The following is a 128,599-nucleotide window of genomic DNA, read 5'->3' as shown; positions in this document are numbered from 1 at the left end:
ATTGGCGGGAACATTTAAACTGATTGGTTTGGGCCCTGAATGCCTACGTGCCAAGCTGCACAGGGTCCTAGGTTATTAAACAACTAAATGGTCAGGGGGAATATCTACTGGGCAGTCCCAGGAATTGTCCTAACAGCTACAGGAATTTCAGGTTTGGGGTGTAGCATAGGAACTTAACAATACCTGGTCCTTTACATTTTAACTCAGGCTTTGCAGCTTAGAAGCAGCTTTACAATGCCTGGTCCTTTACATTTTAACTCAGGTTTTGCAGCTTAGAAACTTTACCTTTTCAGTTACAATTTATACATACACACAATATAACAATATAATTGGGCCAATATCACTCTCTAACATTTTTGCCCTCCCTCTGTTCCTCTCATCCCCTGGTCCTTTTCCTCTACTGATCTCCCTTTGAGTCATTAGATCCCTGCCCCACCTCCAACTTTCTTTTCCTTTTTCCTCTCTAGCTTCCACATATGAGAGAAAACATACCACTCTCAACCTTCTGAGTTTGGTTTATTTCACTTAACATAATAGTCTCAAGTTCAGGATGTTCCCTTTTAGTATGTTCCTTGAAGGTCACTTGCTGAGAGCCATTAGCCAAGTAGGTATGACAATTTCCTTGCCAGTGTACCCCATGTTGCTTAGAGGAAGGACTCGTGGAAATGGACTTGCCTTGGACATTTGCAGTGACATTGCATGTATGTTTGAGAAAGGTGACCCTGCTCAAGGACCAGGGTGGATCCGGGTTTAGGGAGGATCCTACTGGATTAGGGCGGATCCAGGTTTAGGGTGTATCCTGCTGGGAATAGGGAGTATTCTGCTGCCTCAGGCATGCCTGCTCCTTGAGTTCTCGTGGGATTAAAAAAGAGTTTGGGGATGCAGAGTGGAAGCGTGGATTTTGCCCAGAATGTGAATTTCCCCAGAACGTGTGTAGAGTGTTGGTGTGAGTTCGGGAATAAAGAATTGCTGTTTGAATCTACAAGGCTGTGAGTGGCTCGTGATTTTGTGCCCAGCCAGACTGCGGCAGTCACTGAACACATTCCCACCCCAGGGCTTTTTCACTCCATTTCCTTTGCATGGCATGACCAGCTAATTTGTGGTTTTTCTCAACGGCCTGTAATTTGAGGTTTTTTAAGGAGATTTTTGGTGAATATTATGGTTTAGATATGAGAAGTCCCCCCCAAAAGATCATGTGTGAAACAATGCAAGAAGGTTCAGTGGTGAAATTATCATTTCATGAGAGCCTTACCTACTCAGTGCATCAAGTCCCTGATCGGGATTACTGTAGGCCGGCAGGGTGTGGCTGGAGGAGGTAGATTGCTGGGGGAGAGCCCTGGGGTTTATATTCTGTCTGTGTTGAGGGGAATTGTCTGTGTCTCTACTTTCTGGTGCTATGTTCTGAGCTGCTTTTCTCCACCACACCCACCATGATGTTTGCCTCACCTTATACCCAGAGCAGTGGAGCCAGCTAACTATGGATCGATTTAGATCTTTGAAACCATGAGTGCCAAATAAACTTTGCCTCCTCTAAATTTGTTCTTGTCAGGTCTTTTGGTCATGGCAGGATTAAACCCAGTACCTAACATGTGCCACCATGACCCCAGCCCCAGACATTGAAATCTTTAAGTGAATGCCATACATAATTGAGGAAAGCCTGTGCCTAGCAAGGCAACTGTCTAAGGTCAGCATCTAGAACTGTGTGGCAATGTTTAAACCAGCTCAAAGTTTACCATACAATACGCTCAGTTACTATCTTTATCTAATCTGAAAGAGTGAACATTTGTAAACTCTGAACTAACAAACATTGTGTAAGCATAAATTTTGTAAAGTAAATTGAAATAGGAACCATGCTATAAATCTTTTTAAATATAAATGAGAATTCCAGTGTGAAATTGAAGAGCAATCAATATCCTCTATGGTGAGTTAATCTCTGAGAAGAGCTGCTTCTATTGAGGATAAGATGTGAAGGTTACAAAACTAATGTATTGTGATTCTAATGGCATAATTACAGAGTTGACTCTTACTTGCTCTTGCACATTTTATTAGAGAAATCAATTGATGGCATTTTGATGGGCATATTTAAAACCCATATTCAGACACTTTAAGAGAACAAGGCAATTTATGTATGGAATCAAGGAGAGGACTGAGAATTCTTTTAATGTGCTCCCAAATTGAAAAATTCTCTTTTCTGGTTCAAATATGATCCATTCATTTAAGTAGCTAAGGGCCAATGAAATTGCAACTGCAGGATACAAAAACATGGGATGAGTCCTCCCAAGCTACTTTCAGGAAAGGTATTAGATTGTAGTAATATTAGAAGGCCTGTCCATGGTACTTTTCCAACCCCATTTCCAGTTTTTTTAAAAAAGGAGGCATCTTTTTATGGGAAATTCGCTATCACCACTCCCCATCATAACCTCAGGGGTTTAAATGATCCATGCATATCTAGACAGAGAATCAAATCCTCCTCAGCACAGTGATTCATTCAGGAATGTGCGATGCCCCAAGCTCAGTCCTCCCTGGAACTTTTGTTAACACTATCATGCAAAAGAAATGCTTTTCCCTGTAGGATTACTATATATGTATTTGGTATGATCATAGAGCTCTGTGTAACTAGTTTTTTTAGCACCCAGAGGGAAATGAATCCTTAAAAATAAAGTCAATACAAAAGAAAGAAGAGTTTACAGACAGTGTCCTGATAAGATTTATTGTACTTAGTAAAAACTTGTAGGTTAAAAGTACATCTGCATTTTGTAGTTTCATGAGTCAGTAAATTTTCAGATGTTAAAGACAGACATTCAAATCAACTATTTGCCACTTCCCATCAAAAGAGACTTTATTATAGAAAAACTTGCTAAATTTCACTCAATTCTATTGTTTAGGTCCTCAGATTACACTGTGGAGTAGGAGGAAATAAAATATCTTAAATCTGTGATAATAATCCTAAGCAATAAATATACTCCTTGTAGGGGGAAATAACTAAAAAGTAAATCATATCCAGCTATCTAAGAAATGAAATTAACCAGAAGAAAGAAGTAAGTCCTGGGTACACACCGTTTTCCACCCTCAGATGTTGAGATAATTGTTTATTTCACCTTTGCCTTAAAAACAAGCTCTGTGCTGCTGCTTCCTTTTTTTTTTTTTTTTCTTTTTTTTGTGAGGAGATCAAAGATCTAAACCTTGCATATAGGCCATCAGTTTGGGGGTGGAGAGTTTGGTAATAAATAATACACTTTATTAGATAGTACTTAAATAAATAGTACATTTTATTAGATAGTACTTAAATACAAAATAGTGTACATAAAAAGTATATTTTATTAGATAGTACTTAAGTACAAAATAGTGTACATAATTAACCTACCTGTATATCTACTACCCAGATCATTTCTCAGTTGGGTAGGGCCTACCCAATTGCTAATATAGAGTTTCTGGGCAGAAGCAATACATGTTTAACTTTAGTAGCCCAATAAGTTTTCAACATGTTTATACCAATTTAACTGCAATACCAATATACAGAACAGTAATGTATGGCACAGTCTAGGTATTCCATAGCCTCTCTAACACTTGCTAATGTCAGTTTCTTAAAAATTATCCATTCTGAAAGATGTATAGTGATACCTCATTGTGAATTTAACTTGCATTTCCCTATTGATTAATGATTATGGATGTTAGGTGCAGGACAGGCTGAATAAGTTGTCTGCAGGGCATGCCAAACAAAGTTAGTTGCAGGATGACCTGGCCACTCAAACCCTCTGTCTGGTTCTTTATCACCTGTTTGCTTCAAGCCTAAATGCCCAAGCCCCCACTCAAGGCTGAACACTCAACCTGCCGCTCAAGGCCGAACACTTAACCCCCCTTGTGCCAACAAGGCAGCTTGCAAACCCAGAGACCTGTTAGATTTAGGCAGCATAGCAGAAGGGCTATAAAAGTCTTCCCCAGCTGCCCCCCCCCCCCCCCGCTTCTCTCTCTTTTCTCCTCTGATGCACTGCTGCAATAAAGATCTCTTGGTCGCTATGAGTGTTGTGGTCACTTTCCTTTCAATGACACCTTTTCATGTGTTTTTTGACTCTCTTCATAATTTACATGATTAGAAATAACAAATTTTATGAAAGGTTAAGCAAATCTGAATTGGAGCCTCAGACTGCCTTAGATACCTTTCCTAACTCTTACCTCACTCCTTTTCAGCAAATGCTAGCCTTGGTATAGTAGTTTATGGTCACAGATCAGTAATAGCCAAAAAAGAATAATCACAGGACCATAGACGTTACACACATGCACATGTATATATAACTAAGGAAAAAGGAAATACAAACCTTGTACAAAAGAAATATCCAGGTGTATGATACAGACTCTTGACAGATTTAAACATGATCTTTGAAAAGAAAAAAGTCCAAGCCAGGCATGGTGGTCCACGCCCGTTATCCCAGTGGCTCAGGAGGCTGAGGCAGGAGGACCTCCATTTCAAAGCCAGCCTCAGCAACAGTGAGGCGCTAAGCAACTCAGAGAAACCCTGTCTCTAAATAAAATACAAAATAGGCCTGGATATGTGGCTCAGTGGTTGAGGACCCTGAGTTCAATCCCTGGTACCAAAAAAAAAGAGTTCAAAGGAAGGTTAAAGAATAGATAGAACAGATATGAGGAATAAAATATTTGATGGTCTATTTTCAAAGCAAAGTATTTAGTTTAAAGAATGCAAATGGCTCAGCTTTGAATGAAGGATTACTGGTAGCCAGTTTGCACAACAGCTTGTTTTGATGACTATAAAGCACAAAACCACCAGCAACCTGTTAGCATATCCTTATCTTGCACTGGCAGACATCAGGAATAAACTCCCCCACTCCCACCCAACACTCCCCAGCTTAGTGCATCCTTGAACATCCTTGAACATAACTCCAAAGTTAGGCCCCACAGGATGCACTCCTTTTTAAAGACATACACCTAGATTTGATTGGTTCAGGAGTCATTTCCAAAAAGGGAATGACCTTATAAGGAAACTTAGGTGATACCTGGGATGATTATAACCCCCATAGTACCCAGCGTATGAAAAACAGGGTTGGGGCAGAAGGATTTGTATGCAAGGAATAAATAAATTGCTTGCTATAACTGTTCCTGGTGTGCCTCCTATCCTTTCAAGACTGTCACTAAAGTCTTGATTTTCACCACACCTCGGATGTCTGAGTCCATTCTTTGGGTTTGGACAGGTGAGCATTGTTTCTCACACAAGATAGGACAAACAAGTAATTAAAACTCAAGAAAGAAATGGAAGAATAAAGAATCCTTTAACAGAAAATGAGAACAAAAGGTAAAGAGATGAAAAATAGAAGTTTAAATAAAATTACCTAAGATAAAAAGGAGACAAATACTATGTAATTCCATTTGTATGATTTACGTCAAATAGCCAAATTCATAGAGACAGAAAGTAGTGGTTACCAGGGAATGGTGGTAGGATTCGGGAAGGAGTGGGGGTAACAGGAGTTACCATTTAATGGGTGTAGAATTGTTACCCGCTTTTTACTGGTGAGAGTTCTTGCTTCCCCAGTGTTGAAGTATAACACCAGAGAAGCACGCCGAAGCAAGGTCAGAGTGGAAAGTAGAGGCTTCATTAAAGGACAGCAGAAAAGACTTCTCCCGGAGGAAGAAGGGGACCCAAGAGGTGGAATCTGTGGAAGTGGGGGAGGTCTCCCTCTTTTATAGCTAAGGTCTTCTTTTAGCTTTCCCGCATTCCTGTCCTCTGTTCTGTTATCTTTCAGTGATGGAATGTAGGTGGGAAGGCCCGAAGGATGGGGCACAGGTGGGCCAAAGGAGTAATCTGGGCAGGAAGAACTTTTGGGTCAGCATCTTCAAGTTTGCTGGGAGCTGTTTCATTAACATTTCTTTGGGATGGGCCCTGGGCCTTGGGGATATTAACATTCCAAGAGTGGTTCTGCTTTTCCTGGACTTCATTCTCAACATGGCCCTCATTTTGGATTTTACTCCGTATTAGACCCAATTTACCTAACTACACTGACTTACCTAACTACACTGACTATCTTTAAATCTGGCTTCAGAATTACCAGTTGGAATAATGAAAAAGTCCTGGGGGTAGGTAGTAATGATGGTTGTAGTGTGAATATACTAAACACCATTGAGTTGTATAGGTAAATGTTGTTATGTGTGTTTTATCACAATAAAAAATGCAGGATAGAAAAACAAAAATGATTCAAAGATTGGAAAATTCTTCCATGTGATAAAGGCCATTTATAAACAAAGTGGTGAAAGGGTAAGTTTTTCCCTCAGCTCAAAATAAGGATGCCTGGTTCTGCTACCTGTACTCAACATAGTATTGGAAGTTTGACACAGAACAATTAGAAAAAGAAAACGTGTCTAAATTAGAAAGGAACAAGTAAAGTTATTTGTTAATATCATGACCAATACCTGGAAGCCAGCTGTTTTTATGAAACGGGTGCTTCTCTAACACAGCTTTTATGTTCACATAGCTGATGAAATGCCAGTTTCCCTCAGGCATATTTTTATCACTGTCCTCATAGAACTTTTGTACATTTCTTAAGTTTATCCCTACACAACTATCCTTCTGTGTAGATAAGGCCTTTCCTTCCATTAAATGATCTAGGTGGTTATATAGTTAAATAAACAGTAGGCCCTTGCCCTGAAGCTGTCTCTGTACTGAAGAGTTCTTCCATAACAAAGGGCAATGTTAACTTAGTAAATAAGGAACCAAAATTTGCAATTGACTGAACCAAAATTCAGTGATTCAATGAGCTTCAGCTAATCACAGGTATCCAATTTTTCAGACCATGCCCAAATAAGTAAAATACCTGATCACAGCAAGCTAAATAAGGCAAACCTAAGGTGATTTATCTACTTTGCTTCTGCCTATAAAAGCTCACTGCTCATGCTTATTGGGTGGAGCTCTCTGAGCCTTTTCTATTTCTGAATACTGTCTAATTCATAAATCATTCTTTGCCCACATAGGCTCTGTTAAATTTAATCTGTCTAAAGTTTTGTTCCACCCCCACCCCCCAATACTGGTGATAGAACATAGATAGGGATTTGCACATACTAGGCAAGTGCTCTACCACTGAGCTATACCCCATCCCCCACAGTTTTTCTTTTAACATCACAGATGAAGGCCATTAATGAGTGTGTGAATTTGCATCTTGTTACAATTCTGAATTCTTTTTTTTATTAGTTGCACATGACAATACAATGATCTTGACATATCATACATTTGAATCAGATGGGTATAATTTCTCATTTTTCTGAGTGTACAGGTTGCAGAATCACATTGGTTATACACACATGTATATACATACAGCAATACTAGTGTCTATTTTATTCTGCAGCAGAATAAAATTCTGAATTCTTATTATTTACAGTGACTTATAGTTGCTTCTCAGTCTTCCAGATATATAGTCATATAATCTGTGAATAATCTTAATTTGATATACTTTACAGATTTTTTTTACCACAGATTTGTAGTTCTCTTTCTTTTTCCTAATGCCTGTAGTAGTATAATAAATTGTGGTATTAGTGGAAATTCTTATGACTTCAGTGATAATGTTCAATGTTTCTCAATTAAATAGCATGCTAGATTTGGAGCTGAATTACATGCATATATACACACAGAGCTTTGTAAGTGTGTGCATGTTTTTTTTAAATTATGTTTATGAAGTGTCTGTGGAGTCTATTTTATTGAATATTGCCAATAAGAAGTGTTGAGTATTCTGTCACATGCCATTTTAGTGCCTATAAAATTGAGCCTATCGTTTCTTTCCTTAGAACTATTGTGATGATAAGTTATAATGAAAGGGTAAAGTTTCTAAGCTGGAAACCTTGAATTGAAATGTAAAAGATTAGGTACTATTAAGTTCCTCTGTTACACCCAGATTCCTGAGACAGTTAAGACAACGCCCTCCTGGCCATTCAGCCTAGGGCCCTGTGCAGTTCGTCACAGGGCCCGAACCAATCAGTTTGAATGTGTACCCAGTTTAGAAGTGACCAATCACCCCTGCCCAGCCTGTTCCCGCCAATGAATGGACTAATCATGTATCAGAGTTGTTGTTCAATTTTCCCGTGCCTCATGATGATTTGTTCTGATGTATGCAAAGCCCCCCACCCTCTCCAAAAAGTGTACTTAAGCTCTGCTTGACCTCTGCTCTGGGCTCTGGGCTGCTCTCCCTTCTTGAGTGAGCACGGAGTCCCAGCGCGCTGGAATGGATCCAATAAATCCCCCTTGCCATTGCATGAAGCTAGTCTCGTGGTCTCTTTCTCCGACGTTTCGCCGGACCCTTACATTTGGTGCGTTGGCCGGGAACTGCGCATCGCCGGACAGGGAGACCTACGAACTGCTTCGGGGGTAAGTAAGGCGCCTTTCTCTCTCTTTCTCTCTCTCTCCCCTCTCCTTCTTCTCCTTCTCTCCCCCTTGTTCTTCTTTCGCAATTGCTCAGGTGCGTTCGCTCAGGTTTGGTCTCTGGCGGCTCAATGGTGGGCGTAAGTCCCCAAAGAGCATAATTGCTCAGGTGCGATCGCTCAGGTTTGGTCTCTGGCGGCTCAATGGTGGGCGTAAGTCCCCAGAGGGCATAAGCTCTCAGAGCCTCGGGTGGGGTTGGCAGTGTGTGTGTGTGGCTGTCAGTGGAGAGCGTAAGCTCCCCCTGGCGGTGGCGGCAGACGTGCTAGGGAGTCACAGGCCACCCCCCAAGGGACACCTTGGGGGACTCGGGGGGACGGAGGTGCCCCCCATCAGGTAGAGGGGCGGATGAACCCTCGTCGGTGTAGAGGGGCGGATGAACCCTCTTTGCTGCCAACCCGTCTAGTTTTGCCGGCAACTCTTTCTGTTGAATTCACTGTCTGTCTTTAATTTTTGCTTCTGAATTTGTGTTAAACTTTACTGTGTGTCTGCGTTTGCGTCACGTTTGTGTTTTCTCCCTGCGCTTCAGAGTGGCCCACCCTAAGAGTTGGATGGCCCCCAGGAGAGTCCCTCCCGTTTCAGCCGGGGCCGCATGGCCATCCAGATCATGGTGATCTAACCTTTCAGGACCTCTGCGAATCTCCTCCTGTATGGGTGGGGTCTGCGCAGTCTGCCGGGAGGATTCCGCGGTATGGCGGATCCGTCCTGTCCCTGTTCCTCCTGGCCCTTCCACCCATCTGTCCTCTCCGCCCGTGGCCGTCTCCCCTGGGGGGGGAGGGGGAATGCTCCCGCAGGTTTGGGGGACGGGCGGACGGAATCGGGGGTGAGGTCCGCGGGGGACCGCCCCTCCTCCCCCTCCTCTGCCGGCAACCAGTTGCCACTGGGCCCATTCGCACCACAGCAGAGCGGGCGGAGTTGGCGGGGGATTGCCCCCCCTTCCGTCCTCCCGGCGAGCAGAAAAAGCGGCTCTGGAGTACCTGGTCCTCTCCCTCCTTCGTGAGGGTAGAAGGGACCGGGTCCCCAAACCCCCCCCCCCCGAATGTTACAGCCCTCCCAGGCTGCAATCACCAAATCCCGGGGCAAAAGAATCGAATGGGTCTTCCTCGAGTCGGGCTGCTTAAAAATGAAGCCCAAAGCAGATGATAGATTCCAACTAAGGTTAATACTGAGACTAGGAAAGCGATGTTTTCTCTCCCTCCCGTAATCAGCTTGAGTGCAAATAGAGATGCTTGCTGGAGATTTAACAACTTTGACATCTCGCTTTGACTTTTCTCAAAGCCCTGTCCTCATTATTAAATTGGTGTTAATTGGCTTTAGAGATGTTTTATTGGGGAAGCCTAGCACTCGAAATAACTGTAAGTAGAGGATGGGCTTTTTGGGAGCTGGCTACTAAAAAGTTAGGAAAAAAAAAAGCCTAGTGCCTGAGGTCAAACCAAACTGGAGGAGCTGATCCTGTGGGTGAAAGATAAGATTAAGGGACTCCCAGCAGCTGCCAGAGCTATTTAGCTCTGGGGAGTTCCCTGGGTCCTTATCTGCATCTTAAGGATTACGCCACCTTTGTTTACTTAAAAAGAAGGGACACTGAATGCAGTAAAGCCAGTCACACTGAGACCCTTGATTTTATACTTATAGTTGCCCCTACGTGAAAATATCTGGTCCACTCGTGGGAAAGTCTATGGTGCCACTGATGGGAGTCATAATTAAATGAAAGTTCAAAACTTGGAGGGATATATTCTTATCTGGTTGTCTGATTGTTTCTTAAAGATAAACTAGGTTAAATGTGTGTCTAAAAAAATAATTTCTTTATTGTAACAATCTGGTATCTGAATGGGTTTCTAAAGCATTGCACTATCTTGCAGTTAAAAGTTGGGTTTAAGCAATTTTTTAGTTTGATTTCAGATACTTCTAAAGAGTTTCAATTTTGAACTGGGTAGCCTAAGGAGATTTCACTAGGTATACAGTGCATTGATTTGGGCAAGGATAGTAAATTATGATTTGGTATCTGTTTCTCTGTGTGTAAGATTTAGGAAAAAAGTGTTGAATTAAAACGTTGGTCTAGCTTATTTAAATGACATTAATTAGTAACAGTCTTGGGAACTTTCAAAGCCTAATTTCAGATATGCATGGTAGTGTGTGGTTCTTTCTAAAATTTTTTAGGCAAATTTAATGTAACTTAATGCTACTTTAGGAACTTCAGAACAAGGAAAGTGGTTTAGAGGTCCTAAAGAAATTTCTTCTGATGGTAGAGATCCTATTTCCAGTTTTATGTGAGCAAGTTTTTCTAGTGTAAAAAGATATAAAATTTTGGGAATTGCTTCTTAAATTTGTATCATAATTTTCAACATCCAAACCTGGAAATATGACTTATGGCTAAAATGCCTTAGGCCTAAAGTATCTGTTCAAAATAGCAGTTTTTCCCTGCTCCTTCCAGACCTTAGCCAGGGCTTAAGCTGATATGCAAACAGAAGCAGCTTGGAACTCAGGCCCAAGGAAAAAAAAAAGGTAAAGGTATCTTTTTATGGGAACTCAAACTAGATTAAAGGACTTTTGCCTTTTCTTAGATTCTATGTTTTTTTGAGCTCATGATTTTTATCCTACAGACAAGTTAATGTTTTTCTGATAAGTTCTATTTTTTGATCAACTGGAGTTTTTTTTAAAACATTGCAATGGAGATTTCATCTGCGAAAAACTACGAGGCCTTTATTATTGTTATGTGTGCACACTCTTGTTATGTGTTGTATGTCGGTATGTCTGTATGTGTGTATGTCCATATATCCTGCAGTGATATGACAATTAACAGATGAGGAGCGCTCATAAAAAAATTAAAAATGGATCCAAATATCTTTGATTCACGTGACTCAAATGGTTCAATTTAAATTTGGTAAACAGATAAAAAAGGAGGTCTTAAATTAAGCTTATAAGTTTTTCTAGGTGTTCAAAAAGGCCCTAATAAAATGTTAACTCTGCTTAAATTAAAAAGTTTACAAGTATTGTTTCAAGATGTGAACAGAAGGAGGTTAACAGATAGAAAAGAGAAACTAGAAGGTTCTAGGTATGGATTTAATAGAGGGAAAATGTGTTTCTGGATAAGAGAGTCTATGTGATTAAGTAATTAAGAGGGTTTAAGTAAGTGATAAAAAAAAGGTCTGTGCAAGTTGGTTATAAGTAAGTTTTTGAGCAAGTAATCTTAAAGAAATTAAGCAGCTGGTTAAACAAGTGCTGTTGTTTTAGAGAATTGTGCTATGTTATTTCCTTAAAAGCCAAACTTGGTTAACATAAAATCATCAGTGTAATTGTGATGTTACTAATGTGTTCATATCTTCCAGGTATACAAGTCTGTAAGGTAGAAGCTTTACAAGCTGGTGTTCTAAAGTTGTATGGTAATTTTAGGTTCAAAGAAAAAAAAAACATGTTGGAAATTTATTTATATCACTTGTGTTCTATGACTGTACTTATTATCAATAAGTTATGTAAAGTTCCATGTTACTTTTTACACTGAGATACAATTTAAATGTATTTTTAAGTTAATGAGAGCCTAATCTATGTAAAGGTTTTATTGCAAAACACAAAAGTACTTTGCTACTTTCCTACAAGAGGTTAAAAGCTTTCAGCCTTTCTTTAATTCATGTTTTAGATATGATATTATGTTGTGTTAGCTAATATTCATGTGAACTTGAGCAACAATTTATGTAGGCTTTGTAAGATGATGTCTAAAAAGCAAAGATCAGCTTCAGAACTATAGTATTTAAGATTTATGAAGAGCCCCACCTTACTTGAGATAAGGCTCTATGTCCCATCTCACTGCATGTGAAAGTGACTATGAAAGAGGTAGGCCAGATTTCAGTGTATTTAAAGTTGTGCCCAAAAGTTGGTTTTTGTCACGATTGCCAGGATACCAAACAGGGGATGTACTCTGCCAAAAATTCTAGATAGCTATTACATAGACTAAATATGTTTTTACCCTAGTTAGTTTTGTTTTGTAGTTTGCCTATAGATGGTTTAAGAATTGCCTGTTAATGTTTTGAAGAAGTACTCCTTTAAGAACTCACAACCTGGGTTAATTTAAGATAATGAGTTATAGGGAGTTGCCACCTTCAGGATAGATAGACATTAAAGTTCAGTATCCTTAATATAAGGCTGTTGACTTATTTGCTAGATGTTTAAGATTAAGTTTTAAAATTAAAAATTTGGCTCTTGCCCTCTGAGTCAGTCTGAATCAGGGAATAGGGAACTGAGCAAAGGGCTCTGCAACTCTAGGCCACATAACTTCCCGAGCAGGGAGATTAATGAGACCAGTGGAGGGCAGAAGGCCAATCAGTGCATTTGCTGTAAAGAGGAGGGTCATCAGAGAAGGGAGACATCCCTGATGCTTCTGAGGGAAGCTGTATGGTCAAGCAAGGCCTGGACCCATCCCAGTGCAAATCGCACTAGCAGAACTGAGAAGCTGTTGTGAAGTTCCCGAGGACTCCCAGGGGACTCAGCTGACTGTTAACAATAGGTAGAAACATAAGTCAGTTTGACTTGCTTCATCTTAAACACTTAGCAAAGACAGTCAAAGCCAAAGCACAGCTGTTCCTGGACATCTTAAATGATAATAATAGTTAAATGTAACTTCCATAAATAAGTAGACTGGAGGCTACAAAAGAGAATCTTAGACAGAAATGCATGATAACTGTCAAAGGGACTGCTAGAGTAGTTTTAGTCTAAGGCCTTTATTTCTAACCAATGCAGGTAGGCTTGATGTTTGCTAGTATGGTTATCCAGCCCTGAGTAGCAGAATTAAAGATTTCTCTATTAGACACAGAGGTCATACTAGCAAAGGATTTTGCAGGATCAGATGGCATTAGATTATTAGACTATATCTTAATAAAAAGGACATCTGTAACCCTAAATGTTAGTTGTTGTGTTTACATCCCTGGCATTTCTGACAATGTGACAAAATATCCTTAAAGATTTACATGCTCAGATGGAAGCCATGTCCTCAGCAACTTTGTTGTGAAAACAATATCTTAGCTCCTAGTTCCTGGTACTGCCTTATTGGAAAATATTGTTAATCTTTGTCTTGGCCATTATACTCATTGGCATATTTCTGTGCTGTGGCATTTCTTGCTGCATCAATCTGGTTCCAGTACTAATGAATTCTTGTTTCTCTTATAGACCACCTACCACTCGAATGGCCCTCCAGCCTATTACTTCTCAATTGGACTTTTAGCATGGACCACTCAATAGACCCGATATTTTTAAGGGGGACTCCAAACTGCTTGCCCCACACCGTCCCTTTTCAGCCTGAAGAAGCCAGAGAGATCCTCTTCGTCCCCCTTCCTCACAGCAGTAAGGAGTTCCCAAATTAGAGGGGGGAATGAAGCCAGATTTAAAGTTAGGTAGTCAGTGTAGTTAGATAAATCGGGGTCTAATACTGAGTGAAATCTAAAATGGAGGCCATGCTAAAAATGATTCCAGGAAACACAGGACAACCCATGGTAATTAGAAGGCAATATGCTCCACCGACAGAGATGAAAAATGAGACTCCCCAATAATTATGATTCATTACTTTTAAGATTAAAAGTAGTCAGAAAAAGGAGTGGGGAATGAAAGGGTAAAGTTTCTAAGCTGGAAACCTTGAATTGAAATGTAAAAGATTAGGTACTATTAAGTTCCTCTGTTACACCCAGATTCCTGAGATAGTTAAGACAATGCCCTACTGGCCATTCAGCCTAGGGCCCTGTGCAGTTCGTCACAGGGCCCGAACCAATCAGTTTGAATGTGTACCCAGTTTAGAAGTGACCAATCACCCCTGCCCAGCCTGTTCCCGCCAATGAATGGACTAATCATGTATCAGAGTTGTTGTTCAATTTTCCCGTGCCTCATGATGATTTGTTCTGATGTATGCAAAGCCCCCCACCCTCTCCAAAAAGTGTACTTAAGCTCTGCTTGACCTCTGCTCTGGGCTCTGGGCTGCTCTCCCTTCTTGAGTGAGCACGGAGTCCCAGCGCGCTGGAATGGATCCAATAAATCCCCCTTGCCATTGCATGAAGCTAGTCTCGTGGTCTCTTTCTCCGACGTTTCGCCGGACCCTTACAATAATTATTGATCTCCTCATATTGAACTACTCTGATTATGAAATTCTTTTATTTGAGGTGCTGAATTCATATTGTTAAATATTTAAGAGATTTGCAATGGTATTTATAAGCAAGACCAGTCTAACTTTATTTTTTGTTTCTTTGTTAGATTTTGGTATTAACATTATTCTTACTTCATACAGCTAATTAAAATTTTGTTCTTTTTTATACTCTGGGAAAACTTATATAGTATAGAAATAATCTATTTCATAAATTATTGGTGGGATTCTATAGAACTGTCAAGGGCTCATATTTTAGATGAGTTTAATCCTACTTACAACTTTCTCAATTTCTTTTATGAAAATCATTCTGAAAATTTCTTTCATTGGATCAATGTTATTCATTTATATTTTTAAGAAATTTGGGCTGGGGATGTAGCTCAGTGATTAAAGCACCTGCATAGCATGCATGAGGAATTGGGCTCAATCCTTCATATCAAAGAGAGACAGAGAGAGAGAGAGAGAGAGAGAGAGAGAGAGAGAGAGAGAGAGAGAAGAAAATTACCCATTTTATTGAGGTTCTAAAATATATAGAATCATTACATAATTCATGTGCTTTTGTTATAGATTTGTTTTCCATGATTATATCACATCTGCATTTTATATTGATTTCAGTAATAATGAAGTTTATTTTCTTTAGGAAAAAAATAGTCTAATGAGACAATGGAATGAATGCTGCAGTATGTATTTAAACAACTCCTTTTGCTCTGTATCCAACCACAGTAAAAATTTTACATGATAAAACAATTTTACCCTGTCCCTGTTTCTAGGTGAAATTTTGATCTTGCGCTATCACAAGTACTTTCTTGTATCTTATAAACACAGGGACTTCATTTCTTATCCTGTCGTCTCGGAAATATCTCTTGGTGACTTAAGAAGTAACTGTCTTCAATGTTATTTCCCCCACCCCTCCCTCCCTCCCTCCCTGTTTTTAAAGCTGTATCACTCAGGCTCCCCCAAGCTCATGGCCTCAGTGGTCTTGTACTCTCAGACTTCTAAGCAGCTGGGGCTCCAGGCAAGCACCATCGTGCCTGGCTTTGTGTCTCTTTTTAGTAACAGGTAAAGACTGGGACCCCCTACTATATTTGACTCATCTCAAGTCAGAATTCATCATTCTTTATTTGGTAACAGAACCACCAAATATATGCTATTGTCTCTTCTCTACCAAAGCACCGTGATAGACACTGGGGAAATACTATTCAATCCCTACTTTTAATGAGCTGAGGTTTCACATTTATTTTGTCTTTCCTTAAAAAAAAAAAAACCAATAAATAAAAAAATCCCTTATCAAACTCTAAGCTCCCTTAGAATAAGTGAGATGTCAGATTTTTCTCTTTGCCTACTAAAGAACTGCTTGCTATTGTACAAAACAAATGCTCATATTTATTAAATAACATTTTATTACTTAAGTTATACATTTGAAAGGGTAAAGTTTCTAAGCTAGAAAGCTTGAATTAAAATATAAAAGATTAGGTATTATTAAGTTCCTCTGTTACACCCAGATTCCTGAGATAGTTAAGACAAACGCCCTACTGGCCATTCAGCCTAGGGCCCTGTGCAGTTTGTCACAGGGCCCGAACCAATCAGTTTGAATGTGTACCCAGTTTAGAAGTGACCAATCACCCCTGCCCAGCCTGTTCCCGCCAATGAATAGACTAATCATATATCAGAGTTGTTGTTCAATTTTCCCGCGCCTCATGATGATTTGTTCTGATGTATGCAAAGCCCCCTGCCCTCTCCAAAAAGTGTACTTAAGCTCTGCTTGACCTCTGCTCTGGGCTCTGGGCTGCTCTCCCTTCTTGAGTGAGCACGGAGCCCCAGCCGCTGGAATGGATCCCTAATAAATCCCCCTTGCCATTGCATGAAGCTAGTCTCATGTGGTCTCTTTCTCCGACGCTTCACCGGACCCTTACAAGGGCTGGGGTTGTGGCTCAGAGCACTCACCTAGCACATGTGAGGCACTGTGTTCAATCCTCCACACCATATAAAAATAAATAAAGGTACTGTGTCCATCTACAGCTAAAAAAAATTTTTTTTAAAATGAAAGAAATAACAATGTCCTTGGTTTTGCTTAGAGAAAAACTGAAAAGCTACAGAAAAGACTGAGTTTCCTATGGATAATTGGGTTGGTGGTGAAGGGTGGAGTGCTATTTGGTGACAGGAGTGTTTAACTTTTCATATTGAATTGAATTTTTAAATTATAATAGAAAACATTATTTCTGTGATCATTGTTCCTAGGAATCAGTTTGTACCCAGAAGAAAACACCTAACTCTGCTGATTGTATTCACTTTAAAGTCAGGACTTGACACCCCAAGTGGGCCCTTGGAATCACAATCTATTTCCCTGACAATCACACTCCCTCTCCTCTCTCCTCAAACCTCCTTCAAACCTCAGGGTCCTTCAACTGACAGCCTTGTTTCCTCCTTCCTTGAGAAAAATGGTAACTCCCACAGATCTCCAATCACTCATTACCACTCTCCTTGTCTCCAGAGATAGCAAGTGTGACTGGATCAACCCACCTCATTCTTTCTAGCCTCTTTTTTTTTTTTTTTTTTTTTTTTTTTTACCTGTGAATGCATCCAGAAACAATCTGTTCTGGTTTTTGCATATTATTGCTCTCTAAATGGAGGCATTCTCTATTTATCAATTTGTTCCTGTTTTTTTTTTCTCTTTCCAAAGTTTTCATTGGCACATTATCACTGTACATAATGATAATGGTATTTGTTGTTACGCATTCATAGATGCACATGATATAACAGTATAATTTGGCCAGTGTCACACCCTAGCACATCCCCTTCCTCTCCCTGGTTCCTCTATTGATTTTCCTTTGATTTTCATTATGTTGTTACTTTTTATTGTTTTGTTTTGAGGCAGCTTCTCTCTGTGCTACCCAGGCTGACTTCAACTCTGGATCCTCTTGCCTCAGCCTCCTGAAGAGCTAGAATTACAGGTATGAGGTACCACACCTGGATGTTCCTTCCTTCTTTATGCCTGCTTTATTTTGGTAAAATGTATCCACCTTACTGCATGTTGCTGTAACTCATTCATTTCCACTTTTAGTTATTGCTATAATTCAGACCTTGAATGTCCCCAAAGATCCATGTGTTGAAGATTTGGTCCCCAACCCATGGCACTATTGGAAGGTGATGGAATCTTTAGGAATTGGGGACTGGTGGAAAGAAATTAGCTCATTAGGGACATTCCCTTGAAGGAGGTAGATATTGGAACCCCAGTATTTTCCTGTCTCTCTCTCTGCTTCCCAGCTGTCCTGAGGTGAGCAGTTTCCTCTGCCATGCGCTCCCACCACAGGCCCCAAAGCCTGGTCGCCAACTGACCATTGACGGAAACGTCTAAAACTGAACGCCAGAATAAGCCCTTCCTCTTTTTCATTTGATGACCAGCTTTTCGTTATGGCCATGCAAAGAGAATAATGCAGTTTTCATCTCAATGAGTACATACACTACACCATGATCTACTGTAATGTAAACAAGCATTGGGGTTATTTCCACCTGGGGCTATTATAATGTTTCGATGAATATTCGTGGATATACTCCATGGCATATATGTGCACAATTTTCTCTAGCCTCTATAAGTCATAGTTGAACTAACAAATCATGGACTTTACTTATCTTCAATTTTATTAACTGATATGAAACTGTTTTCCAAAAGGGTTGTATAAGTTAACATTTGCCCTAGCAGTGCATAAGAGTTCCTGTATTTCTACATCTATGACAATACTTGGTATTGCCAGGCTTTTTAATTTTTGGCAGGCTGGTGGTTGCCTAATGATTTGTTTTTCTTGATTGTAAAAGTAATTTCATATTCACTATTAAATTTTCAGTAAAGTATACAGAAGAAAGTGAAAATGCTCTATAAAACCATCACCTGGAAGTACCCACTGTTAATGCTGTTGTATATTTTCATACTGTTTTCTTTGCATGTATTCCTGGTTCCTAGGCACTATGGTTCTCAAAATGTGGGTCATTGTGCCAGGAGGAACAGCAGTGAATTCACAGGAATATTTTAAATTTTCAGGGGAAAGAGTGGTGTTCTACGTCTGACAGACACAACACCAGCTATCAGCTAAACACACTTCACAGTTCCAATGTTCCGTGTTCCTTTTGAAGATACCATATCTCTGCAAAACTGGGTGTTTAGCAGTTGCTGTGATAAAAAGTGTGAGAATCAATGTGAAACTGGTAGTGAGGGTGGCACTGTCCAGTGTGATTCCAGTGTTTTGCAGTGCCCGGCACATATTCTTTAATTAACATCATTACAGTGGTTATGAGACAATAAAAATTTTTCTTTCAATTTATGTATACCACTTAAAAAAACAACAGTTACTAAGTGTTAGGCTGCAACTAATTACTAAGTTACTTAGACTTAACTCATTGATAAACAAAACTATAATGTATTTCTTTGACCTAGAGGAGCCATGAAAACATGGCTGAAACTCTAGGGGTGCCTTGAATCTAGAGGGCTTGAGAACCCCTGTCATATTCATACTAAAAACAAAAAAAGAAAGAAAAGAAATTTGTGATTAGACTGTAATACTCTATTTTTTTAAAGTATGAAGGAATCTTCATTGTTATGAATGAAAGCTTTTTAAGGGGTCAAGAGAAGACAGAGGTATTTCTTATAATTTTTCCTATTGCCAAACTCCATATTTCTATTATAACTGCTTCCTTGAAAAGGTCTTGAATACTTCATGACCTTATGCTAGATCCTTTTAGTGCATGCCAGGAGCCAATTCTTTATTTTAAAAAGTAACTTTACTGTTGTCTTTTAAAAATGATAACAGCAGTCATTATTTTTAAAATATTTTATAATATACAACTGTACAAGGCAAAGAGAAAAGAAAATCACTCTAGACTCTCCAGCTGAGAAATAATTAATATTGCTGACATTTGGTAGTTAGTCTAGACATCTCTCATACATTCAAACTATAAGGACAGAAAGTTGGTAAGTTTTTCAAAATTGAGGTGATCTATTGTAGTTTTCTAAAAGCAATTAAGTTTAATTTTACTTAAATTCAATAAAAATGTACCAAAATGAAAATGAATTGATTTATTTCAAGTGAGGTTTCTTCAAGAGAGATTATATTTTATTAAAATATCCCTCAAAATAAAAAAAAAAATGAAGTCATTTTAAAAAGAAGTTAGAGTCTTGCTTACACTCCAAGTTTCTGTTTTTTAAGATGCTGGGGATCAAACTCAAGGCACACATGCAAAACAAGTGCTTTGCCACTGAGTTACACCTGTAGCCCCCATATACTACAAATTTCAACCTTAAATGGCTTCTATAGATAGGAAATTAGAGCACTTAACCTTTATCCCAAGGGGGGCCCTTGCCCACTTGAAAAATAACTATTCTTATATTGTCAAAGTTCACCGACATTTATATTCTATTCTGTAATCACAATTGATTTTTTTCTACTGTTACATATAATTAGAACAAATAAAACAATTGATTTTATTTCTTACTTATATGTTGCAATACCTTCACAATCCTGAATTAGCTTAATTCAGAAATCTTGATTCATGTTCTAGAACATCTTGTGTTCTTTTTTTTTTTTTTCAAAAAATAATGAGGGTTGTTACATCTGCCGGGTTATTGCATGCTTAAGGATATCTATCCATTGCCTTAATTTGTTATTTGAAGGACAAAATAGTTTGGGGCTTTTGGGTCCCTTCAGAAGTCTGAATACATTGCTATATTCCCTTCTAGAAAGAAATGTCACAGTGTAGAAGAAAGCCTGTAACCAACCTTTTTTTCTCCTTTGGAGATGATTTGCTATTTCTGCCTGAAATTCAAGAAAATGCCTTATTATTGGAGAAAAGAAATGTTACCAGGTTTTATCTTAGTATTGATTTTTCCCCCTAATACAGAGTACCCCTTCAGTTGTCAGACCTCATGCCGTTATTTGTTCAAATACATTTTCATCCATTCATTCTCTTCCTTTTTCTGAAGGACAACATTATATTCATTTGAATTACTTTTTCTGCCTTCCATCTTTTTATTATCATGAAATATATATGTATAACATAAATTGACCATTTTAACCATTTTGAAGCATTAGTTCAATGGCACTAAGTATATTCACAATATTGTACAATCGTTCACCATGCAATACAGTTCCAGAACTTCATCATCCCAAGGAGAAACTGTGTCCATTAACAATAACTCCCTGCTTTTCCTCTCCCTGATAACATCTATTCTACTTTCCCTATGAACCTGACTATCCTAGGTACCTTATGTAAACGAAATCACACTGTATTTGCCCTTTTGTACAAATATCCTTGTATAAACCTGCATCTGATTTATTTTCCTTAACATAATGTTTCAAGCTTCATTCATGTTGTAACTTATATCAGAATTTCATCTTTTTTAAGACTGAATAATACTCATTTGTAAGTGTATAACAAATTTTGTTCATCCACTTAGCTGTTGATGGCCATTTGGATTATTTCAACCTTTTGGCTATTTGGATTATTTCAACCTTATGGCCATTTGGATTATTTCAACCTTTTGCCGCAGTGAACTTTGGTGTATAGGTTATCTGTATGCCTGGTCCCTGCTTTCAGTTCTTCTCAGCGTATACCTAAAGTGGAATTGCTGTAGCATATGATAATTCCATATTTATTAAAGATTCCATATACTATTTTCTACAGTGAGTGCACCAATTTAACCAGAATGGTTACCTTTATGTTATGTAAATTTTGCCTCAAATTTTTTTTCTGAATCTTTTGTTCTATAGCACCCTATTCTGCCTTGTGGTTGTTATATTTTATATGAACTCTTTGAAGATGTTTTTGTCCCTGAAAACTCACAGTTTCTGTCTAGTTTCTTTCTCACATAATTGGCATTTCAGGGATATCCAATAATGCTAAATAGCTTGCTCACCTCCAAGAGAGGGAGACAATAAGCTAAGGCAAGTGCTGGTCACTGGGTGGTGCTCTGGTTTGGTTCTAGAATAGTCCCCAAAGGCCCAAGTATTAAAGGCTTGGTTCCTGGCTTGGCAGTTTGGGGAGGTGGTGGAATTTTTAAGAGGGGGGCCTTGTGGGATCTTTAGTTCTTTGGGGTTGTGCCCTTTAGGGGAATAGTGGGGCCCGAGCTCCTCCTTCTTCCTCTTTCATATCTGGGCCATGCGGCGAGCAGCTTGGTGTGCTGCCGCAAGCCCAAAAGCAATGGGGTCAACCAGTCATGGACTGAAACCTCCAAAACCCTGAGCGAAAAAAGCCTTTCCTCTTTATGTGTTGATTATCCCAGCATCTGTTGTTGTTTTGTACTGAGGATTGAACCCAGGGTGCTCTACCACTGAGCTACACCCCCAGACCTTTTTATTTTTTGAGACAGGGTTTCACTAAGTTGCCAAGGCTGACCTTGAACTTGTGATCCTCCTGCTTCAGTCTTCCCAGTGGCTGGAATTGTGGGCGTGTGCCAACATGCCCAGACCCAGCATTTTTTATAGAAACAGAAAGTTGACTAACCAGCAGGGCTTTGAACGAGGAGCTCTGTTGCGAGTACTTGGTGGACTTTGTGTTATTAAATAACCAATACTGGAATTTTAAATAATTTTCCTTTTGAATTGGTCAAATTCTTTCTTTTTGGTTTGTTCAGATTCTAAAAACCTCTGGCCTAGAAGTTGAAACCATAGCTGTCAGTACTGTGGAAGCTGAGTCATAAAAAGAACAGAGATTTAGTTTTTAATATGAAAGCTGACACAAATATCTATTAAAAGACAAAAACTAAAAGTTACCTTTTTTATATTGACCTTATTGCCCCAAATACTGTCAGCATACATTTTAAATTTTGAGGTATTTATTTTGTAAAATAAATACCTGAGATACTCACTATAAAGACAAAGTGTATTAACCTAGATATACAAAAAAGATCAATAATAATATTTTATATGACAATGAATCACTTTCCTGAACGAAGGAGGATATTCAATATAAGAAAGAGTAAAGAACATTCACAGTAGGAAAAAATCATTTACATATTTAGAAACCATGATAAAGTTAACAGAGAAAACTATAAACTATGTAGCTCCTTGGGGCAAAGGGTATATCTCAGTGGTCGAGTGCATGTGGAAGCAGGCACAAGACCCGATTTCAATCCCCAACACCAAAAGAAACCAACCAGCAAACAAAAATTGTAGCCCCTTTCTTGATCTCCAATACGATGGTGTGATTTCTTGGAGTAACCAAGATATCCTTTCTATCCACCATGAAGAATGAAAACACTGTCCATATAACAAATGATATGTGATTATCATTTCAAGTTTGTAGACAGGTGATAATTCTTCTATTTTATCCACGGTCATTGAAAACTCTTACTAAAATTCCTGCTAAAAGGACAGCAATAGCCATAGCTAAAGCCATTCCACGATAGAGTATCAACTGTCTCACTGTCAAGACATCCCCGATGGTAGGCACTGCATACTGGTTGTTTTCTTCCAGTGACATGAGTTGGCTGATCTGGCTCTCTGGTCTGATGATATCAGGCAAAATCACTCCATCAGTTGTTTCTCTTTCAAGATTTGGGAGATCTATTGAAGAAAACAGTTGGGCATTCACTGTACTACTGAGTTAAGGAAAAGGTCATTAGTGGAGTTACAGAGCACAGGTTGAGAACAGGTTGTTTAAAAAAAAATGACCATTGAGCCAGGCACAGTGGCAAGCACCTATAATCCCAGCGGCTCAGGAGGCAGAGGCATAAGGATCACAAATTCAAAGTAAGCCTCAGCAACTTTGAGATGAGATCCTAAGTAACTTAGCAAGACCCAGTCTCAAATATAAAAAAGGGCTGGGGATGTGGGTTAGTATATGTGAAATTACTTTACAAAGCATTTCAAAGGAGAGTCCAGAGTTGACCAGGCCAATGGTTACGGCTGAGACAAATTGTATTTAGTAAGAGAGTAGACTCTCATAAACTAAACAACTCTGGCCAAATTAAGTTTCAGTCTCTCTAAGGCAGAAATAGAGTATGTTAGAAAATGGCCTCTACTACCTGTTGTGGTCGGTAGAGTCTCTTTAGTACCTTTTAGCCCAGCACGAATCTGTGCCTAAAAACAAAATCACATGAGTAAATGAAGTACAAATCAATTCAAGCTGGTAGTCTTTGATTAAAATTTCAATTTAAAGATACTGCTGAGCCACATCAATGTTTATATAGCAGCTCAGTTCACAATAGCTAAGCTATGGAACCAACCTAAGTGCCCTTCAACAGATAAATGGATAAAGAAAATGTGGTATATACACACAATGGACTCTTACTCGGCCATAAAAAGAATGACCTTCTGATTTTTGCCAGTAAATGGATGGATCTGGAGACTATCATGCTAAGGTAAAATAAGCCAATCCCAAATACCAAAGGTCATTGATGTGTGGATGCTAGCACAACAAGGGGTAAAGGGAAGAAAAAAAGTTCACTGGATTAGGCAAAGGGGAATGAAGGGAAAGGAGGGGGATAGGAATAGGAAAAACAATATAATCGATCAGACATAACTTTCCTATCTTCGTATATGAATACCCCACAGTGATTCTCACCATCAAGTACATCCACAAGACTGGGATCCTAATTAGAATAAGTTATACTCCATGTATGCATAAAGTGTCAAAGTATACTCTATTGTCATGTACATCTGAAAAAACAAATTTAAAAAAGAAACAAAAACAGACACTACTGAAACTACTGCTAAAGTATTATAATATCTGGGATAGCCTTTCTTTTTTTTTTTTTAAAGAGAGAATGAGAGAGAGAGAGAGAGAATTTTTAATATTTATTTTTTAGTTATCGGCCGACACAACATCTTTGTTTTTGTATGTGGTGCTGGGGATCGAACCCGGGCCGCACGCATGCCAGGCGAGCGCGCTACCGCTTGAGCCACATCCCCAGCCCCTAGGATAGCCTTTCTTGGTCCAAAAAATGCCATTTGCCCAAAGAACATAACATCAGGAAACCACAGGTTTTCTCCACATTGTTCAGCTCACCGTCATAAAATAAAAAGCTGATTGTGACTATAGTTGCAAACATAATAGACTATTTACACATTATGCCTCTTGTATTCCTACACAAAGATAAAATGAATAAAAGCTAAAGGTAAATGTGTACATCACTGTCTAAAAGTATGGTCCGATTTCATGTCTATATGCTCTATTCACTCAATATAATCAAACTGAGCATAGGAAAGATATACTACATCATTATTAGGCAAATCCAAAGGGATCTGAAACCCTTTGTGCAACAGCTGGTACATCTAAGCTTATTCTTGTGTCTCCTTTCTAAGAATCCCTCCCCTAAGCCAGCCACCACCTCATCTCAAGCCTTGACACAATAAAAAGACCTCCCTGTTCAATCTACAGATACTCACAGTGGTCAACATTACAACCCTCTGCCCCCAGTTACTTCCCACAGATCACATATACTCAACATCCTGCTTTGGGGTAAAAAATGGACAAAAAGTATTTTAAGAGAAGGCTAAAAAAAGAGCTCATTGGTATAAATAGGAAACAATATTACTAAGACTATTATACCAAAATAAGAATATGTCCAAGCAAATTCCCTTTGTTTTTTAAAGGTTAATCCCCTGGATGGTAGAGTGGATCCCAAGTCAGCTCTGAATTAAGAGAAACAGACCTTTCTTCTGTCCTTTCCATCCCCCCCCCCCCTGGCATGCCACATGCATTTCCTGACTCTCTGAGTCCAGGTACCAGTACCATTTTTTTCATTTTCAACCTTATAGATTCCTTACCACAGCATGGGATCAAGGAGATCCACATTTCTAAAACCACACACAGACTGTTACCTGTTCTGCAACTCTATTCCAGTTTGTCCTCAGGATGTATATCAAGTAAAAAAGGGCTTGAAAGAAGACACAAACTATCAGTCCAGACCAGAGACCTGTGGGTATAAAATGAGTATAAGAATTGAGGTTTTCTTCAAAGCTGTTCCTGTAATCATTAAAATTCTTCCAATAATAGTCCATAATCCATAGATCAAAATTTCAATTTAAATTAACTTCCCTAAAATTTTACATGAGCATGGGCCCTGGATTAGAAGCAAATCAACCACTGAGCTATTAATGGCAGTCAACCAGTTAACAATGCAAAACACCTCCAAAACTGTTCGCTGTTTTATGTGCTGATCTAACAAATACTTACTGCGTTTTTTTTTGGGGGGGAGGTGGGGGTACCACGTATTGTTTTAAGGGCTAGAGACACAGAATCAAACAGGCAGACAAGGTCAAGGCCCTCAAGGAGCTTACACTGTAGTGGTGGAAGTAAGATAATAAACAAGGAGTAAAATGTGGTAATTTTAAGAATGGCAAGTACCATGACAGACATTGGGCAAAGCCATGTAATAATGTCCTGCAGACAGAGCCTGAATGAGTGTCCCAGTGCTCTCTGAGATGGGGACCTGAAGAGTGAGGAGCAGGAAGAGAGATGGTTCAGGATGGGCACTGCAGGGTTCAGGGCCACAGGAGAAGGTCAGCTTGGAAGTCAGGAAGGAGGCTGGCGGCAGGGACGTACGTGTACAGGAGAGGAGGTCAGAGAAGCAAGCTACCATGGGAGGATCCAGGGTTTATTCTCAATCTAATGGGGACCCAAGAAACTGTACCCATATTTGTTAAAACTGTGTGTGTTGGCACAAGGAGGAACTGTTTGTTAATTGCAGAATAATGGATTTTTGTAAAGTAACAAATTGATCACATTTAGAAATTTGTTCTTTATTTTTAAATCTCTTATCTATAGAAATGTTTGAGTAGAAGTTTAACACAATGCTACATTTGAAATTGTTCAAATTATTCATTGAAGCATGGATTAGACTCCTTTTCAAATTTCCTTTCAAAGGAATAGTATGTTTCAAAAATTGTTCTGGATACATATTTAAAGACATGCACAGCTCCTCAAAAGTGACTGGCATAAAATGTATTGTATTCTGAGATGTTATAAGTTCTTTATGCCTGTTGACAGATTTTCATTATGGGTTGTCATTATGTATTTGTCAAGTTCATTATCACAAGCTTTCTGACCTCCACTCTCTCCCACACTTTCCCATTCTTTCCTTATGTGTAAATGTTCAACACTATATCTTCCCTTTATCATTTTTTGGAATAAGTGTATTAATCCCTGCTCTGTGAAAAGTCTTGGGTTTGATGAGACCATATGGCTGGGTATATGGCTACCGTTCCTTGTCTCTTCATACTCCAGGGCTTTTTCCTCTACTCCAGAGAGGTGGCCAGGAATGGCTCAGAGACATCAATACCCAGGAAGCTAGGGTTTCTATAGTTTTCTCACATCACATCTCTATATAAATTCTGCTGAGCCAGGTCTAGACATTCCCATTCTTTTTGAGAGAAACCATATCCCTGAATGTCAATGGTTCCTTTACTGATACCCTGTGTTTTCTTACTCTGTACTCCTGCAGCCAATAACTGCAGAGTTGGGTTTTTATTGTAGTTGTTTCATTTTATTCACAATTTTCATCAGTTTTGCTGGAGAGTACATTCATGGAGCTCTTCACACTGCCATGCATTTATTTCCTGGCTTTCAGGGTGCCTAGCTTTCTCCCTACAAATTTCTTAAATATTAACAGAGAGGAATTTATCAGCTGAATAAAAGACAACTTAGGGCTAGGGATGTGGCTCAGGGGTAGAGCTTCTTGCGTAGCATTTGCGAGACACTGGGGTTTGATTCTCAGCACTGCATATAAATAAATGAATAAAATGAAGCCCAGCAACATCAAAAAATTTAGGGGCTGGGATTGTGGCTCAGCAGTAGAGCGCTCACCTAGCACATGCGAGGCCCTGGGTTTGATCCTCAGCATCACATAGAAGTAAATAAACAAAATAAATGTATTGGGTACAAATAAAAAATAAATAGTAAAAAAAAATTTTAAAAGACAACTTATAGTCATGAGAGTTCAATATGAAGAAACTAATATTATTTACCTTCATAATAGATCTAAGGATAAATATTATAGTATCGTTTCTAATGGCAATAAAAAAGCATTTGACAAAATTATTAAATATTTGTTGAAAACATTCAATAAAATAGACTCCATAGGCACTTCCTGAACATAATAAGACACACACACACACAAACATACACGAAACATGTGTATTTCAGCCCCAAATACAGCATGCTATTAGTACAGAAACATTAAAGCATGATTGTTAAAGTCACAAATAAAACAAGACATTCCACTGTTAGCATAAAAATTGATTATGCTACTAGGGGAATTACACAGGAAAAAGGAGTCAGTGGAATGAAAGTTGGAGAGGAGACTGTAAAATTGAAGTCATTTGCTGATGATGAGATTCTATGCCTGGAAAGCCCTTGAGGACAAACTGAAGAATACTGTACGCAACAAGAGGAATTCAGAAGAGTAACAAGGTCCAACGTCTACTTGCAGTTATCAACAGACTTCACATACACAACAACTAACAGATTTTATGATGAAGGGGGTTTATGATGAAGGAGAAGTCTATTTTCTCTTGGTATAATAAAATTCCTGGAACTGGGTAATTTATAAAAGAAAGAGGTTTATTTGGGCTCATGGTTCTCAAGGCAAGATCCAAGCATACGCTCAGCTTCTGCTTAAATGTTAAAATCCTGAAATCTGAAACCCCCAAACCACAATTGCCATGATTAAAAAAAAAAGGCTGTTAGAAAGGGGTAGAAAGCTAAATTTTGAGGAAGGGGTTGGCCACATTTGGAATGACAAATGTGTCATCTGTCTGTATGACATGAGCATTCCTTATCAGATTTTCCTAACTTCTGGCCATGCTTCTGTGTTGTGTGGAGGACCCAGGAGTCCTCTACTTGCACTCTTGTACAGACAGACCACAAATTTGGTAGGAAAGAACTGGTGACAGAACAGCAACACTGTTGGGTAATTGTCTTCTATTCCAATGGTGCACATAATTATTTTTTAACAAGTCACTAATTTTGCTGGCTTCTTCAGGCAAATGTGGCAAGTCATTAAAAGCTCCTGGAATTCCATCAGCAAGAGGGAATGCCAATAATGACAAATGGCTTTTTTTTTTTTTTTGAGATGGGGGGAGGTCTCATTCATACATGTGACCTCAAACTTGTGGCCCTCCTGCCCCTTCTTTAATCCTAAGAAGCTGGAATTACAGACACATGCCACCACACGTGGTTACATGCTGTATTACATGACCAAACCCTAACCAGAATTTGGCTTTCTCACACTATCACATAGCTCTCTCTTTTTCATGGAACGATGGCCCAAACTTGATGAAAAACACACGTGAGCAGTGAACACTAAAATGTTCATCAGATAATTGAACACCGAAGCTCTGAGTATCAGAGAAGCACCTATTTCATGAAAACACAGGTGACTTCCAAGTATTGGATGAACTGGCAGGTGGACTTCAAAGTCAGTTTCTAAATCTTTGGTGAGACTGTATTTATTCTGTACAGACAGAGATCTATTGGTACCATCTTGAGATGAATCTCAAGAGAGAAGAATTTCCTCAAGGAAGAAATGAGGTGTCTGGGGGCTGGGGATGTGGCTCAAGTGGTAGCGCGCTCACCTGGCATGCGTGAGGCACTGGGTTCGATCCTCAGCACCACATAAAAATAAAATAAAGATATTGTGTCCACCTAAAACTAAAAGAAAAAAAAATTAAATAAAAAAAAGACATGAGGTGTCTGTAAAAAAACAGAAGTTTTCTTGAGCTGTATACCACCCTTCCCTTCCTTTGCAAGAAAACAGGTGCTGAGAGGTAACATCTAAAGAGGGTAATAACAGGGTGTGGGAAATAACAGACGCTAAGATGAATGCTATTGCCACAGCCATGGTAAACTCCCGACTCTTTCTTTCTTGCAAGTGGGATGAACCCTTTGCAGATATGAAGGAAATAGTGACAGGACTCTTCAGGTTTGGGAGCATGAGTGGTGCAGAGTCCTTGAATCTGAATGACTTACATATCAGCAGCTGGGAGTAAAGCCAAGACTTCTAAGGGGGAGAGAACAGAAGCATAGCCATCTATCTCCTGGCTCCTAATGAAGACCAACATCCAAGAGCAGAAAGTGGAAAAAATGCCAAAGCACAAGAGAGGAGTGAAAGCGAAGAGCAGAGAGTATGAAATTATAAGAGACAGGGACCTCGCTCGTTTCTTTTTATATCCCTAGATGCTAACAGAGCACAGGGCCTGACATACAGGTACTCATGGAATGCTTATTGAATGAATGATGGAAAAATGAAATGCAAATGAGGGAAATACATGGGAGCAAGGAGGGCAGATCTGAAGCCCTATGACCTGGGTTCAAATCCAGCCTCATCCCTTACTGCCTGTGGGACCTTTGAACAAATTATTTAACTTCTTCAGGCTTTAGGTTTTTCATGCATAAAGTGAACTAATGGGATACTGTATATTTAAGAAACATAAAATACATAAAGAATGTAGCATAATTTTGACAGATGCTTTTTATGATTATTATCTCATGTTCTATTACGTTGTCTTATACTGAAAATAAATATACTTAAAATATAGAAAAATTGTTAAAATACTACTGTAGAAGTTCATGCCAGAACAATAATGCAAAAAAAAAAGAAACAAAAGGAATGAAAATTTGAAAAGGAGTAAAATTATCTCTTCGCAGATGACACAATCATATGTATAGAACCCTCCCCTAAAAAACTTAGATGTAATAAATGAACCCAATTGAATTTTAAGATTCAAGATCAAGATACAAAAAGATACAAAAATCATCCATGCTTTGATATAGTGTCAATGAGCAATCTGCAGAGAAAGTTTAGAAAATAAGTCTAATTTTAGCAGCATCCAAAAGAATAAAATATCTAGGAATAAATTTAGCCAAAAAAGTAAAAGAGTTGTACCTTTAAAACTGATATCATTACTATAAGAAACTGAAGATCTAAATAAATAGAAAGGTAGTCATGTTCATGGATGGGAAGACTTAATACTGTTAAGGTGGCCATACTGTTCAAAGCAGTCTTACAGATTCAATGCAATTCTGGACCAAATGCTAATGATATTTCATGCAGAAATGGAAAACGTGATGATCAAATTCATATGAAATTAAGCCTCAAATAGCCAAAATAAAATTTAAAAAGAACAAAGTCAGAGAATTCACACTTCTTGATTTCAATCCTTACTACAAAGTTACAGCAATTGAGGCAGTGTGGTACAATCCTAAAGACAGATATATAGGCCAAAAAACAGATATGACAATCCAGGAAAAAAGCCCATACATGTATAGCTAAGTGATTTTCAATAAGATTTCCAACCAAGGTCATTCAGTGGAGAAAGAACCGTCCTTTCAACAAAAGCTGACCATTTTTCCTAGGTGATTCTACCTGAGTTTCAGGCCTGATCTAACTAGCTCATCAGCTAGGGGGCTGTTCTGTCAAGCCAGAAGTACACAGATGTTCCCTGTAGCTTCTCACAGGCCCTCTGTCCTTCTCTTCTGCCGTACTTAGCCTAACAGAAATTGACTAGTTGTATAATTAATCATTTAACCTTGGGCTCATTCTGAGGACAGGAGCATGTTTATTTTGTCCAATACTGCATTTCCAGTGTATTTGTACAAAGGAGGCACTGAATATAAATGGGGGGATAATTTTTCCTATTCCACAGGGCAACTTTCTAGTCAATTGCTTTATATTTCAAGCAGTTGATCTTAATATGACAAAGTGAGATTCAAAGTAAGTCCCTGAGGACTGAATCACATACCTATGATCCCAAGTTTAGCAGCAAACATCAGAGACACTCCAATTGGAAAACCAAAAATGTAGTAGCCAATGGCATTCAAGATAGCACCCATCTTCTGTTTTCCTATTCCTCTTAGCACTCCACCGCAGGTGCCCTAAGGGGAGGAGAACCAACACCAACTTTGCAGTCATGCAGCCATCATCAGAGTAGTAGTCCAGAGTAGTGCCTTAGTATCCCACAAGTCTGTCTTGCTCAAATAGTCTGTCTCAAAGCAGACCTTGCACATATGTAAGAGATAAAGGAAAACACTTTGCTTCTAAAATTGTGATCACAGACTGGGGATGTAGCTCAGTGGTAGAGCACTTGCCTAGCTTGCAAGGGGCCCTGGGTTCCATCCTCAGCACCATAAAAATAAAGAATAAATAAAAAGAAATAAATAAATTTAAGTTATGTTAACAGCAGCAGGAACAACGGCAACAAAAATAAACCCCAAAAACTTTACTCACAAAAATCATCAGGTAATATAATTTAAATTTCTGTTTATCTTGACTACTTGACTATCTTGCAAATCTGGCTACTCACAATAGCCAAATCATATAATTGCCCAGATGCCATCAATCGATGAATGGATCAAGAAAGCATGGTACATATACCCAATGGAGTTTTACTCAGCCACAAAGAAGAATGAAATTATGGCATTTGCTGGTAAATGGGTGGAAATGGTTAATATCATGCTAAGTGAAATAAGCCAGACTCAGAAAATCAGGAGTCAAATGTTTTCTCATATGTGTTAGCTAGAGCAAAATAAGGGAAGAAAGGTGAGGAAGGGGTATGAGGAGGTGGGGGTGAGAGACATCATAAAGATACAGGGAAGATGAGTGGAGTGGAAGAAGATGGAGAGGGAGGGTGCAGGGACAGGAAACAGGGGACATGGAATGAATTTAACAAAATCATGTTATGTGCATATATAAATATAACACTGGGAATTTCACCTTTTGTATATGTAGAAAGTACCAATCAAAAATAAACAAACAAGTGAAAGGAAGATCAGTAGAGAAAGAATAGAGGAAGGGAGAAGGGGAGGAACAGGAACTGAAATCAAATTCCATGCATGTATAATTTTGTCCAAATGATCCCACCTATAATGCTCTAATTTAAAAAAATGAAAAAACATTTGTTCTCTAAAGGAAAAAAAATAAATCAAAATAAAAATATTTTGTAGTTAGGCATGGTGGTGCACATGTGTAATCCCAGTGACTTAGGAGGCTAAGATACAAGGATCACAAGTTTGAGGCCAGCCTCAGTAACTTAGCAAGGCCTAACCAACTTAGCAAGACCCTATCTCAAAATAAAAAAATTAAAAGGACTGGGGCTGTGGCTCAGCACCTCTGAGTTTAATCCTAAGTACCAAAAAAATTTTTAAAATAATATTTTGTAAAAATCATATACTAAAAAAAGGATTTATTGGCTTCATTGATGGTATCTCAGCAGAAATTGGTCTAAAATTATAGCCAAAAAATATTAATGCAATTGTGAGCTTCTTTTCCATACTCTTCTTACCACTTGCTGTGTTCAGTCACAGGCATCACATCTTCAGAGTAATATGGGAAAAAAATCAAAAAATTCCATGGGGGGGTGGGGAGCAAGATGACAAAAGGGCCTAGGAACCATGAAGAATAATTGTTCAAACTGAGAAGAAGCCTTCAGGGGTGATTCTGCAGTACAGCCATAGGGTCTTCAGATACCCACAGATCCAAAAAAGACCAAACTAGAGAAAGACCTTCTAGTGGTCAGAATTAATTTAAAGGCATCATGGCAGGCCTGAGAGGACAGGGGTCACCCCACCCCTTGGCTAGATGTCACTTAGGGCAGAGGAGGAGATGGAGAACTCAATCTCCTCCACCTTGTGAGGCTACATACTCAAGTAACTCATCTTTCCCTCAAGTGGCCCAGACTGCTTGAAGCAAGAGCTCACTCTTCTTAAAAATGAAACAGCAGATATTTATTTTTAATTAAAAAATTTAGAAACACAAAACACATTTTGTTATGTACATTAGAGTAAAATCACTCCAAATACTCACTGCAAGTGCATCAAATAGATGAAAGGGAGCAAAAATCGGCATCACTTGGCTCACGAGGGAAATAATATCCCTGTTGGAGGAAAAGAAAGCAGTCAGTGACCTGAAAATCACAAACCTGACAATTCAATAAAAAAAAAATTTCTTTTTGACAAATTAAGTACATAATAAAACCTCATTAATTCAAATTTTACTACATGGAATTTAGGTTAAAAGGGACATGGACAAAGCTGCCATTAGAGCATAATTCTTTTTTTTTTTTTTTTGTAATTCAATTCTTTTTTTTTTTTTAAAGAGAGAGTGAGAGAGGAGAGACAGAGAGAGAGAGAGAGAGAGAGAGAGAGTGAGAGAGAGGAGAGAGAGAGAGAATTTTTTTAATATTTATTTTTTAGTTCTCGGCGGACACAACATCTTTGTTGGTATGTGGTGCTGAGGATCGAACCCGGGCCGCACGCATGCCAGGCGAGCGCGCTACCGCTTGAGCCACATCCCCAGCCCTGCAATTCAATTCTTATTACACATATACAGCATAATTTTTTTATCTCTCTGGTTGTATACACCAATTCGTGTCTTCATACATGGACTCTGGATAGTCATGATCATCAGGTTCCACCATCATTAATAACTCCATGCCCCCTCCCCTCCCCTCCCACCCCTCTGCCCTATCTGGAGTTCGTCTATTCCTCCCATGCTGCCTCTCCCTATCTCACTATGAATCAGCCTCCTTATATGAGAGAAAATATTCGGCATTTGGTTTTAGAGCATAATTCTTAAAGCTCCATTTATGAGGAAGTAAATATGGGGGTTGGGAAGAAAAAGCAGGTTTCAATCTGTGTATAGAAAGCCTCCTCTGTATAAAGGAGTCTTCCTCAAAAATGGAGTTGAAAGCAGTATTCATACAGGTAACATTTTTCTCTTCAGGGATGCCCTGAACTCTTCATTTATGAAAGATCTGCCTACAGCTTCTGCAGAGGACATCTTGGAGCTCTGAAGGCACAGCACGGACAGGGTCATTATGAATGAAATTCATGGAACAGGCCACAGTACCCTCTCCCAGAGAAAAGATTTCCTACTCCCTCCCATGCACCTTCACAGGAAGCCTGATGGTCATCCAGAGCCACCAAGTTAGGCAAAGCCTGCAGTCACTTCTCTCACTCAGAGGAGTGACCTCTTTGGAACAGACTGGTAGGACTGCAGCCACCTAAATGTGCACTCCCTCCACTGATCAACACAATGATACGGTCTTTCATTTAAAAAATACAAACATGGAATTAATGCCCACCAGGAACTAAGGAAAATCAATAGCATATTTTTTTAAAAAAAAAAAAGGAAAAATCAAAATAAGTATGATGACACAAAAGGAAGCAGGAAAAACGTAAGGAACTTGAGAAAAAATTTTAAATTGTCATTACTATTCTCAATGACATTCAGGAGCTAACAGCAGGGAGTTAAGGAAAAGGGAGCCATTGGGCAAAAGTAATTGGAGATGAAAAATGTGAACGATAAAATTTTACTTACAGACCAGATAATGAATGGTCATGGCTAAAGACTAAATTCCAACTTGGAAGATAAAGTTGAGGAATGCCCCAAAACACAAAGAGAGATAAGGGAAAAGAGATGTTTTGGATTAATGAGTAAGTTCTATCATTTGTCTGAAAAGAATTCCAAAAGGAGAACAGAAAAATGCACAGGAGGGAGTAAATTAAAAAAAAAAAAAAAGTGCACAGCCAAGGACAAAATTACCTGAAAGACTTAAAAAAAAAAAAAAGACTTCTACAAGAGAATGAGAGCCATATCAGCATTGGAAAGTCTATGCTCTCCCAGTGACATCATGGAAGATGGCAGAGAAGGAAGCTTAAGAACCAGCCTCGGGGCTGGGGATGTGGCTCAAGCGGTAGCGCGCTCGCCTGGCATGCGTGCGGCCCGGGTTCGATCCTCAGCACCACATACCAACAAAGATGTTGTGTCCGCCGAGAACTGAAAATAAATATTAAAAATTCTCTCTCTCTCTCCTCTCTCTCTCTCTCTCTCTCTCTCTCTCTCTCTCTCTCTCTCTCTCTCTCTCTCTCTTAAAAAAGAAAAAAAAAAAAGAATCAGCCTCTTCCCAAGCTACCACTGAACTGGTAAGAAATGTCAGAATCAGCCACTTCTGAACTCTGGAGTCCAGTCAAACACTTGCAAAATAAGGAGAGTGCTTGGTGAAGAGGCTGGTGAGAGCTGGTTAAGTCTGGCATTCAACAGAGCAGCTGTGTTTTCCCATTATCCCAGTAGAATCTGGCAAATATTACCAGACCCCAGTTTTTTAGAACTCTAGAGTTGAACCAAAGGCGCTTTAGGTGTCCTCTGGGTGCACTTATTCAAGACAAGTGGCTGAGGGCCTGGGGTTGTAACTCAGCATTCTTATGTAGTTTTCTACTGCCAGGTTGGATAATAAGTGCCTTGTCCTCCAAAAGTCAGAGTTGACTGTTTTGATCTATCAGGTTAACTGAGGGACTGGCGTAGAGGCCCTTTGGACTGCTGTGCCTTCCCAGGCAGTGACTGTCAAAGAATTTAAAGAGGCTGGGTGCAGTGGCGCATGCCTGTAATTTCAGAGACTCGGGAGGCTGAGGAAGGAGGATCACAAATTCGAGACTAGTCTCAGCAACTTAGCTGAAATTCTGTCTCGAAAGAAAAGTAAAAAAGGTTGGGGATGTAGCTCAGTGGCAAAGCATCCCTTGGTTCAATTCCCAGTATTGGGGATAAAAAAAAAATCTTTTTAAAAAGAGCTTTCAAAAAAAATCCTCATCAGATCAAAGCATTTATAGAAATCTCTTATGAGGTCATAGAGACTGTGTAAAGGCTAGTTTGGAAGGTTACCAAACAAAAGGACTGTAGCCCTCTACAAGCAAGAACAGCAATGCCTGGGGAAAAAAGACAATCTGGTTGCCACAGTCACCTATTATAATATTCAAAATGTCTAGTTCTCAACAACAAAACAATTGTGAAGCATACAAAGAGAAAGGAAAGAAAGGAAGAAAGAAAAGTAGAATCTGGCAAATATTATCAGACCCCATTTTTTTTCCCAAACTCTAGAAATGAACCAAAGGCGCTTTAGGTATCTGGGGCACTTATTCAAGACAAGCAGCTGAGGGGCTAGGGTCATGGCTCGGTGGTAGAGCATTTGCCTAGTACTTGTGAGGCACTGGGCTCAATCCTCGGCATCACATAAAAAATAAAATAAAGGTATTGTGTCTATCTACGACTAAAACAAATGTTTAACAAAAGTGGCTGAATATTGATGAGAACAGCAAGCTTTGTGATGTTGTAACTTATCCTAATGTTTCCTGCCAACAAGGACACCTTGAACATTAACTGGTAACTTTGAACATTAACAGCTTATGTTCCATGACCTGAGGAAGAACAGCCTGGCCCTTTTGAAGCCTTGTTCACAAAGCACAATTATTATATCCCAGACAGACCACATGTCTGGTGGTTTCCTAGAAAACCCTCTTGGAAGGCCATCTTTATTTCACCTGATTCAAACCTGCCCAGGGCTAAATTCAATCTTTGAGGGATTGTACATGTTGGAAACCTGTGCAGGCAAATGTTTTAGCTGACTCTGCCTCAGCCAGAGGATAACAGTTTGGGTTATAGGTGAGAAAGGAAGATTTTAACTCAAAATAAGGATGATACCTTGACAATCATTGCTAGCAAGTTCTTCATCACTGAAGTTATATAAGTATAAGCTGCAGGGTCTACAAATATATTTTGGAGGAATCCCAGTATCGGATGGGTATTTACATTAAATAGCTCTTTGGATCTCTTTAATTCTAAGATTTTTTTCAAATCTGTCTAGGTTTTTTGACATTATGTTTTAAAATTTTCTTCTGTCAATAGAGGAGAGCCTCTGTTTGGGGAATTCAAATACATGGTTTTAAGGCCTGCAGATACTATCTATTTATTTTTCTTTCCAGTCTTTTCTATCTACATTTTATTTAGGATATTTACTATTGCTGTATATTTAAATTCTTTTTTTTTAAATATTTATTTTTTAGTTATCGGCGGACACAACATCTTTGTTGGTATGTGGTGCTGAGGATCGAACCCGGGCCACACGCATGCCAGGCGAACATGCTACCGCTTGAGCCACATCCCCAGCCCCGTATATTTAAATTCCTTATTTTTTTCTTCTATGGTATCAAACGTGTTGTTAATGTCATCTAATATCCTGTTCAATTTGGTTTTATTTTGTTTTTTTATATCTTTGATGTCTCACTTCAACATGCTCATATATTTCTCCCCTATCTTCTTTGTTTCATTTTGTTGTTCCTCTTCTACCTTCTTTTTTAAAATTTTTTTTTAGTTATAGATGGACACAATACTTCTATTTTATTTATTTTTATGTGATGCTGAGGATCAAACCCAGTATGTCATATGTGTGAGGCAAGCGCTCTGCCACTGAGCCATAACCCCAGCCCTATGAAGATATGAATCATAGTTTTAAAAGCTGTTCTAATATCCTTGTATAGGAGTAATTCAGTTTTCTGTTTCATTTTCGGGTCATTTTCCATTGACTGATACCTCCCTTCATTACAGATTTTAGTTTCTTGCTTCTATGTTTGCCTGGTCTGGTCATTTTTTTAGATTTTTTTTTTTTTTTTTTTTTAGTTGTAGGTGGAAACAATGCTTTTATTTTTATTTATTTATTTTTATGTGGTGCTGAGGATCAAACCCAGTGCCTCAGCCACGCTGGGCCAGTGCTCTACCACGGAGCCCCAGCCCCAGCCCTGCCTGGTCATTTTTAATTGTCTGCTAGGTGTTGTGAATTTTACGTGGTTGGGTCCAGCACATCTATTCAAAACTCCCATTTTATATACCCTTGAGCTTTGATGCGGTTAAGTTTCCTAGAAACAGTCTGATACTCTCAAGGTTTGTACTTAGGCTTGGGTAGGCAAGATGGGAGCACCCTTGACACCCAGGACTTAGTTTTTTCTTCTAGGCAACACCCATCTGAAAACTCCACCAAACAGATGTCCTCTGTATTGGGGTTGTTTCATTCAGCTGGCGGTAACACAGACTCTTCCTAATCCTTTATAAACTCCAGGGATTATTCTGCCTGCTCCTTTTGGCCCCATTTTCCCTGAATTACATAAATAAACAACTCAGCGGTCAGCTCAAGATCTAGGAAGACCTCTGAGGATCTTGAAAGTGCTCTCAGTGGAGCTCTCTTCTCTCTGATGCTTTGTGAACTCTGATCACACGGCCCCCTTGAACTCCCAACTGTGTTTCTTCATCCCGAAGGGGACAGAGGAGCTTTGCCGGGACATGAAATGTCCCCACAAAAACTCATGTGTTGGAGACTTGGTCCCCAGTGCAGAGGTGGAGCTTTTGGAAAGTAAATGGGTCACAAAGACTCTGGATTCATCCGTGGATTAATCCATTGGTAGCTGAATGACTTACTGTAAGGCAATGGAACCTAGGAAGTGGAACCTGATGAAGGAAAGCAGTTACTGGAGACTTGCCCTGAAGGGTATTTCTTATCCTCAGTCCCCCTTCTCTGTATGTGTGTGTGTGTGTGTGTGTGTGTGTGTGTGTGTGTCTGTCTGTAGTTCGCTTGGTTCTTCTGCCTGTTTCCCTCTCTCCCTCTCTTTTCCTGGCTACCATGACCTGAGCAGCATACTTCTGCCATGATGTCCCACCCCACTCAGGCCCAAAGCAATAAATAGAGCCAAATGACCATGGACTGAGAACTCTGAAACTGTGAGCCAAAATGAACCTTTCCTACCCTAAGTTGCTTCTCTCAGGTATTTGTCACAGCAAAGAAAAGCTGTCTGATACACCAGGGCTTCCCCTTCCTGGCTTGAAAACCCTCTTCCAGTGAGCTGAGCCGATCGTGGCTTCTCTTCATTACATTTCCCTCTCAGGAATAACTCTTTTGTGCTGTCTACTGTCTAAGGCATAAAACACATTTTTAAAATAACTATTTTTTTGTCTAGTTTTTTGTTGCTTAAGGCATGAAGATAAAACCAGTCCCTGTTTCTCCATCTGACCACCTCCTTAGGCCTAAGATTTTTATGAGAATACATTCATGCTTTTGTTTAAAACCAGTGAGGTTGGATGAAACTGGGAGAGCACAACTTGTAAAAAATAAGACTGAATTTCTTCCCAACCGGAACCTGAGGCAACTGGTACAAATTATTCAAACTCTCCGTGAAAAAAGAATTTTTTTTTTCCAGACTGGGGAAGGAACTCAGGACTACAAGAATGCTAGGCAAGTGCTCTACCACTGAGCCACACCTGCTGCCCATGAAGATTTTTTTTTTTTTTACTGAAAAGACACCGCAGCATACCTAAAAAAAAATTATTCAAGCACATTGTTACAGAAAATGCAATACAATTGAGCCTAAGACAAAGTCAGTCATTTTTGCAAATACTGCCCAGAAAGAATCAGGCATGGGTACTGTCAGAATGCCCTGGACTGTAAGGTGCCTCTTTGGGGCATGTACTCTTCCTGTGTACATCTGAGCAAAACTCCACTCAGGTCTAATGAGTAAATGGACTGGGTATGGGAGGATTGGGAATGGTTTTTTTCTTCATTCAAACTCATTCACGTAATTCTGTGTTTCTCATTCCTAGCTGCATAAAGAGCTTTCCTATGAAGTAAACTGTTATCCATCTCTCATAATCAGAAAGAAAACCTAAAAGCAATGGCATTTTTATCCATGAGTACATACTTGTCACTGGTGAAAATGTAGGCAACCACATCCTTCAAAGCTGCTAGCAGAACTCCCAGTGCAAGTGCACAAACACCTGGAAAGCATGGAAGAAGCCAAGAGGAAGTGATATAAAGTGTGATAAATCCTAGGGCTGACATCTCATGAAAGATTCTCATCAATGATTTGCAAGGCTGAAGCAGGAGGATTGCCTGAGCCCACAAGTTTGAGGTAACATAGCAAGACCCCAACTCAAAAAAAAATTTATAAGGTTAATAACGTGTCATTTTGCTGTCTATGAAAAGAACAACTAGGATCTGGCAATTCTGACTCCTTTTTCTAAGGGAGACTGATCCTCAATAAGATTTCAACTGCGGTAATTTGAATGGCTTTGTCCTCTTCAAAATTCATGTTGAAATTTAATCTCCAGTGAAACTGTATTGGGGGGTGTGCTCTCTGGGAGGTGACTGGATCATGACAGCTGTGACCTGATGAATGGATTAGGTCTCCTTGGACCCCTTTCACCCTTCCGTCCCTTCTGCCACAGGAGAATGAAAATCAAATCTCCAGCTTGGAAGCAAAAAGCATCCTTCACTAGACAGCCAAACCGGCTGGAGCCTTGACCTTGGACTTCCCAGTCTGCACCCTCTTACAGCAGCAAAAACAGGCCAGGCCATCGGTGCATCCGAATCTTTTCCAACTGCTGAGATTTTAGGACACTGGAATAGCCAGAAGAGGTGATGGTCCAGGAACATGGAGAGTCAGTCACTTGGACTATACTATCCTCATAAAGTCTGACTGCATATGATAATTGCCTTGGAAATTATTTCAGTAGAACCAAGCAGAACATTATTTACTTGGCATGTAGTAACAGAAAATTATAATTGGAAGATTGACTTAACTCAGTAAGTCGGAAAGAGCACAGTTGAGTGTATATATATGACTCAATTCGTTAAGATATTCTGATACACTGACTTTCACTTACCACACTAAATTCCTTAAAGACACCAGGAGGTTAGAAGCGCGTTACTCACTTGCACACAACAGAACAGAGGTACAGGAGCACCGAGCCTGCTCAGCATTCCCTGCTCCCAAAGCATTGCCCACTCGGACACTGGCGGCCACACCAAAGCCAAAAGGCACCTAGGAGTTAACAAACATAAATCATAATTTAAAAAACCCCGGAAGTTCACACATTAGCACACCAGGGTCCATCTAGACTCAGCACTCTGGGTTCTAGAAATAACTCTATTTCATCCCGTCTGTGTGGTGGGTGATAAAGGCTCAGCCTCTTTGACACCTGATTTCCTCACTGCAGCTTCACAAATACCAGACAAGGACCTCTGAAGGAAGCTGGATTTGGGTGCAAAGCCCCTCCTTTACTGGCACAACACCTTCACCATCATGACTTAATTTAAACTAGCTATGCTCTTAAATGTAAGATTCAACTTAATATAAATCATAAATTATTTATAGAATGGAAGGAACCATGTGAAAAACCACTTAGGACAGAGCCTGGCATACTATAGGAACTCAACAAATGTTGATGAAATCTGACTCCATAGCCCCCCTTTGATGGTGGGACAGATGAAACACTCCATGTCTGACCATCCAGACAGCTAGAATATGCCCCTTCAAAGGCCAAAACTTTATTGTAATCATCAGTTATGGAAATCTAAAGCTATAAGTTTCTTTGCTTCTCACATAGACCATTCAACCTTCTTGTATCTTACAACATAGTGTGCCTTCAGGCTGTATGTGTACCATGGGTTGTACAGACAGCTTTGATTTTGGCTCTCATGTCTACTTTAAGAATTTATATATCAGCTTTAACTTCTTGTTTCTGCCACAAGCAGCATCCTCTCAACAACCTTCTAATTTGTTAATGTTTTGAAAACTAGCCTAAATTAATTATATGTATAATTAATTTATATGTAAATATATATTAATTATATAATTATGTATATATATCAATTATGTGTATATATTATTGTTAAGATTAAGAACTTGAGAAACAATAGATTTTGCTACATAAAACCATGTAAGACCTGTGCCCAAAGTATGTGCCATTGACTTTTCAGTTTAAGATGCATGACAGGCTTACATGCTTGACTCCCTTCCCTCCCCAAACATCATTCATAGAAAATTAATTTCCATGCTTTGTAGAGAGAAATTTATTGACAACATTGTGAATAGCAAAACAGCTTTTGGAAGAGGGTACTAGTGCCATGTTCCTGGGGTAGAATCGTCGGGATCCACAGCCCAGAATATAACAAAAGGCTGGATCATGCTCCTCTTCCCAGTGGATCCCTCAGGTTTTGAAGTCCCAGGTTCATCATTAAGGCAAGGAAAGCAGTATCCAGGGAGATGCCAACGAGGCCTATCTGAGCTCCCTCATACTCTCCACACAGAAGGCTGGGATAACACAGGAACTGTGTGTGAGCTCCCTGTGTGCTCTGTGTACCCCAAATCAAGCCTTTCTCCTTTGTTTTAGGGAGTATGTAGACATGGGGCCAGGGTAGGACAGGAAGGTGGAGGTCAGACTACCCCTGCCTCATATCCACTCATTCATAACCCCTGGCCAGACACAGCAGCATATGCCTGAAATCCCAGCAACACGGGAGGCTAAGGGAGGAGGATCACAAGGTCAAGGCCCACCTGGAAAACTTAGTGAGACCATGACTCAAAATAAAAAATAAAAAGGCTTAGGGACACTGCTCAGTACCATAATCAATCAATCAATTAAAAATGAAGATGTCACTTGAGAGAGATCACGTTTGCACCTAGCTTCCCACTGGTCCATCCCATTCAGGACAAAGACCTGTTGGAGAGAAATCTCCAAGTCACAGAATGGGGATTCAATGCCAGCCATTTATTTTATGAATCCATGAATTCGCTCATGCATAAGTATAAATGGGTCATTCAGATCACCAGAGCTTTGAGGGAAACTGAACACACACATTCCTCCAAGAAGATCAGGATAAATAAAAGGCTACTTGACCTCAGAGGAAACAAAATGGATGACTTAAGGAGCAGAAAAGAATATTTAAAAGTTCAATTTAATATCCTCAGATACTTAAAGGTAGACTGTAGACTTAAGTCATGAAGAGAAAGAAAGAAATTCTGGAATGACAGTTGTGTAGCATGATAGAAAAAGTCTAGAAATCAGTGTATACAAATGAAAACAAGGAACGAAAGGGTCCTGAGATGTTTAAGGAAGAAAAATGGATTGACAGGTAATGGTCTGTTTAAACCCCAGATGATATTAGTAAGATGATGAAGGCATGTGCTACTTCTATCAGTAAGAGAAAAAGGCTATTAGAAATGCCAGAGAAATAAATAAAAATCTGTACAAGAAAAGTCCTATCCTGCAGGCTGGGGTTGTGGCTCAGTGGTAGAGTGCTTGCCTGGCATGTGTGAGGCACTGGGTTGGATTCTCAGCACTGCATATAAGTCAATCAGTCAATCAATTAATTAAAGGTCCCTCAACAACTAATAAAAACATTTTAAAAAATTCAAAATAAAGTCCTATCCTAAATAGTAAACAAACTAAAATATGACATGATTTTAACCAACTGATGAAAACAAGAAAAAAAATCATCAATTTTATCTTTTGCTCATAAAGTTCTCTTTCCACAGTTGAAGAGTTTTGGTAACTATTTGGACAGGATTTCCTTCTCATGTGTTGCAAAAACCATCACTTGGATATGCGAATTATCATATTTATAAGAATCATATTGTTATTAATGTTGTTTTTTTCAGATGAACCCTAAAATACTAAAACATACATGTATAATGTAAGACATAAATCAAAGATTATAACCATCACAAAATAAAAACAAGAATATAGTAGCACAACATTGTGATTGAGACCATGAACTCTGGAGCCAGGTCCCTGGGTTCAAATCCCAGCCAATTACTTCCTTGAACTAGGGTCCCTCTTCCTCATCTATAAATATAAGGATTCCATGAGTTACTATTTGTAATTTAGATTAGTGCCCATCTCATAACTTGTGGCTGGTTGTTAAGTAGCTTGTGAAATTTGGAAGGCAAATGAGAAGAGATATAGAAAGAAACACAGTTACAAAATATTCCTCATCTTACAATTCAGGGAGTCAAGATGCAGCATCTATAAAGTTGATAGATCAAGAAAAAGAAGCCTATGTTTATTATTAAAGTCATAAAAGTAACCACTAAGAGAATTAGAAGAAAAACCATAATGTAGAGGGAGATGCTGTGGAAAATGAGCTATATTCCTCATCTTTCTCAACAGAGTCAGTCTATAGTTATTGGGTAAAGGTATTAAGAAATGTAGGTCCAAAAGTCTGGTAACAATGATCAGAAAATGGTTAAGTGGGATGGCTCAGGGGAACAGACTAATAAGAGAAGACGCAAGTTTACTCTCACTTTTGTAAATTTCTGAACTAGGTGAACATATTATGTGTTCCTTAGTATGAATTGCTTTTATATTAATATGGTTTCAAGAAAGGGGCTGGGGATATAGCTCAGTTGGTAGAGTGCTTTCCTTGCATGCACAAGGCCCGAGGTTCAATCCCCAGCACCACAGGGGGGAAAAAAAGATGGTTTTAAGAATATATATAAATTAAAATCTATGGGGGAAAAAACTACTGAGTCCTGGCTTTCATTCCCACAAAAATAATTAATCAGTTAATTAAAATAATGTGAATAATTTGTTACAGATGCAATTGACAGAAAACTGATAATCTTCTGGTTATACAGACTTTATACCTAGTTAAACATAAATATAGGCAACCTCACTGACAGAAATTAAGACAAAATGCCTACTTTCATATATCAAGTTGCTAAATATTTTTAAATAAATTGAATTGTTTTCTTCATTTTCAGATTGTTCACTGCTAATATGTAGAAATGCAACAGAAGAGTGTGTATTGATCTTATATCTTACAATTTTGCTGAAATCACTTATTAACTCTAGTGGTTTAAGGTATATATGTTTGTATCAGATTCCTTGTAGTTTTCTATATAAAAGATCATGTCATTTGCAAATGGGGATAATTTTACTTTTTTTTCCTAATCTTTTTTTTTCCTTTCCAATCTGGATGTTTTTTATTTTTTTTCTTGCCTCATTTTCCAAACTAAAATCTCCAGCACAATGATCATTAGATTTTTAAAATACTTAGAATCATATCTTTAATCATCTTGCTCTGTCTCTGTATTATGTCCCTGAATACTGTGTCTATACCAGCCTCCTACTCTCTCTCCCTGGAATTCCCACACATATATGATGATCTACTCCATTCATACATTCTATCTCTCTACACGCCTTTGTTTTATTCTGAGGAATGTCTCTACATCTATCTTCAAGTTCACTATTGATTCTTTCTAGCTGTGACTAACCAGCTATTTTTCATATCCAATATTAGGTTTCAATGACTGTATTTTCTAATTCTCAAAGTTCTACTTGGTTCTTTTGCAAATATTGTTGTTTTTTTTTTTTGGTTTCAATTCTTTCTTTTTTGTCTAATTATTTGGAACATAATAATTTTCTAGTGTCTTTCTTACTACTACATCATTATCTCAAAATCTGTTTTACCTGTTAACTCTTGCTTTTGTCTTTTTTTTATATAATTTTATTGTGAACTCACCACTAAGAAAGCTTGCTTTCCCCTGGGAATAATGAAGAATTATTACTTTCCTGTCTCTCACAAAAGGAAGTCTGTGACAAAACAGAAAGTAGGCGGTGGGTGCCAGGAGCTGGGGCTGGGGACAAGAGGTGGGGAGCTTGATGGTGGATGCATAGTTTCCATGCTGCAATATGAAAAGTCTGTAAATGGTCATATAATAGTGTGAGTGTAATTAACATGCTGAGATTCACACTTAACAATTAAGACAGTATCTTATGTTAGATATATTTTACCACAATTAAAAATAAAAATGTAAAGAAACGGGAAGTGTGTAACAGAGCAGATAGAAAAATAGATCTAAAGACAAAATTAGTAGATATCTCCTGTTTATCAAACAGCTCTACTATCACCATTTAAAATCAGAAATAGCAGGGCACAGTGGCACATGCCTGTAATCCTAGCAACTGGGGAGGTAAGACGATCATGATATTCAAAGCCAGCCTCACAAACTTAGCAAGGCCCTACATGATTTAGTGAGTCTCTGTCTCAAAATAAAAAATAAAAAGGGATGGGTATGCGACCTCAGTGGTCAAGTGCCCCTGGGTTCAATCCCCAGCACCAGAATACATACACACATACATATGCACAGAAACAAGATCAAAGCCCTCCCCTGATACCGCACATCCCAACTCTGACAACCAAGGTTAACATTTATGCAGAACTGTCTACCCGGGGAGCCTCTCTCTATTCCTTTACCTACCTTGAAAGCCATTCATTCAAATCCGGCTGTACCTCTTCATTGCTCCGTGAGGTCCCTAATGGCCTTACCCCTAAACCCAGTGGATGTTCTCCAACCTCCCACTACACTACATTCCAGTCTCCCTCAGCCGGCTCCTCTGTCTCTTTGCCGAGTTTCCTTCTGTTCCTGCCCTCTCCATGTTGGGCTGGCTCCTGACACTCTTTATTTTTATTCCCAGCTGATCACATGAATACCCATTAAAATTTGTTTCACTTTTAAGATTAAAGAAAAACACAAGGAAACAAAAACGATCTGTAGTCCAACTGCCCAGAGAGCCTCTCAATCTTTTAAAAACAAGAAGCAGCTGCTCACACCTGTAATCCCAGTGACTGGGCAGGTCAGCATGGGGCAGGTTGCTGAAACAGAGGTTCACAAGTTCAAGCCAAGACTCAGCAACTTAACAAGACCCTGTCTCACAATAAAAAGTAAAAAGGATTGGGTATTTGGCTCCTCTGGGTTCAAGTACCAGCACACACACACACACACACACACACACACACACACGCACACACACACACACAAAGAAACAGACAAAACAATGGGAGTTTCCCAGTTTCCCATTTCTGTATGGGCTGGGAATATCAAAAAAGCATCAGAAGATAAGAGGCATTACCCTGCACAGCTGTGTGATTCTTCTCACTCCCTGCCTTGCATGCCACAACCAAACTCTGACCCTGGCTTTGACATTCTGCCTCCCCACACACCTAGTCATCTACTTCTCTTCTCCTTCACCTGGACCATTCCAGCAGCCTCCTCTGTCCTTTCCACTCCCACCTACAATTCTTACCCTGAAGCCAGCTTCTACACAGGCGAAGAATGTTGTTCCTTGACCTGGGACCACAGGCCCTGTGTGCTCCCTCCAACTTTCTCTCAATAACCCTCAATAAGCCTTCAGCAATGCCAGGTACAGTTCCATCATGGGGCCTTGGCTCAGGCTGCACAGTTGACTCTCATCTGTGGGCTCCCCAGGCCAGCTTCTGTCATCCTTCATGTCCCAGCTTAAACAGTGACACACAGAGACCCTCCCTCACTACCTGATCTAAAAGGCATCTGCCTCTGTGTTTTCATGCATCTCAGACCATTTTTTGCTTTTTTATGGTGCTTATCATACATATATGATATTTGCAATGCTCATATTTGTCTTTCTTTCCTTCCTTCCTTCCTTCCTTCTTTATCTCTGTCTCCTCTCTGAGTCACAGCTACAAGAAAACAAAAGCTGTCCCAATCTCACTCACCATCCTATTCTAGCACTAACTCCATATTGGTTGAATATATATGCCAGGTATCATGTTAAGTATCATATGCAGTATCTCATTCAATCTTCACCTGAAAAGTAGATATTTCCCCCCATTTTGTATAGGAGGAAACTAAATGTCAGGAAGGTTCAGTAAGGAGCCCATACCACATAGTCAGGGAATGCTATGGCTAGGACTCAACTTCATATGTCTGGTCCCCAATCCATCCATGCTGTCTCTATAATGCAATTCTCTCTCTCTCTCTCTCTCTCTCTCTCTCCCCCTCCCTCCCTCCCTCCCTTCCTCCCTCCCTCTCAGCATTGATGACAGCCCACAGGGTTCATGAAGTCGGGCTGAGTCTCACCCCGTAGGTCTTACCATGTAGGCTGCAGAGGCCAGTTCATAAATGACAGCCTGGGCTCCAAGCTCAGTCACATTAATCAGCCCTGAAAGGTTGACATGCAGAAGACATTCAAAACTTCAATTAAAACAAGCATTTTCCCTAGAAAACTAGGACACATTTTAATTTGAGAGAAGCCAACCATGTCCCAGAAGCATCATTTGAAGGTAGAATTCACTGTCAGATTGTTCCGAAAACAACCCCAGACATCTTTTCCTTGGGAAGTTGCCAAGATTTCCGGCAGTTAAGATTGACACATTCATTTTACAAGCCCCTGCTCCACCAGGGAATAAAACATCGGGTTCAAAGTAGAAAAGGCTCCTAGGGTTGCAGGTCATTCTCAGGAGATGTGGGGTCATAGTGTGGGAGGGGAAGGCAGAAGGGAAAACTCTCTGCATAGCTGATAGGATCACTACTGTGTACCACTGGGCACAACCTACTCTGTTACCTTGTCCTCTATTTGATCTATCATGTTACTAGTGATCCGATGGCTAAAATGAATACCAACGGCTCAAATCATCACAATTCAGTAAACATGCAGGTCATAGCTAAAACAGAGCCAAATCAATGACTCTGCATTTGTTAAGTCTTAAAAATTTGGCTGGAAGTCAGGTGAGATAGTGCACATCAGTACTCAGGAGGCCAAGGCAGGAGGATGGCTTGAGGCCAGAAGTTCAAGGTCAGCCTAGGCAACATAGAGAGACTTCAACAGCAACAAAATAGCCAGACACTTAGGAAAAGTCAAATGAGACACGAGGCAGGCCGAGTCGGGAGATCTGGGTTGGAGGTTTTGTTTTCCCACTCCATGACTCTTGACAAACCCCTTGCCAGCCACCTCCTTTTCCTTATTTACAAAATATAGGGTGGGTCAGTAGTGCTACAGTCCCATCCAATCCAAATTTGGTTGGTGAAAAGTTTATGCCTGTATTAAAAACCTCCACGAGAGCCTGATAAGATGATGCAGGATGGAGAAGCGACACTTTAGTTTCTAGAAAAGCTTTGGAGATGTGACTCGCCAGGCTGGGCATAGGTGTCCACTGGACTGCTGACAGACCTGCGAGGAAGGTTCCGATCTCGAAGGTCCACCACTCGATGCACAGCATGAACATACTGGGAATAGCCAAGTGGATGTAGGCACCCCACTCCTGGAAGCACTCCCTTGTCCAACCTGCAGATCAGGGAACAAAACAGATGTTCATTGTATTCTCTGATAATAACCATTCTATTCAGATACCGGCCTCTTCCACATGGTCAGAGGCTGTAAGTAGCTTCTGAGTAGTCTCCAGCAAAACATAAAGATGTCAAAGAGGACCAGGGTTTAAGATGGCAGGCACTAAACTGTCAATGTTTAGTGATGCTAAAGTATGTTTATGCCCTATCATGTCATGAGCCATCCACAGGCTGTGTGTGTGAGCTATGTGCATTTGAGTTATATGAGGGGCGTTGCATGCTGATTGGGGTGTGCAACACAGTGTGCACACCCTGTGCACTCTGCTTGTGATCCCACGCAGCACCTGAGATGGGTGTGACTTGCCAAGATGTCAATCAATCTGCTGACCACAAGACATCACCAAGCAAGACTCCACCTTTCAAAATCCTATCTCCTGCCTTAATTTGGTGAAGAACATTCCATTGAAGCTCCTTTGTGTGTCCCCCCCATAAAATAATGAGATCCCGAGTGCATGCTCTCTTTCTAGCACTGTCCTGCACGGAAGTTGACCCCTTAAAGTCGCAGAGCTGTCCTGCCCTAGAGCTGAGAAACTCATGTCTGTGTTTTATGTGATTTCTTTGCTATTTTCTTAGGTCAAAACAGCCAGATCCTTTGAACCCAGCTCATCTCATCAGCCCAGCCAGCTGGTGGGACTATCACCCATTTGTGCCACTCCTGGATATAAATAGCCAAGAAAGTTTTGTGGTACTCCATAAAAAATGTAGGCTACACATTGTGCAGCAGACTGTGGCCGTGGAGTGTGAGAGGCAACAAGGAGACCATCAAGAGAGAACTAGAGAGGTAAAATTCAATAGATGCACACTATGGTTGAGAGCAAAACACTGCATACAAATATGCACACATATATGTACATATTTATATATTTGTGTGTGTGTGTGCGTGTGTGTGTGTGTGTGTGTGTGTGAGAGAGAGAGAGAGAGAGAGAGAGAGAGAGAGAGAGAGAGAGAGAGAATATGGATAGATCCCTCTTTTTCTGAGAGGAGGTCCTGAGCACAAGAAGCCCTCCTGTTTCAGCCTCCCAACTAGCTGGGACTGGGTGCAACACCAGTGCACCAAGTTTTGAGTAGATCTTAAAATACATTGTGCTCACAAGCAATAAAAGTGAAAACAGACAAAAGAGAATGCCCAAATTAAAACTTTCTGTGCATCAAGGGACACAATCAGCAGGATGAAAAGGTAACCCCCAGAATGGGAGAAAATATTTTCAAATCATATACCTCGTAAAGATAGCTGGATGTCATAAAATCCATGACTCAAAAATAACTTCTGCAACCCAGCAATGAAAAAAAACAATTTAAAAATGTGCAAAGGATTAGAATAGACATTTCTCCAAAGAAAATATACAAATGAGGGCTGAGGCTGGGGCTCAGTGGTAGAGCGCTTGCCTAGCATGTGTGAGGCCCTGGGTTCGATTCTCAGCACCGCATACAAATAAATAAAGGTCCATCAATAACTAATAAAAATATTTTAAAAAAAGAAAATATACAAATGGACAAGTACATGAAAAGATGTTCAACATCACTAGTAATTAGAGAAGTGCAAATCAAAATGAGTTATTACCTAATATTCATTAGGATGTCTATTATCAAAAAGAAAGGAAGAAAGGAAGGGAGAAAGAGAGGGAAGGAGAAAGGAAGGAAGAAGGAAAGAAAGAAGGAAGGAAGGAAGGAACCAAAAACAAAGATTGGCAAAAATGTACAGAAATTGGAACCCTTGTGTACTGTTGGTGGGCATGTTAAAAAGTGTAATAAACCATGGAAGAACAATATGCAGGATTCTCAAAAAATTAAATGAATTAAATACTATAAGATTAATTAATTGAAAAAAATTAATGACCATATAATTCAGTAATTTCACTTTGGGGTAATTTTGGCAATTTTACCCCAAAGAATTGAAATTAATGTCATGAAGGGATATCTGTATACACATGTTCCTAGCAGCATTTTTCACAATAGCCAAAAGGTGGAAGCAACCCAGATGTCCACTGACTGACTGATGAATGGATAAGGAAATGCAGTTTACACATGTAATGGAATAGTATTCATCCTTTAAAAGGAAGGGAATTCTGACATGTACTACAACATGATGAACTCTGTGGACATTATGCTAAATGAAATAAGCCAGTCACCAAAAAAAGATCAATATCATATGATTTCAATTATATAAGGTATCGAGCGAGAGTCATCAAATTCATAGAGACAAAAACAGAATGGTGGTTTCCAGGACCTGGGGCTCAGGAAGGGAGCCATGGGGAGTTGTTCAATGGGTACAGAGTTTCAGTTTTTCAAGATTAAAAATTTCTAGAGATGGATGGTTCTATTGTTTACCTTAGTGGGAATCTGAGGTGGGTCCTTTGGAAGGTGATTGAGTCCTCAGGGCAGAGCTCTGGTGGGTTAATGGACTGATGGGTTAGTGGACACATGGTTCATCTTGGGAGTGGCTTTGTCATAAAAGCAAGCTCTCTCTGGCATTCTTGCTCTGTGCTATCCTGTGATGCCCTCCACCATATTATAATGCAGGAAGAAGGCCCGCACCAGATGCTGAGCAGATGCCAGCACCATGCTCTTGAACTTGCAAGCCTCTGGAACTATCCATTATGAATCATCCAGTCTATAGTATGCAATTAGAGCAAAAGAAAATGGACCAAAACATATGGTGTTGATGGTTTCACAACAGTGTGAATGGACTTAATTCCACTGATCTGCACACTTAAAAATGGCTAAGTGGCCAATTTTTTAATATATATTTTACCATAACTAAAAATATAAGCAAAAAGAAAACTGCTAAATCAGAAGTCAACAAACTTACAAACTTTTTCTGTTAAGGGTCATGTGGCAAAGACACATCACATCACGGGCCAGATGGTCCCTGTCACAACTATTCAGCTCTGCCCTAGAAGCACAAGAGCAGCCACAGGCAATGCATAAAAGATCAGATGTGGCTTGTTCCAATAAAACTACATTTAGGAAAATAGGCTACAGGCTAGGTTTGGTCCATGGGTTTGCCAACCTCTGTACTAAGTAAAAAAAAAGTTTAGTTTAAGAAAGAAATCTGAAAAGATGGCCGCTGCGTACGGGGGTTGCTGAAGTGCTGAGCGTGGTGCTCAGAGCAGTGGCTTTAATCGAGATTTTGCGCAGCTTGTTAGAGCTCCTTTCACCATTAATCTGTAGCGGACCACTTTGCCAAGCAGCAGAAAGAACAAAGAGACGCTTTGCTGCTCAGAGCCACGGGCACTTTGCTCCCATCTGCTTCCTCTTTCACTTCGCTCCGGGCAGAGAAGCAGAATGTGTAATCAGCAGTGGATTGTAAGTACCCGAGGCAAAGAAAGCTCAGTGCGCCCCGCCCTTTTTTTTTTTTTTTTTTTTTTGAATATTTTTTATACAGGGAGAGTTTGTGGTTTGGGATTGTTGGCTGGGCTGTGGTTTCGGTGCCGAAAATCCACTCCGAGGGAGCCGCCATTTGCTTTCTGCTTGCTGTCTTGATGGCTCTGTCTACATTGTCCAGCAGCCGCATCTAGAGGTTGGTACTGGGCTTCGTGCCAAGCCCTGTCCTCCAAAGGCTGGACCGCGGCCTCCAGCGCCTCGGTTGCCTATTCACCGCTGCACCTTCGGGCAGAGCCTGCTCTGGGGTCGTTGTGCATCTCCCTGCGAGGGGACCCGTGCTCCGAAGGAGGGGGCCGGAGAGCCACGGCGGCAGCCGCTTGGGCCCCGGGGGCCGGGCACTGGGCAGAGGGGCAGCGGAGGCTAAGGTCGCGAACGAGCGCGGCGCCCGTGAGCGCGGCCCAGAGGCGGAGGCAACGGCGGCAGGGTTTCATTTCTAGAAATCTGGACTGGAAACAGAAGCAGCAGTTTGTATAATCCCAAGATCTTGCTTATGCTAGGAAGCTGTAAAGGTAACATGAATATCATTGAGGAGATCTAACATGGCGGCAGGCGCGGAGAGATCAAGTCTCTGACCCCTTCAGCTGCACAGGCATAGGGAGTTGTAAATTGTCTAAATGCTGTTTGCTCAGGATCACTAGGCAATGCTGAGCTGATGTGGATCTGGGGCGAACAGTCTGGGCCTCTCAGAACACACACTGAGCCCGGATCGGCTGAATTCAAGCTCCTGTTCGCCTGCTTCTGGTGACTCAGCACTAATGATCCCCCTGAAATAACTGGTCGGCCCTTATGAACTTACAGAAGTAAAAGCCAACCGAGCCTTCATAGGCAGTGGCCACAGGATTACAACGGGGATTGGGAGAGACAAGTCAGGACCTACCCATTGCATTGGTCACCCGGCAAAGGGAACGAACGGTCACCATTTGCATGGGATACCACCTTAGCAGAGAACTGACATCACGGGCGGAGGAGATAACTACATTGAAACCAGCGAGACAGGTGTCTAATCCCCTAGCCATCTCTCTCTACACAGCAGGGGAATCCGTAAGGGCCCCTCCCAGCTCTCCTGTGAGTGTGATAGCCAGACCGAGGGAATCAGGAGTGGTGCGGGACTCTCGGCGTGGAACTCCCGGCTACTGCTCCAACCAGGGCTGACAACTGAGGTCTCTTGCACCAGCTACCGGGGGCGTGGCTACCGGAGGGCAAGCAAATTCGCTGGGGGTTCTCAGCCCCACGCTCTACAAACTTAGGGTCCGAGGGAATGGCAAACAGGGAGAGTGTGCCCAATCGTTCATGAAAACAGGGCTCCTGGGAGCAGCAGACCTGGCGTGTAGCCAGTATTGTGGTGAGCGTCACAGGTGAGCACGGCCTGGCTTAAGGAAACACAAGAGAAGGCCCCAGGCACTCAGGATTGGAGACCCGCACAGTCTGGGAGGAAGAGCTGCTGCACAGTGACTGGTTCCCACCTATTGAGAGGAGAAGCTTGGCCCAGTGGGCACAGCTCCACCTACTGGAAGAGAAGTTAATCGAACTCTAGGACTGCATTTATTATTACTATTATTATCATTTTTTTATTTTTCTTTATTTTTTCTTTTTCTTTCATTTTCAATTTTTTTTGTTGTTGTTTTTTAACTTTTTTTAATGTTTTAAATTTTTTTTAAATTTTTTTATATTAGTATTATTATTTTCATTTTCATTTTTTAATTATCATTATTATTTTTGTAAAAAGAAAATTTTTTTTCTTTTCTTTCTTTCTTTATTTTCTAATTTTTTTGTTTGTTTGTTTTCATTTCTTTTGTTTTTTCATTTCTTTTCAATTTTCTTATTCCCCCTTCCTTGAATTCTACCTGCCTACTCTCATTCTCTTTAGTGACTTCTTCCCTTCCCTTCTAATACCTCTCCTCCCAAGCATCAAATAAATTTATAAGAGTAAACAATAACTCAGCAGTCAAACAGAACAAGAAGTAACATGAGCAGCATAAAAAAGCAAGGAAGAAAAGGAGTACAAACAATGAAGGACAGCCTAAATATTCAGGAGGACCTAGAGTCATCAGAAAAATGGTCATATAAAGAACTCAAGGAACACCTTAGACAGATGGAAAGGAACCTTAAAGAGGATACGAGACAGCAAATCCAAACAGTGAAAGAACACATTGAAAATGAATTACATAAACAGATAAAAGAAGAAGTTAAGCATCTTTATCAGGAGATAGAGATTATAAAAAATAATCAAACAATAATTCTAGAAATGAAGGAAACGATAAACCAAATTAAAAACTCAATTGAGAGTATCACTAACAGAGTGGAGCAAGTAGAAGCCAGAACGTCAGATAATGAAGACAAAATATATCATCTTGAAAAGAGCCTAGCCAACTCAGAAAGGCTGGTAAAAAATCACTAGAAAAACATCCAAGAGATATGGGATAACATAAAAAAACCAAACCTACGAGTCATCGGGATAGAGGAAGGTACAGAGATTCAAACCAAGGGAATGAGTAACCTGATGAATGAAATAATTACAGAAAACTTTCCAGAAATAAAAAAGGAAACGGATATACAAATTGTAGATGCATAAGGATACCGAGCACACAAAATCACAGTAGACCAACGCCAAGACACATTGTTATGAAGACATCCAATATACAGAACAAAGAGAAAATATTAAAAGCTACAAGAGAAAGGAGGCATATCACATTCAGGGGTAAACCAATAAGGTTAACAATGGATTTTTTATCACAGATGCTGAAAGCAAGAAGGTCCTGGAACAACGTATTTCAAACACTGAAACACAATGGATGCCAACCAAGAATTCTGTATACAGCAAAATTAAGCTTCAGGTACAACAACGAAATAAAAATCTTTCATGATAAACAAAAGCTAAAAGAATTTGCAGCCAGAAAACCAGCATTGCAAAGCATCTTGAGCAAAACACTACACGAGGAAGAAATGAAAAACAATAACCAAAACCATCAGTGGGAAGTGCCTCGGTAAAGACAGAGGGCGGGGGGAGAGCTAATCATGGAGAAACAAACTAAATTAGAAAAAAAAAAGATAAATAATCAAACATGTCTGGAAGTACAAACCATATATCAATAATAAGTCTAAACGTTAATGGCTTAAACTCTCCAATAAAGCAACATAGGCTGGTAACATGGATTAAAAAAACAAATCCAACAATATGCTGCCTCCAGGAGACACATCTGATTGGAAAAGACATACACAGGCTGAAGGTGAAAGGTTGGGAAAAAATATACCACGCACACGGTCCTCGTAAGCAAGCAGGGATGGCCATCCTCATATCGAATAAAATCGACTTCAAGACTAAGTCAATCAAAAGGGATAAGGAAGGACATTATATACTGTTAAAAGGAACCATTCACCAACAAGACATAACAATTATCAATATTTATGCACCAAATAATGGTGCTGCGACGTTCATAAAACAAACTCTCCTCAAGTTCAAGAATCAAACAGACCACAACACAATAATTATGGGAGACTTCAACACACCTCTCTCACCATTGGACAGATCCTCCAAACAAAAGTTGAATAAAGAAACTATAGAACTCAATATCACAATCAATAACCTAGACTTAACTGACATATATAGAATATATCAACCATCATCAAGTGGATATACTTTTTTCTCAGTAGCACATGGATCCTTCTAAAAAATAGACCATATATTATGCCATAGGGCAACCCTCAGTAAATATAAAGGGGTGGAGATAATACCATGCATTTTATCTGATCATAATGGAATGAAACTGGAAATCAATGATAAAAGAAGGAAGGAAAAATCCTACATCACATGGAAAATGAACAATATGTTACTGAATGATCAATGGGTTACAGAAGACATAAAGGAGGAAATCAAAAAATTCTTAGAGATAAATGAAAATACAGACACAACATATCCGAATCTATGGGACACAATGAAAGCAGTTTTAAGAGGGAAATTCATTGCCTGGAGGTCATTCCTCAAAAAAAGGAAAAACCAACAAATAAATGAGCTCACACTTCATCTCAAAGCCCTAAAAAAGGAAGAGCAAAACAACAGCAAATGTAGCAGAAGGCAAGAAATAATTAAAATCAGAGCGGAAATCAATGACATTGAAACAAAAGAAACTATTGAAAAAATTAACAAAACTAAAAGTTGGTTCTTTGAAAAAGTAAATAAGATCGACAGACCCTTAGCCATGCTAACGAAGAGAAGAAGAGAGAGAACTCAAATTACTAACATACGGGATGAAAAAGGCAATATCACAACAGATGCTACAGAAATACAGAAGACAATTAGAAATTATTTTGAAAACCTATATTCCAATAAAATAGAAGATAGTGAAGACATCGATAAATTTCTTACGTCATATGATTTGCCCAGACTGAGTCAGGAGGATACTCACAACTTAAACAGACCAATAACAAAGGAAGAAATAGAAGAAGCCATCAAAAGACTACCAACCAAGAAAAGCCCAGGACCGGATGGGTATACAGTGGAGTTTTACAAAACCTTTAAAGAAGAATTAATACCAATACTTTTCAAGTTATTTCAGGAAATAGAAAAAGAGGGAGCTCTGCCAAATTCATTCTATGAGGCCAACATCACCCTGATTCCGAAACCAGACAAAGACACCTCAAAGAAAGAAAACTACAGACCAATATCTCTGATGAACCTAGATGCAAAAATCCTCAATAAAATTCTGGCGAATTGGATACAAAGGCACATCAAAAAAATTGTGCACCATGATCAAGTAGGATTCATCCCTGGGATGCAAGGCTGGTTCAATATACAGAAATCAATAAATGTTATTCACCACATCAATAGACTTAAAGATAAGAACCATATGATCATCTCAATAGATGCAGAAAAAGCATTCGACAAAGTACAGCATCCCTTTATGTTCAAAACTCTAGAAAAACTAGGGATAACAGGAACTTACCTTGACATTGTAAAAGCAATTTATGCTAAGCGTCAGGCTAGCATCATTCTGAATGGAGAAAAACTGAAGGCATTGCCCCTAAAATCAGAGACTCTGCGTCTGATAGAAGAAAAAGTTGGCTCCGATCTACATATTGTGGGATCGGGCTCCAAATTCCTTAATAGGACACCCATAGCACAATATTTAATAATAAGAATCAACAAATGGGACTTACTTAAACTGAAAAGTTTTTTCTCAGCAAGAGAAACAATAAGAGAGGTAAATAGAGAGCCTATATCCTGGGAACAAATTTTTACCCCTCACACTTCAGATAGAGCCCTAATATCCAGAATATACAAAGAACTCAAAAAATTAAACAATAAGAAAACAAATAACCCAATCAACAAATGGGCCAAAGACCTGAACAGACACTTCTCAGAGGAGGACATACAATCAATCAACAAGTACATGAAAAAATGCTCACCATCTCTAGCAGTCAGAGAAATGCAAATCAAAACCACCCTAAGATACCATCTCACTCCAGTAAGATTGGCAGCTATTATGAAGTCAAACAACAACAAGTGCTGGCGAGGATGTGGGGAAAGGGTACTCTTGTACATTGCTGGTGGGACTGCAAACTGGTGCGGCCAATTTGGAAAGCTGTATGGAGATTCCTGGGAAAGCTGGGAATGGAACCACCATTTGACCCAGCTATTGCCCTTCTCAGACTATTCCCTGAAGACCTTAAAAGAGCATGCTACAGGGATACTGCCACATCAATGTTCATAGCAGCACAATTCACAATAGCTAGACTGTGGAACCAACCCAGATGCCCTTCAATAGATTAATGGACAAAAAAAAATGTGGCATTTATACACAATGGAGTATTACGCAGCACTAAAAAATGACAAAATCATGGAATTCGCAGGGAAATGGATGGCACTAGAGCAGATTGTGCTTAGTGAAGCTAGCCAGTCCTAAAAAACAAATGCCAAATGTCTTCTTTGATATAATGAGAGCAACTAAGAACAGAGCAGGGAGGAAGAGCAGGAAGAAAAGATCAACATTAAACAGATACATGAGGTGGGAGGGAAAGGGAGAGAAAAGGGAAATTGCATGGAAATGGAGGGAGACTCTCATTGTTATACAAAATTACATATAAGAGGTTGTGAGGGGAATGGGAAAATAAACAAGGAGAGAAATGAATTACAGTAGATGAGGTAGAGAGAGAAGATGGGAGGGGAGGGGGGATAGTAGAGGATAGGAAAGGTAGCAGAATACAACAATTACTAATTGGGCATTATGTAAAAATGTGGATGTGTAACCGATGTGATTCTGCAATCTGTATTTGGGGCAAAATTGGGAGTTCATAACCAACTTGAATCTAATGTATGAAATATGATATGTCAAGAGATTTGTAATGTTTTGAACAACCAATAAAAAAAATTAAAAAATAAAATAAAATAAATTAAGTGCAAAAAAAAAAAAAGAAAGAAATCTGAACTATAATATTATCAGGTAAATACAAATGTGTATGCAGGTCAAAAGAATGTGGCACAGTTTTCAAAAATATACATTGAAACAAATATCAAACACAGAGACAGTGCCTTAGGAGAAGAAAATTGGAACTGACACATGAAGGGAGAAATGTTCTAATGTGGGAGGGACAGAGGAATATGACATTGGTGTCCCATAAATTTGAACATGAGAAACTTAGCACTTTGCAACTGAGGTTCAGAGCAGGAGAGGGAGAGAAGGGGGAGAGGATAAGGCAGCATTAAACACACCAAGGAATTTCTGAAACATAAGATCAAAGAAAGGCACCAAGATCCAACTTGCCAATCACCACATCCAAAAACAATATAGTCTTCTGGGCGGGGACATGAGCCTGGAACCCTACCCCATGCCCCAGATTGATGGAAGAACAATACAACAAACTGATAGAAAAGGAGCCGCATAGATGGCTGGTGGCTATGGATGGTGAGAAGGGTAGGGGGGTCAAGGCATTGGCCCTAGTGATCAAAGAGAGTCAGGAGCCAGGAAAACACAGTTCCCTATCTGCAAATAAAGACAAGGCAGCCTGCCAGCACTGGTGTCATGGGCACAAGCAAGCTGACTGTCCTGAGCCTTGAACAGAAAGGGTCACCACATATAGAAGAACCTGAAGTACAGTCATAGTGAGGACACCCTGAGCCAAGAGACTGCTCAGGCATAGCCCATTAGACCTGGGCAGGCACAGCCCTTCCACCAATGGTCAGGACGTTGCGTATGACTCACAAGGAAGACAGCCTCTTGGAAGATAAGTTCACAAAGAACATCATGAAGAAACCGGACAAAAATCACAGTTTGAGATGGCAGGCCTCAACCAGACACTGGGCAGTAAGATCAAGTACTGTATCTCAACACATATAAGGAGTCATTCTGTGTCGGAAAGAATCTGCTAATTGAATTATAACATTTTAACACATCCATTGAAAAATAAAGTCCATTTTAGAGACATTAAGATATAAAATATATGAGTCTGAGAGTCAGTAAGTTATGAGTATAAGAAGTATGTTCCATGGCCCAGGATATAAACAAATAAGAAATCTCATGCCAGGAAAAAGTGACACAAAACCAACAAAGAAGAGATTTCATCCCTAATGAAGTAGAAATACAACCTGAAATAAATTTTAAAATAAGCATTCTTAACATGTTCAGAGGCAAAAGATTCTTAAAATAAGGACAGGTAGATATGAAAACGAACCAAGTAAAAATAAATATGAGAAATAAAAATATAATTTGTCCAAATTAAAAACAATAAATGAATCTAAATTAGTTAAGACACAGGACATAAGCTTTAGTTAACTATAACATGGATTATAAGGCTGGGGAAAAGGGAAAAAAAAGGTTTGACATCTAAGAAGAGGACAGAGATGAAAAATGCATATTTTAATATGTTATAGTGAGCATTTTGGTTGTCTGGCCATCCACCACGCCTCCTTTTCTTAGAAACTCCTGATTTTCTCTTGGGGCATGAACTTCCTTGGACACCAATACTGAGACACCTACCTTTGGATTTCCAGTTATATGAGCCAGTTAAGCAAACCTTTAATGGTTAAGCTCAGTTGAACTTTTTTTTTTCCCTTTTATTACCTATTATTGAATGCATCCTGATATAATATGCATATGAGAAGTTTAAGAACAATCACAACCCCCAATGTGATCATTGATTGAATTAAGAACCATCAGTGGATACTAAGACCATTGGATGAAAAGTTATTGGAGAACCAATTAGTCAAATGATCTGCACCACCCTACAGATTGTATTCTAGTTACAAAGGACAAAATGCATATTTCCAGTGGAGAACTCTGGCTGTTACTGCCTCAGCCAAATGATCAAACCCAGTATTACTGGAAATTATATGCCTCCAGGGTGATGTAACAAGAACTCATCATTCCCTATGTGGTGTACTTGCCCTAAAACTTCAACCTGAATCTACTCATGAGGACTTAAAGTACTTGCCTAGCAAGGTCCTGGGTCCCATCCCCAGGCTGAGTGGAAGGGTGGAAGAAAGAGAAAAGACAGTGAAGAAAGAAACTTATAGTTTGTTATATTCACACTTTTGTATCTATTTGTAGTGTGAAAATATGTGATTCATTTTATAATCATTATACATTTTGTATGTGTTGTATTTTAAAACTATTTTTAATTATGTATTGCATTTTAAAAACTCTTTTTAAGGTAGCTTAACACATTTTTAAGACTGATATAGTAGACTTAAGATTTTAATTGAATGTTTAAAAGTGATACATTTGAAGTCAATGTTTAAATATTTAGGGAAATCTAAATTGTTAATTCTTGAGTTTTTATTTTTAGCTGTGTGAGTGCTGTGTGAATTTTACAAGAATGCTAATTATTTAAAGAATGTTAAATGGTTAGTAAACAAGTCAAATACACCAACCACTCCAAAAGCTCACTAAAACCAAAGGATCTATTAATCTGGCATAATTAACTGGATTTGCAGAGGATCCTTAAAATATGTATTTGTTTTTCAAGAACTATTTCCATATGACTTTTTTTCCTGTGCCACTGAAATCAAGAACTGGGAGAAGGTAAAAAAGACATAAATTGATCAAGAAGATGAAAACCACCTTTGAACAGTAATTTAATTCATCCCTTCTTACTTAATTATTGTTAATTGGCCATCTCTGAAGAAGCCATTAATCTGTCTCACAGCTGGATGGTTTACTTACAACAGAAAATAATTGAAATGGTATCCCAAAAAAGCTGATTTGTAGAGATTCAGAGTAGGTTAGTGGTTGTCCTGGGCTGAGATGGGGAAATGGTTTGGCTGCATACTTTTAAGAAGTAGTTGTTTTGCGTGATAGATATCCTGAAATTGGATTCTGACAATGGCTGTACAACCCTGCAAATTTGCAAAAAATTCACTTTACGTGAGTGAAGTTTATGTATGTAAATTTTGCTTCAGTGTAGCTGTTAAAAAATAAACAGATAATTTTTCTAATTTTGATTGTGAAACATAAATAATCTAAAGCAACAACAGAATATGGATGAAGGCTCCTCATGTTCAAATGTGGAGGCTGAGCACAGTGAAGCTGAGAAATTTCCTAAGCTTTCACTTATCCACATCTGTTTTTTTAAATTAATTAATTAATTAATTTAAATTGTGCATATATGACAGCAAATTGCATTTTGATTCATTGTGCCCAACTGCAGCACAACTTTTCATTTCTCTGGTTGTACACGATGTAGTGTCACACCATATGTACAGTCATACATGTACCTAGGGTAATGATGTCCATCTCATTCCACCATCTTTCCTGCCCCCATGCTCCCTCCCTACCCCTTTCTCCCAAATCTGCTTTTAAAAGTGAAAAGAAGGCTGTGATACAGCTCAGTGGTGGAGTGCTCATCTGGCATGCATGACACCCTGGGCTCGATCTCTATCACTGAAAAACCTGAGGTTTAAGGACCCAAGCTTGTTTTTATTTTATAACAGATTAACTTTGTTTTAAATGAGAGTGTACAAAACTATTCTTGCTGCAAGAACACTCTGATTAGTACCCCTCAGCTGGGTGCAATAACACTTAACTATAATTCTAGCTACTTAGGAGAATGAAGTAGTAGGACCACAAGTTCAAGAACAATCAAAGTAATCCCATCTCAAAATAAAATAAAAAGGGCTAGGGGTGTTGTTTATTGGTAGAGTGCTTGCCTAGCATGCATGAGACCCTGAGTTCAATCCACAGCACCACAAAGAGAAATTAGCCTCCCACTATTTCAGAGTATAGTAGACCACCCTTATGCACAGGGAATACATTCCAAGGTCCCAAGGAGGTACCTGAAACTGCAGATAGTACCAATCACTATACTATGCTTTCTCCTATACATACCTAGGATAAAATTTAATTTATAAATTAGGTAAAGTGAGATTAATAACAATAACTAATAATTATGACAATATATTATAATAAAAGTTGTGTGAATCAGTTGTCTCTTTCTCCCTCGAATATCTTATTATACTGTACTCACCCTTCTTGTTGAGGATACCTGAAACCACAAAGCAAAGCTGTATAATCCTTAATTGAGAAGCATTACTTCCATTGGTAACATGATAAAAAGAACATCCTTCTCATACATGCTTGAAATCTGGCAAGATAAATTAGTATCTGAGGTGAATGTATACAAATTAAGGAGTCAAAACCATTAGCATTTCCTCAGTGCTCCTTAGTTTTCAAATGTGACACAAGGCCACTATTTTTCTACCAAAATCCATTTCCTCATCTTTTACAGAAACAAAGATATCAAGTTTTAGAGACCACTTATACATTTATTGCAGTTTGGGATGGCCTTAAGGCTAAGCATTGGCCAAAGGGATAAAAATCAAAATTGGCTTAGGCAAAGTTCAGAGAATGTACTTAGAGTGTGTGGGCGTCCTACTTCTTCTTCCTTCCCACCAAATGAAATCTGATAGTAATGCTGGAGCCATCTTGGTCCATGACCTTGGGAATGGAAAGTGTGGGTGGGGGTGAAACAAAATATAATGATAATATACTATGTTTCAAAATAACTATGAAACAAAATAAAAAATGAACCTCAAATCAAGATTTCCACTAATCTATACAGTGCCCCTCACAGGTGCACACAATCCCCGGTGTGCAATGTGGCCAGAATGTGCACCTTTGTGATTGGTAAAGGAAGCAGCCCTGTGCTAGGTGCAGGGTGTGGCCAGGGAATAAGGCTGGCTCCCTACTCCCACTCCAACTAGGAACCTCTGTGTGCTCAGCAGAGGACCCTGAAATCATGGAGACACATAACATCCCTAGACAAATACCTCTGGATTTCTTGGAGGTACGAGAAAAATTAACACTAATCTTCTTTAAGAAATTGTTCAGGTTTTTTTCTGATATTTTAGGCAGAATTTAGTTCTAACACAAACTCTATTTGTAATGTTTAATTTCTTTCAAAAAATGGCAGATGAAAAATAGAATTTTAACATCTGTTAAAACTGGTAGTGCAAATCATGGATGTTTGTTATATTGTTCTTTATACTTCTCTATAGTGTGTGTGCGTGTGTGTGTGTGTGTGTGTGTGTCTGTGCGCGTACATGCACATGTGAATGTGCATGCACTGGCATAGAATCCAGGAACTTGCACATGCAAGGCAAAGAGTCTACTGCTGAGCTACACCCCCAGCCCTACATGGCTTTTAAATCTTCAGTAATTTATGACTTTAATGATGCAGCCTTGGGACCAAAGACGCAACACATAGAATAAAATCAGATGCCATTTAAATTTGTGTCCCATCTGAACACTTTTCATAAGAAGACATACAAATGGCCAACAGGTTCCTGAGAAAATGCTCAGCATCACTCATTATTAGGAAAATGTAAATTAAAACCACGAGATAGAAGAGTTAGAATACCTTTTATTTAAAAAAAATGGATGTGGAAGATGGCGGCAAAGGGAGTGCATCACCTCCGTGTACCATGTCACTGTGCGGGAGAATGACGAGTTAGAACGGCTAACAGCTATCTTGTTAGGAATTTCCAGAAAAATTGGGGTGCTCCAAAACCTAGAGGAAGGATTTTCATCGCACGAAGATCAGCTACGGGGGCTCAAACGTGAGAGATTTGTCCACACGGAGGGTCACGCTGCTTATTCAGCAAATTGCCCCGCGGCTAGAGTCTGCGGCGCGCGATGGGAAACGACGAGATAGCAACACAAAGATACAGCGCTGCGGATTCTGTGGGCTCCTGCCAGCTGTGCAATCACTGTACTCAGTGCTGAATTCTGGGTTTGAGACGGGGGAAGGAAGCGGTTCAATTCGGTTCTCCATACTGGTCAGACCACAGAGGAAGCCAGTGGCGACCATCTTGGAGAGCTGACGTCACCATCCCTGTTTTCGACTGATCGCAGCTCATTCAGCTATAGAACAGGTAATTTCAGACTGCCATTCGCCTGCGTCTCGCAGACAAATTACTCAGGCTCGGTGCTAAAGAACCCGCGGAAACTGCTTCTTGGAGCCTGCTCCTATCAGAACATACACCGAGCCCAGAGCGGCCGAATTCTGGCTCCCGGAACTGCTCTGGCCCAGGGCTAAAGAACCCGTGGAAACTGCTTCTCAGTCCGGGTCCTGCTGAATACTGTGGAGGTAAATACCAACCGAGCTTTCATAGGCAGTGGCAACAGGATTGAGACGGGGCTTGTGAGGGCCGGTCAGGACTCACCCGTTGCTTTGGTCACCCGGCAAAGGGAACGAAATGCTGCCATTTGCATGGGAAACCAACATGGCAGAGATCTGAGATCATCAGAAAGCGGCGGAGGAGATAACTTCATTGATACCAGCGGCGACAGAAACAGTTGGTCTCCTGGTAAAGAAAGTGAGTCACATACACCCGAGTCTCTCTCACTTCGTCATCAAGCCAGAGGGGCAGAGCAGAGCCTTCACCCGTGCCCGGAACAGGCCCAATGACCCCCCAGCGTGGTAGTCACGTCACCCCAATTGGAGTAGGGGCAGAGCAGAGCCGCCGCCCGAGCCCGCAAGGTAGGCAGACCTGCAACCGACCGGCGGAACAGGCCCAGTGGCCTGCCGGCATGGTAGACATGTCACCCCAACTGGAGTAGGGGCAGAGCAGAGCCTTCGCCCGCGCCCGGAACAGGCCCAGCGGCCTGACGGTGTGGTAGTCACGTCACCCCAATTGGAGTAGAGGCAGAGCAGAGCCGCCGCCCGTGCCCGGAACAGGCGCAACTCTTAGACAATATAAAGGAGTAGAGATAATACCATGCATCTTATCTGATCATAATGGAATGAAACCAAAAATCAACGATAAAAGAAGGAAGAAAAATCATGCATCACTTGGAGAATGAACAAGAGGTTACTGAATGATCAATGGGTTATAGAAGACATCAAGGAGGAAATTAAAAAATTCTTAGAGATAAATGAAAACACAGACACAACATATCGGAATCTATGGGACACATTGAAAGCAGTTCTAAGAGGAAAATTCATTGCTTGGAGTTCACTCCTTAAAAAAAGAAAAAAACCAATAAATAAATGATCTCATACTTCATCTCAAAATCCTAGAAAAAGAAGAGCAAAACAACAGCAAAAGAAGTAGAAGGCAAGAAATAATTAAAATCAGAGCTGAAATTAATGAAATCGAAACAAAAGAAACAATTGAAAAAATTGACAAAACTAAAAGTTGGTTCTTTGAAAAAATAAATAAAATCGACAGACCCTTAGCCATGCTAACGAAGAGAAGAAGAGAGAGAACCCAAATTACTAGCATATGGGATGAAAAAGGCAATATCACAACAGACACTTCAGAAATACAGAAGATAATCAGAAATTATTTTGAATCCTTATACTCCAATAAAATAGAAGATAGTGAAGGCATCGAGAAATTTCTTAAGTCATATGATCTGCCCAGATTGAGTCAGGAGGATATAGACAACCTAAACAGACCAATATCAATTGAGGAAATAGAAGAAACCATCAAAAGACTACCAACTAAGAAAAGCCCAGGACCGGATGGGTATACAGCAGAGTTTTACAAAACCTTTAAAGAGGAACTAATACCAATACTTTTCAAGCTATTTCAGGAAATAGAAAAAGAGGGCGAACTTCCAAATTCATTCTACGAGGCCAACATCACCCTGATTCCTAAACCAGACAAAGACACTTCAAAGAAAGAAAACTACAGACCAATATCTCTAATGAACCTAGATGCAAAAATCCTCAATAAAATTCTGGCAAATCAGATTCAAAAACATATAAAAAAAAATTGTGCACCATGATCAAGTAGGATTCATCCCTGGGATGCAAGGCTGGTTCAATATACGGAAATCAATAAATCTTATTCACCACATCAATAGACTTAAAAATAAGAACCATATGATCATCTCGATAGATGCAGAAAAAGCATTCGACAAAGTACAGCATCCCTTTATGTTCAAAACTCTAGAAAAACTAGGGATAACAGGAACTTACCTCAACATTGTAAAAGCAATTTATGCTAAGCCTCGGGCTAGCATCATTCTGAATGGAGAAAAATTGAAGGCATTCCCTCTAAAATCTGGAACAAGACAGGGATGCCCTCTCTCACCACTTCTGTTCAATATACTTCTCGAAACCCTGGCCAGAGCAATTAGACAGACGAAAGAAATTAAAGGCATAAAAATAGGAAAAGAAGAACTTAAATTATCACTATTTGCAGATGACATGATTCTATACCTAGCAGACCCAAAAGGGTCTACAAAGAAACTATTAGAGCTAATAAATGAATTCAGCAAAGTGGCAGGATATAAAATCAACACGCATAAATCAAAGGCATTCCTGTATATCAGCGACAAACCCTCTGAAATGGAAATGAGGACAACCACTCCATTCACAATATCCTCAAAAATAATAAAATACTTGGGAATCAACCTAACAAAAGAGGTGAAAACTACAGAACCCTAAAGAGACATATAGAAGAAGATCTTAAAAGATGGAAAAATATACCCTGTTCATGGATAGGCAGAACTAACATCATCAAAATGGCGATATTACCAAAAGTTCTCTATAGGTTTAATGCAATGCCAATCAAAATTCCAACGGCATTTCTTGTAGAAATAGAGAAAGCAATCATGAAATTCATATGGAAAAATAAAGGACCCAGAATAGCAAAAACAACGCTAAGCAGGAAGTGTGAATCAGGCGGTATAGCGATACCAGACTTCAAACTATACTACAGAGCAATAGTAACAAAAACAGCATGGTACTGGTACCAAAACAGGCGGGTGGACCAATGGTACAGAATAGAGGACACAGAAACCAATCCACAAAACTACAACTATCTTAGATTTGATAAAGGGGCTAAAAGCATGCAATGGAGGAAGGATAGCATCTTCAACAAATGGTGCTGGGAAAACTGGAAATCCATATGCAACAAAATGAAACTGAATCCCTTTCTCTCGCCATGCACAAAAGTTAACTCAAAATGGATCAAGGAGCTTGATATCAAATCAGAGACACGGCATCTGATAGAAGGAAAAGTTGGCTACAATCTACATACTGTGGGGTCGGGCTCCAGATTCCTCAATAGGACACCCATAGCACAAGAGTTAATAACTAGAATCAACAAATGGGACTTACTCAAACTAAAAAGTTTTTTCTCAGCAAAAGAAACAACAAGAGAGGTAAATAGGGAGCCAACATCCTGGGAACAAATCTTACTCCTCACACTTCAGATAGAGCCCTAATATCCAGAGTATACAAAGAACTCAAAAAATTAGACAATAAGAAAACAAATAACCCAATCAACAAATGGGCCAAGGACTGAACAGACACTTCTCAGAGGAGGACATACAATCAATCAACAAGTACATGAAAAAATGCTCACCATCGCTAGCAGTCAGAGAAATGCAAATCAAAACCACCCTAAGATACCATCTCACTCCAGTAAGATTGGCAGCCATTATGAAGTCAAACAACAACAAGTGCTGGCGAGGATGTGGGGAAAAGGGTACTCTTGTACATTGTTGGTGGGACTGCAAATTGGTGCAGCCAATTTGGAAAGCAGTATGGAGATTTCTTGGAAAGCTGGGAATGGAACCACCATTTGACCCAGCTATTCCCCTTCTTGGTCTATTCCCTAAAGACCTAAAAAGAGCATGCTACAGGGACACTGCTACATCGATGTTCATAGCAGCACAATTCACAATAGCAAGACTGTGGAAGCAACCTAGATGCCCTTCAATACATGAATGGATAAAAAAAATGTGGCATTTATACACAATGGAGTATTACTCTGCATTAAAAAATGACAAAATCATAGAATTTGGAGGGAAATGGATGTCATTATAGCAGATTATGCTAAGTGAAGCTAGCCAATCCCTAAAAAACAAATGCCAAATGTCTTCTTTGATATAAGGAGAGTAACTAAGAACAGAGTAGGGACCAAGAGCATGAGAAGAAGATTAACATTAAACAGGGATGAGAGGTGGGAGGGAAAGAGAGAGAGAAGGGAAATTGCATGGAAATGGAAGGAGACCCTCAGGGTTATATAAAATTACATACAAGAGGAAGTGAGGGGAAAGGGAAAAATAATACAAGGGGGAGAAATGAATTACAGTAGAGGGGGTAGAGAGAGAAGAGGGGAGGGGAGGGGAGGGGAGGGGGGATAGTAGAGGATAGGAAAGGCAGCAGAATACAACAGACATGAGTATGTCAATATGTAAATCAGTGGAAGTGTAACTGATGTGACTCTGCAATCTGTATACGGGGTAAAAATGGGAGTTCATAACCCACTTGAATCAAAGTGTGAAATATGATATATCAAGAACTATGTAATGCTTTGAACAACCAATAAAAAAATTTGTTAATGAATATTATAATATGAAAAGACACAATAGTAACATGGAAACATGAGTGGGAGTGGTAAAACAGAAGAGAGGTGTGATTTAAGTTGTTATCAGTTAAAAACAGGCTGTTATGACTAAAATGTTTCATGTTAATCTCATGGTAACAACCAAGCAAAAACCTATAGTAGATAAACAAAACAAAAAAAATGAGAGAAAGGAATCATCAAATTCATCAAAAGAAGACAGCCAGAGAGCAAAAAAGGAACAATGGTCTATAAAAAGCCAAAAATAATTAACATAATGGCAATCATAAGTTCTTAACCTACCAAGAATTACTTTAAATGTAAATGGATTAAAATCTCCAACAAAAAGACACAGAGTGACTATGCTCTATGATCCAACTATATGTTGATAACAAGAAACTCATTTCACCTTTAGAAACACCGATAGATTGAAACTGACAGGAAGAAAAAGTTGTGCTACCTGTGTGAAAACAAAAAGAGATGAGGTAATAATACTTACATCAAACAAAATAGATTTAAGTAATAAACTATATAAAGAGACCAAGTCACTACATAAAGGTTATCAATTCATCAAGAGGATATGACAATTATAAGTATATATGAACCCAACATTGGGGTACCTAAATATATAAAGCAAATATTAACATATCAAAAGGGAGAAATCAATGGCAATACAAGAATAAATAGTAGGACACTTCAGTACCCTACTCCCAACAATGGGTAGATCATTCACCCAGAAAATCAATAATGAAGCCACGGGACTTGAACTACACTTTAGACCAAACAGACCTAATACATAAAGAACATTCCATCCCACAACCAAAGAATATAAATTTTGCTTAAGCACACATGGAACATTATCCAGGATAGACCACATATTAAACTACAAAACAAATTTAAGAAGCTTGAAATCATATCAATGTCTTTTCTGACCACAATGGAAGCAAATCAATAATCAATAATACGGGAAACTAGAAAAATAAAAAATTTGTAGAAATTAAATGACACACTCTTGAATAACCAAAGAAACCCAAAAGGGAATCAAAATTATCTTAAAACAAATGCAAATGAAAATACAATATACAAAAACATGATGCTGCAAAAGCAATTCTAAGAGGAAAGTTTATTGAAGTGAAGTCCTACACAAAGACCTCAAATAAACACCCTAAGCTTTACACCTCAAGAAACTAGAAAAAGAACAAACTATACACAAAGTTAGTAAAAGGAATAACAAAGATGAGAACAGAAATTAATGAAACACAACACACACACACACACACACAAACACAATAGAAAAGATCGATGAAACTAAGACTTTGTTTTTTGAAAAGAAACAGAACTGACAAGCTTTGGCTAGACTAAGAAAACACAAGACTCAAATAAATAAAATCAGAAATGAAAGAGGAGACACATACCACTGAAATATAAAGAGACCTCTAAGAACAATTATTCGAAAGTTGAATAACTGAGAAGAAATGGACAAATTCCTAAAAACATAAAACCCACTAAGATGGAATCATGAAAAATCAGAATATCTGAACAGACCAATAACCTGTAAGAAGACTGAATCAGTAATTCAAAATGTACCATCAAAGCAAAGCCCAGGATCTGATGGCTTTATTGATGAATTCTATCAAACATTTAGGAGGAATTCTTCTTAAATTCTTCCAAAAACTGAAGAGGAGGGAATAGTTCCATACTTCATTTTATGAGGCTGGAATAATCCTGATACCAAATTCAAATAAACACATTACTATAAAAAAATACAGGTGAATATCCCTGGTGAATATAGATACAAAAATTCTTAATAAAATACTAGCAAACCAAATTCAAGAGCACATTAACAGGTGCTCACTCATAATGAAGTGGGGTTTATCCCTGGATATGATAAATACAAGTGACACCACATTATTACCCCAATAGATCCAGAAAAGATTTGATAAAAGTCAATATCCTTTCATTATAAAAACTCAATAGATTAAGTGTAAAAGGAACATGTCTTAACACATTAAAGCCTACACATGACGATCCCACAGCTAAAATCATATTCAAATGTGAAAAGTTGAAAGCTCTTCCTCTAAAGTCGAGCACAAGACATGTGCTCACCCTTGCCACTTCTATTCAGTATAGTCCTAAAAATAACAACCAAAGCAATGAGGCAAGAAGAAGAAAAGGCAATGAATGAAAAATAAAAGGAAATGCAATCAGGATCTCAAAGAGCTATCTGACCTCCCTAGTCCACTGCAGTATTTTTCACAATAACCAAGACATAGAAACAACCTAAGTGTCCATCAAGAGATGAACAGATAAAGAAAATGTAGTGCACACACACAGGAATATTATTTAAAAATTTAGCGTCTGTGACTATACAGATGAATCCAGGGGACATTATTTTAAGTGAAATAAGCCAGACACAGAAAAATAAATATTGCATGATCTCATTTATGTGTGGAACCTGAAAAGTTGAACTAACAGAAACAGCAGGAGGGGAGTTACCAAGGGTTAGGTGGTAGGGGAAAGGGATTCATGTTGTTCAAAGGGTTCAAACATTCAGTTATAAAATGAATAAGTTCTGGAGACTACAGGTACAACATGGTGAGTACAGTTAATAATGATCTACTGTGCAGTTGAAGTTTTCCCAGAGAATAGATCTTGCATATTCTTGCCACACACAGAAGGGTAGCTGTATGAGGTGATGAAGATATACCAGCAATCATCTCACAAAATACATGTATATCAAAACATCATGTTGTACACCTTAAATGTGTATACTTTGTTAATTGCACCTTAATAAAGATGGGAAAATAGAAAAACAGAAATAAAAACAAATCTAACATTATGCTTACCAATGCATTGCTAAATGCCCAAGGGAATTTAGCTAAGTCACAAATGGTTCTGATTATTTCACAGAGATTAGTCTACTCACTTGAGTTGATAAAACATAAATCAAATTTCACTTTCATACAACAGGATAATTTGTAAGAAAAAAATTAGGATTTTGTATTAGTAATTTTAATTTATTCTATATTGATCTTTTTTGGGGGGAGGTGTACCAGGGATTGAACTCAGGAACACTTGACCACTGAGCCACATCCCCAGCCCTATTTTGTATTTTATTTAGAGACAGGGTCTCACTGAGTTACTTAGCACCTTGCTTTCACTAAGGCTACCTTTAAACTCTCCATCCTCCTGCCTCAGCCTCCCAAGCCACTGGATAATAGGCGTGCACCACCATGCCCGACTTAAATATTAGTTCTCAAAACTCAATAGCTATAAATAGTCTTCTATGAACAAAGCCACCCCAAAAAAATCACACATCACCCTGAAACTTTTATATTTTCAATGACTTAAAACTTTTATGTAATATTTTAGATTTCCCAAAAGATAAAAACCGGAACTCCTTGTGGGAAAAAAAAATTGGAAACCACAATTACATCTACCTGAATATCAAGTGACATAAGGTAAGAAAGCAATGTCACCATACCTCCCCAGGTGTCGATGTAGATTTTTTTCCACCACACATAGAGGAAAAGAAGAGCAGACAGGAAGAACTGGGAGGTGGTGTTGGCCCAAGCAGATCCTCTGAAGGAGAAAAAGCCATCATTACCACTGAGTGGATCCTTCCAAGTATACACCACCAGGTGGCCCCTGGCCAGTTTTGCTCTCTGGTGACAGTTATTAGATAAGCCTGGAGTTCTTGGGCTATCTTCTTTGGATGTTTTAAACACTAAATTCATTTATGATAGACTCGTTTTTCTTTGCAGCAAGATTTGAGTTTTGTGGAATGACCCAATGTTACTAGCCATCAATTGGAAAATAAAAGGAGATAAAGACTTACCGCCATTCCTTGTGTTAACAGCCTTGATAAAAAAAAAAAAAAATCTGTCATATAATTTCTAAGATGTAAGTAGTCAGAAAGGATATATCAACGAGCAACTGTGTTCAAAACACTGATCCAGGTCATAGAATTTTATTTCCCAAGATAATAAACTTGTTTCTCATTAGAACCCAACCTTGGGGCATCTTCAATAGGTGACATTTTATCACCGACTGTGATAAATAAAACGCCCTGTGCTAGCACAGGAACTCTGTCACCTTGTCTATTTTTGAATTTCATTCTAAGTGTCACCTTTAATCATTTGTTAACCTATTCCTAAATTTCTTCTTCCCTTTCCCAATCCTCAAACTGCATTGACTGTGTCTCTTTCGGAACTCCTAGGAGACAGTCTCTGAGGTTCACCTCACAGGAGAAGCTGTCTGGGTGGTCAATCCACTGTCCTCACTCGTGCCTGCTGGACTCTGACTCCCCCACAGTCAATGCCTCTTTCAGCTTTTGAGCATAAGGAAGATGTTACATACGGGTTTTCACTAATGTGTTCTATGTTCAGAGCCTCTGCTATTCTTTAACTGATAGCTTTTAATGGTAATAAAATAGTTCCCATTGCTATTCAGTGCCCAAATTATTAGCATCTTTACCCTCACCCACCCATAGAGAACTGAAAAGAGTCTCCTAAAAAACACCTCCATAATAGTTGATGCACTTCATACATTCTAGTCTACTTCACTTTATTCTGTTTAATTCTTAATATTTCCCTTTTAAAAAAGTGCTGGCCATGATCCACTAAAATTATTTTTCTTTATAAAGGAACACACTACCCCGAAGTACCTCAAACATCTTGTGGCTTGGTCTGCACATGGTGGCATGACCACACAATAGACACAATTGCCAAGGCTGGTTCTGGGCTAGAGGTGCGAGGCCTCGAGTGCAGGATGCTTACCAAGAGAAGCTCAAACTGACCACCTTTTCTTTGTGGAACCCTCATTTCCTCAAGCTTAGTAAAATGGAATTCGGCTCAATCTCTTAACACTCAGAGATACTGGGAGAATCCCTGTAGGCACCTGCCTCCCTCTGCCTCCGCCTTTAAAGTAGCAACTCCCTCCAAGCTAACACGACTTCCACACACAGGTATCAGCTTACACAACCACTCCTCCAAGACCCCTCCCTATCTCTCCACCTAAATAATCTCTACCACTCCCCCTTCCAACTTCCAGAGCTGACTGCTCCTCCTTGGGGATCCCACATAGCAAGCTCTTACCTGTCGTACAGGTAAGAACAATGACCACTAGGTGTGCTTGCTTACCTGACCATATTCCCTCTAATAACTGCTTCACTCCCTGTATCTCCAGCCCCTAGGAGGGGAGCCAGCACACAGTAGACACTCAGTCTTTGCTGAATGAATAGGTTGCAACTTACACCACTCCAAGGTCCAGGGCATACATCAGGAGAGCATTCATGCCCACGTTGACAATATTCGCTGCAATCCCAGTGATAACTTGGGGCATGATGATGCCCTGAAATCCCCAAACAGAAAATCATTAGTTTTTCCAAAGCTAGTTAGTGAGGCTGTTAAGTGAACAATCAGAGTTAAGCAAGTGCCAATTTTAAATGATGGTAAAGTCACACAAGACTGGAATGGCCAGAGGTGGAAACAAGCAGAAGTGTCTCCTCTATTAGTGCAGCTTCTGGCCCAGCCAATGGAAGTTTTTAAACGCTTCTAAAAGCCCTGGTAGGTCAGTTTTCATAACAGAAGCAGAGAGAGAAAAGAGGGAATATTCACACGAAGAGCAAACAGGCCCCGGCAAGACATGTAAAAGAGAGAGCATCTGGGAGATGCTGGGGCCAAGCTGCTGGACTGCTCCCCAGGCGAGTATTAAGTTCTCAGGTGCAAAGCACCCAGCAATGCCTGATTCATAGCAGGTGTGCATAAAATGTTCAGCCCTTTGTTTTATGGTGCCAGTTGTTCGTTTCTTTGTTTACTCCATGCTAGTACTCAGATAAGCATTTTCTTTAGGTAAAACTTCCTTAAATCCCTACTACCTCTGTATTTAAGCAGAGTAGACTGCTATCAAAGCAGCAAGGATTCTGGCTTCAGTCAATTTTGCCTCTATGTTTATTTATTTATTTATTTATTGGTTTTTTTTTTGTTTGTTTGTGTGGTGCTAGGCATTGAAAGTACAATCATGTACATGGTAGGCAACAGCTCTACCACTGAGCCACCTCCCACTCCTGCCAGACCTTGACTTTATGATTAATGGCAAGCAGGTTGCTTGCCTATGGATAGACTTGGAGGAGACAATGAGGGGGAACTCAGCCTCTGTCCCTATCCACCCACCTCCCACCCTTGGCCTTCTCTTTTCCTACCCTCCTCTGTCTCCACCAATGAAGCATGGTGGGCTCCATGCAGTCTCAGGAAGGTGGCCATAATAAATCCAGGTCCTCACCCTCTAACTCAGAAGCTTAGCGCCAGATCCCACCTCAGATGCAAAGCCAGCACCAGCCCCTAGAAGAGTGGGTGGGTGTGGGAGCTACAGAAAGAAAAAAAGAGATGACCCAGAGGAACTAGACAGATTGACATAGGTATCTCTCTTGGGCTGGATGATACAAGGACCCACATCTCTCTGATAGAAAACTCCAGGAGATATGGAAAATAATTATAGGGAAAATATGAATTGCTTTTATTGAAGATATTTAATATACATTTCCAGGACTATAGATTGAAAATACGAGAAGAATCAATACCTGACTTTGTAAATATCTTGTCTGCAGTTGGAACAGGAATGCTGCCTACAAGATTAAACAGAAAAACAAATATAATCACTATTCAGTACCCACATTATTTACTTCATTTATTGTTTTTGCAGTGCTAGGGATTAAACCCAGGGCCTCATGTATGCTTGGCTCTACAACTGAGCCATATCCCCAGTTCCAGATTTGGTTTCTAATAAGATATTTCCTCCTGATTATGTGATCTCAAACTCAGAAAATTAGAATTACTCTAATTAAATGCTAAGACACCCAATGCTATTTAGAATTTTCCAGAGTAGATGAAAGATTACTTCTTAAAGAGCAGGAAGGTAAATTGTAACTGGCTGAAGAAGAAGCTACAACCTTGACATTCTGCGTGGCTCCCCAGGGAGCTCAGGAAACATTCTGAGCAATGTGTGATCAAAAGTAACCATGGAATAAAGAATCAAGAAGGATTTTTTTCCTTCTTGATTTAAACCTAAACTGTTGGACATTAGAGTGGCACAAGTTCTGAGAATCCGCAAGGTAGGGAAGACAGGCCCAAGAAATAAACGTTGACCTTCTGTGTTAATAGTTCTTTTTTTTTTTTTTTTTTTTTTTTTTAAAGAGAGAGGAGAGAGAGAGAGAGAGAGAGAGAGAGAGAGAGAGAGAGAGAGAATTTTTAATATTTATTTTTTTAGTTCTCGGCGGACACAACATCTTTGTTGGTATGTGGTGCTAAGGATCGAACCCGGGCCGCACGCATGCGAGGCGAGCGCGCTACCGCTTGAGCCACATCCCCAGCCCTGTTAATAGTTCTTTGATAAATAAACAAGAGGTAGAGGAGGAAGAGGCAAGTGCAGGGTGACACCCATGAGTTGCTTCAAATCAAACACGACAGCATTGAAACTTACAGGAAGAGCAGGAATGAAAATCATCACATAAATTTGGGCTATCCTGGAATAAACAACCAAAGAGTCTTCTGTTAATATTAATAATTAATATTAATTAATAATGATTTCTGGTCATACTATCGCCAAATTGAATCCACAGAGTATTTTCTAAAATTCAAAACTAAAAATAATCTATATGGAGAGATTTAATCACAACTTGGATTCGTTTTCTGCTACCTACATCAACAGTGCTTGAGGCCTGTTAGAGGTCTACTTTCTCAGGGGAAGCCTGAAAACTTGACACTTTCCAGCTCCTTCTCAGCCATAACGGGGGAGTGAACAGATCAAAATGAACTCAAACTTGAGCACAGTTCAGAATCCTTCTGAAAGCATCAGGACCACCTCACAGTGAGCAAGAGTCCTCTGGAAGGGATCCCACACTCCAGGACAACACCAGAGGGCCATGCCGGAATTTATGTTAAATTGTATGTTTAAAAAAAAAAAAAACCAACTCCAAAAATGAAAATGAAGACAACCATGTGGTATTCTACTTTTGTCAGGGGAAACATATTCTGTGCATTTGCAGGACACCAAAATAGAGGGACAACATAAAGGGAAATGGAACCAAGGGCATGGCACCCTTATGCTGCTTCTTATCTCTGGGTCAGGCAGTCCCTGCACCTGGGACTCTAGGGTCCACAGTCATAGCTTCCAATATCAAAGGGTTCAAGTCCATCTAATGGACTAAAAATACCAACACAGGTACAATGGCCAATGGACACTTTTTCTTGTTCTGCCTTGCACATGATGAGTGGGCTTTCTGCCTGAGTTGCACCCCCAGCCTAGACAGCCACTTACTCTTCACCTAGGATTCTGAAATGGAGAGACTGCTGACCTGGCGACTTCAGGGTCTTGTTTCAGGAGCAGGAGGAGGTTCTCAGTATTGATGAAGATGGCCCAGCAAGGGAAGCAACACAGCAGCAAGATGAGGATTCCTCTTTGCAGTATGATCCCAACACGTTTTAGGTTCTTGCCTCCAAAGGACTTGGAGAAAACAGACAGAGGACCACGGAATGCCACCGGCCAAGGCCATACTTCCAGTGGCCCCCTCAGCCCAGCAGTGAAGGCAAAGCTTCCCAGCACAGCCAGTCCGTAAGCTAGCTGGCCTCTGTGGCCTTCTATACCTCATGGGACAATTGGTCCCTGCTCCCAGGTACTGAGACTATTACCCGCCTTATAAAATCCACCATTCTAATATGGCCTGGTGAGAGCTCTTACTCTGTTTTGCAGAAGATTGTGGTCCCCATTCACAAACAGCAAATAAAGGCCACTTTGATCATAAACTAGATTTGTTGTAATTTTGTCCTTTGACATATTGAAGCCAAGTGCGCCACATTTACCATCATCAGCAGCACTGCATTTGACACATAAAGGGCCACAAACCATAGATGGATAGTTCTCCCCAGGCAGTCTCTATTAGGAAAGGTAATTGCCCAAAAAATTCTCTGGGCAAGGGGGTCCTCACCTGAGACATCAAGGTGTCACAAGCAGAGGCCAAGCCAGTTCCAACCGAAATCCCTGTAACATTCACAACCTGCAAGACACAACAGGACAGCTGCAGGATTGTCACCACCAAACAGCTCCCTTCACACCAAGGAACCACCGTGGGCTCAATTTTAGACAGCAACTCATAGTTGTATACTTAAGGTTCTGCATTTCAGATCACATGGATGTCCACATGGGTCCTTGTCAACTAAACAAAAATGGACCTTCTAACCAAAGGACTATGATCACCCTGCATTGATTTGGAAAATCTAAAACCTAGAAAATAGGCTGGGGCTGGGGCTCAGTGGTAGAGCACTTGCCTGGCATGTGTGAGGCACTGGGTTTGATTCTCAGCACTGCATATAAACAAATAAATAACTAAGGTTTAAAAATAAATAAATAAATAAAACCTAGAAAATAAGTTTTTTATGCAGCACATTACCATTTCCATATTTAAAAGTTGTTAGTGCAGTAATTAAAATAAAAATCATAGAAGGGAGATCAGTAGAATAGAGTAAGTGGATGGGGAAGGGAAAAAAAGAGAGGGAAAGGGAAGGTCCTAGGAGCAAATTATATTATGATTGTGAGCAAATATGGCACAGTGAATTCCACTCTTACATATAATCATAATGCACAAATAAAAATTTATAAAGTAAAAATAAAATAAAAGTTGTGGTTAGTGTCTAAAGGCCATGCCCATGATCTGCCAGTAAGATGTACATTTCAATATAAAAAAACTAGGCCTGAGGGTGTGGCTCAGTGGCAGAGTGCTGGCCTTATATGCCCAAGGCCCTAGGTTCCATTCCCAGCACCACATGCACACACAAAAATGTACCTAAAATTATAAAAATAACAACAGCAAACATTTCTGAACATGGACTATGTGCCAAGCAGTCCTAAACCCTTTGCATATATGATGTTCTGATCACTTTTCCTAATTTTTGGATAAGCTGAGTTACAAAGTTTCTGATACTTGCTTACTCAGATGGTGTGAACTGGAGCTGGGAAGTCTGACTCAGACCTCAGGCCTTAGTCCTCCAGTGAGAAACAGGACCTTACCCAGTCCCCCCACAACCCAGTGCACAGAGAGTAACCCACAGCTGAGGGGAGGAGCTTAGGTGTGTGGTACTTTAGACAGGGCAAAGAGGAGGGAGGGGAAAAGAAGGGGATGGGAGTAGGAAAGATGGTGGAATGAGATGGACATCATTACCCCAAGTACACATATGAAGACACAAATGGTGTGACTCTACTTGGTGTACAACCAGAGACAAAAAATTGTGCTCTATGTGTGTAGTAAGAATTGAAATGCACTCTGCTGTTATGTATAACAAATTAGAATAAATAAATAAATTTTTTAAAAAGAAGTAAACAAAGAAATGTGTGTGGGGGGGGTCATGCAGTGAAAGCTTGGCCCTATTTTTTTTTTTTTTTTTTTTTTTTGGTACCAGGGATTGAGCCCAGAGGTGCCGAATCACTGAGCCACATCCCCAACCTTTTTTTTTTAATCTTTTATTTTGAAATAGGGCCTCACTAAGTTGCTGAGGCTGGCTATGAACTTGCAATCCACCTTGCCTCAGTCTCCCAAGTCGCTGGGATTATAGGCGTGTGTCACTATGCCCAGCTTTGGCTTCCTGTCATACCACGTGAACTCTCCCTCTCACAGTGCTCTGACCATGAAGTCATAGACTTTATTGGGTTGTAGCCAGAAGGGCCTCACTGGAGCCAAGCAGAAGTCAGTGAATGTTCTTGAATTTCCAACATTGTGATCTAAATAAACCTCTTTTCTTTCTAAAATTCCCAGCCTTCCGTATTTTGTTATAGCAAAAGAAAACAGACTGAAACACTAACCCCAGGAGGCCAGTAACAGGCCATACACATGGAATACCCAGTGCTTACCCGACAAAGCAAGAGTCAGGACCCAAATGAGATCCAGAGGGCTTATGACACAATGAAGACATGGATGTGAGGCATCGATGCCACAATGCTGAATTCCTCTAAAGCCACTTCAGCCTTCCGTAAAAGGAAAAGGTGAAGTGTGCTAATTTCTGAAAAGGTTGTGGAGTTTTTTCCTTCGGTTTAGTTTTAGTTTTTGGTAAGCAGGCAAACTTTGTTGGCTTGGGATAATATTCTTCTTCACGGCTCATGGCTCATCCCTGGTCAAGTCAGCTGGCCATAGAACTACAGTCAGAACCCCTTTGCTTCATTTGTTACCAGCTTTTACTATTTTAAACTATTATTATGCCCCTTCCCTATCATGCACAACTTTATAAAAAAAGATGGGACAAAAATTGCTACAGTGTCTCTCATGGCAAGTTGTCTAGGACACAAATGTAGTGTCCACTGTATTAGAATCTATAAGAGAAATAAATGCCTCTATGCCTCAGTCTCCAGAGAAACCCTCCTTCCCTTGAATAAATGGTCCAGGTCATACCACCTGAGTAAGCAAGTATCAGAAACTTTGTAACTCAGCTTATCCAAAAGTGATCATAGCAAATACAATATTGCTTCACTGAGAATCACACGAGCAAGGAGCTAAGAGTAGACCTGCAGCAGGTCTGGGGCTGCCCTTGCTCCTGGCTCCAGTCTCCCTCCATCCATATTCCTTCACTCCACTGCTACCAGCTATTTATTTATCTTTCCATAGTGAATGTATTTATGTCAATCAGCTCAAAGTCTTTGTGGAACACGTTGGAACATAAACAAATGTTCTTTCACTTAAAAGACTTTACTGATGTAAATACTTTTATACTACGAAAAGTTTGACCTTATTTTTGACCTTATTGTTCATAAGGTCAATTTTTTTTCCTTTTGTGGTGCTGATAATTGAACCCAGGGCCTTATACATGCTAGGCAAACCCTCTACCACTAAGCCACACTCCCAGCCCCAGGCAATTTTTTTAAAATGTATCTGGTTTTCATAAATAAAGTCATTGTAAACTGTCTTCACAGAAGTTAGTTACAATTTAATAACTGATTAAAAGCAAAGTATCCCCACCCAGTTGTCAAGAGCTGACAGCAGAGGTCCCAATCTACTACCTTATCTGCAAAAATTCCTGCCTGTGGAACACACCAACCTTCCCATGGGTTGTCAGCCATCTTCAGACCTTTCTCTAAAATTGTAGATCTGTATTTAGTCTATTCTTTTTATTTTTACATCAAAAACTAGGAAATCTTTTCTATCTCCTTTATCATTGGGTGGAGTTTGGGGTTACACAGAAAGAAGAAAACTTTCACCAACTATCTACAACATTTTAGTTTAGTGTTCCCCCCATGTACATTTTTAAATAATTTAATAAGACAAATGAAAGAAAAGGAGTCACAGAACTCTATATAAATATACAATAATCCTTTAAATCCTCACCATGTTACAGATGGAAATCATAAAGGGATGGGATTGAAGGTGAGAAGAAAAAAAGACAAAGCAGGAGATGCCCAGATGAGAGTAATTCTCAGGGCAGGACACCTGAGCTATGTGTTTCTCTGAAATATGTGGTTAAACCAAATCTGTATGAGGAACTAAGCTGAGCAAAAATGAATGTAAGTTCTCAGATGGATCAGCAAGAAAGAGACCAGAGTCAGAGACAGTCAGCACAGTGCATCCAGGACCAAGACCCAGCAACCACAGAGTATGGGAACATGAGAGAGGGCCTCTAGTCTTGGGAGGTCAGCACAGAATCTGGCAGATGGAGGGGAGTAGAAAGGATGGAGCAGGGTCCAGAAGAGGGGAGTGTAAAACAGAAGGAGGACAGGAATTCTAAGGAGTGATGGAAATAAAGTTAGGAGGGCTTGCTAGCTAATGCAAATTGGGGGTATAAAAAATAAAAGAGGGGTGCTGGGGGTGTAGGGGGTGCAGTTCAGTGGTGGAGAATTTGCATATCATGTGTGAGGTCCTGAGTTCCATCCCCACGACCACAAAATTTTTTTAAAAAAATAAGAAAGGCATACTTCCATACTAGTGTCTGTTGTATTTTGCTGCCTTTCCTATCCCTCATATGTATAAACGTGGATGTGTAACCAATGTGAATCTGCAATCTGTATATGGGGTAAAAATGGGAGTTCATAGCCCACTTGAATCAAATGTATGAAATATGATATGTCAAGAGCATTGTAATGTTTTGAACAACCAATAAAAAAATAAAATAAGAAAGGCAGTACTTAGCAACTCCAGGGAGTAGCTTCAAACTTTCTGTGTTCCAGAAATCCCTGTGTCTTCCAGTTGATCCATCCTGCAAGCAGTGCTGTGCTGGAAGCCCAAGTCAAGGGTGGAAGTACCAATTTGGGAGACACCAATAAATAGGGGGCATTGAAAAAGGAAGGAAGAGGGGAGAGGAGAGGAAGTAGAGTACAACTATCAGAGAGGCCACAGATGCGCCAAGGCGGACCAAGATGAAATACAGATGGCAGGTTCCTGGGGGGCTGGGGGAGAAGAGTACAAGGTGAGTCCTCTGTCCTGACAAAGGGGTGGGAAGGAGCCACTGACAACTGTCAGAGCAAGTTAAATGGAGAAGTGGGAGAACAGAGGCTGGACTGTAATGGGAAAGAAGGAAATGAAGACAGAGTGTCAGCTTTCTGGCAAAGAACATAGGTAATAAAGGTCAGAGAGCAGGCTGGGCCAGAGGAAGATGGATGGACAGGGATGTATTTATTGAAAAAGAGGATCTTGATAGGTTTATCCTAATGGGGTGGTAATATATAAAGCTTAAGAGGATGGAGGAGAAAGGAAGGTTCCAGAACACAATGAAAGGTGAGTCTTGAAGGGGAGGGGTGACAAAAAGGAGTGGGGGGTTGTGAAATGGGAGGTTGAGAGGTCAAGTGCTGCCTGTTTGGCAAAGTGTGCAGGGCAGGGGGCCAGGTGGAACCAGAGGAATGAGAGAAGATGAAGGGACCCTGGCAAGGACAATTCCATGAGGTCAAGGGTAAGTAGGATGGGCATGGAGACTTGGTGGCTACACAGTCCAAGGGCTAAAAAGAGACTGAAAAAGTAAAGTTGAAAGTTCCTACTGTGGTCCACACTGAGGGATGAAAATGTGCAGAAAGGGGCACCCAAAGAGGACTTGGAGGTCCTGGAGACAGTGAAATAGATGCAGGGAGGTCAAGTCACACTTCCAACAGAGAGAAGAGAGAGCATTCAGGGGCTGAGATCACTGATGGCCATGAGATATCATGAACAGGGAAAAGTGTAGGATGCACTGCCCAGAAATGAGCTCTGGAGGGGGTACAGGTTGGGAAGCAGAGACAGGAAAAGAGCAGACCTCAATCCTGGCCTCCGATCATCACCCCATTAATACACATTCATAACCCATGGGTGACCAGGAGCACAGAGTGGGCCAGGGCTCTGCTGCCCTGTGCCATGCAGGGGCCAAGCTCATCTTTCCTGAAGAGGACACAGGGACATATATAAAAACCCATCTTCCTTCTTGACTTTCTGAAGGGCCAATCTAAACTTTCAAAGAAAGCAGAAATGTTTGCACAACAGATCAGTTCACCAAACACAGTAAAGATCCCGTAAATAAAATGTGATTCCACATAGCCAGGGTTCCTGCGATGAGACTGAATGAGAAACTTCTATGACCCTCCACAATCTCACTGTGCATTCCCATCTCCTAGGGAGGACGGAAAGGGGGAAAAAAAAGGAAGGATGGGTCTTCACCTTCTTTGAAAACCTGGATTAAATACAAGAGAAGCAGTTTTCCACTCTCACTAACAGACCCAGGAAGACATCTAAAGAGGTGTAATTTCAAGCCAGGGAGGAAGGGACACATTTCCCAGGGGTGAGACGGTGTGTGATCCAATGAACTGTGAAAATAGCTTTGGTTTGATTTCATAAATTAAAAAAAAAAAAAGAATGCAGTTCTTTTCATTTTAGTAGATATGCCCAATTTATCTACTTGTTAACATTCCTCACAAGACCTGGTGCCTCTATAATTAGAGATCTGCTCAGAAAGCTTTGTCTACTTCAAATCTAAAGATCAGGTAACAGTATCTGTAAGCAAGACCCAGATCCTCTAAAAAAAAGTCACGGAGGACATGACACAATTTAAATTCTGAAGCTTGGTGCTGGGGCTGGGGGGGGGCGGGGGGAGTAGTAGCTCCGTGGAAGAGCATCAGCCCAGTGTGCGCAACCCCCGCACCACCAAAAAAAAATTAAATAAATAGATAAAACAAAATAAATAAATAAAAATGCCGAGACTTTGCTGTTATCAGCTCAAATAAAAAGACGTAAACACCCACCGAGACAGCAAGTGTAACAGCATCCAGCTCGACTTTGCCCAGATGTCCGCAGAATATGGAACTGACGATGCTAATGAGAAAGATCATCAACTGTGCAAGGAACTGCCCGGGGAACAGAAAGGAAAGTGGAGTTGACACCCACCCTCCCTCCCCGGGCTTCGCGCAGCCAGGTGGGAACGCGCTGGACCGCGCTCAAGCAGCCCCAAGGGGCGCCCAAGCCTCGCGACTGTGGCTGCGGCGGGCCGTCGGGCGGGCGCCGCGGGGGTCCGCCGCACTCACCACGGGGCCCGCGAGCGCCGCCAGCTCCGCCGCCTCCCGCCGCAGGTCCGAGGGCAACGCGCCCCGCAAGCCCCGCAGGCAGCCGCGCCGCCAGAGGACGCCGGGCGGTGGGAGGGCTTGGTCCGCGGGGGACTCGGTGGCGGCAGCGGGGACCTCCATGCCGGCTCTGGATGGGGCTCCAAGCCGGCTCACCGAATGCGAGCGCGCGAGGCCGAGGCTGCCCGGCCCTACACCTACACCGCCCGCACCGCCCCGCCCCGCCCCGCCCCGCCCAGCCGGCCGATGGTCCACTGCCGCGGAGACCAGCAACCAACCCCCCCCACCACGCCCAGGGCGCCCAGTCCAACCGTCAACACCCAGAACCCCGGGGGGGGGGGTGCTTGCCCGAAGGACAGCTCTAGGGTGATGAGTTTCTATAAGGCGTCAAGACAGGTTGCAAAAGGTGTGTGGAGGGAGAGTGGACTTTGTAATTCCCTCATCCTCCACACCCACACAACACTTCTCCAGGCCGCAGCTGAAGGGATGTTTAGGCATTCCCCCATCCTCATCCACCTCCATCCAGTGTCTCGGCTCTGCGGGGACAAGGTACTGAACCTGCGGCCAATGTGGCTTCTAGTCAGTGTAGCCAGGGCACCTTGCAGCTAGAGGAACCTGTTATGGGGCCAAGGAAAAGGGCAGGGGTGGGAGACACCTCTAGAGCGCCAGGGGTATCAGGTTGGGGGGCCCAAAGAGAGAGTTGAGGGCTTTCTAATAAAGAGCTGGGGGAGGGTCGGCCCTGTGGATGCCTCAGGCCCCCAGGCTCCACCTGGAAGACCACATACACTGCACATCTTCTTCACCTTGGTGGCTGGAGAATGAGGATCAATTTAGGGACCCAGGAAGAATGAAGTCCCGAAGGCAGAGATCCCTTTTGATAATTCCAACCAAAGCAGGCAAGTTAGAGGGCTGGGGGTGTAGCCATGTGGTAGAGCACATGCAAGTGCAAGACTCCGGGTTCATCCCCAGCAATGCAAAGTGGGGGGAAAAATCAGCAGCTGGGTGGTTTTTATTAACAGTATCAAACTTTTCTGATTTTGTTCATTATCTGTTCTTTCAGGGCACAGGCCAAGCCTAGTCATGTATCCATTCGAGCACTGTCCTTACTTAGTATGTAGAGGTTTGCTGAATTAGCAGTGTGTGCTTAACACTGTGAAGGCTGTAAGAAGTAGGGTTACTACTTAATCTAAGGCCTTTATTAAAACTTTGTCCTCTGACACCACCACCCCTAGGAATTATAATTAACAGCTCTAAAGACTTGCCTCAATTATGCACCCACAGTGCCCGAGATCTGGGCCCCCAACTGAAGATCAACAATTTGCCATCTGCCATTGAATAATAATCTAAGACACAAAGAAAGATGTACTGTAAAATATATATTTTTTTAATAATTCACACAGTAAGAATCCTAAAGCACTTTTTATATGGAGTTGTGTCTTAGAAAACAGTGGGTAGAAGAAACATGGAAGCCTGGGGTGAATATGGTACACCGTGGTCCTTAGTTGAGACAGTGAATTTTTCTCAAGCATCATCTTTCAGACATCGCCTTGAACCAAAAGAAACCGTTTACCTTCTTAGTCTCTCTGCTTCATTAGAAAAATATATCTTTCAATTCTCCATTCTTAAAATCCACAGACACAACTAAATTACATGATCTGAAAATGAACTGCCGCTGCTAAGCCCATGAATTATTTGTATGTAAGCTCAAAAGTACAGGTAGTCCCTAACTTACACTGGTTCTATTTATGATGCTTCAAAAGTGATACACATTCAGTAGAAACTGTACTTTGGAGCTTTTCCCAGGTTCGAGATAACGCAGTATGATCCTCTCTGAGATGCCGGGCTGTGGCAGCAAGTTGCAGCTCCCACAGCCCCACCATCACATGCCACTGTGTGCTGTGTTACTCACACTGAATGGTAGGATAGGTGGATTCAATGCACTGTCAACTTATACACACATGGGGTTGGGGATTGAACCTAGACCCTCAAGCTAAGCATGAGTTCCATTACTGAGCTGCAACCCCAGCCCCAGCTTGTGACAGTTTCAATTTACAATGGGTTTGTCAGGAGGTAGCCCCATTGTAAGTTGAGGAACATCTGTATCCCTTGACCTGACCCTCTCCCTCTTGGCACATCACTGAATTCTGACATATACTCTCACTAAAATCCCCAATAGCAAGATTAAAATGACGCCCACGAGCAGGAGTCCTCGCCGTAGAACCAACTGTTGCACAGACAATTTATCATTGTTCTTTGGATGGACAGGTGAAGGTTGTTCTTGGGGCATCTGCTGGTCCAACTGAGTCTCATCTTTTTTTCCAACATCTCTCATTAAAATTTCTCCATGGTTTTCAGGACCCACTGTGGGAGAAAAAGGAACTTAGCTTCAAAGGGATTTTTTTTCTTTTTTGTTTGTATAAAAGGTGATGTGTATAAGTGGTAATAGCTGGGAGAAAGTTAATTCAGGAAGCAGTTACTACCCAGAATAAATAAAAGAAATCATATTTTAGCTGCTGGGCAAGAATGTTTAGAGGCAAGTTCCTATGTGTGTGTGGGCAAGATTGAGGGTATGGAGCTGCTACCCCTTTAAATAACTATGAATAGTTCTTCAAGTTGGTGTCTTTTTGTTTGTTTGGGGGAATTTTCAAGGTTCCAGCACCCATCTAATAAGCATTTCAAAAAGACAGCAAAGCAAATGAGGGGGAAATAAACTAAGAGAAAAAATTGAGGCTGTTCACAGAACTAAAGATGAGAATCTTCATATCTAAGGACCCATGAAGTACCAGGGTAAGGACTCACACTTTGACTTAGTCTCATGATGCTGCAGAATAAGAATATCCTAAAAACTTCCCAAGAGAAAAGTAAAATCTAATGGCACAAGAATAAGACTGGTATGCAACTTATCTTTTACTCATTTCTTTATTTTTGCAGTACTGAGGGTTGCATAAAATGTGCTAGGAAGTTGAACCCAAGGCTTTGCACATGTGAAGAAAGTCCTGAGCTGCACCTCCCAGCCCTTTTGTTTTTTTATTTTGAAACAGGGTCTTTCTAACTTGTCTAGGTAGGCCTTGAACTTGTTATCCTCCTGTCTCAGCCCTCTGAATAGCTGGGATTATAGGCCTGTGCCTCCATGCCTGGCTGGCATCCAACTTCTTAATAAACATAAGTAGATAAAGGTTGAATATTCCTTTTCTGAGATGATTAGAACCAGAAGTGTTTCAGATTTCAGATTAGGGATGCTCACCCTGTATTGGAATGTTACATCCCCTCAGAGTTCTGAAAGAAAATAATTTTGAACACAATAATACCAGCTCACATCTACAAAATGCTTACTCTGTGTCGGGTAGTTCTCAGCATTCACTTGACCCTCACAATAATAGTGTAAGTTAAGTACAATTATGATCCCAACTTTATAATTTGAGGAAGATTTCATTGATGGTAGAAAACTCAGACCAACTCTCAAGATAATTATAAAGTCTGGATAAAACAAGAAGATCATCTTGAAGGCATCAGAGAGCTAACAGTGTAATGAGGAGATACCGGGGCAAGATCATGAGGAGGCTGTAAACCCAGAGGCACAAGCCTGGCCTTTCGGGCTGCTTTTGCACTGTGAGTTTTCCACCTGGAACATGTGGCTCAGAGGCTGAGCAATACCGAGCAACAGTGGGCTGTGGTAAGCCTCTCTGTACTTGGATTTGAACTCCTCACCAAAGCGCTGCAATTAAGGACAAAACAGAAGTAAGCCAGCCTCACCCTGGCTGCCTCTCATGTTCAGGTCAGCTGGGTAGTCCAGAAACCTCAATCTGTCAAAGTGCCCTGGATTGCTTATGAAATCCAGCGTCTGACAAAAGCAAAATCAAATCCTATCTGGAACTAGAAAACTTTAACAGTGGCTGCTCCTTTTCAAGTTGCCCTTTGCCCTCTATTTGCCCTTTGCAGGGTCACTTTACCTCCCTATGCCAAGGTACCTAGTATTCTGAATTCTGAAGAGAGGCTGTACCTAAATAAGTAAGATGTTACCTGCTCAATAATGTTCATTTAGATTTCCGGAACCCTGAACATCTGGTGACCTTCAAATAACATCAGATTGTATAACACCACTCCTCAGTCTTTAGTTCTGTCCATCAACTAACACAAATATGTACTCTGTCATGAGGTTTAACTTGAAGAAAAGTAATATGTTTGGATAAAGAACTATAGGAACTAACCTCAGTATGTTGAGGTACATTGTGATGTTCCTGCCAGAGACGAAGGAAAAAGAAGACACAGGCCTGGGTGAGAAAGACCCCACTCAGCACAGAACCTTCTTGCCCTGCTTCTCCTTTGCACTCAAGTTCCCCAAGGTGAAGCTTTGAAGACCATCACTCTCTCCATCTTCCAGGATGCCAGCCCTTGAATAAAACTGATTTCCTTCCAGTAAACTCTTATCTCCTGAGTATTGGCTTTTGAGTGGTGAGCATCCAGACCTGAGCCCCGGTAACAGTTTTAGACCTCAAATGACTTCTAAAACGATGTCCAAATATAAAGTCTGCGACATAATCAAAGATAAGCAGACACACAGACTAGACAATATGCATGAGAACTGAGGAAAAAGAAGCCAAAAACCAGAACTGATCCCTGGCAGACAGTTAGCCATCAGAAAGTCCAAAGGGTTAAATTATAAAGGAGTGTTGGAGCTCAGGACATACCACCCCCAAAACGTGACTGTAGAAGACCAGAATATGCCATCCCACGTTTCAAGCTATTTTAAACTGCAGAAGGGGAGTACCTCTGAAAAGCTATCCTTTAATAAAAGAAGGGAGGATTAGACGAACTCTTGATAGGGCAAAGAGGAGGGAGAGAAGGGAGGGAGGCATGGGGGTAGGAAAGACAGTGGAATGAGATGGACACCATTACCCTAAGTACCCTAAGTACACGAATGGTGTGAATATACTTTGCATACAACCAGAGATATGAAAAATTGTGCTCTATATGTATAATATGAACTGTAATGCATTCTGCTGTCATATATAACAAATTAGAATAAAAAAGAAAAGAAACTAGAAAAAAAAGAAAACTTACATTAGTAAAAGTGTCTATGTCAGGAAGAGGGCTGCTCCTGAACAACTTTTATCATCTGAGAAACTTTCTATATAAGAAGACCATCTTTATTTATCATGCATTTATTCCTCTCACCTTCTCTTGTGTAGCCAACCCCCCAGAAGCCTCACACCCCTACTCCTTTCTGTTGTTCAGGAAGCGATATTAACTATACCCATCGGACCCTTCTTTGAGTCTCATTCTGTGGGATTCCCAAGCCAGTGCATGTAATTAAATATATATTTTTTCTCCTGTTAATCTGCCCTGTATCAATTCCATTCTTGGCCTAGCTGTAGAACCTAGGTGTGCAGAGGGAAACCATTGTTACCTCCTTTACAATAACAAAGAACTAAAATGACTACCTGCCTAAGAAACTGGGAATGTAGAAGAATTACAAAGATGGACTGCAGAATAAAATAAACATTATTATTGCTGTGGGTATATACGTGACTGCATGACCAATGTAATTCTGCAAATACGCTCAGAAAAATGAGAAATTATATCCCATCTGATTCAAATGTATGCTATGTCAAGATCATTGTACTGTCATGTGTAACTAATTAAAACAAATTAAAAAAATAATTTAAAAAATGGTTAACAGAATATAATAAACCAAAAGAAAGAGAGAGAGAAAAAAAGAATTATAAAAATGACAGGAAAAAATACGTTTGTAGAATGTTCATCAGAAGCAATTGTCCAAATAATAACTTACTTAAAGCAGGTGTCCTTAATAGACACTAGAGACCACACTAAAACAAACACAAATGTCAGTTTCCAAGATATGGCCCATTCATAGGATCTCCAAGTATTAGAAATATCTGTAGCCCAACACAAAGAAATGATAAATGTTTGAAGTGTTGGATAAGCCAATTACCCCAAACTGGTTATTACACATTTGTACACATGTATTGAGATGTCACGCTGTGACCCACAAATATGTACAATTGTTATGTCAATTAAAAATATATTTTAAAAGAGAAAAATGCCTATAGAATGGTTACAGAAATACCACAAATTAGCAAAGGAACTGAGGGCCCTTTAATCACTATAGCCGTATGTTAATGTATGGAATTGAAGCCAACAAACTTTAATTTACCCCAAAGTGGGCGTTAACTGACTCTATCATTTATTTCTGAAACATTAGTACCCTATATCAATGAGAGTACACAGCAGTATGTTGAGCAAATGACCCCTCCAGTTCTACCTAGACAGGCCTAAGAGCTGACAGCATTATATCATACCTGGGTAAACTGGATCTTGAGGGACAGCAGAATTCTCATCTGGGGCCACATTGACCTTCAAATTGGCATGTACTTGAGCCTATAAAAATGAAATTCAAAGTTCACCAGTTGTTAGATAGTGTAGGTTTGACACCCAGTTTAGGAAAAGCCAAGCCCTGATCCTCAATGGACATGTAAAGTTGAATCTTCTCTAGGTCACGGCTATAGAATCCGCTTTCATAAGAACTGAAATGGAGTCAGTGGGAGGGGGAAGCCGGATGGACAGGGTGCAGGGTGAGATGAAGGACCAAGATCATTTAGAACCTGCCCTTTTTCTTCACCTTCTTACTTCATCTCCTTTTTTTAACCTCCTATTTCCAGACCTCACCTTGACCCTGGAAAGGTGAAAGAGAAGGAGGCCCACAGGATCTTAGCAAAAATATTTTGAGAAAACAGTAAACAGGGTTAGGATGAACTTTGACGCTTTCTCTCAGTTTCCAATTCTATCCTGAAATTGGCCAAAGGTGAGATGCTAAAGGAGATATAAAAATAAATAAATAAATAAATAAATAAATAAATAAATAAATAAATAAATAAATAAATAAATAAAAAAAAGGAGGCTTGTATGTTTCCATTCATTGACTCAACAATGAGAAAACAGAGAAAGCCAGGGTCATGGCTTTCACATCTGAAAATCCAGTAAGTCCTTCACATCTGAAAATCCAGTTAAAACCTAAAAATAGCATCAAAGAGAAAAAAACCTCCCAAAGCAAAAGAGAGCACCCCATCAGATCCTTTTTGTTTTCTAGGGAAGGAACTTTTTTAAAAAATTTTTTTAGTTTTTTAGATGGACACAATATCTTTATTTTTTTGTTTTTATGTGGTGCTGAGAATCGAACCCAGTGACTCACGCATGCTAGTGAGCGCGCTACCACTTGAGCCACATCCCCAGCCCCTAGGAAGGGACTTTTGCTGGGACATCCATGAGCATAGTTACCTGTTGACAGGCTTGTTTCCAGTTGAGCCGGGCAATAAAGACTATAAAGCACACAGCTTGAGCGACAGTACAGATGATGATCCCCGCCCACAGACCTGGATGTGGAAATATTTAACAGAGGTGGTTAGCTCAGTGGAAAATGGCCACACCTGAGAGGATGTGTGTATCTCCTGTTACTTCTGCAGACCAAGCTGGGAATCTGCATCCACGGCTGAGATGGGGTCCATAGTGGACCGTAGGGCTCTACCTGCTCTCTTCTTGGGTTTCCAGAAGGCCCGCACCCCCTGAGACCACATTCTGTGATTGTCACAGCAAAGGTTCAGAGGTTATCACTGGCCATTTTTATAATGATTGGATATTAATAATAGTGCCAGTGACAAGAAAATTAAATTTCCCAGGACAGAACTCCTTCTGCTCTATGTTCCTCAAAAGAGATGAACATTTAAAAAAAAAAAAAAAGCAGAAATCATCATGGTCAATAAATGAATTAAAATATTTCATTTTAAATTTGGCTGCTTCTAGTAGAAGCCTTTGATTTTGGATATTAGTTAGTTTGCATGTTGGTCACCTGGAAAGATGTATTAAAAAGGAAAAAATGTAAGAAAAACCTAAGAATTATTTGTTCATAGTATTAGTCCTGGTGGTTCTTGTGCTCCATCAAATGAATCCGAGGAAAGATCAATGGCAACAGGAACAAGACTATTGGGATTTCTTGCTCCAGCAGAAGGGAGACACAGCATTAAACTAGAGACTGTCGAGCTAACTCTTCAAACAAAGGGAGCTAAGTTTTTATTCCTGTGCAAGGATGGCAAGGGTAGGCTAGAGTCTAGGAATTTTAATTGGCTTTGGGCATATTGTCTAAAGTATTTTGTGTGTGGGGGGGGGAGGTCCTTCAACCTTGAGGGAGGGGCCTTCAGTCTGGAGCAAATGTTACATCTTTCCCTATATAATCACCTCTGCCTTGTGATAAGGATGAATTGCTGGAACTGAATTGCTGGAGAAAACAGATGGAGAAAAATATAAATCATGCAAGTAACAAGTTCAGGGTCCTTGGAATGTGCTATTTCAATGATGCCTCAACAGTTTTGTCCTCTTTGTTGTTTGTTCTTGGAGAGTCATGGCAAAGGTATCCTGACTTTAGTGATGCATCTGGTTTTTGGAGACCTATAAGATGGTTTGAGAGTGAGTGGGGAGGGAAAGGGACATACTGTGCTCCCTGTGGGGCTCTGATTATCTCATCCCCTCCCCTCTCAAAGTTTTTACCACTTAACCTTAAGGGATGCTACTTTCCATGGGGGATCCCTGACTATACCTCAGTATTTAGGCTTCTGAAAGGGAAAGAAAGCTTTTTATGGGGGGGGGGGGGAGACATGCTGGGGATTGAGTCCAGAGCCCTGTGCATGCTAAACATATGTTCTACCACTGAGTTACACCCCCTGCTGAGAAACCATTTTAGAAGTCAATGTTTGTATTCAAAAAGGTGCTTGTAACCCCTGGATCCCATTTTACATTGGTATTAAAACATTTTAACAGTTAAAAAATAAAATAATTTTCATAGCAAAATTCACCACTCATTAAAAAGCAATGATATTCTCTACCCCAGAATTTCCTACTTGACCTCTACAGATTTTTCTGGAAGCTTGCAGGAGGGTTATGCACCCAAAGATGATTATAGAAACAAAGAGGAGAAGTTGAGTGGAAATGAATGATAGAGAAATCCTGTTAGATCTCAAAGTATTGTACAGATTCTACCTAATGAACCTACAACTGTGTAGCGCACATCTATAATTCTAGCTGCTCAGGAGGTTGAGGCAGGAGGCTGAGGCAGTTTGAGACCAGACTGAGCAACTTAGCAAAACACAATCTCAAAATAAACATTTTTGTAAAAAAGGAATGGGTCGTATCTCAGAAGTAGAACACTCCTGGGTTCAATCTCTGGTATCAAATAAATAAATGAATGAATAAATAAATTTAAAACCCTATATAAGGCATTGAAGAGATGCAAATAATGAGAGGCTTTGCCAATAATGAAATAAGGATAGAATCAAAGGCTCTAAGGTAGTCCATGGGAGGATGAATGTACAGAAAGACAATTGCCAGGTTGGACATAAAAATAGAACTCTGACCCACATGCAGCAACCAGCCCAGGAAACTAACCTTTTATCCACAATAAGCAACGCAGGAAGGCAGCCTGCTAGAAACCAGACTTGCTGGAAGCCACTTTGGCATCTCTAGTGACAAATCAGAAAGCCAAACCATAACTTCTACAACAATCAATGCCAAATGGCCAGGCTTGGCTCATAACTGACAGCTTCCCTAATTTGGGTCCCCACTTCCACCTTCAGACAAATATATACCCTGAGCCAATCATGTAGTGGCCCCATGTCTAGTCAGCCACCTCTAGCTCCCCTAGGCCAAGAGCCTCCAATCAGGGCCACCTGAGCCATTCCTTTTACCCACTATAAAGCTCTCCCACTACCAGCGGCTGACTTCCCTGGGTGGCAGGTTCAGAACACAAAGCCTTTGCTTTTCTCTTTTGCTTGTTCTTGGTTTATTTCCATGGCTGTTCATATCCATGTAAGGATTAAGGGGGCCAGTCTGGGTTCCCAGGTTCTGGAGGGGAGACTTCATGCAAGGTTGACAGCTCCTGTACTCCTCTTCACCAAACACCTTCCCATCACATTTATCTCATTCACAATAGTGAACTTAGTGACCACCTGCTAGTCCTATAATGGATTAGTAAAAGCAAGCTCCTCCTTCCTCTTCCAAATCCAGAGTTCCTAGTACACAGAAATTACAAGTTCACCTTATCTTTAACAGAAAATAACTAGCTAGCTCCAGTCATAATTTGAAAATTATGAACTTGATTTCTAGTAATTTCACAATACATATTGAAAGATTTCTGTTTGACTCAACTAGGAACCCCACACAGGATTTTGGTTTTGTTTTGGTTTGGGGGAGGGGAGGGTACCAGGGATTGAACCCACTTAACCACTGAGCCACATCCCCAGCCTTTTTTTTTTTTTTTTTTAAATGAGATAGGGTTTGCTAAGTTGCTGAGGCTGGCTTTGAACTCACAATCCTCCTGCCTCAGCCTCCCTCACCACTGAGATGACAGGTGTGCACCACTGCATCCAGCCAAACAGGATAATTATTAGAATATCCTGGGCAGGATGTAGGAATTTGCATATTAGAAAGACCTCCAAGGGAATTCTGAGGCTGTTACAATGTGTTAGGTTGCTCAGAAGAATCTGTAGCATTTTGTACAGTTACACTGCTCACCCTACTGGGAGCAATATGGCATTCCGAACCAATTCATGCTACACTTCCATCTAAATGGTAGGTGGGAAGAATTGACTACAGTCCTTTCACAGTGTCCCAGAGCCCCCAACATTTCTTTTAGAAATTCTCAAATCCCTCTACTTTGCACACAGTAGGTATGCTTTTACTAAATGAATGAAGTGGGACAAGTACAGCCCTTAGGATATAGAGGGATCTATATTTTAAAGTAAATTCCTCCTCTTCCAGAAAAGTTGAACTGAAAGAAGTAGAGAGTAGAATGATGGTTACCAGAGGCTGGGGTGGCCCGTGGGGATGGGGTGAGAGAGTATGGGGAATTGTTGGTCAAAGGGTACAAGGTTTCTTGGGCCAAAGTGTGTGGCTCTGTGGTAAAGTGTTTGCCTAGTATGCATGAAGCCCTGGATTTGATTCCAAGAAACACAAAAGGACACAATGTTGTAGATTGACAAGAAGAATGAGTTTTGAGATCTACTGCACAGCAGGGTGACTATAGTCAATCATACCATACTGCATATGAGTGAATTTCAGATGTCTCACCATGAAAAATAAGCAAGATGACAGGTATGTTAATTCCCTTGATCTAATCATTCCACATTGTATGCACATGAAAATACCACGTGGTGCCCCACATATGTATACAATTGTGATTCCTTTTTAAAATTATAATTAGTGCATATTAATTGTACAAAATAATGGTTTTATTTGTAGCATTTTCATACAGACATGTATGCTTTTTCAATTAAAATAATTTTTATAAAATGATACAATATAAAAAAGAACATGTTATCTCTAGTATTTTATGCTTATTGAATGTTACAATGATAATATTTTAGATAGATTGTGTTAAATAAAATATATCACTAAAAAAATAGGTTCCTCTGTTTCGTTTCCATTAACATTTTCATCAGTGAATTCAAAGCATGAATAATGCCAGAAACTCAGCTAAATAATTTTCTACACCAATGAGTTCTGAAAATTCCATTCTTTGACCATCTTCTGTATTTTTAATTAAAACATCATTGAACTTGAGAAAAATGTGCAACACAATGAAGCACATTGGACTGAAAGTTCTGTGTGGGTATCGGATGACTTCTCACCACCTCTGAGCCCGCCAAATACTAATAGATTAAAACAAACCATGCTTACGTCAGTTACCACTTCACCCCAAAGACAATGTTCAGGTTTTAATATCATCATGTATTCACTGCCAATGCATTCCCAATTATTATTTTAGAAACCAAAGCTAGGCAGTCACATATTTCCCTACTTAAAAAAAAAATAGCTCTTTTAATTTCAGATCATGTGGATTCAGTTCTTTCCTCTAAATCAGTAAGAGGATGTTATGGTTTAGATAGGAGGTATCCCCCAAAAGCTCATGTGTGAGACAAAACAAGGACTTTCAGAGGTGAACTGATTGGGTTACAAAAGCCTTAGCCTTACCAATGCATTAATCCACTTGAATGGATTAACTGGGTGGTAACCGTAGGCAAGTAGGGTGTGGCTAGAGGAGGTGAATCACTGGGTATGTGCCTTTGAGGTTTATATTTTGCCCTTGTTAAGTGGAGTTTTGTCTCTGTTTCCTGATATCATGCCCTGAACTGCTTCCCTAAAAAAAGGGACAAAGAGATGTCTTGCCCCACCTTCCTTCTGCACTGTCCACATTGGTCCCCCCCTCCCCCATACTCTATGAGAATACCCACAAGATACATGGATAAGATTATACCAAAGATTATGGCAGGTGGGAGGCAGGGGCTACAGAAGAAGGTAAGGATGATAAGGAGAGCGCTGGCCAGTTGCCATGCCCCTTGGTGAGCACAGAAGGGTGCTATTCTATGTCCTACTGGGTCCAGGTGCCATCTTGCTGACCGGCCACTTTCCCACTTCACCCCAATCTCTCCAGGATGGCCACAGGAGGATGACCTTCCTATTGCAGTTTCACAGTCAGGGTCTTGCCGAGGCAAGGGGCTATCACTGAAAGAACAGAACAGATCTACAAAAGGGACATTTCCAAATGCTTCTTCGGTGGTCCTTGCTGCCACTCCTCTGAAGAAGTGAAAACTGGGCAGGTAAATCAGGGAGAGGAGTAGAAAGGACATTTTGTTGTGCTGGGTATCACAATGGGGACCATCACCTGCATGGGCAAGAGGGGCATGACCAGGCAGCCTTGGGCTCCTGGCTGAGGCTGGGGCTGGGCTGGGGCTGGAGCTGGAGGCTACTGTGTGTCCAGCCCTTGCTTTCTCTAACCAAGGGTAGAACTGAAGTTTCAGTGTTCTCTGAGGGTCATTTCCTGGTCGGTAACTGCTCTGCCTGCCCAGATCTGATGGATTAAAACAAACCATATTTAAATCAGTTACACTTCACCCAAAGACAACCTTCAAGTTTTGATATAATCATTTATTGATTACCAATATATTCCCAATTATTATTTTTGAAATAAAGCTTACCAATCACTCCAAGCTTGGCCGCAAACATCAGTGCGATCCCAATGGGGAGACCAATCACATAATACCCAATGGCGTTAACAATGGCTCCCACCTTCTGACTTCCAGTTCCCCGCAGAACGCCACCACTCGTACACTGTGGGCAGGTAACATCTCATCAGTGTGAACACTACTGGTGCTTTTGAAAGACTCCCCACCTCCCAAGCATGGACCAGATATTTCATGCCACTCAGACTTAAAAATCCATGAACATGTGACAATATCCTGCAGAAGGAACCATGACAATAGTACTTCCTACCCTAACTCCTCTTCTCAGTTGAAATTTACCATCATCAGAAGAAACACATAATGTAGATCATGAAAGTTCTTAAGGGCATAACACTCACAGCAAGTCCTTCAAAGAGGTGGGACACAGCATAAATTGGGACCACCTGAGCCACCAGAGCAACGATGTCTCTGTTCAGAAAATAAAGCACATGGTGATTAGTGGAACACAAATATGTGGGAGGCCTGGGGTTGTGGCTCAGCGGTAGAGCGCTCGCCTAGCATGTGCGAGGCTCTGGGTTCGATCCTCAGCACCACATAAAAATAAAATAAAGATATTGTGTCCATCTACAACTAAAACATAAAAAAAAATATATGTGGGAAAGGAGAACTACACAGTTCCCGGTGGTGGGATTTTGCTCCTGTCTCAGTTCAGCAGCACAGTTCAGCCTTTGTCTTGCAGACAAGGCCCACGCATTCCGGCCAATAGCTTCTATGCAGGGACAATTCTACAGGTGCTTGGCCCAAAGAAGAAGCAAACTGTATGTTGTAGGACATGACATTTTCTTTTCCCAATGCTGGAGATCCAACTCAGGATCTTGCACATGCTGGGCAAGTGTTTTACCCCTAACCTATACCCCCAGCTCTATCTTATAATTTTTAGGGGGAAACTCTATCTTATAATTTTTAGGGGGAAACTCTATCTTATAATTTTTAGGGGGGGAAATTTTATTTATATATATAATTGCTAAATAAAAGCAGGCAAATGTAATTGAATGTAGTTGACCACATAAACCAATTCAATGACTTGGTACTCCACTGCCTGCAAAAACTAAAGCTTACATTTTACCGTCATCCTTCTAAAATGATTCCTTAGACCAGGCACTATGGTGCACCCCTGTGTTCCCAGCTACTCAGGAGGCTGAGGCAGAAGGATCCTAAGTTCAAAGCCAGCCTGAGCAACTTAGCAAACCCCTAATGCAAAAAAATAAAAAGAATAAGAAAAGAAAGTGGTTGGGGCTGTGGCTCAGCAGTAGAGTGCTTGCCTAGCACATGCGAGGCCTTGGGTTCGATCCTCAACCCACATAAAAATAAAGGTATTTAAAAAATGTAAATATATATATAAAGAAAGAAAGAAAGAAAAAAGAAAAAACTGAGTATGGTGGTGCACAACTGTAATCCTAGTGACTTGGTAGGCTCTCAGGTAGGAGGATTACAAGTTTGAGGCCAGCTTCAGCAATATAGTGAGGCTCTAAGCAACTTAGCAAGATCTTGTCTCAAAATAAAAAGTAAAAAGGGCTAGGAATGTAACTCAGTAGTAAAGCCCCCACCCCTGAATTTTGGTCCCCCAGCACCAAAATAAATTTTAAAAGTAAATAAATAAAATTAAAAAATTTAAAAGTGGATGCTGAGAATGTGTCTCAGAGGCAGAACACTTCTAGGTTCAATCCCACAGTGGATAAAGCATTACAGAGTTAAGAGTTATGGTGCTGTCTATCAGAGCTGAAGGTGTAGTTCAGTGGAACAGCACCTACCCAGCATGTGTGAGGCTGTGAGTTTGATCTCCAGCATCACCAAAAAATGAACAAAAAAGTGCTTTCTATGGAACTAAGGTTAGTAAGTTTTACAGCCATAGATCCTACAAATGGGCTCTAATTTCTAATGCTAGACTAGATGATTCCCCCGCCCTCAGGGAAGGAGGAGTCATTTGGGATTTAACCCAAGTGCTCTTTACCACTGAGTTACATCCCTTTTTATTTTATTTTATCTTATTTATTTATTTTTGAGACATTGTCTCAGCTAAGTTGCTGAGACTGGTCCCGAACTTGTGATCCTCCTGAGTCACTGGAATGACAGGCATGTGCCACCGTGCCCCCTAGAGAGACAGATTTAAAAGCCCACATGTGATAGGAAGCAAGAAAAATTCTATCACTGACCTAGGGAGGCAAGAAATTCATCATACCCTTCAGTGGACTGGTCACAAATAAGCCCATATTATTGCATGACAATAAATATTTGTTAAATGAATGAATAAATGAACAAGATCTTGATCACTTCCTCAGAAAGGACAGGAACATAGTTCATTTACTAAAATTTAATGTCTGAATAGGGAAAATTTGCAGATGATTAAAGAAATCAAACAACAGGAAAAGGAGAGTGAGAAGCCTTATGGCCACAGTCTTCCAATCCACCCCATTACTACCCTGTCCTCCCAGGTAACAATTTTTTCTACTTTGTGTATTTGTCCAGTTTTAATGAAAATATAAGCAAATACAAATGGATATTCTTAATTTCTGTACACTATCACTTCACAAAAAGCATTCTGTACATGATCTGCATCTTGCCGTTTCCACCTCTCATCTTCACCTTTCCTATTCTACCAAAAATATATTATTTTCACTGTGTTGTTCAATTCTTGCCTACTAATATTTATTTTGGATTTTTATTTCTTTTTCTTTTGGGTGCTGGGGATTGAATCCAGGGTGCTGTGAAGCCTAAGCTTGCATGCTGGGCACACCCAAGGAGCACACCCCTGGCTCTTTATTTTGAATTTTTAAATCCATATTAATAAGTGAGAATGGTTTGATTTTCTTTTTTTTAATGTGCAAATTTTGTCAGATTCTGGAGCCACTTTTATGTTTGTTTCATAAACAGAATGCTGAAATTCCATTCTTCTGTGCTGAGGAATAGTTTAAACATGACTGGAATTTTATCCATATTTTAAAGACTGGATAAAATTCTCCTTTGGGACCCTCTGAAACTAATGCTTTTTTGGCATTTTAAATTATTGTCTCTTATTTCTCATAAGGAAATCACCATGTTTAGACTTTCAATCCCTTTTGGGGGTAATTTTTTAATGTCTATATTTTTCTAGTTGTTGATGAACCTTTATTTTATTTTATATGCAGTGCTGAAAATCGAACCCAGTGCCTCACACATGCTAGGCAAGTGCTCTACTACTGAGCCACAACCCCTGCTCTTCTTGAGTAAATTTTGATCAATTATTTTCTTAGAGAATTGTCTATTTCTTCCAGTTCTTAAAAATTCTCTTGCAAAAATAAAAACGTGCAAACTGATTTCTCTCATGGATTTTTTTTTTTAAAAGATGATGATTTGCAGTAATTTACTCCTCTCTTACTGTGTAGAGGGACTTTCTCCTTCTCTCTCTCCTGAGGTTAAACAGGCCCTGCTTCATTTATATCAATGATTTTGCTCATTTCAGTTGCTTCTTGGCTCCTTAGTGACAGCAACACATTCTGATAAACACTATTGTTAGCTGATGTCGTCATTGTGCAAACATCTCAGAATGAACAAATTTACGCAAACCTGATGGTGAACCCTACTACACACCTTGGTTAAATAGTGTGTGTGTGTGTGTGTGTGTGTGTGCAGTATAGCCTATTACTCCTATGGCTCCTAGGGCCATGATAAAGAAAACAGTATGAGAAAAGAATGCAATCAAGAGAAGCAGGGCCTAGGTGGTGCTTGGGGCTCTGCTGACATAATACTGCTTCATGGGAAACCTTTACAAGGAGAGTGCACTCTAAAATAATGGTTAAAAGTGCAGTGTGATAAATACATAAACCAATAATATAAAGTCAGTTATTATAATTATCAAGTATTATGTAATATAGATCAAGTTATTATGTAATATATACATGTTCATGTTATACTTTTATACAGGTGGCAGAGCATCACCACAAACATGTGAGTGGTGACAGCTGTGGCATCGAGAGGCCATAGAACAGGTATCTTCAGCTCTTTTATAATCTGACGGGTCATATATTCAGTCCATCATTGACCAAAATGTCATTATGTTGCACATGATGGTATTTTGATATTTGCGTTTCCTGTGTCTCCTAATCTCAAAGATACAGTTTTTAAGTCTTTTTTTTTTTTTTTCATCCTTTTTCCTGCTCTGTATGGTTTTCAGAAGTGGACAGAATGCAATCCCCCACATTCCCAACGGAACCATCAGTCTAGCCTATATTTCCAGTAAAGTTAATTCTGATTCCCTTTGAGAAAAATCAGAACTATTTATGATTGCCTTCCTTACTCATCCCAAAATGGAAAATCTGTAATACAATGGCAGAGGATGAATAAAAAAAAACTATCTGGATATAGAAGATAAATATCTGAAGAGTAAACTGAAAGTTTGTTCTGCCCACTCCAATGGCTTTTTGAAACCATGGAGCAAAAACCAATTTGCCATTTGGAATTGCTAACAAGGGATCCCAAATAAGAAGTATTCCCATGGTATTTTTGTACAGTTAGAATGTACCAGCTAGTCTCATCAATGAAGAAAGGAAAAATCTGCAAAGCAGAAAGGTATTTATCACACTCCAGAATTCTTCAGCAATCAATCTAATACTGTGATTCCTTTTATCCCCAGCCCTATTTTGTATTTTATTTAGAGACAGGGTCTCACTGAGTTGCTTAGTGCCTTGCCGTTGCCGAGGCTGGCTTTGAACTCATGAACCTCCTACTGCACCCAGCCAATACTGTGATTTCTGAGATAGCTTATGAGTGAAATTTTGACTTCAATCTGATTTGGCAAAAATATTATGCATATTCTATAAACCTGGCAGTTTGGCAGATATAAGATGATTCGTGTCATTGGAGCCAAGATAATTGTTGAGTAGCCCTAATCAGAAATATTACACCAGAAGTGTTCCAGATTATTTTTCAGATTTTAAAATATTTGCATATACATAATGAGGCATCTTGGTACGGGACTTAAATTTAAACACAAAATTCATGGATGTTTCATAGATACCTCATACACATAGGCTAAGGGTCATTTTTTTTTTGTACCCTTAACTACTAAGCTACATTCTCAGCCCTTTTTATTTTTTGATTTTGGGACAGGGTCTCACTAAGTTGTTTACGGCCTTACAAATTTGCTGAGGCTGGCCTTGAACTTGTGATCACAGCCTCCCAAGTCACTGGGATTATAGGCATGTGCTATCACCCCCAGCCTGAAGATAATTTTATGCAATATTTTAGAGTGCCTAGATTTTGCCTGCTAGCTGTCACGTGAGGTGAGGTGTAGAATTTTCCACTTGTGGCATCATGCTGGTGCTCCGAAGGTTTCAGACTCTGGAATACATCTGATTTGAATTTTGGAATGCTATAATCACCGGAAAATTTATTCAATAGTAACAAAGAGTATTTTTTTAAAAAAAGACATGACCATAAGAAGTGTAATACCACTACCAATATCCATTAAACTGACATTCTAGAATATAAGAAGATTCCCACATCTAATCAGTGGAGTTTCTGATCTTGCAAAAGACTCAGACCCATCCTGAGATGCAGCTATCTCAGGCTCCCACCCCCCCATGACAGCAACTCTTTCGCACAGATTTTACCTTTCAAGAAAATCCTGGCACTCACCGGTCAGTAGTGAAAATGTATCCCACGAGGTCCTTACAGCTTAACAGCAGGACACAAAATGTTATAGCAAAGAGCTCTGGAGGTGAGAGGGAAAAAACAGCACAGTGAACAAGGAGGCCCGAAGGACACAGGGGCACTTGGGTTTCATGTACAGAGGCTACAGTCACTATGAGGCTCATGCACGGGGCCAATGGGTCTAAGCACCTGTGACCAGCAGGGAAACCACAGAGGACTTCTTTGCCTGCTCAATGTTGCCAGCACCCAAAGCATTTCCTACCCGGACGTTGGCAGCCACACTGAAGCCCGCAGGGATCTAAAATGAAAAGGAAGCCTACAACAACAAAACTGCAAAATGAGAACAAGAAACAGAGAAGCAACTTGGTGCCTCATATCTCCAAGGCAAAACTTGGTCCTATAAGTTCTGTAACCTAATTTGCAAATGGCCTTGGTCCTACTGGGATGCCCAGGGCTAATGTGGAACCTGGATCCTCAAGATAATGATGCCCATCACACTCTGGACTTTTCTATGAGTTTCTGAACCTCTGCCAGAGGAGGATCCCACAATCACAAACCTCCTCTGGGTATGGGGGAAGGGGAAGGGGATGAGCTATCCAGAGCCCATGCTAGTGTCTGTTCTGAAAGATCATCAAGGAATTAAGTTTAGAAGACATAAACTTGGTACCAAAGGAAGCATAAGGAAAATGCACTGTATAAGGAATTGGCACTGTAGTTACGAATCAGGATTCTGAAGTCAGACAGCCTGCGTTCAAATCTCTTGTGACCCTGAGCAAGTTACTTCCACCTCTCTAGACCTCTGCTTTGCGATCTCAAGTTACTTCGACTTTCTGGACCTTCATTATTTTATCTGTAAAAAGGCTTCAGTCATGGAACCTACCGGACAGGGATACTGTGGGTCTTTACTGAGTCCATACCTGCTTACTGCTTAAGACAGTGTCTCACAGTTAGTAATTGCTCAATACAATTTACTGTGACTATTATCTATAAATTTTCCACTTGGCAAATATTAATAAAGAAAAAAGATTCATCACTGTATAAAAGTTGCTATATAGTCAGGATAACTAAGGATGGGGTTAAAGAAAATCTAATACACAGATTGAGGAAGGATTGAGAGATGTAAAAGAAATGGAAGTCTTAGTCCCCACCTAAAGCTCACGAAAGGGACAGAGATCTTGCAACAAATGATTTCTTCACCATAAAGGAAAATAATAGGGAAACGACAGGGAGAAACCTGGCAGGCACCACCTTGACTAAGCAACCCAAATTAACATCACCAATGATAGAACCATCAATATCATGTGCCTCCTGATACAATGCCCTGAGAAGCACATGGCATTGCTTCTATAATATTCCTGCCAAAAATGGATGTTAGTCTGAATCTATTTATGAGAAGATAGGTAGAACACACAGTCAAGGAAGACAGAGAAAGTCTAAGGATTTGATCGATTTGTTCCAGATTAAAGAACTCTAAAGAGACATGTAACCCTAATATCAAAGGAAATAAACAGTTATAGAGAAGATTACTGGGACAATTATGGACCTTGCAGATAAATAACAGGCAGGTAGGTAGATAAATAGACAGACAGACAGAGCCAGCAAACGGAGCAAAATGTGAACAGTTGTTGAAGTAGAAATGTAAATTCTTACAAGCCTGTTGGAAAGAATATGCAACACATGCAAAGGATTTGAAATTGTACATTAAGTGTCACTTGGTACAAATTTAAAGAAACCATCGAGCAAGTACACAGAGACGTTCATCCTAGGATGTTCATTGAGGTGTCCATTATATACATAGCCAAATGGAGGAGAGAATGTAACCCTAATGCCACAAAAAAACTCAAAGCATCTTTGCTGGTTTTAGTCTCTTTCCACATTACAAATGCCCCCTTTCCATCGTGTGTGTGTGTGTGTGTGTGTGGTGTCGGCGATGGAACCCAGGAACTAGCACATGCTAGGCAAGAACCCTACCAATGGAGCTTCACCCCCAAACCCTGTCTTTAATTTTATATTTCTAAAGTGATAACTTGCTATAGAAGAGAGTCCTTCAGAATATGCAATGGATGTTTTCCATAAATCAAAGTCACAGAAAATCCTCAAATGAGTGGAGTTCCTCAAATGAATGGAAATCCTGCTTCCCATTCTTAGGAGGACCCACTATGATTTAGGAGGCTTCAGAACCAAGCAGTTGGGCATGGTAAGTAACTTAGCCTTTATGGCCTTATGCTCTGTTTCTTCTCACCTGGCCCCTCAAGGCACTCCTGCTGTGACAACTGAAAAGATTCTAAATGTGTGAAAATACAATCAAACCTGTCCAACTTGAATTGTGGTAGAAACAGAAAGCTAGAAGATTGTTATGATTTGGATATGAGGTGTCTCCCCAAAGCTCCTGTGTTAATGCTAGAGGTTATGGGAGCTGTAACCCAATCAGTGGATTAATCCATTTGATGGATTAAGAACTTGAAAAGACTACCACACTGGGTGGTAACTGTAAGCAGCTGGACTATGGCTAGAGAAGGAGGGTCACTGGGAGCATGCCCTTAAGGATCATATCTTGTCCCCTGGCTCCCCATTCTCTTTCTGGTCCCATGAGGCAGCTTTCCTTCACCACGCCCTCTACCATGATGCTCTTGGGCCCAGCGCAATGGAGTCGGCTGTCCGTGGGCTGAACCCCTGAAACTATGAACCCAAAAGAAACTTTTCCTCCTCTAAGTTCTTCTTGTCAGGTTTTTGGTCACAGCAATGAAAAGCTGACACATAGATCATTTGGAGTTTCTGCCTAACTCCCGCTTCAGCTCACAGGGAAGATCCAGCCATACCATAAGGACCCTCCTGGGCTTTCGGATAACATTCATCAATCATTTCACAAATCACTTACATCACGAAGGCTGTGCCCATCAAAGAAAGTCACCTGCAGAATTACCAAGCGAGGGGAACACCTCGCATGTCCACATGGTGGCACTCACTCACCATGTACACGATGATGGCTAGCTCGTACACGATAGACTGAGCTCCCAGCTCCACCATGCCAAGGATACCTGGTGAATCAAGAAAGCTGACACCTTGCTTTTGGACCCATCTCCCCAATCCCCTGAACCCTACCCCCATTTTCACAAATCATCCCTATACAGACCACTCAGGAAGCTCCCAATCTCGTAGGCCCACCACTCGATGCACAGCATGAGCATGCTTGGGATAGCCAGGCGCAGGAAGGAGGCCCAGTCCTGCAGGCACTCGAGGGACCACCCTGCAGGCACACACACACACACACACACACACATTTCCAGCATTATCTGGCCAGCGGGCTGAACTCAGCCCAAGGCAAAGGCTCATCCACATTAGAAGACAAAAGGCAGTCGTACCTCCCCATGTAGCTTGATGCAGTTTCCTCCCAAGGATGTAGAGAAAGAGGAGGAGAGCCAGGGTGAACTGAGCAATCATATTGGCCAATGCAGAACCCCTGGAAAAGACAGTCCCTGTAAGGGCAGGCACCTGTGCTTCACCTTCTCCAAGCCTTCCTCAGTCAGGAGGGAAGCTATGCCCCTTGTTGTACTCTCTCCAGCAGGTTCCAAGGTTATCTTCCCAGGACAGCACATCCCTCCATCCCCAATAGGGTTTTCCAGAGTAGCAGAAGGAGGCTACACAAGGAACAGCAAGTGCCCACCCTTCTTCCCTGGACTCACATCACCCCAAGATGCAGTTGATGGAGAAACAGGTAGTTAGCAAGGGCGTTGACAAGGTTAGCGGCAACTCCCGTCAGGATCTGGGGCAGAACAATTCCCTGGAACAAGGAGACGACACAGGCCACACTTACCAGACACTCTCCAGCTAGCCTGCTCAGCTGGGTGTCTATCTCTGGTGTAGCAGGAGGGGTTAACTGGGGTGCAGTATTAGGTCCCTGCTACTCCTACCTCCCCACTCTCCCGGTCCCTCCTCTTGCTTCTCTTTCTAAAGCATGAAGTGAAGAGCTCTAACCACAGAGAGACGTACGGGCAAGAAATGTGGAGAAAGCAGAGAGAAGAGAAATGGCTCATCTCCAAAGGTTCCAGGATGCAGGAGCTGACAGGTTTTTAAAAAGGCACTTCTACACTGGACGGTGTGTGAAAGCGCAATACTCTCTCAACCAAAATGGGAATTCAGAAAAATCGACCCAAGGAGATCTTGTGAAACTAGTGTTTCTTTCTGGAGGTGTGTGGAACGGACTATATCATAGCTGACTCTGAGAAACAGTGGCAGGAAAAATTTCCAGCCTATTTGGGTATTTCAAATGCAGACTTAGGGGCTAGGGTGTAGCTCAGCGGAGGAGCACTTGCCTAGTATGTTTGAAGCCCTGGATTCAGTCCCTAAGGGGAAAGTAGCAAATCAAATGAAGACTTAGCACATGGACATAAAATAACATTTTATGGATGTCAAAATCTGTCCTGCCACATAAGGATAGAAGAACAGAATACGTAGGCTGCAAAGACAAGAGGGAACACTATTACTCCCAAAGTCTCATTGCTCCCATAAACATGTCTTTCTTCTTTTTTTTTTTTCTTTGAATGACTGCTGCTTTCTTACACACTGAGAAATTTTCTTCTCAAAATCAAAGTCTGTAAGAAATGTTGCTGTTTGAAATGATCTCAGTAAAAAGAAGACATCCCACTCTTCCTTTTGACTTTAACACAAAAGCATCTTTCGGGGTTGAGGGTGAAGCTCAGGGGTAGAGCACTCCCTAGCATGTACGAGACCCTGGGTTCCATCCCCTGCACCATAAAAGGAAAAAGAAAGTAGCTTTAATTTCCACCCCACATGCAGAACTTCACATGAGTCCCTGGATGTAGTGGATTACATCCATCTGCCTCCTACATCCACCATAGCTTTACAGTTTCAGGAGAAAGAGGACCTGGGTCCATGTGACAGTCTAGACTTGATGCTGGTCCTTCACTCAGAGCCCTATTCTGTTCTAATCACCAATCACCGCTTCATTTAAATTTCACCTGAACCCCAGCCTTCTTCAAACTCATATTCTAACTCTTCTTCTTCATCTGATGAGACTCTCCATGACCCCTCTGATTTTTCTCTCAATAATGATTGGAAAAACCTAACAGGTTCGTCTCTGATGGCTCAGGCAGAAGGGGCCAGAACAAGAGTCTTCTTTGACAACCACTTACATAAACCACTTATTTATCAAGAAGCCCCCTGGTTAGTTTTTAGCTGGGGAGCTTACGATCAGATTTACATTTGAGTCTGAAGATAAAATCAGCATTGTGGTGTTGGATGGACTCAGAGAAAGACTGGCAGCAGGAACACTTAGATTCTACAGAAATGACAGAGAACAAATGGCAAGAAATGAATTAGGTGGTGGCACAGAGGAGGGGGAGGGGCAGGTAGCACCTATGGGACCAGGTGACTGAGCAGACAGATGTAGGAGGAAGAAAAAAGAAGTTACTGCCGGGCATCGTGGCGCACGCCTGTAATACCAGCAGCTTGGGAGGCTGGGACAGGAGGATTGAGAGTTCAAAGCCAACCTCAGCAAAAGCAAGGTGCTAAGCAACTCAGTGAGACCCTGTCTCTAAATAAAATACAAAATAGAGCTGGGGATGTGGCTCAGTGGTCCAGTGCCCCTGAGTTCAATCCTTGGTACAAAAAAAAAAAAAGAAGTTGTTACAGGTGTGACAGAGCCTATGAAAGACAGATTACAAGGAGAGAAAGTGGTGGAGGCCATGGATTGAGATGGTATCCAGGCAGGGGAGGAGCAGGCTTGTGGGCAGGATGAAGAGGTCTTATATGCTACATGCATGGGTCTCCCAAAGACAGCTGGAAGTATCACCTGGAGGTCAGAGACAGATGTGGAAGTTATGTGCACACAAATACTCAAAGAGGTAGCTCTGTCAGAGAAAGTCACAGGAGACCCAGGGAGGTCACATTTAAGGAGTGCCTAGGCTCCTCTGTTCTCTTCCTCCCCTATGCCCTCTTGCAGTTTACGAAGTCTCTCCATCACAGCCAGTTGCTTCTTTTTGTTCTACACTCAACTACTGGCCAGGCTTCTCACTAGGGAGGGCCCCTGAGAGAGAAACTTTGGGGTAAAGTGCCACTCCCTCCTCTCTGATGGTTCCTCCCTCCCACCTGCCCTCTCATTCTATTGAGCTCACTGTGATCACATGTCTTTCTTCCTCACAGACCTTCATCATCCCACCACCTCCATAACGACGACGTCATCTCTGCTCTGCTAATTAGCTTGTTTCCCACAAACTAAAGCCCTCAGCAGAGAGCATGAGGCTCTGCTCCAGCAGCCCCTGGGCCAGCGCACCCTTCTAATGCCAGCACCCACAGTGTCCCCCAACACTGCAGCCCCACTATCTGGGGTACCCTTCCCTTGCTTTCTCCTTAGAAACCGCTCATGCTCACCATCACTCTGTTCACACCTCTGACCCTCCTCAGCTCAGGGCTCCTACTTCTAGATCCCACATGGTTCTGAAAAATGGTGTTTTCCTACCCACTGTCCTCACTTGACCAAATTAGGGCCTGAGGTTAAGGCCACCAAGAATGCTGACTTCTGGGTGATTGGGGATGGAACTCAGTAGTAGAGCATTTGCCCAGCATGCACAAGGCCCTGGGTTCCAGCCCCTCAGTCTAAAGACAGTTTGAGTATATAATTCTAACATTTAAAGATTGGAAAAATTTTTTATTTTTTTTAATACGGTAATGTTCAATGAGATCATGAAGAAGGTAGGCTGCTTACTCCTTTCCTTCTCCTTTCCCTCATTCTTCACATTCCTCATGCTAGGAAAGCCTGCCTGCCTGCCTGCCTGTGTGATGGGGATCCACATCCCAGCCCCCATTTACCTGGATTGTTCTAGAAGCAAGTCCATGGTCGTACATCAAACACTGGCATCATGAATCCACACCTACCAAATCAGGCGACCATTCTGGGACCTTTGGCCACTGCTGTTAGCCACATATGAAAAGTCCTGACTAACATTAGATGTCATTAAAATTGAAGCTTTTATGTCCCCACTGGGGAAACTGGGGGCTTTCAGACAGAATCGAGCAGAGAAGCTGGCTCTCTGGAGCCAGACAGGTCATTTGACCCTCATTTCTCTCCAGAGAGTAGACAGGTCTGCACTCTTCCTTCCAAGGAGCCAGTTTAAAATGTAAGAGCCAAAGAACACAGAGGGTCCAACCCTATTTTGCCAATGACAATATTTCCCAGTGGGAACTGGATGTGAATTTTCCAGAGCCAAAAATAATGTTTGATTTCCTTGATATCACTTAGCACCCCTCTCCACATCAAAGTCCTGGATGCACAACCTTGAAAATGTCCCCCACTCTGGGGTCTCTGAGTCTGCACAGGGCCCCCATCCCATTAGCCTTCCAAAGGAAAAGAACTGTCCACATTACCTGGTTGAGCAAGTATTTAACTTGTAATATATAAAGAAAGGTTGCCTGCAAGAGAACCAGAGGTGGATGTTAACGTTGTGGTCTGGCCACACATCAGTGAGCGGGGAGCCACGGCTGGCTTGTGCTCTAACCAAGACCCAGCTGCCCTCTGCCCCCACAGGGACCCACCAAGCCTCCCTCTAAGCACAGGGGCAGGAGCAGGGCGTTTGTGTGGCCAAGAAGTTTCCACACATCTCTCTTATGGATTCATATGATCCAAGCAAACCCCCATCTGAAAAAAGGAAATGCAGTTTTCTTGGTACATGGCAAAGATATTCTGGGGATATCGGGAGGTAACTTGGAGGGCCCCTTCCTTGTAGACAAGGCTGTTGTCCCACTGAGTGGAACGATGAAAAAAAATCACATTTTTTAAAGATTTTAGGGTAGAACTGGAGGTGCACCTCAGTGGTAAAGCATTTGACTAACATTTTAGGTCCTGGTTCAATGCCCAGCAACTCTCACCCCCACCCCCAATTCCTGCCCCCCCCCAAAAAAAAGTGACATAAAAATAAAATGAAGGGCTGGGTATATAGCTCAGTTGGTAGAGTGCTTGCCTTGCATGCACAAGGCCATGGGTTCAATCCCCAGCACCACAAAAAAAAAAAGAAAAGAAAAGAAAAAAAAAGAAAGAAAAGAAAGAAATAATCAACTGGGCTGTGATTGTAGCTCAGTGGTGGAGTGCTTGCCTGGCATGTGTGAGGCACTGGGTTTGATTCTCAGCACCACATATAAATAAACAAAATAAAGGTCCATCAACAACTAAAAAATTATTAAAAAAAATAAAAATAAATAAAATGAAAGCAGATAAACTACAGAGCACAGAGTTAGTTATGAGGACCAATGGATACTATTACAGGCTGAACTGTGTCCCCCAAATTCACACTGAAGCCCTATTCCCCGTGTGACTATATTTGGAGGTCTTTAAAGAGATGATTGAGGGTGTAATAGTGGTGCCCTAATCCAACAGGATCAGTGACCTTATAAGAAGGCACTAGGGGCTCTGTACACAAGAGGATGACTAAGTGACTTGGTAGCAAAAGAGGGAGCCATCTACAAGCCAAGGAGAGAGGCCACAGAGGAAATCAACCCTACTGATACCATTACCTTGGACTTGCGGCTCCCAGAACGGTGAGAAAATACATTTTTGTTGTTTAAGTCCCCCAGTCTGTGATATTACGTTGTGACAGCCCCAGCAAATGAATCCATCCACACTCTCCAACTTAACGACCTCAGCTTTGATTGTTCATTGACCACAGACAAAGGGGTGTCAAACATTAACACCTACTTAAGGGTTCGGTGGGATCACACTCTGTCTCCTGAGCGTGTCTCCACAAAAGGTCTAAAGGTCAAAGTGATGCTCTCAGAGGTTATGAGGTGGGTAAGACCTCTGGGGGTGGGGGAAGAAAGTCTGAATTCTTCTCTCTGGATGATCCCACAAGGCCCTGAAGCTACTGGAATTCAAGAAGGTGGCCTCCTGGAATGGAGTCACCCCCCCCCCCAACCCTGGTGTTTCTTTGAGATGAAGTTAACATTGGCTGCATCCTTAATGGGTGGGATTAAAAGCACACTTCTGCAAAGGAGCCTACGTCACCCAGGAGACTCACAAGACTGACCGAGCCAACACATGGGGTTCACAGAAGTCCCAGCTACTGTTCACCCCTGGACCTCAAGGATGGAGATTTTGAGCCCTTGAAAACTTACAGGAAGAGCTGGAATGAAGATCATCACATAGGTCTGTGTAAGCCTATATCATGAAAAATAAGAAACAATAAGAGAGGCCTGTATTTCAGGAGAGGCAGAACAGAATAACCCAAGCTGCTTTTTGCATCCTTGGTTCTTCCTAAATGAATGGACTCAAAACACTGCAGCGAATGGGAAAATTGATACATAGATCTTGTCATCTTATAACCCAAATTACCTTTCTCGCTTCCTTCAAGCCTAAGTCTAGGATAGGTGTGTTATGGTTTGGATGTGAGCTGGCCCTCCCAAAGCTCCCGTGTTGCTGTTCAGAGGTGAAATGACTAGATGATGAGAGTTGTAACCTCATCAGGAGATCCATCCACTGGATGGATTTATGATTTGAAAGGAATCCTGTACTGGATAGCAACTGTAGGAGGTGTGGTGTGGCTGGAGGAAATAAATCTCCCGAGGGGGTGCCCTGGGGGATTATATCTGGTCCACCTGGCTCCCCCTTCTCAGCCACCATGATCTGAGCAGTCATAATCCTTTAAACCTGTGGGTCTCGAACATGGCAGCTCATTGGCATCACCTAGGAAGCTTTTTTTTTTTAATATTTATTTTTTTAGTTGTAGTTGGACACACACCTTTATTTTACTTATTTTTTTTTTTAAATGTGGTGCTGAAGATCAAACTCAGGGCCTCGCACATGCTAGGCAAGCGCTCTACCGCTGAGGCACAACCCCAGCCCCACCTGGGAAGCTTTGAAAGCGACTGAGGCTCCGACCTCACCCTGGACCAATTAAGAGTCCTGGAGCTGGGGACCAGATGCCTGGGTTGAGGGTTAAAGTGCCCAGGTGATTTTAATACCACCCTCAGTCACAAGTCACAGATCATTGACTACCATGCCTCACGGAGGATGTTTGTAAAGCGAATTCCAATCAAAACTCTTTACCCTGGAAGTCGCCAGGAGAGAAGGGGGTCCAGATCTTAGAAGCCAGGTGTGGAAGGAACTAAGGTGGGAGGGGTCAGCCAAGGAGGGCTGGATGCTCATCTTGGTATTCAGCCTCGTCCCTGCCCTTTATAATTCCCAGAGGGTGAGCCTGCCTGGATAGATGGTCCTTCTGCAGGGGAGGATACCCTTGCCACCACGACATATCTCATCTTACCTGGACACATCCGGGTCCTGCCTGAAGAGCAGCAAGATGTGCTGAGTGTTGAGGAAAAGCGCCCAGCAGGGAAAGCAGCAGAGGAGCAGAATGAGCATGCCCCTCTGTAGGATGACCCCCACATGCTTCAAGTTCTGGCTCCCGTATGTCTGGGGTGTGCACGTCCAAAACAAACCCATTAGCACAGAAATGGCACATCTTCTCTGTCCCCCAAAAGCCTCCCATCATACCTCATAAACAAACATGCCAGCAGAGACTCTGTCATATCCTTTAGGGAAAAGGTGACCATGGTGAGAAAAATGGGTAATTTGAGAATGTCACTGCCTATGAGAACCATCCCGGGGGGGGGGGGGGATATTTTTAAACTGATGACAGGATCCCACTAAAGTTACTCTAGATTTAACTGATCCAAGGTAGGATACCAAGTAATAATACTGTTTAGAAGCTCTCCGCGTGATTCTAACGTGCAGTCAGAGTTGCATAACCTGGAAACTTGTTAAAAATGCAAATTCTCGGGCTCCATTCCAGACCTACTAGAGTGGAAACTCTGGGGTCAGGGCTAGTGGTGTAGGAGCCAGTTCCTACTGACTTACAGAAGCCAAGTTGTGCGCGTGCGTCTCTTCCAGTTTCACGTTCAGTGCCATCTCCGTGGCAGCTTCAGATTAGCCAGAGGGAATGTTTACACAAATACACATGGTTCCTCAATTTAGGAATGGATTAATCTAATTTTTCAACTTTAAGATGGTACGAAGGGGATATGGGGTCAGTCCGTGGAAACCACGCTTTGAATTTTGATTTTGGATCCTTCCCCAGGTTTCTGATATGAGGTATGATCCTCTCTCTTGGTGCTGGGCAGTGGCCGCTAGCCACAGCTCCCGGTCAACCCCACAATCATGAGGGGAAACAACTGAACACAGTGTGTTGTGTGGCTAAACTAGGATATTTGGTAGGTTATCATGCTAAATGCATTTTCAACTTCAAATGTTTCCAACCTGATGGGTTTATTGGGATATAATAGCACAATCAATTTAAAATATCTATATATGAGTCAGAATGTTTCCCTCCACCTCCTCCCTCTTTCCCAAAGAGAATGTGAATATTAACCTACACCCTAGATAGGGCCCAGCAACGTGTGTTTTGACAAACCCTTGAGGTGATTCTGATGCAGGCCCAAGTTTGAAAAACTACAGGACCATTAACTCAAACGTGTACATGATAGAAGAGACTTTTGCAAAATATTCACTGTTTGGTCAAAACAAATCAGGTAGTCATACAGTGAACACTAGTTCACAATGCTGAAAGGAACCCAGCCACATTTCAAATACAGCAGGCAAGGAGAACTGGAGTCAGTTGAGTGAGAATGCCACAGGTGTCTACTGTTGCGGATTTTTCTCATCCGTGGGCACACATGACTCTCCTTCTTGCTGATGGGTTCTGCCATCTATACTTAAGAGAAGATGTTGGGGACACTGAGAAAATGTGACCACTTCCATACCTGGGAGATGAGGGTGTCACATGCAGAAGATAAGCCATGTCCCACTGAAATGCCGGTGACATTGATAACCTGGAGATAAACCAAGGAGAAGACCAGACATTGTTAAAGAGGAAAGAAAGGTAAATTTTCTATCTTGCTGATCCAAGCCAGCCAAGCTCCTCCTTCAGCATTAACAAGCCAATCTAATCACCTTGTTAACTCCCCGGAACCCCTGCTCCGATCTATTGGGCCAGATTAAAGGACATACACACGAGATCAGAGAGGGATGAAAAATCTAGCTCAGAGGTCGTTACCCAGTGTTTTTGTATTTTAAGTCTTAGATATTTTGCTCTCTAACTTCAGGGAGTCACGAACCCTTCTTATGGGAACGGAATGGGGCACTAGCCATTTTGGATCAGTCCCTTGCTCAAAACTGTTGGTTGAGCCCCCATCATCCAGAAATCCACAATGTGCAGTACTCTAAAATCTGCAGCTTCAGGACTGACAGGATGCTCCAAAAGTGGTCATGTGTCATCGCAGCAGGAGAAAAGGAACACTGAGGGTTTTTCTAAACCTCTGCTAGGAAGTCTTGTACGTACTGCAATTGCAAGTGTGACTGCATCCAGTTCCAGCTTGCCCAGATGGCCGCAAAACACAGAGCTTATGAAACTGATCAGGAACATCATCAGCTGGGCCAAGAACTGGGAACAGAGGAGAAGAGGAGGAGAGATGAATGCCAGCCATCACAGTCCAAGGTGGCTCGGTGCCCTCCCCCAACCAGCTCCAGTGGGAGGTAAAGGCACCCAACTTTTAGAGAACCACTGCCAGCTTCCATAGTCCAATGTACGATTTCTGAGGGCCTTTTTGAAATAGCCAAATGTTGATCTGCAATCACTGGGGTCAAAAACCCATTAAATTTTTTTTTTAATTTTTTAAAAATTTTAATTGAAGCGGAACTTGCTAGTACATGCCTGTAATACTAGTGACTCGGAAGGCAGAGGCAGGAGGATTCCAAGTATGAGGCCAACCTGGGTAACTCAGCAAGATCCTTTCACAAAACAAGAAATAAAAAAGGGCTGGGGATGTAGCTCAGGGGTGCAATATTTACCCACACCCCTAGATAGGGCCCAGCACCCTGTGTTTTGACAAACCCTTGAGATGATTCTCATGCAGGCCCCTGGGTTCAATTCCAAGTACCAGAAAAAAAAATGTTTTTAATTGACACATAATAAGGATACATACTTATGGGGTACAGTGTGATATTTAATATAGTATTACATTGCCATGTAATGATTAGATCAGGGTAAGGGGTGCACCCATTACCTTCAACCCTTATCATTCCTTTGTGTTGGGAACATTCAAACTTCTCTACACTAGTCATTTTGAAATATGCAATTAATTGTTGTCAACTGTAGTTACCCTACTGTGCTATAAAACGTTAGAAGTTTACCTCCTACCCAACAGCACCCCTGTACCAACAGGTCATCCTCTTTCCATTCCCCCAGAATCACATTTTTAAGAACATCCTAGTCTTTTTGGTGTTATTTTTCACTTCAGTTGCTCATGCATAGATCACATTAAATTTCTTCAGAAGTTTTCAGAGGTTGCTTTCTTGGATAACCTCTTTGTTCCTTGTTATTCTAGATTCCTAAATGAGAATTCTCCTGAAGAGAATATAGCTTTCAGTGGCAAGAACTCACTCCAGTCAGCATGACATTCCACAATCAGCAGGGCCTAAGGTAGGAGTGAGATCATTCACTGAAAGGCCAGTATAATCTGGGATCCCTGGGTGAAATGCTACTGGTTGCACCCGAGTGTCTCTGTCTCTGTCTCTCTATGTCTATGTCTATGCCTCTCTCTCCCTCTCTCTCTCTCTCTCTCTCTCTCTCTCTTTCTCTGTACTGTGGATTGAACCCACAAGCACTTTACCTGTGTTTTTCATTTTTATTTTGAGACAGGGGTCTCACCAAGTTGCTTAGAGCCCCTCTAAATTGCTGAGGCTGGCCTTGAACTTGCAATTCTCCTGCCTCAGCCTCCTGAGTCTCTGGGATCATAAGCACATGCCACTGTGCCCAGCTACCTATAATTCTACAAGGCTCAGATATGAAAGCAAATTCAGTTTCTGGACTATTAAGCTTATTCTTCCTCAAAATTCCAGTGACTACTAAGAACCGCACAATGCTTGGTCACTTATATCTTGAGGTTAATTTAAAACCAGTTCATGCTTAGACCCAAGCAGTCCAATATCAGATTATTCATGTCTTATATCTCTCCAAGAGGGAGGTTCATTTGAACCCCCTTCCTAGGAGAAGAGAACAGGCATCTAAGGACTTGCTTGCCTGTCTCACAGAAGCCCTTCCAAAAACTGGTGCCAGGGATGGTGACAGTGTTGGTTCTGCTCCAATGCTACCTCTTATAGCCTTTCAAGGGCTTCCAGTGACACAGCTTTTATTTCTGGTCTCCACACAAACTGTGCCAGCCCTTTAGCCATCCCAAAATTGCTGTATTAGTACCTGATCAGGTCCAGAGCTGTAACAAGGTGAATACTCTCTTTCCTTTCATCACTAGAAACCACATCTAGAGAGACCATGTCCAACTCCAGTGATTGACCAGACCTTCAAAATATGAATGGCCTTCTTCTAACTGTGTGTCTGTGTGTGTGTGTGTGTGTGTGCGCGCGCGCGCGCACACACCCAAGTCTTAGGAACATATCTTTCTTGCATCAGCTCCCAAACCCAGACCCTCTCTCACTACCACAGAAATCACATGTGAATTTAACTTCCAACAGGGCCTCTTTCTACTGAGCATAAGGAAGACTTTGGTATTGCACAAGAAAGACAAAATAAGACAGGAGAGAAATGGAAATGGAGGAGTGGAGATGTAAATAAAAGAGGTGGGGACCAAGGGTGTGGCTCTGGGATAGGGGGCTTACCTAGCACAAGTCCTAAATTCAATCCCCAGCACCACAGAATAGAAGAAGAAAGGAAAAGACGTGAATAATCTGATTCTGTAGAATCTAAATTTTGAGCCAATGGATTTCCATAGCCTCGTGCCAGGACTCAGTGACATGATTTAGGTGTTGTCATTTCCCTTACAGATGTTCTCTGTGGTTTCATTCAGTGGTGTTGGTGGCTATTTAAATTGTGAACTCAGATAACGTCAAAGGTCTTAGGTCACCCAGCATCATTTCCCAATCTTTTCAGATGGCTGTTCATGAGGTGTTGGGTGCCCAGAAACCATAGCAAACTGTCATGTTCACGGAACGTTTTCTGTTTTCTCCTTTCCCATAGAACTTCATGTTTCCACCACACCGTTCCCTGCCTCCTTACAGGTGACCCATAAGCTATTTTTCATGTCTTCATGTGAAAAAGGCTCATTCTTGCCTATCAACAGGCCTCTGGAGTGCAGCCGAGATTTTGCTATTATAAACCATACTGTTCCGAACATCTTTTCAGCTGGGTGGGGATGAGGCATTTTCTTAGGGTGAGCGCCCAGTCCAAGGGTAGGAATAGTTCAGATGTCTCTTATAAAAAGTCAAAGAAAGTTGAGCACAGTTCAGCTGATCCAGTGAGACACACCTTCAATGTCAATGCCAGCTAAAACTGTTCCTTTGTGAAGGCCGCTACAATTTTGCTGGGGTTATGGTAACAACCCTGTTCTCGTTACCCAGGCCAGGCAGCCAAACCCAGCCAGCCCATCCTGAGCCTCAGACCCAGGAGGGACAGAGTTCTGGAACTTAGATTTACTAACTATTCCTCAGATTCTGGTTTCAAGCCCTTTGGATGACTCCTAGTCACAGAATGTGGTTTATGTACACAAAGGTCACCCAGGGAGCAAGGTGTTAAAAACGCTTGTGTTCTGGCTGATTTTGACAAACTGGTTTAGGAGATAAGGGGGGCTGATGAATCTGCATTTTAACATATCCTCCACCTACCTCCATATATAGCCTATACACAGGTGCTCAAGGATAACACTTTGAGAATGTTCTAGACCCTTGGGGGGGGGGGGGGGAAGCATGTTGCTATGCCAGGGAATTCACCAATCCTGGACAAAGTTTTGTTGCCCTAAGATATCTCAATGCTGCCTGAAAAACAGTGAACTGAACTGGCAGTGGCTCAGATGGAGCCAAATGGACAATAGAAATTGTGAAGAGTAGGGGCTGAATGTGTGTAGCTCAGTTGCAGACCTCGTGCTTAGCATGTTCCAGGCCCTGGGCTCAAACTCAGTGAACTGCTCAGTGAACTGTACAAGTCCTCCCGAAGGACTTCTCTTACCCCTTCCCAGTGGGCCTGAAAGTCCACTCTCAGCAGCAAAAGGTCAGCACAGAAAAGAATCTGCAAAGTCACCCCAGACAGCCTCCTTATACATGAGGAAGCTTCAGTCCAAAGTCACCTGACTGAACGCAGAATGTCTTTTCAGGACAACGTCTCTGGAACTCAAAGTGCCTGGGTGTGCATTAACCAAACACCCACTGCTTCATTCCTACCCAACCGAACCCATGGTAGAAAAGGAAAAGATGTTGCAGATTCAGGAACTCAGCTAAGTGGGATTTGCATGGTGAGCTGTAGGGACACAGCAAGTAGTCAGGAAAGGTCCCTGGAGGCAATGAGTTAACATTTGAATGATGAATTTTCTAGGCAGAGGGACCGAGTATAGGTAGTGGGAGGGGGTGCTGAGGCTTCCTAGGAGAAGGGCAATGGAAGACCGTGAAACAAGCTAAGGCAGGAGGGTTCAATAGAGATCAGAGCTCAGAGGGACTTACAGGATCAAGTTCAGGGGTTTGCGCTGGGGCTCAGAGCTCAGATATGCATTTGAAAGGGTTTTCAGAGCTCCATGTGGAATATTTTGGGCACCATGAGCTAGAAACTCTGCTTGGAGCTATAGTGGTCCACTGAGAGAGTGGGAATGTGAAGTAGATCTCTCTGAGAGACATTCAGAATGCTAAAACCAGAAGCCTTCAGGAGGATGGGTTGGAAGGGGAACTGGAAAGGAGAGAGGGAAGGTCCTAGGCCCCTCTGGGGTTCTGTCTTTTAGCTCCCACCAACACTCAATACTTCCCCACGTCCTTTCACTCATCCTTTGACCTGTCTGGAAGAGGAACCCTCTTCCCCTTCCTGGTTTTCCTCTCCTTTGGCCTGGATTGCCTCCTGTCCCTTGCAACCTTCCCTGCTGAATCTGACATATGTCACTAATCACTCCCTGTCAAGTATTTCCCTATACCCCCATGACAATTCACATTTTCAGCCTGCATTTGTTTGTTTTTCTTGTCTTGACTCCAGTTTCATCTGATGTCACCCCTCTGCCCGAACTATCCCTGTATCTTATGCCCTGAAGCCCTAGAAGTTTCCAGAGCTCTTTCCCAGAAGCTTGGACCTAGGCATCCTACTTCTCTTACATCACAGTCCATGCCCACAGGGAAATCCATCTTTGGGGTTATTTTTTGAGGACTCTAACAATTCATCTTGGTTGAAAGATGTTAATCACAAAAGGAAAGCACAGTTGAACGGCCTGAGGCTAGGTATTTGCAGACTACCACTTTCCATCCCTGGGCAAATACCCGCATGCCTAAAGTTTTCAGCAGGATAAAATGAAGAGCGTCTTTTGAGAGGTGAACCTGTGTATCTCCCACTCTCTCCTTGGCCTTCTGGATCATTCTCTCTTCAGATCAATAGGAGAGTATCATGGTGAATCCTAATAGTCCCAAGTGTCAGGAAACATGAGAGGTCTGGAAGGGAGATGGTGAATAAGAAAGAGGAAACACACACACACACAGAGAGAGAGAGAGAGAGAGAGAGAGAGAGAGAGAGAGGCGCGCCACACTGGCCATTCTACCTATTTTATGGTAGAGTCTTGGAGAAGACAGTATTGGACATTGACCACAGGGGGAAAAGGTTTTGATCTCCTATCCCTTGCCCCTTAGAAAATAGGAAACTTAACAGCAGATGGGAATAGAGATGGAGAGGCTTCAAGACAGGATCCATATACTGGTACCAGAAGTCTCCAATCTCATTTTTGCAAAGCATTCATGGGCATGTACATAAAAGAGTGGAAGGGAAAATCCCAAATTATCTCTTGACAGTGTGATCTTAGAGTATTTTTCTTCTGTTGGTCTTGGGTTCCCCCCCACCCTGCAATGAGTATGTATTGTAATTATAATAAACACAATCATGCACATGTATAGGTGTATATGCACACAGACAGAAAGGGGAGCCCCCTTCAGATCAGTCTAATGCTGGAGATCCAAGGAGGTCTCCTACACCCAAGGCATTGAAACAGACTGAATTTGGGGGATGCCCTCTGGAATGGAGTTCAACTTCCTCATGACGAGAATGGAAGCCATGGGTCTGCCACCCCATGGCCTAACCAGGGTGGCCAAAGAAGCTGAGGATGGAGACTGCCCCCTGCCCTGACCTGTCTAGCAAAGGCTAACTAAATCTGCATATGTGTATTTCCTTCCTTTCCTCCCATTCTGCCCCCTGTTGAGGCCAACTAATTCTACATATGTATACTACCTGGCTTTGGTTTCTATAAATTTTAAGGGCTTTGGTGGGACCTGAAGGGAGAAGGAATCTAGCTGCTTCCCCCCGATTTGATCAAACTGCAAAAAGTTCACTTTTCTTTTTTCCATCTTGTGCCTATTTTTTACACAGGTGGGTGGCCCAATCCAACCATCTGGGCTCATCCTCACTTTATGGATGGATAAGTGGAAACTAGAAATGCTCAAATTCACAAATCCATTTCCTAACATACTTTGGAAGAGATGGAAGCAGGTGTAACAGGGATCCTCTTTTGAAGTTGCCCTGATTTCCTCCTCCCTTTGCCCTTCCATCCCTCCATAATCCTTTCAGAGAAAAGAAAGCCCACCTAGAGGTTACAATGTTAACCAATGTTAACTGCTAAATCCCCATCCCCTGGCCCCTTGCAGTACCGAGATTGAAGCCAAAGGCTCTCTAACACTAGGCTACATCCCTGTATCCCTGTATTTTTTATTTTGAGACAGAGTCATGCTAAATTGCCCGGGTTAGCCTCAAACTTGCGATCCTCCTGCCTCAGGCTCTCAGATTACAGGCCTGTACCACCATGTCCTCTAAATATTTCTTTAGAATTCTAGAACGCTGAACATCTGATGACCTTTGTAGTGCTCCTTCTGTTTGGATCTATGTATCAACTAACAGGGAGCATGTAAATTCAAAAGGAAAAGAACAGCAGCAGCTCACTGACCCCAGGATTGGAAATCTACTGCAATGTTCCAGAAAAGAAAAAAGAGCACACAGACGAAGAGGACCCGGCTCAGCACCTAGCTTTTCTGCCCTGCTTCTCCTTTCTCCTCCCTATAAAAGCCCTTTGTGCCTCCTGAGAACTCCTAGATGGATCTTTGAGGGGATAGCTTCTCTATTTTCTCAAGAATGCCAGCCCTTGAGTAAGCCTGAATCCATTCTATCAACTCTCAGCTCTCTAATATTGGCCTTCCAGGGGCAGGTAATCTGGACCATTAATTCCCTCAACACAGGGAAGTAAAGCCCAGGTCTGGAGATTCCAAAGTAGGAGTTCTTTCCTGTCTACCAGGAGCATCACAGCCTCCTACACACTGGGTGGATTTTCATTCCATAGCTTTATCCTGCTCATGATTCTTACTGCCTGCACTCCACAATGCTGTCACTATATCCCACAAACCACGGCAAGTACCATTGCTGGAGGCCACACCTTTCCATCTTAGCCAGAGCAGGTGCAGAATGTCTATGCCTTAACCAAAAGTGTATTCTCTGTAAACATTCACTGACAGCTTCTGGTCTAGTTGAAGTGGCTATCCTACCCCACAACTGGAACTGGCAGAACATGAACAGGATCACGTGTTTTGTGGTTCTTACGATTTAAAACGCACCGGGGCGCACACACATTACCTTTAAAAGGCAAGGCAGAAAGAGGCCTAAGCAAAAAGCAAAACAAAACAAACGAACAAACCAAAACAAAAAACAAAACAAAAAAAACCCACAGATAAGAACTTCAAACAGAACCACGTTAAAAACTTTTTTTTTAACACAATTACTTGTGGGGAAGGGAAGCTGGTGCAGGATGCCTTTGCAGAGGTTGATTCCGAATTCCAAACACTTTCAGAAGCCTAAATGCAACAGGGACAATTCGCCTTCCTCTTCCATGCCTCAGGATAATTATCTGGATACCGGAACTACCGGATTTAGCCGCTAGTTGCAAAGAAGCCAAGTTTTGGGTACTTTGAACTTCTAGTAACTTTTGCTTAGTTCTCTGAAAATCCGCGCTCGCTGAAGGCACCCGGCGGTGGTGGTGGTGTGTGTGTGTGTGGGGGGGGGGGGGACAGTTTCTTTAGCGGCACAGATTCCCGCTTCCCAGGAGGTACTAACGCAGGATGCGGGAGCCGCCGGCCTCGCGGTGCCTCCTGCTCGCCCAGGAGCCAGCTGTGCCCAGTGGGACGGTGCAGAGCAGTTGGCAACCAGGACACACTCGGAGACGCGGAGGCGCACAGGCGCCCTCCCCGATCTCCGCACCCTGGGAAGGTAGCGCCCACCCGTTCCCCCTCCTGCGGCAAGTTCCCTAGGTCCCCACCTCTCCCAAGTCTCAGGAGTCAACACGGGTCACGGGGCCCCCAACCTGCCTGGACTAGCCTGCAACTGGGGCCACCTGACTCACCGCGGGGCCTGCCAGGATCAGGAGCGCCCGCAGCTCCTCTCGGAAGTCGGAAAACAGCAGGCGGCGCAGCCCGCGGCGATCAGAGGTGTTCTCCGGGCCTACCCGCCCGGGCGCGGGTTCCAGGGGAGCCTCCATGTGCCAGGCGCGGTGCTGCCGGGGAGCGCGGACACTAGCCGCAGGACCGCACTGGGCCCGCCCCAACTCCAGTCCCCGCCCCTGACCACCGCCCCCAGCCCTCCCAGCGCCTTACTGAGTGCGCGGCCAGCCAGCCGCGACCTTGGACAGGCTCCTTGCACCCCCAACACCGGGGTCGTAGGCCCCCAGTCCTAGGAAGGCTGTAAACTCGGGCACTTTTTGGAGATCCGAGTTTGAAAAGCTCTCAAACTAAGGGAAAGCGCTCCGGGGATGGGAGGGCTGATCCTCCGAGGCTCGGACTTTGGGACGCGCTGTGGCCCTGCGTCTCTCCTGGGGGTTTCAGAGTCTGAAGTTTGTAGAGTGGAAGACCGAGCTGGCGGACAGCCAGTTGTCCGGGTTGGGCGCTTTGGGTGGTTGCTGTGCAGCTTGCTCTCAGCGCATATCGTTTCCCATTTGGATTCTACATACTTCTCTTCTACCACCAGTAGTTCTCTTAAGGAACTTAGAAACTATCAGGATAAAGCTGCAAGTTGACATTTTCCAGTTTGAGTTCGCTGGTCTTAGATGCTTATCCATCTGCCAGAGGTAGGAGTAGGAGAGGCTGCTGCCTTAGAAAACATAGGCAACTCGCCTCGCAGAACCTTAGTTTCCTCAAAATGAAATGTACCTGCCAGTTATGAGAAATGATCGGGATCGTGTGGGTGGAGGGCCTGATCCAGTACCACGTGACCCCAGCCTGGCACTCAGTCGCTGCCCAACAAACCTTAGCTACCAAGTCCAGGATGATTTCTGTTAACAGGCAAAATTCCTTCTGTTCTAAGTGATCCATCTTAAGCAGTGAAACTAGGAAAAGAGAAATATGTTGGCTCAGGGAACCAGAAAGTTTGGATTCAGGGATTTAAAAACAAGATCAGTAGTATTTTCCCTTTAGCCACCTCTCTTCCTCTCTCTTGCTCTCCACTCCAACTGTGATTCACTCTTTAGTTTCTTTCTTCCTGAACCTTTCCCTTCTCTGCAGGTGATGGTGGCTTCTAGTGCCCACATTCCTATCTTACCCACCCTGTGGGCCAGAAAGTAAGACCCTTCCTGCTTTTCTTCTAGCTCCAAAGTAACAAATACAAAACTTGGAGAAAACTTAAATCAACCCTGCTTAGGTTTCTTACCCACTTCTGGAACAATCGCTCTGGCCAGGAAAATAGGATCTAATGTTTGGCAGCAACTGAAACATGTACTGAACTCTGTACCAAAGGGTTGGATGCTATTCACAACTAGTTAAGCGTCCCACCAGAATTGCATGGAGTAGAGAAGTTTCCCAAAAGCTATGAGACCTCATAGATAAAAATGTTAGGATATAGACTAGATCTTTGGTCACTGCTGTTGTATTTTTGTTTGCTCTTCTGGTTTTATATTTTATTACTGCTGTGGTGCTCAGACCTTGACCAGGTACCTCCACAGCTGCTTCTCAGTTTCAGGTCCTCCTGCTTCATGACTCTGAGGCACATGACACACATCTTTTTGGTGTAGATCTTGGGGTTTAAATTTCTTGCCCTTGTAGAATTTCCTGAGGTTTTCTTTCTGAGTCTGGTTAATGATGGAGAGAATATAAGCAATGTGTTTGTGGACTGCTCTCATCTTGGAGAGCTTGGACTCAATGCTACCTGTCACTTGGGGGATGTGCATCTGGGACAATTCTGCCTTCAAGTCATCCAGCTGTTTCAACAGCTCCTCTTCCTCCTTGCTGAGAAGATCCTGAGCCTTCATCTTGCCCATGGCTGCACAAGCCTCTGCTGTTGCCTGCTGCCCTCTGCACAAAACAACCACTGCTATTGTTCAATAGCATCAGATTTTGGATCTGGAATATCCCCCCCCCCAAAGACTCATGTATTGAGGGCTTGATCCCTCATGCAGTGGGGGAACTTGTGGGAAGTGATTGGATTGTTAGGAATCTAACCTCATCAATGGATTAATCCATTGAGGCATTCATAGCTGAATGGACATATTGGGAGGTAACACAAACTGTAGGAGGTGGGACCTAATTGAAAGGAATGCATCCTTGGGGGCATGCCCTTGGAGACAATAATTTGTTCCTGGACCTCTCTCCCCACCCTCCTTCTCCTTCCTAGCCAGATTAGGGTGAATAGCTTTGCTCAGCCAGGCCCTTCCACCATGATGTTCTACCTCACCCCAGGCCCAAAGCAATGAAGCCATCCACTCATGGGATGAAATCATAAGCCAAAATAAGTCTTTCCCTTTTGTAAATTGGTTTTTCTGAGTATTTTATCACAGTGATGAAAGCTAACACAAATCATCTCTGGGAAATCCTGACCAATGTAATAAGTCATGAAACAGAAATGTAATGTATAAATATAGCAAAAGAAGAAGCAAAAGCCTTACTTGAACTTATAATCCAGACAATCCAAAGACACCCAATAGGGGGAAAAGGCTAATAGAATTAATAAAGGAGATTGGGGATGTAGTTCCGTGGCATTTGCTTAGCATGCCAAGACTCTTGGATCAATCCCTAGCACTGGCAAAATAAATAAATAATAATAATAACACCAACAACATTAAAAAAGGTGTTTAATAAAGCTACTTACAGGTTCTTCAACAAATGTTATAAAAACAAATATTATTAGCCTTTTATTTGTTGGCAATGGCACTTATATAAAAACATTTTTAAAGGGAATCTCTTTTACAACAAAAATTCCTGGCCCTCAATCCTTAAATGTGGGCTGTACACAGTAACTTCCTTCCAAAGAGTATGGTACGGAAAGGGAGTAAATAGCAACTTCACAACAGAGAAAACTGACAGACATAACTTCAGCCAGATGATCAAAGTTAATATCAACAGTTATGCATCATATCAATACCATGTCCCCGGCTTAGTTTCCTAGGGCTGCTGCAACAAATCACCACAGACGGTGCTTGAATCAACAGAATTTTATTCTCACACACTTCTGGAGACCAGAAATCTCAGATCAAGGATTTGGCAGACTGGGCTCCTTCTTGGAGGCTCAGAGAGAGAGAGTTTGTTCCCTGCTTCTCTGGGGGGCTGGTGCTTGCCTGAAACTCTTGCAGTTCCTTATTTTGCAGCAGCATAATTCCAATTGCTGCCTCTGGCATGATGTGCTGTCTTTTCTGTATTTGCCTCTGCATCTGTTTTCTTGTCACATCAGGACATTAGTCATTGAATCAAGAGCCCACCCTAATCCATATGACCTCATCTTAACTTGTACATCTGAAAAGACCCACTTCCAATAAAGTCACATTCTGAATTTCTAGATAGAGATAAATTGAGGGAAGGGGACAATAATCAACCAAGTACAGTATTCTTGGTAGGATATATAGAAAATAATACTTGGCTTGTATGGTCTTCTTCCCCCAAATTCATAATTCCAATCTAATCAAACAGAAAAATATCAGACAAATCCCAACTAAGAAACAGCCTACAAAATGAACAGTATTCAGGACTGGGGTTGTGGCTCAGTGGTAGAGTGCTCACCTAGCACATGTGAGGCCCTGGGTTCAATCCTCAGCACCACATAAAAATAAATAAATAAAATAAAGGTATTGTGTCCATCTAAAAAAAATTTTTTTTATGTGACCAGCATTCCTCAATTGGTCAAGGTATCAAAAACAAGGACATTTGAAAAACTGTTGCAGCAAAAGGGAGTCTAAAGAAATAAAATAATAAAATGTAGGATGGTATCTTAGAAGAAATCTTAAAACAGAAAAAGGGTTTTAACAAGAATTAAGGAAATTCAAATTAAATCTGGGCTTTAGTTAGTATTAATGTGTAAATATCAATTCAAATCCTGAAAGTTATTCTTTCAATACAACCAGAGAACGTCTTCCAATTGTTGGAACAAACAGTTAAAAAAAAATTAGCTAGAAAATCCTATTCTTGGCAGCAGGCAAAATTAATATAGAAATGGGTTTTTTGGAACACTTTCATGTTTTTACTTGCAGAGAGCTGAGAACCATGCTTATAGCTTTTCTTTCACTCCCTCCCTCCCTTCCTTTCTATTTTTGTTGTTTGTTGGTTGGTTTGGTTTGATTTGGTTTTGTTGCAGTGCTAGGGGGTAGAACCCAGGTCCTCACACATGCTGGGCAAGCTCTCAACCACTGAGCCTCATCCCCTGCCTACTTGTAGCTCATGAATGTCATCTGGGGACTACATTTAAGAGGAAATAAAATGCATGTGAAACTGTGTGACCTGTCTCTGTGTTTGGTGTTCTCAGATTTTCATTTCATTAGGATTGAAAGAATCAAAGCTGAGTGGAATCAGGCCACAACACAGGCAGACACCCAAAATAAGGTCTTCAGATAATTTTAAGAAGAAA

The 128,599-nt window shown here is 41.2% G+C and overlaps 2 protein-coding genes across 11 annotated transcripts; both read right to left on the bottom strand.

Annotated features, from left to right (window-relative positions):
- Positions 1-22,468: 22,468 nt before the first annotated feature.
- Positions 22,469-85,632, bottom strand: LOC308636301 (multidrug and toxin extrusion protein 2-like). The gene is made up of 17 exons (XM_081271723.1): positions 84,967-85,632; positions 84,688-84,789; positions 78,437-78,505; positions 77,807-77,955; positions 76,933-76,975; positions 76,034-76,078; positions 74,708-74,805; positions 72,938-73,035; positions 49,102-49,215; positions 48,026-48,093; positions 41,042-41,150; positions 40,029-40,104; positions 33,319-33,388; positions 31,259-31,391; positions 25,340-25,434; positions 23,542-23,596; positions 22,469-23,080 (listed from the first exon to the last, which is right to left on the bottom strand). Exons 1-17 carry the CDS (start codon positions 85,123-85,125, stop codon positions 22,842-22,844), a joined length of 1,722 nt encoding a protein of 573 aa, XP_081127849.1. The 5' UTR covers positions 85,126-85,632; the 3' UTR covers positions 22,469-22,841.
- A 726-nt stretch (positions 85,633-86,358) lies between these two features.
- LOC308636517 (multidrug and toxin extrusion protein 1-like) lies at positions 86,359-124,357 on the bottom strand. 10 transcript variants are annotated; one of them, XR_014019436.1, is made up of 19 exons: positions 124,122-124,257; positions 121,015-121,182; positions 116,057-116,158; positions 115,479-115,547; positions 113,984-114,132; positions 112,839-112,881; positions 111,099-111,143; positions 108,937-109,014; positions 107,399-107,496; positions 107,078-107,175; positions 106,849-106,962; positions 106,686-106,753; positions 103,905-104,013; positions 103,701-103,776; positions 98,426-98,495; positions 98,043-98,175; positions 93,253-97,915; positions 92,299-92,393; positions 91,361-91,401 (listed from the first exon to the last, which is right to left on the bottom strand). XR_014019436.1 is itself a non-coding variant. In XM_081272028.1 (17 exons), exons 1-17 carry the CDS (start codon positions 124,254-124,256, stop codon positions 87,137-87,139), a joined length of 1,710 nt encoding a protein of 569 aa, XP_081128154.1. In that variant the 5' UTR covers positions 124,257-124,338; the 3' UTR covers positions 86,359-87,136. The 10 variants fall into 10 exon arrangements, 1 of the variants encoding a protein (XP_081128154.1); XR_014019437.1 differs by having other exon boundaries at positions 124,087-124,217; XR_014019431.1 differs by lacking the exon at positions 121,015-121,182 and having other exon boundaries at positions 124,122-124,354.
- Between the last annotated feature and the right edge of the window lie 4,242 nt (positions 124,358-128,599).

This window comes from Spermophilus citellus, assembly GCF_964194105.1.
Source record: "Spermophilus citellus genome assembly, chromosome: 17".
NCBI classification, from domain to species: domain Eukaryota; kingdom Metazoa; phylum Chordata; class Mammalia; order Rodentia; family Sciuridae; genus Spermophilus; species Spermophilus citellus.
This window is presented reverse-complemented; position numbering and strand designations above follow the sequence as displayed.

Bases quoted from the DNA above. Each gene is read 5' to 3' on its own strand.
- LOC308636301 (XM_081271723.1), bottom strand. From the start codon at position 85,125: ATGGAGGTCCCCGCTGCCGCCACCGAGTCCCCCGCGGACCAAGCCCTC. The intron at 25,435-31,258 runs GTATGTGATTCA...TTATACCCACAG, and splicing joins TGCTAAACTTGGGATCATAG to GTCTCTGGTCTGGACTGATA. The intron at 23,081-23,541 runs GTAGTAGAGGCC...TTTCTTCAATAG, and splicing joins GACTCTACCGACCACAACAG to ATCTCCCAAATCTTGAAAGA.
- LOC308636517 (XM_081272028.1), bottom strand. From the start codon at position 124,256: ATGGAGGCTCCCCTGGAACCCGCGCCCGGGCGGGTAGGCCCGGAGAAC. The intron at 112,882-113,983 runs GTAAGATGAGAT...TTCATGATATAG, and splicing joins CAGGACCCGGATGTGTCCAG to GCTTACACAGACCTATGTGA. The intron at 98,176-98,425 runs GTGAGTGTTATG...ACCTGCCCACAG, and splicing joins ACCTCTTTGAAGGACTTGCT to TGTACGAGTGGTGGCGTTCT.